The sequence below is a fragment of the Chelonia mydas genome, chromosome 2 (assembly GCF_015237465.2).
Source record: "Chelonia mydas isolate rCheMyd1 chromosome 2, rCheMyd1.pri.v2, whole genome shotgun sequence".
Taxonomy (NCBI): domain Eukaryota; kingdom Metazoa; phylum Chordata; order Testudines; family Cheloniidae; genus Chelonia; species Chelonia mydas.
Genome location: NC_057850.1, coordinates 68,823,655 through 68,967,833, shown reverse-complemented (window position 1 = coordinate 68,967,833; position 144,179 = coordinate 68,823,655). Strand labels below are relative to the sequence as shown.

At 41.3% G+C, this 144,179-nt stretch overlaps 1 protein-coding gene across 1 annotated transcript; it reads right to left on the bottom strand.

Annotated features, from left to right (window-relative positions):
• Window positions 1–68,656: 68,656 nt before the first annotated feature.
• ALKAL1 (ALK and LTK ligand 1) lies at window positions 68,657–118,656 on the bottom strand. The gene is made up of 5 exons (XM_007064109.4): window positions 118,021–118,656; window positions 79,690–79,743; window positions 74,238–74,318; window positions 72,497–72,573; window positions 68,657–69,273 (listed from the first exon to the last, which is right to left on the bottom strand). The coding sequence occupies exons 1-4, from the start codon at window positions 118,364–118,366 to the stop codon at window positions 72,509–72,511; spliced, it is 546 nt and encodes a 181-aa protein (XP_007064171.1). The 5' UTR covers window positions 118,367–118,656; the 3' UTR covers window positions 68,657–69,273; window positions 72,497–72,508.
• Between the last annotated feature and the right edge of the window lie 25,523 nt (window positions 118,657–144,179).

Genomic DNA, 144,179 nt, shown 5'->3' with positions numbered 1-144,179 from the left:
AATAGAGCCAAAAGAGGTCCCATATGGCCCCCAGTCAGAATTAAATCCTGGGAGCTAGTTAATGCTGGCCAGTCCCCACTCTTCCTCTTCCACCCCCAACAGACAAAGGGTGCTAGAGATTCCAAAAGGGGGCAGCATGGGGAGGCACTACCTGATGACCGTCAGTGAACATCTCCTTCCCTCACTGCTGGGGCTGTCCCCATCATATTCCCCCATCCGTTGAGACATGTGAATGGCATTTCTTATGGCCCTCACCACAAAGTGGCAGCAGGAGCAACACATTACACACATATGTACCCAGATGACACCTTGGCTGGGATTTTTCAAACTCTCTGGAATTAGGCACTCAGGTTTCATTGAATTTCGTAGGCTTTGGGCACCTAACTGCCATACACTCCTTTGAACGTCCTTTTGCATAATACTTCACAAATGTGGAGTATTGCATGCTGTTCCCCTGGTAGGGCAGCCCCAAAAGTCTCTTCCCACTAGCCCCTTGGGGGTGTAGTTGCAACCACTGGGACACCCACCAAGAGTCGATGAAGACAGAGCTGGTTGGAAATTTTTCAGCTACGTTTTTTCACTGGAAAATGCTGATTCATTTAAATGGTGTGGGGGAAGGGGCTGGTTTCAATGAATTTCCCATTTTGAGGAAAAAAATTAAAAGACATTTTCAGCGTTGTGAAAATCTCCTGTTTCGACATTTTTAGCATGAAAAAGTTCCACTTTTCATTTTGAAATTTAAGTGAGTTTTTAGAAAATATATATATATATATTAATGGTCAAAATCAAACCAAAAAGTTTTGACACAACCATTTCAACTGACCCAGTCCAAAAATGTATTTATTTAGGATTTCCTGTTTGCAAAAATTGGAGATTTCAATAATAGTCAAAATCTTGAACATTCTTACAGCATGTCAGAAATGTTTGCTGCCCAGCTCTAATGACAGATACTCTACACACCAAGTGGAGATAGTTCTTCTGATAAGAAAAGGAATGGACATCACCTACTTGTCCAGCACAGGTCAGTGGAGACCATAAAACACTCTTCCTCCCCTTTTTTATGTATCTTTTAAAGGGGTTAAAATGGTTCTATCTAACCTTCCTCTCCCCTTTTTTATAGAGTGTGTATTTATTCATGTTTTCTATTCTTAAATCTCCTGCTTATACAGAAATGCCTCTACTAAACTTTAGAGACTATCAGCTACTATTTGTCTTTTTCCAAATTAAAGAATAAAAAGCAGATGTCATTCTGCTGAAATATTTTAAAACGGTTTCTGCATTAGCGTTCCGATTGCTTGTTTTCTGCTGTTTGGTTGCTGTCAGTGGAAGAGAAGCAATGCTATCTGATTCAGACACTGTGTGCATGGCTACACTTGCAGACGTATAGCGCGTTGAGTTAAACCCACCTTCGTAGAGTGCAGTAGCGAAAGCGCTGCAGTCTGTCCACACTGTCAGGAACAAGCACACTGGCGTGGCCACATTTGCGGCACTTGCAGCTGCATTGGGAGTGGTGCATTATGGGCAGCTATCCCACAGAGCACCTCTTCCCATTCTTGTGCTTGGCTTGTGGGAAGGGGGTGGGAGGGTGCTGGGCATTCTGGGTCCTGTCCCAACGCCCCGTGATGCATCGGTTCACATCCCAGCAATCCTTGTGCTTCCGTCCACATTTGGCATCATCTTTCAACATGTTTTGTACTGCGTGCTCTGTCTTCCCTTTCGGTCTGTGGGAATGGAACCCGAACTGCTGAGGAATATGCTGACGAGTCTCGCCAGCACGTCACATTTGGCAGTTGAGTTATTCCTTATGATCCAAAGTGACAGTGAGGGCTCCGACGATGATATCGGCTCAAGTAACTCATATGACACGAGTTTGCTTGTGGCATTCACAGACATGCTCATCACCGTGGAATGCCGCTTTTTGGCTCAGGAAACAAGCACTGAGTGGTGGGATCACATCGTCATGCAAGTCTGGGATGACGAGCAGTGGCTGCAGAACTTTCGGATGAGAAAAGCCACTTTCATGAGACTGTGTGAGGAGCTCGCCCCCACCCTGCAGCACAAGGACATGAAATTGAGAGCTGCCCTGACGATGGAGAAGTGGGTGGCTATTGCAGTCTGGAAGCTGGCAACTCCAGACAGCTACCAATCAGTCGCTAACCAGTTTGGAGTGGGGAAGTCGACTGTTGGAATCATGTTGTTGCAAGTTTGCAGCGCCATTAATCGCATCCTGCTCAGAAGAACTGTGACTCCAGGTAATGTGCATGACATTGTGGATGGCTTTGCACAAATGGGTTTCCCTAACTGTGGAGGGGCGATAGATGACACACATATTCCAATTCTGGCACCAGCCCACCTAGCTTCCGAGTGCGTTAATTGGAAGGGGTATTTCTCTATGGTTCTCCAGGCGCTTGTGGATCACCGTGGACGTTTCATTGACATTAACGCAGGCTGGCCCAGAAAGGTGCATGATGCACTCATCTTTCGGAACACTGGCCTGTTCAGGAAGCTGCAAGCCGGGACTTTTTTCCCAGGTCAGAAGACCACTGTAGGGGAAGTCAAAATGCCCATTGTGATCCTTGGAGACCCCGCTTACCATTTAATGCCGTGGCTCATGAAACCCTACACAGGGAGCCTTGACAGCAGCAAGGAGCGGTTCAACAACAGGCTGAGCTTGTGCAGAATGACTGTAGAGTGTGCTTTTGGTCGTTTAAAGGGCCACTGGCACTTTCTGTATGGGAAACTGGACCCGGCCAATGACAGCATCCCCGTGGTTATATTTGCGTGCTGTACCCTCTATAACATTTGTGCGGTAGGCATTTCGCAGCTCCTTCACTTTAATCCTGCACTACAGTACATCCTGGTGATGGCCCCTTTCCATCATGTTCTTTGCTATCTGCCCGAAGGCAGCAAAATTCCTATGGCTGGAGTGCAGGTGGGACTGGACACCTTCCTCCCCGCAAACACTGATGAGGTACACCACCTCACCATTGCTCCATACTGGGGATCGCCTAGGACGTGGAGGCATGGTCACCTGGAAAGATTCGCTCAGAGCACTCCACGCCTGGCTGAGCAAATAGGAAGGGGATTTTCAAAATTCCCAGAGAATTTAAAGGGCGGGTCTGATGGTTGGTCACCTGAGGGCAGGGCAGTAGAGTTCAAAGTGATGACCAGAGTGGCTAGAACAGGCATTGTGGGACACTTCTGGAGGCCGATCAGAGTGCACTAACAGACCAGGGCATCCACACTGGTGCTGTGGCACTCCAGCGGGGGTGCACAAAATGTTATTCCACTCGCTGAGGTGGAGTACCAGAAGCGGACCAGCCGTGGAGTCAGTGCGCTCTACGTGCCTTGCCAGTGTGGACAAGTAGTGAGCTAGTGCGCTTGGGGCTCCTTTAATGGTCTCTATCTTGCAAGTGTAGCCTGGCACAGTTTTAGGCAAGAGCCATTATTGTCTCTTTCTCCTCCTCTTAAATTGATATGCACAGTTTTGTTTAAAAACATGCAAGAAGACAAGATCCCTGCTCTAGGAGCTTACAAAACTAACATATGTTGTACAATTGAGCAAGGGGTTGGACTAGATGACCTCCTGAAGTCTCTTCCAACCCTAATCTCCTATGATTCTATGAAAGCAGCAGGAATATATGCATAATCAACCTGTATTGCAGGTAGCTTAGGAGAAGTGATGTGAGGGTCTGAATTTTGATGCTAGAACAAGTGAGAGATTTGAAATCTATAATAATAATAAGGCCCATCTCAGTTTCTTAACAGAACTTGGTTTGAGCACTTCCACTTAAATCTGCCTCTGCTATTCCAGTCCTTGTGTGGTCCTCACTGGAGACTACCAGTTGTGCCGATAAAATATATGGTGCTTTTGTGAAGGCAGCAACTGTCAATTGTGGGGCAGATTCAAGTCTGCCTCAAAACATCAGGTTTGAGCCAATATTCAAGACAGTTTTCCCACAGAAACAGAATGAAAGAAAAAGAGGCAGAGGTAAGAAAGTAAACTGCTTGAGTGAAAACATGATAAATATTGCATAAAAAGGAGGTCTCTCATCATGTCCCTGCCCCACATGCCTCCTTGTAACAAAGCGTGGGCCTGCACCCGCTCTGACTCTGTTTTCCCAACAAAATTCCCAGCCCACCCTTGTGGCTTATGTGGCTCAGCCCTCTAGAGAAGTTACTACAAAAGGCTCGCCCATTTAGCCCCTTCCTTTAGGCCCAACACCCACTACAGGTATACTAGACAGCAGTGATTGAGCTTAAAGAAGTCCAGTAACCCTACCCAGGTTCATGTGAGGTTTGTACACCCCCATCACATGGTCCAGTATAAATAGGGTTGCCACCTTTCTACTCACACAAAGCAGTGACAATTTAAAAAATAAGTTTGAAATATAATACCTTCTTAGCCAGCCAAAAATCACTTGCCAGATATTTAAAGAACTGTTTAGACACCGAAAAAGACCTATTTGTTACAGAACAAATCTTACTGTGCATAATATGCCAGAAGCCATAAAATGTGTACCAAATTTAGAGATTCTAAAACAGAAACAAGATGATTAGGACTATGGAAAATGGGATGGGTAGCTAGCATCAGCCTCACAAATGGATTGCTGCCTTTTATAGCAGAATTACATAAGCTGCCAGATTCGTTTGGCATTATCTTGGCATATTATGTTTTAGCAAGGCATTCTTGTTTGTATAACTAAAACTTTCTTTTTCTAAGTTTGTGGAACTTCTTTCACCCTCACTGCAATAAAAAAACTCAGATTCCTGTACCATTTGGAATCTAATGACACACAGAAAAGAGGTGGGTTGGGCTTCTAACCAAGTTATAAGAAGATTTTAAACTTTGTTTTTGGATATTAGTGAGGGGTGGTACTTCTCACTTAATGTAGATGGACTTAAACCTGTTCAATCCTCACTTAAATCAGTTTAGTTTAATTTAGTAATTTACTAGTACATGCTAAACAAGGTTTAAATGGGTTTAAGTGCATCTACTTTAGGGGTATCACCTATTTAACTACACAGACTTCAAATTAATTTAGTTAAGTCTGTACAACTTTTCTGATATATACAAGCCCTAAGTATTAGGACACAATTGCAGATGGATGCACATTGGGTAAACGTCAATATGTATGTGTACAATACCACACTGAATCTGCTCATTAGGTTTGCTTCGTTTGAGTGTGCAATCAGTTTTCTCTTTAAAAATAAAAAGTCCCTGAGAAGGTGTGTGGGAAAAACCTACCTACAGAACAGGTGAGGCATTTAATGAACGCTCCTAAGGCTAGAGGGTTTTTTTACATGATTTTTCTGTGGAGTTTAGTTGTAGAAAGGAATCAAGCATGAGAAAAAAGTTTTCCAAGAGGCAAAGAACAAACTCTTCTTTTAAACCTCTCATGCAGTTCTAAGTCTCATGAATTAGCACTATCTTGCTCAATCACAACAGCTTCTTGGGAATGGGGAGCGAGCAGAGGGCGGGGCCTCAGGGGAAGAGTCGAGGCAGGAGTCAGAGTCTTGGGGGAAATGGGGCATGGCCTCAGGGAAGTGGTTGAGCAGGGGTGTCCAGTTTTCAGCAATTAGAAAGTTGGCAACCCTACTGTCTTCCACCACTCTTACAGCTGTCTGGCCTGACTTTTTCACAATATACACAGACAACTACAAACTTCAGATTATACAGGAAATTCAATTTTAAAATTGGATGCCCAGATAACCTGCTCTGTCTGAGGACATGTATGGGCATATTTGCACTTGTACACCATAGGACCCCTGTGGTTGTGTGATTCAAATATAATCAGCACAAGGGAAGTTGCAACATTATTTTTATTTATGGGACACATTTAGTAGAAAAGTAAAGTGCTATACATATTTTGTATGCAAGTGACAGGTGGATAGAAGTGATAGAAAGGGTTTAATATACAGGTTTGGGTTGGCTGGATTACTCACAAATATGAGTCTATGAGGGAGTCAATCGAATTCAGGAACAATAAAATCTTTGTATCAGCACAAACCATCACATATTTATGCCACATGCTTTTCAGAAAAGCTAATATAGAAAGGTTCAAGAACAATGCAATTTATATCACATACTTCTGCAATTTCATATGTATTTTTCAGCAAGTCACCTATGTTATGCCCACTAAACTATCTCCAGACACCTTCTTTGACAAACTCCTGATCCATTTTCCTTCTGTAATTTAGTTCTCAGACATGCACACTCAGTTTTTGAGAGCTGGTGAGGACGTCTGTTCAAATGCCAGTTTCTCAAATGCGGCCACCAGGGGATTTCCCTGTGACCACAGCAGTTTCCTGGGTAGTCGGGGGAAGCACCAGCCCCTTCCTTTCCCCCATATTGCTCCTGCATGCGCCACCTCTCTGTAGACACAGGTGGGACACACAACACTTAAGGAGCAAGGTGAGGGGGCGAGGAGGGGGTGAGAAGGCGAGGGGTAAGGCGAGCAGGGGGGCGTGGCAGAGGAGTAAGAGGGCAAGCGGTGAGCCAGCAGCAGGGTGAGGAGGTGAGTGGGGGGGGCTGGCTGCAAGCGGGGGGAGTGAGGAGGTGAGCGGGATGGTGATGGTGAGAAGGTAAGTGGAGAGACAAGTGGTGGGGGGAGGTCCTGGCGGAGGAGTAAGGAGGTGAGTGGTGAGGCAGCAGCAGGGTGAGGAGGTGGGTAGGAGGGTTTGGCTGCGAGCGGGGGAGTTAGGAGATGAGCGGTGAGCCACCACTGAGCGGGAGTTCTCACGGTGGGCAGGGGGGTGTCTGTGGCAGGGGAGTGAGGAGACGAGCAGCGGGTGGGGGACTGAGGAGGGATGCAGGAGGTGAGCGGAGGTGTGAGGAAGTGAGCATCAGGCGCATGGACAGCGGGTGGCGCCCCCCTTTGAGGAGGCTAGCCCCTTACTCCACCCTTCTGCCCGCATTTCCCCCACCTCAGCAGCCGGAGCCCCAAGACCCCTGCCCGGAGAAGCCCCAAGTGCCTCCCCTCTCGCAGCCAAAAGAGCCCCAGGCTGGCTGAGGTCCCAAGACCCCCCCACACGCACCTGCCCGGAGGAGCCCCAGGCCAGCCACACCTGTGCCTTTCCTCCCCTCCTCAGACCCAAACCACCCAGATATGTTTTTCATTATTATTTGGACTTCTATTATATCAAAGCATTTTTAAGTTTACTTCAGAATTGTTATACAGACAACCCCTTTTACTGAAGAAGCAAAAGAAACAATAATAAAAAAGACAAGAACATGCAAAGGACCTTATTTGTGTTTCTATTCTGTTAGGTCCAGTAAAGAATAGATATAACTGTGCATGATTTTTATTATTGAGTCTGCAAAAAAAAACCCAAAACCTTACATAAATAAATTACAATGATTTAGATGTATATATGTGCATATTACTTTATTAACTTTAGGAAAGATACAAAATTTTAGGAAAAAGCGTCAGTGTGGCCACCAGGAAGAGTTGGTGGCCACACTCTGAGGCCATCAAAAAAATTGTTTCCAGAAACCCTGGTTTAGATGATCCTCATCACTATAGAAGAAGAGGGCCTTTAAGGAGAAACATCTGTTTTACACCACCACAGAGCTGAAAATCACTTGTTTCTCCTCTAGATCAGTAACAAAATATGAAAACTCAGAAATGTAAGAGAGAGAAAAAGAACATTTACTTGATAGCTTTACAAACCTCCAAAACTATTTCTTGTGGAATAATTTTAGAACAACAATCATATAACCTCAGCAAATTGCTTTTGCACAGAGCTTTACAGATTAGTTTATCCCTGTGACAACATATCCTTGTAGACATCTCATTGAAAATTCCTGCCCAATGTGCAGCAGCAGTGAAAAAGCAAACAAAAGGTTAGGATGTAAAAACAATGGGATTTAAAAAGAATACTGAGAATATTATAATGCCATTTTATATAGTAATGGTATGCTCTGAGTAGCAGATTTAGTTTACAGAGGAGACAAATGAGAAGGGACCTGACAGCAGATCTAGGAAAGGTAGATCAGGCACTGCTCTTTACCCCCTTTTGCAATACAAGCAGGAGCAACAGCCTGTGGAATTGAATGGCAACAAATTTAAAACAGTTAAACAACAATAACAACACCGCACATAATTATCCTGTGCAGCTTGCTGACAAAATATAATTGAAGCCAAGAGCTGAGTAGAATTTTATGTCTATAAATAAGATTATCCATAGGCTAGGTAAAACTGTACAACAGGTAAAAATGCCCATGATTTGTTCTTCATATTACAGCATCAAGAGCTTCTATTTAACAACTACATTATTTTTAAGATCACATAGCTCAAACATAGGAGAAGCCAGAGCCTGGAACTGACTACAGCCTGCACCTCACTCTGCCCCTGAACTCAAGGGCTGTACCTTCCAAAATGAAGGGCATACCCTTCGATCTTAGCACCCTACAAACTAGCACAACAAGGGGCTGTTCTACACACATGGGGAGCTTGGGTACTCCCATAATATGAATAATTGACAATAAGCCTTCCACTAACTGCCTGGGATTCAGAAGAAACAAGGGCTGTCAAGCAATTAAAAAAAATTAATCACGATTAAAAAAATAATTGCAATTAATTGCACTGTTAAACAAGAATAGAATACTATTTATATAAATATTTTTGAATGTTTTGCACATTTTCAAATATATTTAGCATATATGGCACGTAAATACCTTGCAATGCCAGCTACAAAAGTGCCATGCAAATGTCTGTTCTCACTTTCAGGTGAAATTATAAATAAGAAACGGGCAGCATTATCTCCCGTAAATGTAAACAAACTTGTTTCTCTTAGTGATTGGCTGAACAAGCAGTAGGACTGAGTGGACATGTAGGCTCTAAAGTTTTACATTGTTTTGCTTTTGAGTGCAGTTCTGTGATAAAATAAATCTACATTTCTAAGTTGCATTTTCATGATAAAGAGATTGCAGTATGATACTTGTATGAGGTGAACTGAAAAATACTACTTCTTTTGTTTATGATTTTTACAGTGCAAATATTTGTAATAAAAATAATATAAAGTGAGTATTGTACACTTTGTATTCTGTGTTTTAATTGAAATCAACATATAATCAACTGTTTAACAGTGCAATTAAAACTCTGATTAATTATGATTAATTTTTTTAATCACGATTACTTTTTTTGAGTTAATCGCTTGAATTAACTACAATTAATAGACCACCCTAAAAGAACCCTTTGTTAAAGCAAAGTTATTCTATAATTACCAGTAATGGAATTTGTGCCTCTTCCTCTGAAGCATCTGATACTGGCTATAGTCAGAGAATACCAAACGTAATGGACCAGTGGTCACATCTAGAATGACATTGCTTGTGTTCCCCTGAAGAATATTTATTCCTCTCAGAGTATTCTTGCTACCTTTGAACAATTCCATTCTGACTCTCTGGTAATACTGCTGAGCCCAAAGTTCCTTCATCCTGGTGATACCTACATTCCTTTAATGTACACCTCCCCTTTTCTCAGGAATAATGTTAACTCTTATGGTACTGTTCTTTAAGGGTCATTGGATGCCTCTTCAGGAAGGAAATATTTTTCAAGGCACATTTCTTCAGAGTGATATTATAAATATGGCAGTGAGGCTAAGTAATAAGAATATAAAGCTGGCTTACTTGTGAAGACACTCTTATTCAAAGGAAACCAAACAGTAGTTCAAATTTTCTATCCATCCTACATCTGGAAAATCTTAAAAGAAGAGACTTTGATTTTTGTTGCAAGTGTCATGACCCCATTCCAGTTTATTATCTATTCAACACACTACAAGCTCTATTAGGCAATGGAATAAGCCTGTTTCTGCAGTGAAATAATCAGTAAAAAAAAAACCAGATGTTTTCTTGAATATCCACTTTCATGGATGTAGGATTAGTACATTCAGGTCTGAGAGGGTATGGTTTTCACTGTACTGTGATAGATCTTACCAGAAGTTTTTAAAAAGAGAATCTTTTTAAATTCATTTTGTTGCTTCAAAGAGGTTACAAAACATTAAGTGCCATTGGTGTAAAAGCAATCAGAACTTCTGGGCCCTCGTTAGCTCTGGTTTTGGGGTGTTTAAGAAGTAGAGTAGAGTAGATATCCTTCACTGTGCTTCCACCCTGTGTAAAGCTTGCACAAAACTGCTGGAGATCTGAACAGTTTCTACAGAAAGACAGAGACTCTAGGTGGCTCTATGGATTTTTTTCCCTGCAGAAGACAGTGGAAGCAATAAAGAAGCATCATTTTTGTGCAGGGATACTGAGGGCTAATTTTAAAACTTATTATGAAAGCTCAGTACTTGAAATTTTTTATTGGACTTCTGGTTCATACATCTTGAGTAGAAAAGAATAAGTTGTCTGTCTTTTTTATTACTACTGAGCTCACTTCCTTTTTCTGATATAAACAAAGTAAAATTCCAGATACAATCAAACATATGGGTTAGCAAAACTCCTATAATTTGGCAACAAATCAGGATAAAAGTATCTCTTACAGGCACTGTTTCCAGATTCATAGTGGTTGTAACTCCTATTTTCTGTAATGAGATTAAAATGAATGGATGCAGAAATGTAGTTTTTCTGGATCAAGAGAAAGAGCTAAAATATTTTAAACACCTGGATCAAGAGTTTAAATTCTCAAAGGCTTTTTTTCTCCCCACAAGTTAAAATTCTCAGCTAAAAGCTTCATTAAAATGGAATTAACATTATCTATCTCTCTATCTCTCTATATCAAAAACAAAGTAGAAGAAAACTCTGAAAAGAGCTAGGGTAATTCTCTGTGTGTGCACTCTGACGTCCTGCATCCACAATGGAAAGATGCCATGCTCTTTAATATTTTCCATGTGTGTGTATATATATATACACACTTATATATAAGTGTAAGTCAATTTTAATAAAGTCTGTGTAGAAAGAAGGAATGTATTTATCTCTACATTTGCCAAATGTTAAGGTGGTATGTCTGTCATCTATATGAGAGCTGGACCATCAATATGTGCATCAATATTTATAAATTGGTAGAGCTAGGTGGGCAGCTATGGTAAAGAGTTCCTTCTCTATGGCTGAAGGTTAGAAAGGGGTTTGGGCAGGTCCTTGTTCCAAAACAAAACAAAAAAAATCAACTTAAATCAGCCACCAAGCAAGGGAAATTTCAGCCTGCAAAATTAAAGTTTGTGAATCTTATAAGCAATGGAAAAGGGGAGATTATAATGCAAAGTGTTAGGCAACCTCAACAATAGGTGTCACTACCGTGCCATCTACAATAGCAATATATACTTGGGGAATAGCCTACACTCCCATGTTCATCTTTATAAAATGATTGTGTGGTATCCAATGCAAAGTTTGTCATATTGGGTGTCTTTAGAAGGATCACGATGCACTGATCATGGTTGTTATAGTGATGTTACAGTAATTGTTATAGTGATGTTATAGGTTATAATTTCATGTATTAAGTTATATGGCTGAAAATGTATCCTCAAAGCTTAAAGCTAGCCCAGACAAAAACTTTCCAGAAGCAGAGGGGCAGTTCACACCTCGTCAGGGCATGGATGGGGCAAACTCAGCCCAGCCTCACAGGAACAATAGATGCTGGCCTAGGCAGCAACAAAAGAATCTGTTAGACTCTCGAGTGAGTCACCCCCTTCCTTTGGTCAGTTTGAGACTACGATGAGGTAATGCTCACCTGACTCTGAAAGTGGGGGGGGGGGAAGCCAAGAGGGAAGAAAGGACATGATAAAAGGGAGAGGCATTTGCCATGCTCTCTTGCTCTCTTCCACTTATGTCTACAGACACCACCATCACCAAGTGACTGAAGCGCTGATCGAAGGGGAGAGTCTGGCTGAAGAGCAACCAGCCAGCCTGTGATGAGAAGCATCTAAGTTTGTAAGGGCATTGAAAGTGTTAAGATCAGCTTAGAATGCATTTTGCTTTTATTTCTTTTGACCAAATCTGACTTGTTATGCTTTGACTTATAATCACTTAAAATCTATCTTTACAGTTAATAAATTTGTTTGTTTATTCTACCTGAAGCAGTGTGTTTGGTTTGAAGTGTGTCAGAGGCTACCCTTGGGATAACAAGCCAGGTACATAACAACTTCTTTGTTAAATTGACGAACTCTTATAGCTTGCAGCATCCAGCGGGCATAACTGGACACGGCAAGATGGAAGTTCCTAGGGTTGTGACTTGGGACTAGAGATATGGGCTAGTGACATTCAATTGCACAATCCAAGAAGCAGCTTACATTCCAGAGGCTGTGCATGAACAGCCTAGGAGCACGGGTTCTCACAGCAGAGATGGGTAAGGCTGGCTCCTAGAGTCAAGGATTGGAGTGACCTAGCAGGTCACCAGTCCAGACAACACCAGAGGGGAACGTCATAATACTTATGGTTATTTTATTTGAAACAAGCCCAGAATCATTGTCAAGCAGACATTCATATCTTTGTTTTGAGTATATTTTAGGATTTTAAAGCCATACAGCTGGTGGTATATTTTCAGTAAAAGTTGTAAAGTTCAATTTTTGCATCTCACACTTTGCCTTTCTTTTTTTCTAATGGACCATGTGTGTCAAATTGATGGGTTAGATAAATGGCTAAATTCTACTGATCTAATATTGACAAGGCTCACATTGAGGTAAGATTCTGATGGAAAAGTTTCCCTGAATATGGACGACAAGATTTGGCCCTGTAATTGGTACTCAAATTCAATCAGGCCTTCATTCTGCAGAGGCTTATGTATGTGCTTAACTTTATACACTGAGTAGTCCCATTATGCATGTGCGTCTTTGCAGGATCATGGTCTTAGACTGCTCCCACTCGTCGTGTCTGTATTTCCATGAATCTCTTCCCATAACTGGTAATTTGAGAAATATGCACATGAGTAGAAGTTGTACTCCTCATAAATCATGATCTTTCACTCATATTACAATGCATTGACATACTGTACTGTGCTTATAGTACTGTCATAACCACTCCAAGATATTTCAGAGTGCTATTTGACATTACTGCATAGGTGGGGGCAAAAGGAGGTAAGTTATAGAGGAGACAGTCATTTATACACAGTTTCATAATCATTTTGTTGGCAAAATGTAACATAGGGGCTAGGTGTTAATGGACTTGTTAGACATTTGTAAATCTGATTGAGTATAAATGTTTAGCTTCAAATCATTCCTGCTGTGAAAGGGTCATATTTAAAAAAAATACTAGTGTAATCAATGTTCAAGAAGCTGTCTCCTTATGTTTGGAATAATATACTTTAAGACAGATACGTATTATACTGTAAAATTTTTACTTAACAGTGTATGTGATTAAACCTTGCCTTGGTCAATTGGCTACTAACGCATGGAAGACTCAGGATGTATGCAGTCTGTCTATGAATAAACTAACTGTTTCTGTTATCATAGAATCATGGAAATGTAGAACAGGAAGGGAACTCAAGAGATCATCTAGTCCATTCCTGTTCCCCATACGCTGAAGGCATGATTAAGTATACCTAAATCATCTCTGACAAGATAAGAACAGGTTAGACAAACACCTCTGATGACAAGAATTCCACAACCTCCTTCAGAAGCCTATTCTAGTGCTTAACTATCCTTGTAATTAGAAAGATTTTCCTAATGTACAACCTAAACCTCCCTTGCTGCAAACTAAGCCAATTACTTCTTGTTCTAAACTTAGTGGACCTGGAGAACAGTTGATCACTGTCCTCTTCATAACAACCTTTTATATACATGAAGACTTTTAGCCCACTGCTGTCTTCTCTTCTCCAGACCAAACATGCCACAGTTCTTTCATCCTTTCCTCATATATCAAGTTTCCTAAATCTTTTATAATTTTTGTTACTCTCCTCTAGATTCTCTACACCAGGGATCGGCAACCTTTGGCACACAGCCCACCAGGGGAAGCCCCCTGGTGGGCTAGGACAGTTTGTTTACCTGCGGTGTCCACAGGTTCAGCTGATTGCAGCTTCCTCTGGCCGCGGTTCACCGGCCCAGGCCAATGGGGACTGCTGGAAGCGGCGGCCAGCACATCCCTCGACCCACACTGCTTCCTGCAGCCCCCCATTGGCTTGGAGCGATGAACCGCGGCCAGTGGGAGCTGCGATCGGCCGAACCTGCGGACGCGGCAGGTAAACAAACTGGCCCAGCCCGCCAGGGGCTTACCCTAGCAGGCCACATGCCACAGGTTGCTGATCCCTGCTCTACAGTTTTTCCACATCTTTCTTAAGGTGAGGTGTCCAAACCGAAACACATTACTCCAGCTGAGGCCTCACCAGTGCCAAGTAGAGCAGAACAATTACATCCTGTCTTACCTACAATACTCCTGTTAATACATCCCAGAATAACATTTTCTTTTTTTGAAAGAGTATCACTTCGTTGACTTATGATCAATTTGTGATCCACTGTGACCCCCAGATCCTTTTCTGCAGTATTGCTGCCTAGCCATTTATTCCCTATTTTGTATTTGTGCATTTGATTTTTCCTTCCTACATGCTGTACTTTGCACTTATCTTTAATTATGTTATCTCGTTGATTTCAGACCAATTCTCCCATTTATCAAGATCATTTTGAATTCTAATCCTGTCCTCCAAAGTGCTTGGAACCCATCTCAGGTTGGTATAATCCACAAATTGTGTAAATCTACTCTCCACTTGATCATCCAAGTGATTAATGAAAATATTGAACAGTATCAGACTCAGGACTGACTTTTCTGGGATCCCACTTGATGCACCCTCCCAAAGTGACAGCAAACCAGTTAACTATTGAGAATAGTCTTTCAAGCAGTTATACATTGACTTTCTAGTAATTTAATATAGACAATATTTCCCTAGTATGCTTATGAAAATGTCATGTGTCAAAAGCCTTACCAAAATCAAGATACTGTTTCGCTCCCATCCACTGTTATGACCTTGTGCTACAAAGGTGTTGCACTTCAACGAACAGAACATACCCATTTTGACCTTAGTAGCAAAGCCACAGTATGTTTTTGGCCACAGTAGCTTTAGAAGCTGTTCAAGCTGCTGATAAATTGTCCTGTTTCCAATCTAGTCACTCATTTGCTAACATGCTGGCCCAGGGACATACACACTCCCCTTAACATTGAGTGTTTTGAGAATGTACACACAAAGGGGCTGAAGATGGCTGCCTAGTGTAACCTTTGATTTCTGTCTTCCCAATTAGTAGTTTAAAAATAAGGAATAAAACCAAACTAAATTCTTTAAGGTTCAAGCCTCCAGGGTGGTTACAGATAATTTAGTGGAGGACTGATTAACACAAAGAGTGATAAAATTAAAGACTTTAATATAAAATAGCTGGCTAAGCAAAGAGGCATTACAATATAATCCTACGCTGCATTTATCCTCAAATTCTAAGATGATATGATGCATTTAGGGGTGATCAGTCCCTAAAAAATGAGAATGGAGGTAATCCTCTCTCTAATGGTACCTTGATGGCGGATGGAGATGCCTAATCTAAAGTTATAATCAATTATAATAATGCCCCTTAATTAACATTAAATAACCTTTTTACCATAATCAAATGTTAATTTTAAATAGCTAATTAGGAAGTAGAAAATATCAGCTTAATTACCATCTGCTTAAATACCATATGAATAACTATCACTATCGATAGCATTTTCCAAAACATTAACAATTTATCTAAAACACTTGTAAAAAACAGTTAGGACCAAAACACATTTAAAACATGACCTGGGGCTATGTCCTTACTTCTCCCTCTAACTTGCTTTTGAGCCATCTTCACTATATTTTATGAGGCCTGCTTGACTATGGTCAAACCTATTTCTAGGTAATAGTATTTGTAACATAAGTAAGCATCATTTCTATACGATACACTAGACAGATGCGAAGAAAGTAGAAGGATGAAGGCCAAGGGAAATAAGATGAGGTGGATAGTGTGTAGATATGACTGAATCTAGGGAGTGTGACAGGGAGGATGCACCACTGCAGGAAGAACAGGTGATATTAGTCAATATGCAAAGTTCTGTGGAGTGAAAATAAAAGATCCTAATGATGTCACTCGCTGCTGATTTTAAGCTTACATGCCTGATGCTCTCTTCCAGCTCCTACTGGAACTGCTGCAGCTACCTGAGATTGTTTCAAACAGCAGTACGTCAAAAATCACTACCAAAAACTTTTAGCATGTAGTAGCATGATCTACATGGTCAGTAGTACATGGCAGCCTAGAGTAATGTAGATTTACACCCTGGCTTACCATGCACTGACTTTTTAGACAAGCCCGAAGAATCACCTGTCCCTTTAGAGAAAGTCCTGTGTGGGAGGACGGTGGTTTGACCTAAGCTAGGAAGTTAGCTGAAGTATACCCTCATGCATTAGATGGGTCTCTAATTTCAGTGAGCCAGAACAGTGCTTAGACAAGATTCTCACTGAATACAATAAAGCCTGAGGAATTTGGCTCATTTTGTTATATCTAGGTACTTATATGGTCCTCATCACCATAGCATCTGAGTATCTTGTCGTTCAAGATTTCCACTGGTTTCAAAACTTAAGCCTTTAGTTGGTTCAGTGAGCCTTCCAAAATTCCAGCAATGCATTTTGATGTTTCTTCTGATGGTGGCTTAATATTTCAGTTTATGTGACACATGGAGCAAAGGGCAAATCAAAACACTTATTACACAAAGCTAGGCCTCTTCCAAAACAAAACAACACAATTAATGGATAAATTGAACACAGTTTCAGATGCCGCTATAGTTCCCCCCTCTACACCCAATTTGTCCCATATTCTCTGGGTAATTCTCTCCATTCTAGTACTTTCTTTTGCCTCCTCCCACACGTGACCAAGTATTCATGCTGCTCTCTATGGTTAGAGCAACAGCACATGAGTTCATTCTTTCCAATCCCTGTCAAGTAGTTTCTTTGATTTAGCCATTTAAAAAACACAGTGAACAAACATCAGAAAACCCTGAACAAGGAAGTTTTATATAGAGAACAAAAACATTGTGATTTACTTTTCCGGAGAAAGCATTGCTCTCCCAAGATCACCATTCCTTTGTCATCTTTACTGTTTTCTCTTGATCCTCTCTGCACATCCTGGTCTGTTTTCGTTGTGTTACCTGTCTAATTGAGAAAGCAAATTCTTGGGCCAAGACCCTTGTTTTATGTCTGTAAGTTCCCATGAATACCAACAACACACAAATTATAGCAACAAAATATCAATAATAAATTGAATATGAGCTCCAAGTGTTGCAGTGTGGTTAAAAGGACTAATATGGTCCTTGGATGTATGAACAGAGAAATCTCATGTCAGAGTACAGAGGTTATATTCACAGTTGTCAACTTTCACGCCGTAAATAAGCACCCCAACTTTCCCAATAAGCCCAAAATCAAGCTAATCCCATTTCAAAACAAGGCCAAAACAAGCCAATCCCTAAGAACCCCAACACTCTATGTGACTAGATCCCCCCCAGCGTGCAGTCTGGGACTGTGGTGGGACCGCTTTGCACCCCGACTCTCTCCCCGCCCTTACTTCTGCATATCCCCCTTTGCCCCGGCTTGCCGGGAGCCAATAAAAAAAAGAAGCAACAAGCTGCAATGAGCAACAAGCTATAAGCCAAAAACTAGCCAACAAGTAACTCACAAGCCAATTAAGCCAAAAACAAGCCCAATTTCTGTGTTTTTTTCACGGGTTTGGCATGTCTGGTTATATTACCTCTCTTTTTGGCACTGATGCAACTGCTACTGGAATGCTATGTCCAGTTCTGGTGTCCACAATTCAAGGAGGATGTTGATAAATGGGAGAGAGTTCAGAGAAGAGCCATGAACATTATTAAAAGATTGGAAAATATGCCTTATAGGGATAGACTGCAGGTGCTCAACTTAGTTTAAAGAGAAGGTTAAGGGGTGCCTTGGCCATAGTCTATAAGTACCTACATGGATAGGGTGACCAGACATCCCATTTTTAAAGGGACAGTCTCATTTCTGGGAACTTTTTCTTATATAGGCACCTATTACCCACCACTCCCGGTCCTGTTTTTTCACAGTTGCTATCTGGTAACTCTATACATGGGGAACAGAAATTTGATCTAGAAGACAAAGCTATGGGATGACCCAATGGTTGGAAGTTGAAGCTAGACAAATTCAGATGGAAATAAGAGTGAAATTTTTAAGTGAAACTAATTGGCCATTGAAACAATTTATGAAGGGTTGTGATGGATTCTCTACAACTGGCAATTGTTAAATCAACATTGGATGTTTTCTAAAAGATATGTTCTAGTCTGATCAGGAATTAAGGGAAGTACCATGGTCTGTGTCTGACAGATGGTCAGACTAGTTGATCGCAGTGTTTCCTTTTGGATTTAGAATCTGTTACTCTAGATCTCCTAAAGTAGTTAATAGACAGCAAGTGTTAAATCTGTGTTTGGGTCAAAAGCATCCATGCTTTTAAGATTAATTAGGTCAAAATCATGATGAAAGATATTTGTGGCCACTTCAAGCACCTATACCATAAATCTTAGCCAGTACGTTGATATAAAAAGGGCTGTATTAAAAAGATGTAAATTAGCTATAATTTTATACCCCTATAAAATAAACCACCATACTTATGCAACTCTGTTTCTTTATTGTCTGGATGAGACAAAAAGCAGATTTCTTATCCACAGATATTGGTAGTGTGGTGAATCTGCTGAGCAGTCATAGATGAGAGAGGGGGAAGTGAAGGTTCTATGACAGTAGAGAAGTTGATTGGTCAAGGCTGGATCCATGAGGCAGGATGGCCAGGGAACCCAGAAATATTATGGTGTTCGGAGGCAGCTGAGCTATGAGATCTGGTGCACGAGGATCTAGAACAGCTGCTCCAGCACTGACTGTTTAGTTCGACACCAAGCCAAGCATTTATGGAGAAGCCGGCTTGTGGGAACAGTACAGAGGCTGTTGCACGTGCACAGAACAATGTAGAGTGCCCCCCCCAAGGAGATGTACTGCACAACTGACCCCTGGCCAAGGAACCTGCAAGATTCCTAAATACTTCCAGTGAGGAATGGACTAAAAGGAGGCATCCCAAGTACTAAGCCTGAGGAGCCCTAACCTTTTGGACGGATTCCTCAAGGCCAAACTAGACACCTTGTGACAGGGTCACTCATCTCTTGAGAGCCTCCTATTGGCTGGATGTGGTGCTGCAATCCTTTTCCCTAGCACCCCCATAGGTTTTTGACCTTGTTAGGCAGGCCTTCAGTGCTCAGCGCTCCAGGCAAGTCACACAGATGAACACCACCCCGGATAGCAAAGAGTTCAACAAAACTGTCTGCCCTCACGAGAATCTTCAGCCCTGTCTCTGGGCCCTTTAAATATAGCCCCTTTTCTTGGGGCTTTTTAAACTAGCCATGTCCCCTTTCTGGGGCTTAGGTCACTCCAGCCCTGGCTGATGGGGGGAAACCTGGGCCCACCCATGACTCCAGGTCCAAATACAGGGACCCTATAAATAGTAGCCACATGCAGCTTCCTTCACTTGGTTGCTGCTACATTCCCTGGGACTCTTTCCACCTGGCCTCTTTACCTCTGTCCATTACCTTAGGTCTACAGCTCTAGGGTCTTCTCACTCCCAGGTGTAACTAATGCAGCTCATCAGTCACCCTTTCGCCAGAGCAGAGCACCCTTCCTTGCCCCTGCCAGGAACTGAGCAGCTCAGCCCCTGCAGCTCCTTTTGTCTGAGCCTGCTGGGCTCTGATTGACTCCTTCTATGCAGCCTCTCTAGGCAGGCCTTTGTGGCTCCTTTCCTGGGGCAGGATGTGGTAGGACCATGGGGCTTCCAGCAGGGGTCCTCAAAGGGCCAAGTACTCCCCATCACACACCTCTATTATTATTTGTAATTTTAGGTTACTAAGCCGAGGGTATTTGCAACCATTACTCCCAGCCCTTATAAACCACCTTTTCATTTGAATCATATGTCTGAGTGCATAGTGGGAACTACCAGGCACTAGAACCTATTGGGCCTAGAAGCTGAAACACCTTTAATGCTTGTCTCTGAGTCCTGGGATACTTGGCACACTAGCAAGTACTGAAAGGGTTAGTGTATCTCAGTGTAACACCGACAGAACCCAGGCATCGGTGGGCAGGACAGAACCTGGAGCTTAGTGCATGAGCCTCTACCACATGAGCTAAAAGCCAACTGGCTGTTAGCCAAGGCTGTAGAGCAGACTCATTTAACTCTCTCTAAGTGGTCTTGGTGCCACTAGCTGTGACAGAACACCACACCCAGGAGGTGTGTGGGTTACAGCAGCACTCCAGAGACCCATAAAGAACAGGGGTAATTAAAATATCTTTAGAAGGGCCCCAAGCAAAAATATGAATGGGACAAATATCTCCCCTCCCCCCCCACACACATATACATTTCTCTCCCATTTCCTCATGTTCCTTTCTTCTCTTTCCACCCAGCAGCACCTCCCGGGCACACATCAGTTGATGCACAAACCACAGTCATTCATCTCTGTCCCTGGGCTGAGAAAAGTCAGCAGAAGACAGGCTGCCAGTTGTATCCTCCTTGGACTCCTCCAAGGAGAAGGAGGGTTTCAGCCCTCAAATGATTCTTCTCAGTTCCAGTAAAGAGAGTGTGGATTCTTTTCGCCCTCTCCAGAGGGAGAAGCAGGTGGGAAGAGGAACCAGAGGAAGGAGAATGTCCCTGCCCTCAGGAGGAGGTTGCAGAGTTATTCCTTCTCTCCACTCCTCCTTTCAGAGACCAGGGAGAAGAGAGGCCCAAAGGTGGTTCTTATCCCTCCCATCCAGGATGAAAATGGTTATACACAATCATAATGATTTAATAAATGTGTACTAGGTGCAATACAGGCAAATATGAATATTGAGTTCCTGTCCAATGAGCTTACAAAGCTAATATGAGGGCATTAGCTAATATAATGTTAATAATGTTAATGTGATGGTACCCTCTGACAGTGAATACAAGTTAGCTAATCTGACAATAAGTATGACAGACTGTATAACTCCTCAGACAATATTATTTGGTTTGTTGGTACTGAAAAAAAATGTCAAAGTCAGTTCTAGTATGGGATAAAGAGAGATCATAATATGGTTGACTTTTCAGGCGGTTTGTATTCCTTTAACAAGCCTCTTTCTGTCATATATGGCATATTTATTTTTGTTCTTCAAAGTGTTACTTGTTGGTTGGAAATTCCACATGGATTACAAAGTTAAAGAAATGTTTATTGCTGCATCAAAGAACAATTTCTAAGTAGCACTGCTGAATGAACGGAAGAAAACCCTTTGAAATAAGGCATTTGCCATGGCCGAAGAATTGGGTTTTTATATAAACTTAAACTGACTTGTTAGTTTGAGATGTTTTCAATTTTTAATTTAACCAAATGATTGGCTCTATCTATTATATGGGATTTTCTAGTGTCATCCCAAAAGTTTTAGGTGTTCTGTTACCCAGTGTTTCCCCTCTCTCTTCCCCACCCCCAAATAAAATAGTGCTGTATTAAGGTACACTTGGGCTGGAGAAAAGTTCTTATCTTCCCCATAGCAATCTGAGCCATCACTGAAGAGGGGTATTTGTAGATTTGCAAGTGACTAACAATAAAGAGGTCAAATAATCTAATTTTAGGGTATGAACGATATTCATTGGTCTTGATATTCAAGTGAGAGTCAGGCATCTGAATCCAAAGAGTTATAAACTTCCCTCCTCTTAGTCTTTGCCTTAGGCCTGGTCTACACTACAAAGTTAGGCTGATGTAAGTCATCTTGTGTCAACTAGTTGTGCATGTTTCCATTCTTAAATTTATCTCACAGTGATATAAGAACCTTGTTACGCCGATATAGTAACATCACCTCCCCGAATGGCGTTGGGCTATGTTCGATGTATTGAGGTCAAAGCCGTGTGAGTGAACACTGCGTTACTTATGTCGACTCTAACAGTCCTCCAGCAGCTGTCCCACAAGGCCCAAGACTGACCACGCTGGTCACAACTGTGACCTTCATGGAGACCGGAAGGCCCACTTCTCTTTTTGAAATACCTTTTCTTGATTGACCAGCTTGGCAAGCAGTTTGTTTATGAACACAGGGATGTCCCTTGAATCCTCCTGAGAAATCCTGATGAAACTTTCATCTGCTGGTACTCTGCAGTCCTCTCCCAAAGGTTTTAGGGATGGCAGCCTTATTTCTTCCTCTGCAGTAGGAAACTTTCCCACGCCAGTCAGTGATAACTTTGGCTGGCACCATTGCAGTACACAGGCGAGCAGTATATGGGCCCAGCACAGCTGTGATCTTTCTGCTTTTGTTACCCTCAGGAGCAAAATATCAGCTATAATCACCACCACCTGCAGCAAATAGGTGCCAGTATTCAGTGTTATTGCCATATACTTATCGTTTCAAGCAATTCCCTGACCCTAGGTGGGCCATGCTCACCATGGCTGGTGCAGTGAGCGGTACCATGCACAAGCACTCCCAAGCACAAGTGTAAATGAGCCTATATTGTTTAAAACTTTAGGGGAGCAAGGGAAGGGAATTCTGAATCTTAAGTTTCACTTTCCGTTGTGACTCTGCTGACTAAATTCTGCCAAAAATCATATTCAGCTGTCATTCTGCACCTGCGGAGCTGGCAGTTGAATCTTTCCTTGGTGCTGTGGAGGTGGCCAGTGAACAGCTTCGTGAGCCAGGGGAGCAAGGAGTAGGCTGGGTTGCCCAGGATCACTATTGGCATTTCAACATTCCCAATGGTAATCCACTGGTCAGGAAAGAAAGTCCCTGCTTATAACTTTCTGAACAGTCCTGTGTTCTTAAAGATGTGAGTGTCATGTACCTACCCTGACCAGCCCACACTGATGTAGGTAAAGCATTTTCAGTGATCCACCAATGCTTTCATAACCTTAGAAAAGTAGCCCTTTCTGTTGATGTACTCTGTGGCAAGGTGGGCTGGTGAAAAAATAGGGATATGCCGTCTATTGCTTCACCCACTATATGCTGCACATTGCCAAGAGGCACAGTCCTGGGTAACAGAAGGCAATTAATGACTCTGCACATTTGCATGACAGTAGTCCCTGCACTAGATTTTCCAACTCCAAAATGATTTCCCATTGAGTGGTAGCAATCCAACATTGCAAGTTTCCAGAGTGCAATTGCCACTCGCTTCTCCAATGTTTGTGCAGCTCTCATTTTGGTGTCCATGTGCTGGAGGGCTGGGGTGAGCTGAGCACGCAGAGCCAGGAATGTGACCTTGTGCATCCAAAAGTTCCTCAGTCAATACTCATCATGCCAAACCTGTATTACAATGTAATCCCACCAGTCAGTGATCGTTTCTGAGGCCCAGAAGTGGCACTCCACCATCTGCAGCTGCTCTGTGCACACCACCACCAACCTTGTACTGGTTCTTGCTACGTCCCACAGCCATCTGTCCTCCAAGATATTATCATGTTCCCCACTGATTCAGTTCTTCGTGTGGCTCTGCAAATACCAGAAGATTGTGCGTCAGAGATGGTGGACAGTGAAAAGGGCTGAGTGAGTTTGTGGGATTTTTTAAACAGTGTGAAAATTATGGGATATAGATAACATTATGAGATGAAAACACTTGCACACTAGGAAGTTGACCCTTGCTCCCAGTCACTCCTGTGTGACTCATTTATGCCCTACTATGCATTGCCAAAACTTCAAGAGACAGTGTGCTGGAAGGTGGTGGGCTGCACAGTGAGATAACTAAATGTGGTGCACCACCCCGTGCATCAGTACAAGCACTCCTGGTGAGTACACGCACCATCGACACAAGGAGCCAAGTGTGCGTGCATACAAGCAATATACTAACTGCAGCAGCTTTATGCTGATGTAATTTGCATCAGCCAAAGTTTGTAGTGTAGACATGGCCTTAGATCCCTGGACTTACCTCCACAAAGACAATGAATTTGCACTCTACAGACCCTGATGGCCTGCAAGCCATCCACGTGACATCAGGCAGCAGCTGCCTTCCTTCACTGATTTTCAGGGGATGGCAGATAGCCATTCTACCCATCAGCTGTTTTCAGGAACCACCAGATCTGTTTATCTACATTTTTATACCACACTCATGTTAGCATGTATTTGATGGGTTTTCTGCCTGCAGTGCACCCAAAATCCTGGGAAGGTTCTTCTTTGCAAGCTGACCATTCTGCAGTAGGAACAAAAGATCTTCCTGTTATCTTTCCACTGCTTTAGCAAGTTATCAAGAGCCAAATATTTTCCAGTTATTTGGACAATCTTAGTTTCCTCAGATAGTCTTATGTAAGGGCTTTTCAGGAATGATATTTTCTCAGAATTCATATCACTACTAGTGATTTTCTCATACTCTAAATGCCACAATATATTCAGGATAGGACTTTCATGAAATCTAAAGGTTTGAAATGCCTGTGAGTAAGTCTGCAATTTAGTCACGGAGGTCACAGAAGTCACGGATTCCATGACTTCCAAAGACCTCTGTGACTTCAGCCAGCGCTAGCTGGAAGCTGCAAAGTCCGCTGCCGTCTGCAGAGACAGGGAGCTGCTGGGTACCCCCGCATACCCAGGAGCCCTCCCACTCACCCCCTGCAGCTTCCAGCCACCGCAGACAGCAGCGGGGACCCCTGTGGCTCTCTGCCTCTGCATATGGTAGGGGGGACCTCCAGAGCTCTCCACCTCCAGGAGCGGCAGGGGAGACTCCTACCGCTCTCCACCGCCCCAGGTGGCAGGGGGGATCCCTGTCCCTCCCCACGGCCGTGAGCGGCAGGGGGGACCCTTGCTGCTCTCATCCACTGTGGGCAGGAGGAGGGACCGCTGGAGCTCCCGGCCACCGCGGATGGCAGGAGGAACCCCCAGAGCCACCAGCAGATGGGGACCCTGGAGCTCCGAGCCCCCAAAGGTGGTGGCCAGGCTCCTCATTTTGTCATGGATATGTTTAGTAAAAGTCAGGGGCAGGTCTTGGGCTTCTGTGAATTTTTCATTATTGCCCATGACCTGTTCGTGACTTTTACTAAAAATATCTGTGACAAAATCTTAGCCTTACCTATGAGGTCATCTCGATGCCAATGTGAGGTTCTTCCCTAAAGTGCACACTCGAGGGCTTTGTTTTTTAAGAGTGTTCTTATTAGTCTCGATTAATATCCATACCTATTATAAACCACTAAAAATCCACCATGCAAAGAAGAGTAGGAGGTTATTCTAAAATGTTCTACAAGATTTCTGCCATTAAAGTAACCCTGCCTAAAGCCACATTAAATGCATTTGACTATCTGGGAAGTTTACTTAAGGTTACATAGCCAAGGAAGTAAAACTTTTCACAGCTTCTGAACATTGCATTTGGCTGTTGCTGAGCTTTCCAGATGACTATTTCTGCAAAATAAGTTCTGTGTTTAACTTACATACACGCATTATAGAGGCCCTATTTATTCTCTGGCCCCTCTTTGCTGCCCTAGCCATAAAACTGGAGGATCCCACCACCAGTGAATGTCCCTGCTGCAGAGCAATTCCCATGGTAATATCTCTATGCCACCTCCTCTCATATCCGTCAGCACTTGAAACATGGCAAAGAAGCGGCAGTGGTGGGAATTGACTCTTCTTAGCTGCCAGAATGACTCCTTAGGGCAGCTGAGCTTAATTTAGAGCAACCCTGAGAGCAGAATAGGCTCCCAGCCAGTTACGTGTCTTGGCATTTTTAAATTAAAATATATATTATACATATAAAAGCAAAGGAAATAAAGATACACAAAACGTGTGGAGGAAGACATGGTGCTGCTCCCCCTTACACCCAATATTCCAGTGGGGAGGTCACTCTGGATCAGGCACTTGAATGCAGCTCTCCCACATTGCAGGCAAGCTTCCTAAATCCCAGGCTAGTGAGTATTCTGAGGCATGGGGAGACCTCAGTCTTTCCTTTTGAAACTGTTTCACTCCATATGAAATATCTGAACAGTCACTGGGCCAGAGAACGAGCCGAGTGAGAATGACTGTATAGCCTGGTGGTTAAGGTACTCCCTTGAAAGGAGGAAAGACCTACCTTCAAGTCCTTGCTCCTGTGTGGGGATTTGAACCTGAGCCTCCCCCCCATCCCAAGTGAGTGTCCTGGATATGGCATTTAAGTTTCCCGGCAAATCTAGTGCTCCCCGACCCCCGCTTTTCCCCCAAAGCTATTCACCAAATTCACAAATTGTTTCAGGTGACCTGAAACTGCATTCTTCAGTGAATAAACTATTAGTCTGGCTAGGCACATAAGTGAAATAAAGCCACATTTGTCCCCGCTCATCAGTTCCTGCACTGAGCAAAGCTCATCCAGAGGTGAAAAACCAGGCCCCACTCTCTACTTAAGGCACATGATAGACACAAACATATTTATTCCAGCTAGCTAATCCAGAACAGGCTGCCACCTTATGTTTTTATTGTACACAACTCTGGCCTGCGAAGAGCTGTAGTTAGTACATGAGGAATAAACAATAACTGGTTGAAGTCAAAAACATCTTCACTTTCTCATACTAATAGATCTAGAAATATAAAGCATATCTACTGTGCTGTAGATTTATACTCCAGCTTGTTGTGCAGTAACTCTCTGTGTAGACAAGCCCAACATTTTCCATGACATTTAACCAAAACTTTTTCCTTTCTTAATTCTAATTAGCCCTACTTTCAGCCTCGGGTATTATTCCCAGTAATTCCTCTTGATCCTTGATATTTACTAGAAATAGTAAAAAAAAAAAAAAAAAAAAAATCTAATTTTGAAAACTTTTGCCCAAGATGGGGCGGGGGAGGTGGGAAGGAGAGAATAAATTTGTCATGGAAATATTCATGTAAGTGCATCCCAAATTGGAGCAGCTCTAGTGATTACATCTTTCAAATACTTACAGATTGTTCCGTCCCTTCAACAGCTGTCAACAAAATGCATTTAATTCTTTTACTGATTTAGTTGAGATTTTTCAAAAGAACTCAGCTGGCCTAATTTCACTCTCATTTCAGTCAATGGGAGCAAAAATTAGACTAAGCATTCTTGAAAATTCCAGTGTATGACTTAAAATGAAGAATTCCAAGTGAAAGTTAGAAGATACACATGCAAAAGTGAGGTTGTACGTCCCATGCAACTTTGGATATATACTGCTTCCAAGGCATATCAGTCTTGGTATGTACTACTTGTGTTACTGTGTATAGATGTAAGCAGTGTCAGGATGAGCTCCACCCTGACATCTGGTGGTGAGGTGTGGCAAGTTGTGGAAAAGAACTTCAGGGGCCAATCTCATTTGCATAGGCACACCCACCCCGCCTAGAATGAGGCCATAGCTGCCCAAATGGTCACTTTGGCTGCTGTGGGATCCCCAGTGTCTCTGTTATTGGGGCAGGAAGAATAAATTGTTATTACCCTGATTATGGGAACTGTGCTTGGAACTGTACTTGGCCTTTTGTTATGATGGAGGGACTCACTATCAACTAAGTAGCACTCGCTAGGCAAGGGTCATGGGTTCCAAAACTCTGTGAATTGAGAGAGGCTGGGGATAAGTATTAATACTTGGTGGCATGAGCCCCTGGGTGAGGGCCTTACATGCTAATTGCACTTCCTCCTCTCTCCACTGTGGAATATCAGAGCTAATTTTGATTCTATTAGGAATCATTGGAATCCATTGATTCCTTCCTCATACCCAGATCTATTTAAGTGCATGCACTCCACCTAGACAGTATTGCATGTTCAACGTTCACTTTGTTTGTCTGGCATACCTCACTGACCTAACTTGCATTCTAAAAATAATTATATTGAAATAAGAGGCTGCTGAGCTCACTTTGGGCTAATGGTGCACCAGCACTGAGGCTCCCCTACTACAAGCTGAATTCACCAAAGAGCTGAACTGACTAAGAGCTGAAATCACTGAGCATTGTGTTAAGTAGTGGGGGAGCCTGAAGATATATTGTGGAGCAGTTTGTGGGACGGCTGGAGTGCCTTGTGGACAGGCTGGTGGAGCAGTTCATAGGACGGTGGGAGCTGCTTGTGGGACGCAGAGCGGAGCAGTTCGTGGACCGGCTGGTGGAGCAACTTGTGGGAGAGCGGGAGCTGCTTGTGGGCCGCGGAGCGGAGCGGAACCGAGCAAAGCAGTTCGTGGGGCGGCTGGCGGAGCGGAGCGAAGGCCTATGGAGCTGTGGGGCGGTCAGCTTCAGATTATGTAAGGTGCCCCTTACCTCTGTCCCCCCCCATCTCCACCCAGGTTGGGAGGTAAAGCTCTGCAGATAAACTTTCAAACTCTGGGGCTGCCCTGACCAGGGACAGAGACTTTTGGGTCATTGGACTTTTGGGACTTTGGGTGATTTGGGGTTGCTGGACTCAAGAACCAAAAGGAAAGGGCATGCCCCAATTTGCTTGGGGTGGGTTTTTTGCTCATGGGTTGTGTTACGAATACTGTTGGTGGTGTTTCCCCAACATAATGCCACATTGTTTCTCTCTGTTATTAAAAGGCTTTTTGCTACACTCCGACTATGTGCTTGCGAGAGGGGAAGTATTGCCTCTTGGAGGTGCCCAGCGGGGCTGGTATATATTTGTCCCAGGTCACTGGGTGGGGGCTCGAGCCGGGTTGCCTTGTGTTATTGGAATGAATCCCCTAGATATTGAACCCGGCCCTTGTTGCTGCCAACTCTGACGGGCAGAAGGGTTACATATACAATAATTGCAGACAAACATCTTATAAAACCCAATCAGTTAGAATCAGCAATAAATGTGCCAGGATGTCATTTAATTGGTTGCTAATGATTTGCCATTACACTTACTGCATTGGATGGATTATCACTTTTTATTGCTCCTTAGTACCAGCCAGGGAGAACTGTGTTTTTGATTTTCCTCATTTTCATCAGTGGTTCGGTTCTACTCACTTGCCTATTTTGATAAAGAAGTCAAGAGATTAGATATACTATTTGCTTTTGTGGATTCTAGATTCATCCAGCTAAAGTTATGAAAGGAATTAGCTGAAAGCTTGCCAACTGTCTATCATGGTTTTTCTTGTGACAGATGGATTATTTTTAGATCGGACAGTAAATTCCACATGTGACCCTCTTTTCCATGACTACATGCTCTGTTTTTCCAGTGGCTGCTGGATTTTGCTGCTTTGAGTCATCCAAACTGCTCTACTGTTTATTAAATTCCTGAATTTTAATCTTTTGAAAACCAAAAACCAAACAGGCTCTGTATTTATAATGATTTCAGAAGTTCCATAGAAATAAATGGAGAAAACATATGGTATCTGTTTGTGTGTTACTGCTTTGTTAGGCCCAGACTGTGACCTGTCCTCTACACCTGTGCAGAGGAGTAAGGCTCTGTGCTACTTACCCATATGATGGGTACCTGTGCAAGGAGGGAAGTCATCTCTACAAGGTTACATGGGCAGGAGGGGAGAGGGAAAGGACAGAGCCTTGTTTCCTCCAATAACATGCCAGCCCTCACAACTGCACCTACACCCTGGGGAGTGTACGGGGGGAGGAAGGGGGAAAATACACTGCATTAGGTACAGGGTTGGTGAAGGATACATCCCCACTCTGGAGCAGAAGAAAAATGGGAAGCAAATTATGACTGAGTCACAGCCTGCTTCTGGGCAGTGCAACTACAGGCTTACTCATACATGGAGCTTTTGACAAAGCCCCCCTTTGTTCAGCGTTATTCATGTATTTATATTTTAATATGCATGCTCTGATTTATGTCTGTGTGGTATCTTGTATTATTTACCTGGGAAATTGTAATGTCAAAAATTTGTTAAAATCGCCATCTTGAATGGTGTCTAGTAGTTGTTTGACAGTTGTTGGCTACCCTTCTCTTTGGAACTTTGGTGCCTTTTTGTATGAGTTTGGTGCTCTTTTGTGGAAAGCTGGGAAAAGGACTGGTTAGGTGGTCACTAATCTGCCTAGTGACTAGAGAATATAAAAGCCCCACTCACAGGCTCTAGGGTGCTGTCCTCCCTAGTGGCAACCCATGCTCACGTTGTCGGATCAAGAACCACCGGAAGATCTCTGAGAGAAACCACCACAGCTACTTACCTGAGAAGTAATCCTGATTCAGCTGTTTCTGTCTGTCTCCCTGGAGGGAAAGGAGGGTGGCAGGGGGAGCCGAAAAGGAGAGCGTAAATTCTGTGTTGAAGACAAGACTCTTAACTCAAAGGGGTGGTTACATTTAAGTTTAAAAAAACAAAAACGCATGTTCTTGAAACAGACGTGCCTTCTTTGTGATAACTATTGTGTACTGATATTATAACAGACTCACAGAAACTGACCTAGCAAAATTGTAGTCCCTCTTGGTACCCAAGCAGAAAGAACAGACTTAATATGGAAGGTGAATTGTATTTGAAATTTAAAAAATTGTATGATCTGTAGGTGAACAATATAAATGTTCAAGTATTAAGGCTGTGACAGAGTACAGCAGCAATGTTGTCCAATAAAGCAGTAAGACCCAGTTCAGAGGTTTTCCTTTAAAAAATATGCCAAGATTTATTTTAAATAATAGTAATTTCTAAAAATTACCTTCCATAACAACTACAGCATATCCAGATTCCTCCATGTGACTTTTCCTTCTGCAACTCTGACTCCATACTGGGCATCAGGGAGTTTTATAGAGCTTTATACCCAGAATCCTTTGCAGGGAAGGAAAATCCTTCCTCTGTCTAACTGGGCGATGGATAGCCAATCCAGCCAATTAGTTCTCTTTCCCTCACTCCTCGTACACACAACTGTATACAATATAAAAATCAGATACATGCATATTTAGCTTGAAAAAATAATGTAATATGGCCCAGTTTTGAGCTTGATTACATTAGTGCAAATCCAAACCACTTCTCTAAAATAAAAGCAGTTTAAGTCAAACCAGTTGCTAGTCCCAAATTCTTAATACTGACTAGAAAATGTTCTAAGTGTCTTCATATAGTATAATGTAACGCTTAGCAGTAATCATATTTTAAAATATATCAAAAAATAAATAATTACAATATCTGAAAAGTAGCTCCAAATAGATCAATATGACATTGATGTAACCAAAACTGACAAGACAAATAGAAATGGCTAGTTAGTTTTTCTAGTAACATTTTACTATTTATCAGGTTTTCCAAATGTATCTTAAAAGCAAAAATCTGTCAAGAAATGATGGGTGATATCCTGGCTCCACTGAAATCAATGAAAATTTTGTCATTCACTTTGGTGGGGTCAGAATTTCACCTTAGACCTACAACAGTGATACTAAACAGTTACTGTATGCTTGCTTTGCCATACAGCCAAGTGAAATGAAGGTATTTGCTCTTCTTGGTCACTTGCATATATATAAATTTTAAATAGATGAACTAATTACAAACTGCTGGATAAAAGAAAAGGAGTACTTGTGGCACCTTAGAGACTAACCAATTTATTTGAGCATAAGCTTTCGTGAGCTACAGCCGAAAGCTTATGCTCAAATAAATTGGTTAGTCTCTAAGGTGCCACAAGTACTCCTTTTCTTTTTGCAAATACAGACTAACACGGCTGTTACTCTGAAAACTGCTGGATAGCTAATGTCCACATTTCCGCTGTTGGTGTTTTGTTTCTCTCTGGCTCTCTCTCAATTTAGGGTTAATTCTTACTGTCACTTTTTAATAACCCTTAATTATAGATGTGCTGCAAGGAGTCTGAACAAATTATTCCTTAGTGACTTCATCCGCTACAGGCCTTCTGCTCAGTTGGTGTCCTTTAATTCACATATACCCACTCACAGTTATGTTCCTGCTACTGAAAACTTTTCAATGCCATTTTACCCTTACTAGTCTATTGTAACATTTGTCATATCAGCCATTTAAGATCTGGAGGATATTTTTTCTTCCACAAGCTGGGTCTGTTTAATGCAAATCTAATGGGCTCATTTGCAAACCTTCTACTTTGTTGGCAAGCGGCTACTTACACATATAGCCCGATGATTTCCACAATGGGGCACTAAAAGTTCTATATTAAAATGACCTGGTTCATCAGCAAATTATCCCGCAGATTGTAAGTATTTAATGTGATGAACATTTTACAGTAGAAGATCAATGGTAAAATGCTGTGAAAAAGCTTTCAATTTCAGAAACATTACTTTGTGCGGCTATATGTGAAATGCAATAAATTGCTGGATCCTAAAGGACACTGAAGTAAGTAATAAATGTGAGCGCTGTAAAGACTCGATTCCCACTGCACCACATCTGTTCTGGGAATTGCTGTCTTACTGTTCCTAATTTCCCCATGCTGTTGTCAGCTTAAAAGAGAAGTATAGGATTTAAATGAGAACAGGCTAATTTTGGAAGAGTGGGATGCAGTAACACTTTCGTTTAGAGAGCATTTACTTGTTTCTGTCTATTTTAGGGTTTTATCTTGCACTCACCACTACAGCTGGTTGGAATATTTTCAAGAAAATGAAATTTCATCATGGAGATGGATCAGTTTCAGTGAAGTTTTCAGCCAGAAAGCATGTTGAGAGAAAGAGACTCCACTCTATAGGCAGGTGGTTAGGACACTGGTCTCAGATGTGGGAGACCCACATGCAAGTCCCTTACTCTGCCTGAGTAGAGAAGAGTTTTTAAATCCCCAATCACTCTGAATGAGACATGGACTTGAACCTGGGTCTCTCATATCCTAGGTCAGTGCCCAAATGGATGTAAGTTCACACACACAGTTTGATCCAAAAATGGACATTTCTACACAAGTCTCTTGTCGCAAAAATGTTCAAAAGGTTTTGTTTTCCTTCCAATACTGAATGCAAACAAATTTTGAACCTCAAAAGTTGTTGGAAAATGGAATTGTCATCCTCTAGTCAGCTCTACTCATCACTAAAGCTCTGAAATCAATGGAAATCAGGCACTTAGGTGCTTATGAAAATCTCACCAGCCACCTTATGTAGAGACCTAAAGCTAAAAATCTTTAAAAATCCAGCCCCAGGTGTGTCTAGAGATACTGATACTAATGTCACCAAGTTCTAGCTCTCTAATGAAAATCAGGACTAAAAACTTGAACCAGCAACAGAAGCAGACGGTGAGCCCACTGTGGGACTGGAGCACAGGGGAAATATGCTCACAACAGCCCAACACATTATGGAGCCATTTGGCACAAACCTGAACCTCCACATTGAAGCTACCTTCAAACATTGACACAATGAGTTACAGTAATCGAGTCTGGAGGTGCTGAATGTGTAAATTGCTGTGGCCAGAACCTTGTTAGGGAAGAAGGGACAAATCTCCTAGTAAGATAGAGGAGGAAGATGACATCTGTGTCACTGATGATACATGGTGTCCATGTCATCTCACTGCGAAAAATATTTTTCTGAGAAGAGCAGTTGTTCTTTGCCACTTTCAAGATCCTGTTGGATCAAATGACTGGTCCTACCGTAATGCTACGCAGTCTCCTCCAGCTAATGTAAGTGAATCAAAACAAAAACACCAGATCACCAGTGGATGAACCCTTTTCACAAAGCGATCACTCTATATCTGACCTCTCAGTCTTCATCCTCAAAGGAAACCTGCACAACACTTTCAAAAGATGAGCCTGGGAGCTTAAATTCATAACTCTTCCAGGCACTAAAAATCATGGACTGAATGGAGACAGGATTTATGGATGTATGGCTTATTTCAATCGTCTGTAACACACTAATCCCCTCTTTTTGTCCTATGACTGGAGGGGTATTAGTGGGCCACTCTACTTGAATGTGTGCTAACTACTTATGCTAAAAGAAAAGGAGTACTTATGGCACCTTAGAGAGTAACAAATTTATTTGAGCATAAGCTTTCGTGAGCTACAGCTCACTTATGCTCAAATAAATTTGTTAGTCTCTAAGGTGCCACACGTACTCCTTTTCTTTTTGCAGATACAGACTAACACGGCTGCTACTCTGAAACCTGTACTTATGCTAAACAATCTCTTCCACCTTGCATTCAGCTGTGATGCAAGTCCTAAGCTGCTGTTATCCATCTGTAGAGTTTCAGCACTTTTCTTTTTTTCCCACTCTCTTCCCTCCCAGTTCCAAAGAGGTTGCTCTCATTTTGGTTCAATTATGTGCAGTTGGCTCCTTTGGATCACTCTTGTGCTCCAGAATCTTTTGCCCCAGTTCATGGGACACCACCGGTTTTGAAGCTCACCTGATTCAAATGCAAATGATTCTGGATTGCTTCGGGAAAACAAAGATGGACACTGCAGAAACAGTGAGGGGAAAGACACCAGTAGACTAATTGGAAAGGAGAGAGCAATGAGTGATTTTTTTTCCCCAAAAAGGAGGCACCAAATCTTGTCTTTGTCTAGGGTACAAACAAACATAGGGCTGTTCTAGCTACACATACATTGTTTGTCTTCATTTATTCTCACTATAGCTGCAAGAAGCATTTTACCAGAGATCCATGTACTCAGGAGATGAAAAGCAAGCATGAAGTCTCCCAGTGGCTATTGACTAGCACTTGGAGAGTTGATTGTTTGTAGATTTGGTATCCCTGAACGCAAGTGATTCCTGGCTACATTAATGGCCTCTCAGGGTCCTTGGAAACTGGTGCTATTTAAACCAGCTTTAACCCTGATCCAATATGTGACGAGAGGAGTGGGGGAGTGTAACAGATTAGTGCAGAGCTGCTCAGGGTCAGGAAAGGGCAAAAGGCATCTTTCTGCCTCTTCAATGAGAGATGAGGATCTGAGCCACTGTATTTATGAGCTTAATTTTGTCAGTCTTGTAGATTTCTCATTTAATCAAATTAAGCTCCGCAAGGGTTGGTGTGGACGTAGCGAGCTTATTAAACAAAAATGGAGACCTTGCTTGCCAACTGGGTTTTTTCCAGTTTCCCATAATGATATCTGTACCATCTGTCTGCAAATCATAAATACACTAATCATGAAGTTTATCATTATAAACCCTAATCTCACAGCTCAGTCCTCTCAAGTTATCTTTGATTATTTTTCCGGACACTGTTTGCTACCTACTCATCAGCTGTTGTAAGACTTTGAGAGTGAAAGCATCCCGCAAAAATAGTCCTGAGACTTGACTTAGGTCATGCAGTTAAAAGGTTCTCTTTGAAACATTTGTTGTTAGCAATTGGTCAATTCATTTTATACACACACTCAGAAAAAAGGCCCTCAAGCCATTGATAGGAACACAAGTTTGGTGTGGTAATTAGATGCTGTATCAGAATCACAGTCAATTCTGCAGGGGTGGATTTGTGTGGGAGATATGGAGGGCAGAATTTGTCCCATAGAAGTTAGAAATATCAGATCCATTGGTCATTAATCCATCTTCCTTCCATTTAGGATTTTTTCCTGCAATATATTTTTTTTCTAGTGATTTGTGCAGTCAGCTTTTAAATATTCCACATGAAGTGGCTTCCACCTCACTCCTTGGAAGATTTTTCCATAAAGGTCTTAATGCAATTGAGATTTTTCTGGTTTCAGTCTTCATTTGTCCTTTTCTTTTGTTAAATTTCATGGAATATCACAGCCTCTAAAACTGTACCAGAAATTTCTATTACAATTTTTAAAACGATTCTTGATCAACCATACCACCAGATTGCTTGAATATTACATAATAATAAAATGCTTTTATTTCTTTTAAACCTCTTTTCACTACAGTCCCCAAGCAGCGTTGCAAGTAAGTGGGGAGTAGAGAGAGGTAAGATAAAGCAAGCCCCCTTGGTTTGCATTGCCTTGTGCCTCTGATCTGGATTATGTTCACTTTGCACAGGTGCAGATGACTATACAAGGTGCAAAACAGGGGGAAATATATTAAGTTAAATGGAAGTCTTGAAGATTGGTTAGAAGGAATAGTTCAGCAGAGACAGAGAAACTGGAAAGCTTGAGAAAAAGTGAAACTGGAAGGCCAGGGAAAGGATGGGCCAAGACCTGGAGCAGGCAGAATGTAGCTGCATATCTTTGCAGATATAACCTTTTCAGAGAAACAACGCATGCACCATTCTTTGCCCAATTCACAGTCAAGAAACTATATACCTTTCAGTGACAGAGCATGTTGATCACCTCCAAATTAGTTTGGAGAGAAAAAAATTAAAGGTACTATGATACGGTGATTCACGATGTTTTTTTTTTTAAATTAAGAAATTAACACCCCCCACACACACACAAAAGTAAAACCCCTCTGACAACAGTGCTCAGTTCACCTCGGAAGTGTGGTTTTATGTCCGCTTTCTTTTCCCAATCCTAGAGGTTGCAGGGGACCAAACCAACCTCTGGTGCAAAAGAGAACAGTCCCAGAGCTTCTTTAACTTATTCTGGCAGCTAAGACCCCAGTATAAACATGGCAAAACTGAAGGATTTGTAAGTGACTTGCCCACTGTTAAGTGTCCATGTCAGAGAATGATAGATCATGTCCCCACTGTGTTGTTACACAGTAAATCTCTGAGTATATTTGTTTTGGACAAAATTTTATTTTCATCTAAATGAACTGAAAGTTTTTAAAGCATGAAATAAATGACAAACAATGATTTTTAAACTTAAAGGGAGCAACTATTTTTTCTTCATGTAAGAAAAATAAAAGCAAATTGGTTTTGGTTTTGAAATACAACAAAACTTCCCTCATCTTCCATGCTGCTAACTTATTCCAAGAGAAAATATTTACTGTAATACTCTCAATCCCTTAAAATGTTAGGAAAGCCTACAATAATGATTCAGTCTTGTATCCTTGCCATGATAACTAGGACAATCTTAATTCAAAGATTTGCTGTAAATGTCTGAAAGGGAAAAGGGAAAAGAAAGCAGGAAACTATGTAACTGGTGGTTTAGCTCCTGGTGTTATATTATATATACATATATATGTGCTGTATCATGTATCAAAGTGATTATTGTTTTAGTCTATGCATATTTTAGTAATTTTGGTTCCATGTGCTATTCCCTCCCACCACCGCCATGCTGTGAAAATAGATTCAAGACATTTAGCCTGTGCCTCAAACTTCAGTTTAAAACATTATCCTTTACTTATGAAATTGTAAGTACTGAGCAATTTGGGCCAAAATTATTCTCTCTGTGAAATAAGACAAATTCCATTCAGCTTCCCTTGATGACACCTTCAGTTTTAAAACAATCTAGCAGGTTTTTTTTAAAGTAAGAAGATCATTTGTGCCCTTAATTATCCACATGTTGATTAAGTGGATCACAAGCTAAATATGAGTGAACAGTGTAACATTGTTGCAAAAAAAGCAAACGTCATTCTGGGATGTATTAGCAGGGGTGTTGTAAGCAAGACGGGAGAAGAAATTCTTCCACTCTACTCCATTCTGATTAGGCCTCAAATAGGGTAGTGTGTCCGGTTCCAGATGCCACATTTCAGGAAAGATGTGGACAAATTAGAGAAAGTCCAGAGAAGAGCAATAAAAGTGACTAAAGGTCTAGAAAGCATGACCTATGAGGGAAGATTGGAAAAAAAACTGGGTTTGTTTAGTCTGGGGAAGAGAAGACTGAGAAGAGACATGATAAACAGTTTTCAAGTACATTAAAAGGTGGTTACAAGGAGGAGGGAGATAAATTGTTCTTTTTAACCTCTGAGGATAGGACAAGGAGCAATGGGCTTAAATTGCAGCAAGGGCGGTTTAGGTTGGCCATTAGGAAAAACTTCCTAACAGTCAGGGTGGTTAAGCACTGGAATAAATTGCCTAGGGAGGTTGTGGAATCTCCATTATTGGAGATTTTTCAGAGTAGGTTAGAAAAACACCTGTCACCGATGGTCTAGATAATATTTAGTCCTGCCATGAGTGCAGGGACTGGACTAGATGACCTCTCGAGGTCCCTTCCAGTCCTATGATTCTATGATCCTAAGTGATGAGGCTCTGCAAGTGCTCATGTGCACAAACGTGACCACTTCCTTTCTTTGATGCATGTCATGCTGCGGTGATATATGATCAATTCTAGCAGTGAGAAGGCATTCCCAGAGTGATTTTCTTGCCTCTGAGAGTGAGGTGATCTCTGAGATAGAGCCCTTAAAAAGAAAGGGACAAAAAGCTCAAAACACCAAGGTATTTCAAGAAGAATCAAAATGTTTTTTCAGATTTTTCTTCCCTCTTTAGAGACTCAGTGGTCCAGATCCTCAGCTGGTGCAAATAGTCATTAATCTATTGATTCATAGAGCCAGATTTTGGCCCAATAAGCATCTATTTTCAATGTAGTCACACATGGACTTATTTGGAGTTAGTTTGCCCCTAAGCTTTGGGAAGGAGGAGGAGAGGAATGATGGTCGTGTTAAGCCATCTTTGTGCTCTCTGTATTTTGGGTCCTGCCTGGTCCCCAGTGCAAGTCTGCTTCAATTTGAGCTTTACTTCTCATGGTCCCATATAGGCCTTAGGAGCAGACAATACGCACATGGTGAAAAGCAGTCTGGCCAGATCTCAGATATGCCCCTAAACTAAGGGTCTGGGAGCAATGCCGGTGTAAGGCCTTTCTAAGTTGACCAGGTAGGCACCCTGCATGGGGAACAGTCTCAAGGAATTGTTATCATTCATTCTGTCTGAGGCCTTAGTGTAACTGCGAATCAGATGAACACGGTTCAAGCTTACCAAAGGTGAGGGTCATCCCTGACAGCATGCTCAGACGAAATTATAAAGTGGCTCTACACATCTCTTTCGACCACATGAAATGCCTATTAATGTGTCTTAAATTGCTTGGTCACATGAGCACAGAGTGTTTCCCATTAATCTAATGCATTGTGCATTGTTGGCCCAAACAGTATTTTCTTTAGAACTGATATATCCCTAACATGGCTTTATAAAAATGGAAATACGTGTCAAATTATAAAACATAGTACAGACTGAGAGACTAACGTTGTTTCAGATACGGTGGATAAGAACAAGAAATCCTTGACCTCTGTTAAACATCAGAGAAAGGAAAACAAACTCTATTTACAACAAAGTAGTTTTGTAGGAGACTTCAGCTATGTCAGAATCAAGTCCTGGCACACAAGCAACAGATGAGGAAGGTCAAGGGAAAATGGATTTTTCTCACAAAGTATGGTACACATTTCCTGGAATGGTTAATGGTATCAGCAATTCATTGTGAAATATGCAAAGCGCAGGGATGTTCTGACTACAGGAGGAGCTGCTGGATGCCCAACACTTTACAGACTTAGCAACCTAATCTTAGGCACCTGCTTTTAAAATCTTGGCTGATAGATACTGATCATAATGGCGAAATCTTCAGATCTATCAATACCACCAAAAACTTTTAGTTTCTTGAAGTCTGTATATTTATTGAGCATCTGTTGATTTGTGTGACGCACAGATTGAGTTGGAACAATCAAATGCTTTATAATAGTTCCTGTGGATTTTCGTTTGTGTTTCAGACTGAAAGGTAACAGGATCACCAGCCCACCACAGGTTTTGCATGTTCTTAGAGTATGATGTATGTGGTTCAGCAGTGAGTCCAAGGTGTCATCTAACTTAATATTTCAATAGACTGACAGAGAATACTTAATCTTGAAGGGTAAGAATGTGCAGAGAGGGAGGATGAGTTTTCTTTGCTTTAGACGAGGGGTAGGCCATTGACCCACAGAAAAAAATCAATCGTGGGCCACTCACCTTCTTGGGGAGGTGGTCCTCAGAGGCTCGGGGCTTCCACCTGCAGCTGGACGAGCCGGCGCTCGCGGCTCCAGCCCTGCGGGTGGTGGTGGGGCACCGTGGGCCAGATGAAATTAAGCAAGGGGGCTGGATCCAGCCCTCATGCGGTAGGTTCCCCACCCCTGCTTTAGATTCATGGCCTCCTAATCACCTTTTGTGATCACCTTGGGGGTTGTGACCCACCAGTTGAGAAATACTGATCTAACCAAGTTCTTGTCTGGTAGGTAAATGTTTGGGTCTTACCTGCAATTAGGTCACGCATAATGACTTGATTCTTGACTTACGATCTAGCACTGATGATCAGCACAGTTTTGAGTATGGGAGAGTTCTATTTTTGCCATGTGTGATATGATGGATTTAAAGACATTTTCTTGTCACTTGCTGTTTCCAGTGTTTGCTCTTGCCCATGTGAGCTGGGATTGTGGAAGGAGTATTGGATGAGGCATACACCAGATAACATGAGAACTCCAGAGTTCCTCAAGGCACTGGGTTGTGTTGTGGTTAAAAGCAGAGTTTGAGAATAGTGGGTTATTTAGCTTCTCTTAACACATCCATCACTGTGGTGTCTGAATGACACTCACTAGTCCATTAAATGAGTGACTAACATCTGTCATGTGTTTTTCTTTCTTCCTTTCCCTATCACCAAAGGGAAAATGTATGTGTATTTTTTTTAAATGCTCACTAACGATAATTTCTGTGGTTAGGTGGGGGAACCCCATTCAGTATCCTATTTCACTCATGGGGCCCAATCCCAGAAGTCGGAATTGAACCCAGGCCTAGCAAATCCTGGCTGAGTGCTCTACTCACTAAGCTAAAAATACTAAGGAGGGCACAACCACCTCCTCCTCTGGTGGCATTGTTTTGTAAAGTGACTGATCTGTCAGGTGGTCTCTGAGAACACTAATCAGATTGTGCCCACAGATGAGATAGGCAGGAGAATACCCTAGTTTGAGCGCTCCACTGAGATAGGTGCCAGGCACTTAGACTGAAGCAACTGGATTCATGCTTACTGGCAGAAACTTAAGTGCTTAGGGTAATTTAATGCTGGAAATTTAGGCATCTATATCTTTAGGTGGCATCTGAGCAGAGATTTTGAGGATCTTAGTGAACTTAAATGTTGGCCTTAGGTACCTAAATTGTTAATTGTTCCTTCTGTGAATCTAGCCCCTACTGTCTCTGTGCCTCAGATTTGTAAACCTGGGATTATAGTACTTCCAGTGGGTGTGATGAAGCTAAATATAGCAAAGATTATGAGACAGTCAGGTGTTATGGTAATTGAGGCCATAAAAGTAAGATAAACAGAAGATGGAAGAACTCCATCATGTAGTAACTATAGGAGAAAACAATACTGACTCAGAGGATGCTGAACGCATCTCTCGACAGTGCTTAATTTGAGAGCCAGTACCTCTAGGCTTGGCAATTCATAGCCCCAGTACTTCTGAGCTTGCTGCATCAGTTATGAATGTAAAAATGTTGCTTGAGCCCCAGCACCTAATTGCTTGAGCCATGACACCTCTTTCATTACAAATTAAGCACTGTCTCTAGATTATATATGGTGTAGTGAGGTAGAGTGGCCTTCCTCCAAACTGGATAGTGAGGGACCAATCCTCTCCCCATGATGGGCAGAGCCAACCCTACCCCATCCCCCCTCACTGGAAGTTCCAGGGCACAACGGGAAGTATAAGAGGAGAGCCCTGGAGCTCAGTTTGTGCTGGACCACTGGAGGTAGCAGTCATCTCTTCCCGGGAGCTGAAGAATCCCAGATCATCAGCTGAGCCAACCAGCACCCCAATGAATGAAGAGACAGAAGACGCCAAGAAGTGGCTGAAGTGGCCACTGCCCAACTGTGAGATGGAGCCCCCATTCAAACTAAGTGGGATAGGAAGTAGCTAAGGGGAACCAGACTTCAGTCCAGTTGTGCTGCTGGGAAACAAGGCAGCATATTTCAATGATTTCCCCACTGACCCTGTAGTGGGTCCACCCACCAACGATAGGGCCTTGGGCTGGGACCCAGTGAAGTAGGGTGAGCCCAAGTCCCCCTACCCCTGCTGCCAACCACACTGCTGGGGTGGCAGCCTACTCACCTGAAGCCAGAAGGCCATACTATAGACTGTTATATTGCTGTCTTCCCTATCCAGAAGACTTAGGCTAAAGACTGCTCATTGCTCTGCTCAGCCCAGAGGGCTAGAGCCCTAGACTGTTGCTTGCTGTCAGCCCTAGTCAGGAGATTCAGGGTTAACAATTACTTACTGCTCTGTCCCGCCCAGGGGTCAGAGTCCTAGACTGTTAACTATGGTTTGCCCTGCCAGGAGGCTGCAAACCATAGACTGCTGATTGCTCCGCCCTGACCAACAGGGCGTGAGCCCCAATATCATTGCCTGACACACTGAGGCGGAGTGGCCTCCGTCCCCACTGGACAGCGAGGGATCACTATACACGGCCTGTCAGAACTGCAGGGAAATTGGATTCTGTTCCTGGCTCTGCAATGACTTATTTGTGATCTTGGACAGGTTGCCTCAGGTTTCAGTTTTTTCATCTGAAAAACAGAGATCGTGATCCAGACTGTTATATGTAAAGTGCTTTAATATAAACAAGTGAAAAATCCCGGGATACTAACTCATTAATTACTACTATACTCCTGCCTTCCACTGCAGCTCATTCAGAAACACTAGAAAACTGACCAAGTTCTTTGAAGCAGAAAATGATGCATACACCCATAAAGAGTCCAAGGAGACTGTTGGTGAAATGACTGCAAAGATATAGATTTACTAAAATCTTTTGAAGAGCAGATCTCAAGAATAGCATTCCAAATACAGATGGAAAAAACATCTTCTGAATGTGGCCAGTGTAAAAAGAAGTCAACTAGGGAATAAAGTCTTGAGGACTGTGTTTGTTAGCAACCGTGCTTTTGATAAGAATAAGGAGGAGAAAGCTACAGAGGTTTGTGTTCATTAGTCCTTGAACAGTTTATGTAGCACTGAGGGAGGGACGTAGTGACATGTCTATTTGAAAGAGAGGCTGGATTATCCAGTGGTTAGGGTGACAGCCTGGGAGTTGGAATCTTGGTTCAGATCCCTGTTCTGCAACAAGCTTCCTGTGACATTTTGGGCAAGGTCACAATCATTCTGTGCCTCAATCCCCATCTATAAAAAGGGGATAATAGCACTGTCCTATCCCAGGGAAGTTGTGATGATAAATACGTTAAATATTCTGAAGTGATCAGATACTATGGTGAAGGGGGCATAGATGTACCTAAGGGTTTTAATGCCACTATTGTAATCTGAAATGCCCAGTAGTACTGGATTTGGTCTACTATGTTAGCTCTAATACGGTAGAGCACACTGTGAATAAAAAGAGCATTAACGCTGTGCCTGGGTATGTGCTTGAGTTTACATCCACAAGACACTGCACAAAGTGCCAACAGGGACATGAAAACTGTGTATAGAAATAAAAAATAAAGTTAAAATGGTCTTGAGTTTTTCCCATACAGCCAATGACTATTGTATCAAGTAATGAAACCTGGATTTCCAGAAACCTTTAAAGATTTTCCTTAAGGAAAGCTTGGGATCAGTTCTCACATGAGAGATACAGGTGTTCATTAGTAATTATTATGGAGGCCAAGCACACAGGAAAGTCTGTAAACAGGGAGGTGTGTGACCAGAGCAATAAGACTACACGAGAGGCAAGGATGGCCAATCTACCCTTCCTGCCCAAAGATATATTACGATGCTATGCTGAAATTCAGCATAAGAGAGTTACTTAATGCTCCTGTCATTTATAATTCTGTGTTTCAGGTAACAAACTCACTTCATGTCTTTCAGCTAAGGACTTCCATGCCTCTAAAAGATTCGCGATGAAAAGCCAATAGCAGGCAGCCGAAAGCCTCTGCATGCTGTGGAACCATATTCCTGCAGGAACAACACTGATCCCACTGTAAACTAGCAACTTCAGGTGGAGGCTGAGGATTCCATCACTCAGCTCTGTAACTTTTTCTATGCATATTCTTATTTTTAGAATTTGGTGCTTCCAGAATTTGTATTTTGTTCTTCTAATATGCTGTGCCTTTGGTGTATAACATTGCATGAGGGGTGATTCAGAGGAGAGTTAAAAATTTTGTACTTGTCTGATTTCCACCGAGGCCATTTTAAAAACGCTTAGCTCTAAAAGTAAAATCTGAAGAGTGTTGAAAATAAGTTTAATATCTGCTATATAAATAACTCAAACTGCTGTTACCCAAATCTAACACAAACCATTTGTTTTAACTAGTTTCACTGAAACCTACTATATTTTGTAGAAGACAAAAGACAGCCACTAAACTAGCCTTTGAGGCTTCTTTCAAAATATTTTAAAATATACATAACTATATATTTTAAACAAGTGGTGACAGTTGTGCCTAAATAAAACATAAAAAAAATTAAATTTTAACAGTGTAATAAAATAACAAAAATAAAACTATAAGAGTTTAGGTCCTAGAATCTACTCGTCTTGAAATCCATGGCAAAATTCCCACTGACACGGGTGGATCCATCTTTTGGTTATACAGGATAGTTACTACTATAGGAACTTAAGAGGTTCTTTCCTTCTGTTTTCTAATAGGAAATTGTCCAGTCTTCACTAGTTATAAAAGACTAAAGCTTTTTTGAGAAGGGGTTATGTCCTGTATTTAAATCAATAAAGTTCTTTACAACCAACTGAAGTAGATATTATTGTAACTGGTTTTTATCCTTTCTTGACTTACATTTTTTAATGCAGTCGTTCCCAAACTTGTTCCGCCGCTTGTGCAGGGAAAGCCCCTGGCGGGCCGGGCCACTTTGTTTACCTGATGTGTCCACAAGTTTGGCCAATTGCAGCTCCCAGTGGCCGCGGTTTGCTGCTCCAGGCCAATGGGAGCTGCTGGAAGTGGTGTGGGCTGAGGGATGCACTGGCTGCCTCTTCCAGCAGCTCCCATTGGCCTGCAGCAGCGAATTGTGGCCACTGGGAGCCGTGATTGGCCAAACCTGCGGATGCGACAGGTAGACAAACCGGCCCGGCCCGCCAGGGGCTTTCCCTGCACAAGCGGCGGAACAAGTTTGGGAACCACTGCCTTAATGTCTCCTTCTAGGAAGAAGAGTTTAAATGACTTTTCTTATATTAGAATAGGGTTACAAGGGAGCACAAGGATCATCTGGTCTAACCCCCGGCTGAGATGCAGGATTTGTTGTGTCTAAACCATCCAAGACAGATGGTTACCAAGCCTCTTTTCGAAATCCTCCAGTGAAAGAGCTTTTCTATGCATATTCATATGCATAATGACAATGTTAAACCAGAAAATCCAATAAACCACTAGTAAAATAAACATACTGATGACTTTTTGCTCTTAAAAATGACTGAAAAGAAAATTAACAATGTGTAAAGTTGTTGAGCACGGAGAAGATACTTCCCTTTGCCCCATCAGTGTCTTCAGTGACCTTTCCTCCAGTGAGAAGTAGGTTCCCTACTGAGCCTAGAAAAGCAATGTTTCATTCTGCCAGGGGTTGCCTGTATAGCGATATGAAACATTCTCCTTCAATGGGTCAAAGTGCTATCTTTTGACTAACCCTCCTGAGAGCTATGGCAAAGATTTCAGTATTAGTGCATGATGCTGTCACTAGCCCACAGGGCTGATCTCTAATGGAGCATCTTTCAAAGATTATGGTAGTGCTATTATTTGTGTTATAGTAGCATCTTGAAATCTCCATTGAGACTGGATTCCCATTGAGCTAGGTGCTGTGCATATAAAGGCTTGTCTACCCTTAAAACACTACAGTGGCACCACTGCATCTCTGACACTGCAGCGCTTCAGTGTAGACACTACCTACGCTGAAGGGAGGGATTCTCCTGTCAACATAGGTAATCCACCTCCCCGAGAGGTGGTATCTAGATTAATGGAAGAATTCTTCTGTCGACCTAGTGCCGTCTACACAGGGATTTAGGTCGGCTTAACTATGCCGCTCAGGGGTGTGGATTTTTCACACCGCTGACCGACTAAGTTAAACAGATCTAATTTTCTAGTGTAGCCCACGCCTAAGAGGCAAACTCTGTCCCCAAAAGTTTATATTCTAAACAGACAGGATCCCCAAATGTGGGAGGGGAAACTGAGGCACAGATAAGGAAACTGACTTGCCCAAGGTTGCAGAGCAAGGAATAAGATCCAGATCACCTGACTCCCTATCTTTCTCATTACTTTTCTTTCATATTATATATGCAGATATACTAAGTAGCATGGGCCTGCTTCTGATCTCGCTTACAGAAGCATTAAACCAATGTCATTCCTTTTGGCTTCAGTAAAGTAACTTCTGATTTACATGAGTATACACAAAACCAAAAATCAAGGGCTGAATCATTGATCTCAGTTCCATTTTAGATATTCCACTGGGCTGCCAGTGGTGCCATTTGAGAGAAGTTGTAGACTTCCAATTAGATTACAGTCTTTGAGTTAAAAGGCAACCTAGACAACTTTAAGACAGACCAATTTGTCATGTTATTCCCTACAGCAGATTCTGGGCATAATTACAGCGTGAAATAAAACAGAACACATTCTCCAAACATATCAGTTCATTCATATCCAAGATATTGTTAGAAAGCAAATCATTTTTGACTCAGAGAAGCAAACATTGCACAGATAGCTTTGCTAAAACGCAGGAATGATCATTTGAAGAAACTTAAATGACTGTTTATTTTAAGGGAAACATCCGACAGACAGCCACACACATGAAGTAAACGCAGATTAGTATCTCACTGTTTTGTCAGTGGAATCCACCAGGTGTCAGCAAAGTTTATGGCTGAATTTTTAGCATACACAAGCTATGTGCTACAATAAAATTAATGAGATGGTTGGGCAGCAATCACCTGAATCAGATGCACCTGGACCACAAACCAAACTAGCATAAGGTCTCCTCATGCAACTCTGCTGGGCTGTTCGAGGAACCAAAACAATTTTGCCATGATTTTCATGTCCTTTACCTTCCTATATGCTGGTTTTCAGCTACCTGCTCATAGGATACCATTTTAACTTAAGTGAGTCTGTATTCAAACATTTCCCAACTTTTCATTACCATTTTACCAGTTGTTCTAGTACTTATCGATACTATTACCAGCTATTACAGTACAGCAAAATGTTATCTTATGAAACTACCTCTAGGTGTCAGTAGTGACAAATATATGCCGGGTCATCATCGGAGACGGCTATAACATGAACTAAATGACAGAATGCAGGTAAAACACAGCAGGAGACATACAATTCTCCCTCAAGGAGTTCAGTCACAAATTTAATGAACACATTAGTTTTGTAAAGAGAATCATCAGCATGGAAGCATGTTCTTTGGAATGGTGGCCAAAGCATGAAGGGGCATATGAATATTTAGCATATCTGGCACATAAATACCTTGCCATGCCGTCTACAAAAGTACCATGCAAATACCTGTTCTCACTTTCAGTTGACATTGTAAATTAGAAGCGAGCAGCATTATCTCCTGTAAATGTAAACAAACTTGTTTGCCTTAGCAATTGTCTGAACAAGAGGTAGGACTGAGTGAACTTGTGGGCTCTAAAGTTTAACATTGTTTTGTTTTTGAATGCAATTATGTAATAAAAAAAATCTACATTTGTAAATTGCACTTTCACGATAAAGAGATTGCTCTATAGTATTTGTATCAGGTGAACTGAAAAATACTATTTCTTTTGTTTATAATTTTTACAATGCAAATATTTGTAATAAAAAACAATAAAAAGTGAGCACTGTACACTTTGCATTCTGTGTTGTAATTGAGCTCAATATATTTTAAAATGTAGAAAAACATCCAAAAATATTTAATAAATTTCAGTTGGTATTCTATTATTTTTTAACAGTGTGATTAAAACTGTGATTAATTGCAATTATTTTTAAGTCATAATTAATTTTTGGAGTTAATTGTGTGAGTTAACTGTGATTAATTAACAGCACTACTAATCACAACAAAGTTTTTACCCCATATGAAAGTATCTAGTGCATGATGTGAAAAGTTTTTGTACTCTTCAGGTAGGTCTTTCCCATCTTGGCTGACAGTACTTTTATGGCACTCATGCAGAAAATCTGCACCAGAAATCCTAATGTTAGAAGGTTTACCACATGCAGGTAGCATGTAGAATTGCTATACAAACAGAATACAATTGTATGGTGTGAATGCACGCAATTGTTAGTACATGATATGTCTATACTGAAACATTGTTCTCATTAATTTGTGTGTTGAGAACGTGTCCTTTATAAAATATAAGATTCTACAATAAGGGTTCAGAGCTCAGGGGTAACGTTGTAAGATGTGTGTTTGGGACCTGTAATATATTTAGGACTTCTCGATTTTGTAGGGTTTATTAATTTCATTTGGGGGGTTATTTTTTACCAGTTTTTTAGTTTTATGTAGATGTCCAAAAGTCAGGGGTTTTCAGGTCTCTCTTTGTCTACACTGTAATGTCTTTGTGATGTTCCCTAGTGTGCTTTAACTTAGTACTGTCTCAAACAGAGCTATATTAAAGCGCACTAGGAAAACAGCATGCACTGGCAGTGTCTACTCGAACTAATTAATGTGTCACACATTAGTGTACAATGACACCCCTATAGTCCCTAATGATGCTCCATGTAGACAAGCCCTCAGATGTAAGTAACCATTTCTGGTGTTTTTCAGGTGTTTAGTGGATAAACAACTTTTTGTTGGTTTGGTTTCATGTATTGGGGTATTTTATCAGTGTTTCTCAATTCAAATCTAAAGTCAGAAATCCTATATATACTGTCGTGTGTTTTTGTCAGCGGTGTCCCATAAGAACCTCCTTTGGTTGAAGGGTGATGGGGAATATGTATGTGTGCGGTTCAAAGTTTGCATAACATCCTACTTTAAAGCACACATGTGTCAGCTTCACTGTGTGCATGGTGAACAGATGTGACTAAATGTCAGATCTGACACATGCAGTATGTTAATACTGTATTGTTTTTCCTCCACAGTATTTTCGTATTGCTCTCTCTATTTCTCTCTTCTCTTTCTTTTTAAGACCAAGGGTAACTCTGGGTTCTCCTAACATGAATTAGGGCAAAACTGTCTCTTGCAATAATAAGTTTCTCATGAGCCTAGCCTTCTCTCACATCATTATAAAACTGATGTTTTAAACTAACTATCCCTTGCCATGATTTAGATTTCCTGACAGTATGGGGCACATCACTAGTGTCCAGAGACTCATGTTAAAATGGGGAGAGAGCCAGACAGGTCAAAACAAAGGACAGGATATCAGATCATCAGTATCTGACCTATGGGACGTATGACTGTCATCATTACATAAGCTAAGACTGTTTGAATTAGACCAGAGATTAATAAAACCCTTATGTAGGAGTAGTTTAGCATGGATGGATATGTCCCCAGGTATGAATGCATAGCTAAGTCTCTGATGGCCAAAGGATCTGTAAATAAAATAGCTTTCGGCTCCTCCCTTAAACAGTTATAATTTTGTACTGGATATCAGAATAAGATGTTTATTGTGACAATGAAACAGTATTTATATACGCTGTATGTACTGCCCTGTCTTCCTTCATTTGCAATATAAGTATTGTCAGAGGATCTTTCATGTGGATGCAACTGTGACCACGGCCTATGTCAAACTGTCTAGAGTGGCTCATGCCCATGGGTGCCAACCCCAGGGCAGACTGTTAAAAAACAGGGCACAAAACCCAAATAGGTTGCGTGTTCTATAACTAGAATTTATCAACCGTGTATCAAGTGTGAACACCTCAAGCACTGCAACAGCCTTAACATGGAGTCACAGACAGTCCCCTGGGGTTCTCCAGCCTATCTTGCCATCCAGGCAAGCCTGCCTTTGTGGTAGATGGTCCCTTACACCCCAAATCACAACACTATTCAGGTTACTCCCAGGCCCAAAGGACCAATCACTTACCCCAGGCCCACTGCACCTCAGATCTCAAACCAGAGACAATGCTTGTAGCCAAGCCTATAACAAATTAACTGAAGATTTATTAACTAAGGAAAAACTGGTAAACATACACACAAATGAATTACAGTGTAGGTTTCAAAAAGTAGTAGGAGCTGCTGTAATGTGCAAGGTAATATGGCCTTTAAGGCTAACCCAAGCTGAACAGCCAGGCATCTCTTGCTTATGCTTAGACGTCTTGCCCACTCCCTGAAGTTTAAGCAGCATAAGGACAACAATTTCTTCTTGACAGGAATTTTTATTTTCTTTCTCCAGGTCAAACTGTGATGGGATGAGAGTTTGTGCAAATCCCCTCTTCGTGGGTGTGGTGGGAGCAATCAACAAAGTCTTTTGCCCACTTATGTTCCACAATGGCTTGTCTGGTGTCTACAGGCCTCCTTTTGTTGGGCAGGAGATGAAACCTCTTGTGGTGAACTAGCCTTTGGTAATGCTTCTGTCCTGACTGTGCGGGTTTTCGGTTTCACCGCAAACACTTCTATAGTTACAGAGCAAAACACTTAAATATTACCTTCTAACATGGGATACAGATATTATAAGTGAGATTACTGCATGCTGCAACTCATAAGCATTTCATAAAGTCCAAACAGTAAACACATCTCTATGCCTATTTAATACCTATTTTAACAATATTAGCAAACGGGTGAGCCAGACTGATTTTTGTCAGTGTTGAGTGAGGCCTACGAGCTTCGCAGGAGCTGGCAGCTGTTCTGCGATTGTCACTGACTATAATATGAACTTTCTTTTGACAGAGGATTCTGGAAGTTGTCAAGAAAGGTGTTCAATATCCTGTTCGGTCAGAGGCTTATGCTGGCTTCTTGTGCCATTGCCTGGTTTTGATCCTCAACTAGCTGGGTATTACATTACAGCAGGAATTCCCAGACCTTTTCAAAGTTCAGACCAGATCTCAATAGAGGTATTTTCTTGTGGAATACTTCCCTCTGTCTAGCAATCATGTGGGCTACCTCACTCACAATCATGTACCACATTACACATGGCACATTAATATTAGGAACATACTGACATATTTTATCTTTAAAATAAGCATTAAGTAATCTGATCTTTATGAAAAAAAGAAAGTTACATTGTCCAGTTTTGCCCTTTATTTAATCTCCCCTCTAATCTGCTGTGTCTGCAGTCAACAAGCAGGAAAGTCTGCACCATACAAGAAGCCAGTAAGCACTGATGTCAACACCTACTGACCTCTGTCATGTGACAGGGGTATTTGGCTTCAGAGCTCTAATCCAAGCTGTGACTAAGACCTAGCTCTGAAATGTGGTTCTTGCTTGCACATCTGTGTCAGATCCCTGTATCAGATAATACCAGAAAGTGACCTTCAGGCCACCAGTGATCCACAGACCACAGCTGGCAGATACTTAGTGAGCTGGATATATGTTTCATGGAAGATGGCACTTTGTGTCCGTTAACTGGATTGTCCAGTTTAGCTGCTGTAGAGGTAGTTGTTGGCCTTGATGTAAGGGAAAAAATATGGTTGGCATGAATCCATTTCAAATATAGTGGTTAAAAACAGGAAAAAGTGGCATTGCACATAGAACAAGCAGTACCTGTAAAAATGATGGTTGTACACTTGAACAGAAATAATCTATTCTGTGTTCACCAGTCAGTATGAAAGGCTTTGAACTAAAAACTGTAACTCCAAATGTAATCTCAGTTACGGGGTTAGTTTTGGATTTCACACTGTTGGCCCTGTACAAGGGAGCTGTAAATCTAGAAACTCTTTCCCCAGCTGGAACAGCAGCACTCAGGTCTGAGGGGCAGGCAAAAGACGTTCAAAAATGAGTTCTGCCATTTCACTGATCTGAAGAGATGCACAGGAAATGGGGTTACTCTCATACCTCAGTGAGTGGAGGATTTAACCTTTATATGTTATTTTTGATCAACCACTAATGTGTTTCATTTACTGTGGAAAATGAACCGTAAACCAATTTACCTCAAATGAAGATCTTTCTAATTTTACATTGTACAGCAGACATGTATATATCTTAAAATTATCTCCACAGTATTTCTTGTTATAATATCACATTAGAGCAGTGGTTCTCAAACTTGTTCCGCAGCTTGTGCTGGGAAAGCACATCCCTCGGCCCGCGCTGTTTCCAGCAGCTCCCATCAGCCTGGAGCAGCAAACCGCAGCCACTGGGAACCGTGATCGGCCGAACCTGAGGACATGGCAGGTAAACAAACCGACCCGGCCCGCCAGGGGCTTTCCGTGCACAAGCGGCGGAACAAGTTTGTGAACGACTGCTGTAGACTCCTCCTCAGCGGAGGGAGTTGGAGGCAGGCAAACCCAGAGAATAGGGAAGCCAGATATGTAGGAAGAAGCCCAGGGAAACAGCAGCAAGTGGGAGGACTGTACAGGGACTGGGGCTGCTTGTTATAGGGTCCCTCTGCTGGAACCTAGTGTAGTGAGCAGGCCTGGGTTCCCCTACTAGCCACTTGGGAGTGGCAAGGGTATTGGAGGTGCCAGCCAGAGAGCAGGTCTGGAAATACTGTTGAATTCCCCAGAAGGGGAGGACTTTAGAGACCTGGCTGGAGGGCCAAGCCACACCTGCAGACCTGGGAATGAGCGGGGCATCAAAACGAGACAAGACAGGAGAAGGCAACATCAGAGGGAGAGCACAAGCTGGCAGAGCTGATCCCCAGGATGGCCAGCAGGCAGTGCTGCTCACAGTGAGTGAACCCATGACAATAATACAAAATAAAAAAATAACATTTCAGAACCAAAAAAACCCTTTGGAAAGGCAATACTGAAACGTTCTGAAAAATGTCAAAACTGTACATTTCAATGGGGTCAGAACCTTCCTTGTCCCCCAAACTTCAGAAAAATTCACAATTTCACAAGCATTCTGATTTCAGTGGAGCTGCATTTTGACAGAAAATGGTTCCAGCAAAATGTTTCCAACCAGCTCTACCAGTAAAACTCACCCCAGTATGTTCACAATTATCATGCACAAATAATGTCCGTCGACCACTAGCTTCATTGAGAAAGCAACAGCAAGGCTAAGATTCATAAATTCAGAAATGACCATTAGACGTATAGTCTAAAATTCTCTATCACAAGCCATTGAACTTCACCCACTAACTTGTTTTTGGCTAAAGCATATCTTCCAGAAAAGCACCTAGTCAGGGCCAGCCCACAACATTTTGGCACCTGAGGCGGGGAGCTCAAATGATGCCCCCATGTCCCCTTGCTTGGGCCAAAACTTCAAAAGGTCTCAATTCTGCCTTCTTCCTGTTCTACTCCTCTCATGGTACTGCTCTGCTACCTACCCCAATAAAGGAGAACTAACAACTTAAAATGCCTTGTTCAAAAATTTTAACTTAACTTTCAAACGCCTGACCAGCAAATGTAACTTTTCTTGTCTGCATAGTAAACACTGGCATTTTTATCTGTTTGAATAATCAAAGTGGTGCTTTCTGTGCCTTCTTGATTGCAAAGATTTGAACTGCTTCCTGAAGGTCCACAGTCTGGGCCAGCTCATTCTCTATTGAGATGGTCGCAAGGCCAACCAGTCTCTCCTGGGTCATTGTGGAGCTTAGATGTATTTTTATTAACTTCAGCTTGGAGAAGCTGCGTTCTCCACTGGCAACTGTTACAGGAAGTGTTAGAAGTATGCACTGAGCAACAAAAGCATTTGGAAAGAGGGTGGTCATCTTATTTGTGCACATATATTCCAGAACAGCCTTTGGAGTTGATCCTGATGAAATGTATCTTGAAAGGACTTTCAGTTCATCACCTAAATCACTTGCATCAATATCGCACATGTCATCATGTGTCAACATTGTCTCTAGTACCCTGCATTGCTGTTGTAGGTCTTCTTCAGGTATAGTGAGGCATTTTGGAATATCATACAACATCCCAAATATACTTTTGTGTTCCTTGAGCTGCATGAAACGTTCTTCAACTGACTCTATTGCACAATCTAGCACCTGGGTAAAGAATTCAACTTTGAATTGTTGTTTGGGGTCTCTTATGGGATTATCCCATGCCTCTAATCAAAATGTCTTCTTCGGTGACTCTTGTATTCTTCAATGGGTGGGAAAATAGCTTCAGGGTGAAGTTCCTCTGCCAATATCTGTGCACTCTTCAGAACGTTTTGAAATCCCTCATCTGACAGCTAAAATTGTAGGCATGACTCTGCTTTGTCCAGTTGTTCCATTGCTCCAGATATATCAAGGTCAACACCTTGGAGTCTCTTGCTTACAACATTTATTTCAAACAGTATGTCATGCCACAACACTAAGCCACACAGAAATTTGAAGTTATCTACGTTTCTGGTGATTCCATTTCCCTCTGGCACTGTTCTCCCACAAACAGTTCCTGTCACAGCATTCAGAGTAACAGCCGTGTTAGTCTGTATTCGCAAAAAGAAAAGGAGTACTTGTGGCACCTTAGAGACTAACCAATTTATTTGAGCATGAGCTTTCGTGAGCTACAGCTCACTTCATCGGATGCATACTGTGGAAACTGCAGAAGACATTATATACACAGAGACCATGAAACAATACCTCCTCCCACCCCACTCTCCTGCTGGTAATAGCTTATCTAAAGTGATCATCAAGTTGGGCCATTTCCAGCACAAATCCAGGTTTTCTCACCCTCCGCCCCCCCCCCACACACAAACTCACTCTCCTGCTGGTAATAGCCCATCCAAAGTGACCACTCTCTTCACAATGTGTATGATAATCAAGGTGGGCCATTTCCTGCACAAATCCAGGTTCTCTCACCCCCTCACCCCCCTCCAAAAACCACACACACAAACTCACTCTCCTGCTGGTAATAGCCTATCCAAAGTGACCACTCTCCTTACAACGTGCATGAAAATCAAGGTGGACCATTTTCAGCACAAATACAGGTTTTCTCACCCCCCCCCCCTTTCCAAAAAACACACACACACAAACTCACTCTCCTGCTGGTAATAGCTTATCCAAAGTGACCACTCTCCCTACAATTTGCATGATAATCAGGGTAGGCCATTACCAGCACAAATCCAGGTTTTCTCACCCCCCACCCCCCCATACACACACAAACTCACTCTCCTGCTGGTAATAGCTCATCCAAAGTGACCACTCTCCCTACAATGTGCATGACAATCAAGGTGGGCCATTTCCAGCATAAATCCAAGTTTAACCAGAACGTCTGGGGGGGGGGGGGAGGTAGGAAAAAACAAGGGGAAATAGGCTACCTTGCATAATGACTTAGCCACTCCCAATCTCTATTTAAGCCTAAATTAATAGTATCCAATTTGCAATTTCTCCAGCGAGAAACTGCTGAATTGGAATTCATTTGCAAATTGGATACTATTAATTTAGGCTTAAATAGAGACTGGGAGTGGCTAAGTGAGAAAGAACTGTTTTGTCTGGGCTATTCAGAATTTAAGCTTCTTGAAACCAAGATTATGTCTTTCTATGTTTTGTTCCTCAGTGGTGCTCAATTAAAAATAGTGGTAACCATTTTTTTTCAGCTGGATTTGTCCTTAATTCCTGATTTTGACACCTACTTTCAGAAAGATATAATCTGAGCACAAACAGGGTTAAACCAAAGAGATGAAGTAATTTAATCTTTCAAATTGAAGATTATCCTAGCTTTCCTAAAGCAAAGAAAGCAGTTACTTTAATAAACTGTAAAATATCATGCTTCTAGGGGGTTAGAAATCTTTTAAAGTGCAGATAATTCTTTATGTATTGTAAAGATCTATGTTTTAAATGATCTATAAAAAGGATGTCCATGGCATCAGTGAAAATATACCAGTTTAATAAATTGCATCTCTGTCTCTCACACACACACGAAGTATTGCCCTTTGTGACTTTGTTTTATTACCTGTTTAATGCAGTAGTATCCTTGAGATGTTGAAATGTATTCATCAGTAAAGTGTGTAAAAAGCCTTAGATAACATGAATATGCCATCAATTGGCTTAAGTATTTGCAATTTATGCAAATATAGTGTAAAGTAATTTAAGAAGTATGACCAGCCAATTTTCTTGTAAGGAGCAATGGCGTTTTGACTCTGTACATCATTGTAACATTCACAGGGGTCTATTCTGATCTTAATTCATGAACAAGCTCCCGAGGGGCAGTGCGGTCCTGGTCCATGACTAGGGCTCCTAGGCACTACAGTAATACAAATTTGTAATTATAATGTAATTATTAAGTCATCCTAATGTGTATTGTAGACGTTGTCAAAAGCATCACGTAAAATATTATGGCATTCTGACCAGTGGAAAAAAGACTTCTGCATCCTTAAAATGGCAAGAATACTAATAAATGTGTATGTACAATGCCTCTGGGAAGAGTAGAGATCACCCTGTGGAAGCAGGAATCAACAATGGGTTTCCAGGTGTACATGGAGGAAAGGATGTGGGACAATGAGAGGATGTTGCACCCACCTTTCGTAAAAATTCCCAGTCAACTTTAGAGCCTGCAGCTTCAATAAACATTTGTGTATGCCAGAGAGATTTATTGAGGCTGTAGCACATGTTGTGATAAAGTATTGTAGTGTTTCCCAGCCTGGGCAGAGCATCAGCTGGACCGATGCCTTGCTGTATGCACCCACTAATCCACAAAGGAATAAGGAGCCTACTGAAAAGCATGCTATTCTTCTCTTCTCCCTGAAGAAGTGAAGTATTTTTTGTAATTATTATTTCTTGTTGTTCCCTGTCACTGTGGGCCAGAAGCACATTTTTGGTGCTAAACAAATTAATGATGATGATATTAATGCTTTTTTTCCCCCTGCTGGGCAAAATTAAGTTCAAAGGTGAAAAAAGAAGACAGTCTTGAATCACAAAGAAAAAGCAGCCCCTTTCTTTCTTGGCCAAAGTAGAATTGTCAAAAAGCCAGAAACAGCAGTCAGCAAACTTGCTGAGCCAAGAGGGTTTCTCACAGCTCATGTGTTGACCCTTCATTTTCAGGAAAAAAAATTACATTCTACATATTTTACCCCTTTAATAGATCTTATAGAGTTGCACTTTTCTTGGGCCCTTTCCTGGATCTATTAACCATGACATCAGGTTCCATCTGGGCCATTGGCCCCTACCTTTAATTTAAAATAGTTTTGTTAATGTTTTCCAGTCTTTGTTGGCACTGCCTGCAGAGTTCTAGGATGGATTCCATCTGAACCTTATGTCTGGCTAATCTTCAGGTTCACTTCCCTTGTTCCCCTCTTCTGGCAAGAATGTGATTGTCTTCAGGTTTTCCCCATCCCTCCCCATTTTGAAATACATTTTTTCCATCTGGCATCTGCATTTCATCTTCCTTTATTAATCTAAAAGTAAATAATTAAATTTTAAAGAATTCAAGGAAGAGTCAGTGCTCTGCTTAAAATCCAGAACCAGCCTGGGTTTCATTTTTTTTTCCTCTAAATATATATATTTTTAAAATACTAAAAAATATCTTTAACAGTTTTCCCTTCCTTCAAAACACATCTTGCTTTATTCCACTCTACGGTCTGTAGTCTCTCTTGGCCAGAACTAGCTCAGTTCTAGTTCAGACAGCCTAGCAGTCCTGCATAAGCTACTGTTATGTCTCTTTCAAACAAGACTGTAAATTCATTGTGTCTTTTACTGTATGTTTGTACTTTGATTAACATAATGGGGCCTTGTCCCAGCCTTTATGCAATATTTAATTCAAGTAAGGTGTTATAATAAAAAATAGCAGTATGCCACAACCCTCAAGACTTAACTGTCAAGTTAACTATAGATTCCAGTCAACCACCCAGCCAATTCAATACTGCATTTAAAAAATGTATAGATCAGAACCAATGTCAAAGAGGTGCACATCACTGAGATGAAACAGGCTGGGAGTAGCACGTGATGTTTTACTGCTAAATAACCACACGAAACTCTTCAGTTCATAGCCTTCCTGACCCTCTACATCACTGCAGATTTGTTTGATCTCCCCCAACACCAGTGTAACAAGAGTGTAGACCAGGGTAACCAGATAGCAAGTGTGAAAAATCAGACAAGAGAGTGGGGGGTAATAGGCACCTGTATAATACAAAGCCTGGAATATCAGGTCTGTTCCTATAAAATTGGGACATTTGGTCACCCTAATGCAGACTAGCCTGAACTGGTGGCTCGGAACTCAATTCAGGCAAACTGTATCACCTGGATAATCAGCCAGAATCATAAGCTTTAAGGCCAGAAGAGACCACTGTATTATCTAGACAGATCTCCTGTGTAACAGAGGCCATAGGATTTCATCCAGTACTCCTGTATTGAGCACGAGATTGTGTCTAGCTAAACACAATCTGTGACCAAAATGGCAGTTTCTTGAAATATTTTTGGGAGATTTTACTCTATTAAGTTTATATATCATTGTGGGCCAAGGATTGCATGTAATTCCATGGATCAGGGTGACCACAGTTCCTTCAGGTTTCAGAGTAGCAGCCGTGTTAGTCTGTATCCGCAAAAAGAAAAGAAGTACTTGTGGCACCTTAGAGACTAACAAATTTATTTGATCATGAGCTACAGCTCACTTCATCAGATGCATGCAGTTTCCTTCAGAAACTAAGGACTCTGTGTGGTGGGGAGGGAGCTTGGGCAAGTTATCTCAGGTTGTAACACCTTCAGAGAAGTATCATCACTTGGAGAGACTTGCATATACTAGTTCAACAGACAAGGAATGGACTTTTGGATAAATAGCCTGAGTTGAGACTGACTCAGGACCTTACGTCCAAGGGGGCTCAACCTTCTTGGGAAGGGTAGGAAATACTTTGGCCTACTTAAGCCCCATAAGGCTGATGGGTGACCTCTGGTAAGCTTTTGGCATACATCTAGGAACTTTTATTTTCTCTGTAATGCTTTCACCTTAAGAATAAATGTGCTTGCTTAGAAAGAGCTGTGTGCTGACTTGTGACTGCTGGCAATTACAGGTGTTCATAGCCTTCAAAGAGAAACCAAAGTATAGATGCTCGCCCGTTTAGGCAGTCTGGCTTTCTCGGGATATCACAGTATAGGCAGAGAACTGTGTAGCCTAGAAAAAGCCCTTTCAGCAATCTGAGAGACATAGATCTCTGCCCAAGAGAGGTATTGATCAAGGAGCCAGGAACAGCAAGTGTGTGTCCTTGAGGGACAACAGATTGGGAATACTGGTGCAGTTGCCCTGAACTGTGAAAAACCTCCAATCTGGTTTGAAGACAGGAAAAGATGGAGAATCCACCACTTCTCTTGGTAGTTTCCTCCAATGATTAATCAGCCTTCCTGGTAAAAAATTGTGCCTTTAAAGCACGAATTAATCTGCCTCAGGGCATGAATCTGGCAGAGACACTAGTAATGAGCAACTCAGTCAAGGTTAAGACCCCCCCATATGGCCAGCCTCCTCCTAGATTGCCCATACTTCCATTCATGACCTCAATCCAGACTCCACAGACTTGTTTGGATGGTGCCTTTATCGATGCCCCAATCTCATGTAGACATTGAATTATTTATTCTAATGCTGCAGCTGGGGCAGATGCAATGGAAGTGTGGAGCAGGGTGTTTCCAGCATGATGAATACACAGGAGCTTTTATCGCCTTGCTAGCTCTGTCAATGGCCTCATATACATGTGCAGCAGGAGAGTTAACAGAACAGATACCACCATAGTGTCTGAGAATGCACCTGGGGCAGGAAAGCAATTGCCCAACACTACACTCCAGACCTTTTCACAAAGATAGGATCTGAGCCATGCCAGAACAATGTTTGCGTTGCAAAGAACGTTGTTGTTGCTCCCATTGCTTTTACCCCCTGCAAGGAAGTGAAGAAACTTTGCCACTGTCTGTGCCCCATGCTCGGGAATGACAACAAATCCTCTACTCCTGCTCCAGCAGGCTGGCCCCACTGACCTGCTCTCTGTAGGGTGCTAAGGACCTACAGCCACTGTTCCCTTTTCCTGGTTCTGTCCCTTTAACTTTTTGCACATCAAATTTTGATTTTTGGGAGGCATTGAGGGGGAAGGAGTTAAGTCATGAATTTGGAATTTTTGCTATCATAAACCACCATGCTTTCTTCTGGTCAATAGGATGCTGACAGATCTAAAAGAATTGGTGTTAATATCTTCAACCATTGCTTTAGAGATTGGACTGATTGACCTAGTCAGTGAGTTTCAATACTGTACCTCAAACTACAACAAAATTGACTGGAGTTGAAGCTATCTGAGGGCTCATTAAACCAGCAGTCAACCAATCTGTCACAACCTCCTTAATGACTTTTCCTTATAAAAGGAGTTTAGGTGCAAGTCAATAGTTGGTCCATGTCAAGAGCTGCTTTCTTGAGTAGAAGCTTCATAGCAGCTGCCTTAAGGACAGCTGGCATTTCCATAGGTCTCACCCATTGGTGATTTCAATCAATCAACAGTAGACCCATGACTTCCCCTGTGGCCTTCAGCAGCCAGGAGGCTCAAGGGTCCATCTCACAACTTATGAAGCAGAGCACCCATGGCATGTCATTGAGTGAGACTGTTCAACACTCAGCCAGAAGAGTGTCAGCATTTGCTCCCCTAAAAATACATCCTGTATCGATAAAGACAGACAGCCCAACCTGCATTTGAGCAATTTTATCTGTGCTGCAACATGAGAACACCTTTGTAATGAGCAGAGCTGGTTGAAAATGCTATTTTTATTAAAATCTTCAAAAAAAATGTTCCAAAGTATTTGAAATGGACCTCTTTTTTATTATGTTTCCAAAAAAATTGATTACTTTTTAAAAATAAACAGCTATTGGTAAATGAAAAAATGACACACTTTTAAAAACTTTTTTTTTCCAAAAAGGCAACCCTGATTAACTAGACTGTCCACTGCCCAGTATAGTTCTGTTGTGGGAGACTGTGAATGCTCAAGTTGAGGCAAAGAAGCCGTACTTCACTTCTAGCACAGACATGGCAAAACTATATCTCACATTTAAATAGACTTCTGTCACCTGTTCTGTAGCAGTCTCCACTCTCTTAACTGTCAAAGGCCATCTATAACCCATAGTGACTTGAGTGTAGCACCAGGGACGAGGGAATTTAGCAGCCAAAATTTCCATATCTGAGGATAAAAGCTGTTAGTAAAATTCTACTAGATTACCTATGGAGTGATCTCTCAGCAAAACAGAACTCTAACCCGAAACCACCCAAATTTAGGAACTCAGAGGATTAGAAGAGATTGAAGGAGAGTCCCTTTTCCCCCTGCATCACAAACAAGCTTACTTGTCCAATTGCAGTTATAGCAAAATTTGCAATTATATGTTCACCTGTTCAAAATCTTTGATGCCTCAGGAGACTCAGTTAAACCTGTATGAATCTTTGTAACTAAACATTAAGATGAAATCCAAATAATGGAGCTCCATCAGAAAGAAAAATAGGATAAGGGCTCTGCTGCATTGTTGTGGTGATCCAGTCTAGACATAGTGCAGTTTGGGGCTAATAATAACAAAAGATATGGGGTAAAAATCCTCACAAGCGCTCAAGTCCCTTTGATACTCAATGAGATTTAGGCTTCTAAATCACTTGAGGCAAAATTTTCCAGAGTGTGTATGTTATTAACAGGTTCCAATTTACCCCTCAGACAACTAGTTTTCCTTTGATCCCTTTATCCACCTATGAATGGTTACAAAAATCTACATATTTTAGAAGCCAACAGCATTATATGTTTGACAGAGATTGGGTGCCTATATTTTAATTTTGCATTCATTTATCTCCGATTACTCCAGTGGTGCTATTCTTGATTTACATCTGTGGACAATTGGGGTTAAGCCTTGAATGGCTGGAAAGAGAGACATAGATCTCCTTCATCATGGGGAAGCTATTACTAGTCCTACAAACAAAGTGCAAGATTTTATTGCTACCATTCTTTGACTATATGCGGAGGTACTTTACAAATGCTAGCAGACCTACAATTCTCAGATCTTATTTTTATATACATAATTGTATGATTACTATCAACATCCACTTGTACATGTCAGTCATGTGATCTAACCTACCTATGATTCAGGAACGCATAATGATTTAGGTATCCCTTGGAACAGTACTAATATATTTCTAAGCACAGTAACCAAAATGGAAGGTATTTTTCATCTCCTTATTAGAGGAATGGATTTCTTTCCTTTTTAAAAAACAATAATTATTCTTTAAAAGGGTGCATGCATTTTTATCCAAATGGGTTTCTTCTCTTTTTTTAAAAAAAAAATATACGTGAGGTTATTGCTTTTAAAAAAAGTTAAGTTCTCTTTCTTTGTCCTAGCTGTAACCTTGTTTGCATTTGATTGAAATCTCAACAGGTGTGCAGTGCCTCTTGAGTGGTGTTTTAAATGTGTTTCCCAAAAGAAAGTCAATATCAGAATACCAAACAGTGGTTAGAATGAATTTATGCAACTACTATCTATTTGCAGTATTGTTGTAGCTGTCTTGGTCCCACGATATGAGAGAGACAAGGTGGATGAGGTAATAGCTTTTATTGGACCAACTTCTGTTGGTCAAAGAGACAAGCTTTTGAGCTTATAAAGAGCTCTTCAGGGCTGTGGAGCTTGAAAGCTTGTCTCTTTCATCAACAGAAGTTGGCCCAATAAATGAAATTACCTCACCCACATTGTGTCTCTACTATCTGTGAAGATATTTATATTGTCCTCATGCTATCTACCTTCTGAATAAATAAATAAAGAACAAAAACCTAACAAGACTCTCTCTTCCCCTTCTTAGCCTGCAGGAACAGCTCATTTCCTAGGGCAGTATTTAGTTTAAAGAGAACATGATCTGTGTATAAGATAATGAATGGTGTACAGAAGGCAAATTGGATACTCCATTTTACCATTTCTCCTGTGTATGGGGGGCGAAGTACATGAGATTAGCATAATGCGTATGTGCGAAGGGACTGAATTAAGGATGAACAGGCAACCTTAACTCTGGTATTTCCTAATTTATGAGTGCTTGATCTTGCAGCCTTAATAATTGTGTGTGTAATATTCTATGTAAGTACTTATGCCACCTTTGTCAACCAGGCACCTTCCAGTAGTGCATTAAATAATGTGACTAACATTGCTCACCTCTGGTTCGTTCTCTCTCCAAAGATAAGGTATCAAGGAGGCCAAGACTGTCATAGAATTCAAATGAAGATAGGATACTTGTATGGATGAGAACATCCACAGTTACATTTGATAGGATAAGAGAGTGTGTGTTTGTTTGTTTGTTTGTTTAAAATATGGAATAAGCCCTCATGCTTAAGAGCATAATGCAGTCATAACTGATGGGAGCTGGGAAGAAGCTTTGCCTACGATCAAGTTATAACCACTCATGTGTTTCTTGCAAGTGTTCCTCTGAAAGTCTGGTACTAGCCACTGTTGTGAACCACAAATCTGACAACTCCTATTTTCCTATAAAAGGTGTGGGTTTTATTCAGATGTCATGGTTATGTGGCAAAAGTAAGAAGTATAGTTATGTCATACTTGTATGCACCAGCTCAGAACAACTACTTGTGTATTTCAGCATCTAAGATATAAAAGAACAGGACCATTGACTCTGGAAAAAGGGACTGCTCCTCTGAGAAGAATTTGTGCAACATATAGGGAGATAGGGTCACATGTGTCCTATATAATACAAGTTTAAATACTCGATTTCCTGACACACAAAAATATGGAATATTTAATCAATGTATTTTCAAAATAATTCACACTAGGCATCTGATTGGTCTTGAAATTGTGTTACTGGTCAGATTTTCAAAGTTAGGCACATGCAATTACACATCTATGTCTGTGCTCACTTAACACACAGCGTAGGATTCACAAAGGTATTTAGGAGTTGATTTCAATGGGAGTTAGGTGCCCAAGTACCTTTGTGAATCCCATCCAGTGTGCACATCTACACTGAGTAGTTGCACTCTTTAAATATCATTGCCCCCTCCCTCACACACATTGGGAGCTGAGGATTCTCAGCACCTTGCAGAAGGCATTGAGCACCTTGAATGCAGATTTATAATATGTCCAAATTAATATGTCTAAATTAAAATTTCTAGATAATAAGTAGCTTAGATTTTAATATAATTTGATGTTTCACAGCATCCATAGACACAATCTAGAAAAAAAAATTCTGTTTAAGGTGTCAGAGGTGATTTGCTCACAGTGTTCTAGCTTATGTAATTTTAATATGTCTGACAAGACATATGTTAAAGAGATGCCAAACACAGATGGCTAAATGGGAATGACATGTCAGAGAAGGTCTTAACAACAACTAATTGACAAAATAAGAACCAAATAACTGAGTACAATTTTTTATATAATTTTTTTTATGTCTTATAGTATATGTAGATCAAGAGAGAATAAAAATAAAATAGTAGGTTGTTTGGCAAGGCAGATTTTGATATATATATATTTTAATGTTAGTAGAGAAGAGGGCCCATCATATCATTTCTTCTAATAAATTAAAATATTTCTGATAGTATGCTACCCACAAGATTGATTCTGCCCATACAACTTTGTTTGCTCAGCAGAGATTTTGTAGGGTTTGTTTGTTTGTTTTAGTTTCAAGTGCCCGGAAATCATATTTGCGTGGCAAAGTCTTCTGTGCAGTGCTGAAAGTATGATATTTCATTCCAGTTTTTAAAACTCATTCAGTTGGACCAAACATACAGAGGCGATTTTGACAAAGGAGACAACTGAAATTTTAAAAATTCATCTATGCAACAAAGACTGTGATGTCTCATTTTTAATTGAGTCACTAAAATAACATGTTGCCAATTTTTGTGGCACAGTATGACTTAGAACATGTAAAGTATATTTAGGAATGGATAGAGAATATTGTACGGTGTGGGAAACATATAACTTAGCTGTAATTCACAACTCATGTATACAACAGAAACTCTGACAGTGTGTGAATTTCAATGAAGTTTTTATTGCTTTAAGTTCACGACTGCAGTACTCGCAAGAAGCAGAACCACAAATTCCAGTCTTTTTCAACATATGGCAATAAACATCTTATTGCATTCTGCATTATATATTTCTTTTATGCTTCATATTTTTACATTCTGTGTCAGTTTTTACTACTTTACTTCTTGAATTCCTTTTGGAGCAAGGAGTTTTAATCACTTTTTGATCCTTCAATGAAAGGATCTAAGCAAGTGCAACCAATTATTTATCATTAGAGTTAGCAGTGGCACTCATCGATTAGAAATTTTCTGTCAATATTAATGTATTTTCATGGCACATTTAAGGAGTTTTCAATTTTAAACTTTTAGAACTTTTAAATACCAATACATGTTGAAGTTATAGCAATGATCTAAACCATAGCTTTTGCTAATCTGCTGTAGGAGTGGCTTAGCAGTTTAAGCAGTTTTTAGATTTAAAGTGTTTAAACTGCTCTGAGATTGAGATTCACCCAATCTAGAGCATCCTCTGAGAGGCCCTATTCACCTATTAAGATCTGTTTCAAAGTTGTGAGTAGCCCTTAAATAGGTTTTACGTGGGGCTTAGTCTTTGTGTGGCATATTTGGAGTGAATATCAAAAAAAACAAAGCTCTTTCTATTGTAAAATGGACTTCATGTAATCGGAAAGAAGAAACATTTCCCTAAAAGCCCAGATTTACAGCACCATTAATTTTAGTTTTGCCTGTATTCTGTACGTTTGTTCAGGAATCGGGATGAGTCGTGCCAACATTTACTTATGCAAAAATGTTAATTGATCACTTATGTGAAGTGGGTCTTATCTGAATAATGGGTCATAAAATGAGACCCATAGATTGTAATAAGGTAAAAATACAGTAGCTATATACTTACAATACATGTATTTCAACCATGCTATCTATCTTGTTGTTTTCCCACCATAGGATGCAATGATTAAACACAAGGCTTTGTCATCAGAGCACTGTGCAAGATTTTTTCAGAATTCCCTTGTCTTTTTAGACTGTTAAAGCCTCCCCATTACTTTGCCATATTATTTGATGCCTCTGTAATTCATATACCGCTGGCATTCATTAAGGTCAAGGTGGCCCCTGCTGTGAAGTGAATATATATACTTGTTATTAAGCAGCCAGCACACGTTTCTGTAACCTCTGGGTTATATTTCCATCCATACTTGGACTACGGCCTTTTCTTTCTGCATTCTAAAGGAACGAGGAAGTTAAAAGGACCAAAAAAAAAATCTCTATTGGTACCATCTGCCAAGATGCTCATTCCTGGGCCTTAGCTCCCTAGCATGAGATTAGCATAACTCGCACTGCTCTTATAGCATATTGACCTCTGGGGCCGTGGTAGTGGAGAAAGAGCATTAGCTGGGCCCACTAATGGATATTGATATGATCCCCTGCAGGGTACAAATGCTGTCCTCTGAACATTCCACTGAGATCCTTCCAGGCCAGGCTTGGGGGGAAAAGCTCCCTGTGGCTATGCATCTGCACTGCGTTAGCTTTTCTATATGACCTCCACGTGTTCCTACCTACTATATAGCCCCGCTGCCCACATTGTATAGCCTTTGCCTCCAGCTGCTCTATTATATTTTCGTAGTCTTTCTATGCCCTCTTTCTGCCTCTGTACTCTAGTGCCTTGCAGTGCATCATACCTCCCTGTCATTATTGGCAGCTGCTTTGATCTTACCTTAATACTTCACCATGAAGACTGATTTCTTCATCTACATACTAGCATTTGCGCAAAAGCAACCCAGTGCTTTGTTTCAGCAGTTCTCTTGGCAAATAAATGCCTGATCTCCATTTCAGCCCCTGGTAATTTTTGCTTGCTCACTTTGCCTCATAACAGTTACCTATGCCATCACCATGAAAGCTGACCGCTCCACCAAATGTTGGCTCCTCGATACACTCAGGGCAGGGATTAAAAGTGGGTGGTATCAAGCTCCAGGCCATAGAGGGAGCCTCCACACAAGAGACTGAAGCAAAAAAGGGGGGCTAATGCCTGGATGCCCCACTATTGAAAGTCCCAACTCCAGTTGATGGAACTATGTGAATCCCAGAAAGACTGTAGCAATTAAGGGCCAAACTTAAAAAGGAATGGTGTCTAAATATATCTATAAAGTATATGCATGTGGTTAGTGGTTTGTATATGCAGGCACAACCAAGACTCCTGTGGTCTTGAAAGTGTGGCCCAGCAACAGATTTTACCATCTTTGAGATTGAAAAATGCTGCATCTAAATATTTCTGGGGTGCCCTTCATGTAGCAGAATATGAGTTCAGATTTCTACTCTGATCTGTTTAGGTTTGTATCAGACAATTGGGTTGAAGGAATGTGGTAAGAAGGTGGCCACATGGGGAAGTCAGACAGTAGGTGTGTGTTTCACAGCCTGGGAAAGGCTAGGTTTAACTCCAGCTCATCACAAGATAGCAAGCTCTAAGAGTCCTAGCCCTTCAAAGGCTAACCAGAAAAAATAACCTTCTCCACACCCAAGGTTCCCAGCAAAACATGACTTACCTCAGCCAAGGCACCAGAAGAAAGCTGAAAGGCTGATTCTTAGGTTTAGTTTCTTCCTGGTCTCAGTCCTGAGGGCTCACAAGCTTATGTTTCTTCCCTCATTCAGTTCACTCACATCCTTTTTCTCTCAGCCCCAGCATCTGAGTGTGAGAAGGAGGGACTTCCCTTCTCCACATATGTTTCCACCCTCTCTTGACTACCCCTGCACTGAGAGAAGATAGCTGCGCCCTTTCCTATGGAAAGGCAATTAACCATTTCCCTGACAGTCAAGGACCAGGGTCTTTACCTCCTATCATGGGGAGGCAAAGCTTATGATTTAGTTACAGACCTTCAAATTACTATATTATTATAGGTTAGCCAAGAATGACATTAAATAGCCCAGATCAGGCTTCTTCAGCTTGAAAATAAAAAACTGCATGGGATTTTCTTTTAAATTGAATGTGTGTCTACGTGTCTGAAATGACCTTGGATATTATGCATCCAGCAGGGCTTGGGCAAGGTTTTCCTGCAGTGACTCTTCCTACCCATGGCTATGATGCAGAAACTCATGTCTGGGAGACAGTCTTTTCTCTTCTGCTCTCATGGCTTTCAGTCATATGGAGCCACTGAAAAGGAGAAAGAGGCAGCCTATGGGCCTTGCTAGCAGGGAGGTAAACAGAACGGAATGGATGCATAGAAGCTCTCCGAGAACTGTCTGGAGTGGGGAAAGGTATTCCCCATGAGCCTCTGATCTTCCCCTATTCTTTGATCCCAGAACTCCTGGGATCACTCAGTTTTCCTCCCATCCTGTCTTACTGCTCCTTGGAAAACTAGAAGAGCATGGTCCAATTTCGGTTTGGGGCAGTCTTTCTACTACTAGAGAAGGTATGTGCAGAGAAGCAAGCTCATCTGTCTCACTGAAGTGTTTCAGGGAAAAGATCATAGAATTTCATAGTTCAACGTTTCATTAATAAGAATACTGTCTCCATTATGCATCAGGTCAGGGCCTGAGCTCTTCTTCACTTTGAGAAAAGTGGGATGTGATGGTAAAAAGTTTGAGAAACAACAACAACATGAATTTATAAAGGAAGAGCAAATGTTACCTTAATTGCTGGAGCTGCTCAATCATTAAAGAAAGATGTAGTAGTTAGAGATTTTTCTAAAATATTTGAACTTGTCATATTATTGTCCAAGTTCTTACACTATGTCCAAGAGGCTTCAGAGCAGCAGCAGCAGAAGCATATATATGCAGTGTGGTATACTCTGTGTAATACAAATCTTGCTTTTCTTCGGCAGGATGGCATATTGAACTGGCCTAGTGCATTGTCCTTACTGCAGCTTGCTGTGGTGCATTGCGCTTGTTCTGGGTGGCTGCCAGCTGGGTTTGTAGGGGGTTGTTCCTTCTAAGCATGCTCCTTCTAGCACTTTTATATTGATCTCTGGCATTACTTTTGTGAAAATATTTCTACTGTTGTGGGCTGTGTCAGGATGCTATCTTTAGCCCTATACTAGGTGCCGTGTTCATTGTGCACTTTAGGTACATTCTGTACTCGCATTCACATACTTAATCACCTGCAGACTGAACGCGTAGGCAAATGTAGCTCTTAGGAAGCAAACTTTGTGAAAGTCCTATGCTGTGTAAAATCAAGGGTTAGATCTCTTAACCAAATTTTATTTCAAGTTCTCCAGCATTACATTAGTGTTCTGTTACATCTAAAGTATTATGTTATCTCTGTAGTAAGTTCCAACTCCATCCAAGGTGTCAATAAAAACAACTTAGAAACAGGTTATTTTTATATTCTTTATTCCACCAAAACTGCATTGCAGTCTTCCAGTCTTTTATAGTATTTACATTATTTGCAACTCTTTCCATAAGTGCCAGTACAAATGTAACTGATGATCATCCAGAATAGCTGTACAAATGTTCCTGAAAGCAAGGTGCATTTCTGGGAATTATTTTCTTATGCGCAATAATATATAAAGTATATATTTAACAAAGCTTCATAATATACAATATCTTCCATTGAAAGTAGAACATCCCACTTACAGCTTATTCAGATTTCAGTTACATAGACTTTTGCATTTCAAGTTAGTGCAAATAATGAAAGTAGGAGCCTGAGCAAAATGGTGTAAATACAATGGAACAAGAAAATCAACAGCAAAAACTAACCAACTCACTGCATATGATAACATTTAATTAGTATATTATTATTCTTTATATACAATATATTTAAATAATTGGCTTATTTGAGCTATAGGAAACAAATTTACAAATTAAAATAAAATAATGTTTCCTTCACACAAATATGGAATGTCCAACATATGAAAATAAAATGCATCTAGTAACAAAACAATGCTGTAAATCAAAAAGGTACAAGATGACTTTTCTATTATCTTGGGGAAGATTTCAAGGCACTTTCTCGGCAAATCAGAGTTCTCTTGTAATAGAGAGGACTGCAAGAAGAACAAACATATCTGGTTTCAGAGCTGTGCAACACTGATGTGGTCTGCTTAATCCAAATCTGTTTACAAATTACAGTTTTGTGTGAACTAAAGAAACCTCTAGATTTGAAGAAACCTTTAGATTAACTCTGTGGTGCAGGTGGATCTTGCCCCCCTGCTGTGAGCACTAATGAGTTTTGCATCTGCAAATCCTAACTAATGGTGGTAAGAGGCTTAAAAGTTAGTGGTGCATGCTGAAAGTTTCCCAATCATACTGTACAAATGCATTGGCTGCCATTTAAATCTTTATTATCGCCACTCCCAGGTACCATTGTGTACTACCTGTTCTGCAACAAACCACAGTAACTTTAATGAGACAAAACTATAAAGATTGTAATTGCAACCACGTAATCATTCTTCATATAAACTATGTTCCTAAATGCCTTACAGCGTTGTCATTTTTGTAACCAAGCTAACAGGTCACCTAGGCAATCTACACATATTGTATCACATCAGTAGACTTCTCCGTGGTCCTGAAATGGAAACAGGGGAAACCTTTGTACATCCCTTCCTGGAAAGGTTGGTGTAATACACTTTTGGAAAGAGAGCTTGGGATTTCCAAAGGAAAACCTGAGCCATAATGTACAAATACCACTCCATCCTTTTCTCCCAGGGCATGGAAAGCAGGGGGAAGAACAAGCTTGTGCTCCCCTCTATCGCAGTTGCTATTTTGGTTAAACAGAATTATCAAGGTCACTTACATCCTAAAATGGGCCTATTTTTTATGTTGCGGGGGGGAGAAGGTACTTAAATATTTGCGGTGAGGTTAGTCCTGCTGTTGGTGCCATGAAGGAACCCAAAAGGGCTCTCTCAGATGTAACACAAGGAGCAGGTCCTACATGGGAGACAGGAACAACAATAATTTTGGTTCTCTGTCAGCTGCTGCAGGGAGCACTACCTTTGACCTTATTGAGCCAGCAGGAGGAGAAGAATCAATCACACCAATTAAATCCTCAACTAATGGGGTAAGGAGAAGCACCAGTCCTGCCCACTGCTGCCAAGACAAATGGCAAGGGAGCAAGCAAAGACACCCCCATTGCATGATGGGTAGCAGGTAGGGTAGAGGAAGGTGGGTCAAACATACCCTTGCCCTTCACCCCCCTCCCCCAAGAGAAAAGCCTCAGCTGCTGTAAGGTGCTAGGGTTGGAAAAGGGGGCACAAAGAGCAGGCTCTGATCTCCCCTGCAGGAGGATAGAACATGGGAGAGGAGAGGGAGGCAAGGAAGATGTGGGACATGTTTCTACTGTCTGACTGTATTACTTTTTTCCTCTAACCTTTACTTTGTTTTTTTTAAAGAAAGCCCAAATGCATGTTAAAGAGAACATGGTGAGTGGGAAGCTGCTCACATTGCCTGCCCTTCTAACCTCCAAATCAGCTCTTCATTTTCTATCCATTTGGCAAGTGAATTAGGACAGTTGGGTCCATAAATCAGGGGCCACTTCTGATCTCCTTACCCTGATTTTTAGGATAAAGCAGAAGGCAGTAAACTTTCTGGGGAATAGGCCTGCACTGAGGCTACCGCAAACATCTTTAGCTCTATCAGTTGGAAGACCATGTGAAGAGAAGAATGGGAACATAGAACTGTCTGTGGGAATCCTGCAGAGCGAGCTGGAGGGGTAAAAAAAGACGTGGAGGAGGGAAGACGAGGCAGAAGAGAGGCGGGGAAAGCAGACCAGTGAGACATAGTGTAAGAAGGAGACAAGGAGCAGGAAAAAAAATAGAATTGAGTAGGGGGGGAAAATAAATATTGTAGAAACACACAGGAAGAAAATAAAAAACAGAGATAAACAGAAGAGAGATGTTAGGAAAGACACCTGCTTCTAGTCAGTGAAGAGACAATGGGCTAGAATCAGTGGTGTGCTGTGGCAGTGGCACAAAGCACGTTGAGATAGTGATGACTCCGGTTTAAATAAGGAAAATAAAAAATACCGGGATAAAAGAAAGAGTTGTCTCATTTCTTCTGGCACTAGAATATTGATATATTTTTCTAAGTTTCCCCCCCCCAACCAATTCCCCCCCCCCCCCCCCGCATCTTCCCATTTTCACTTGGGAATCAAATCAGCAAAGGCAGCTGCTTTTTATCCTGCTCTTCTTTCCTTGTTCCCTTTCAATTTGAACTGAGGTCTTGATACCGAAAAAAAGACACAGCTTCTTAAATCTTAAGGCTATCACTATATTTTAAAAGGAAAATGTTTTTGAAATCATGCTACCTTGTGGTAACTTCTTTGCAAGCATTGTTTGGGTGTAGTAAGAAGTGAACACCAGCAGAAGATATTTAAATAAACAAATATCCCAGCTTTTGATATTTATAAGCTATGATGACTCTAGAGTGCTTTTAACAATCAGCATGAAAAGACTGAACATTCTAAACAGCCTTCTGAGAGTCTATGTGGTTGAGTGACGTTCTTTCAAAGATGTGCATTGTTTTCTTCCTATTTATGATACTGTGCCCCATAATTAACCACAGGCAATGGATTGGTATCCAGAAAGTGTGCTGCCCAAGAGTTAATAAAGCCTCAGGCTGTATTATGTTTTCTATGCTCCCGCAAAACCTCCACTTCCATGAATGCAAACCCTCCTTCATGCTTGTTCCCAGGGGCAGATTTTGGAGTTACAGATGCACCTGAATCTGGTGCAAAGGCACAGGACGTTTTGCACTGTGCCTTTAAGGGATTCTATCCCACCTGGGATCTTCACAGATATCAGGGGAATTGTGGGTTGGGAACCAGACTTCCTGTTTTTTTCCATGGAGGAGCAAACACTGCCACATGGAAGAAAGAATCTGGAGGAAATACTGTGAGGGAGCTTCACAGATTCCCTGCCCTCCCACACCTTTCCAGGTTCCTTCTCAGATATTTCCATGGAAGTGGGTCATCTCATCCATAATTATTTAGTGCCAGAAACATCACATGGAGCCATGAGCTACTATAAGAATACTACATTGGAGCATGCATAACAGATGCAGGACAGGTCTGTACATTAATGTGCTACCTCCATGATACACCAGTAGGTGCAAAATTCAAACTGTGGCACAATAGAGCACATTAATACCAAAGCAGCAGGTTATAAACACTAGCATATTTCTGTTTGTTTTCTAGATAACAGGTGAAAGGTATCAAGCAAATCATTAGGCCATAAAGTAAACAAGGATCAGATGAAGAAAAAGGATACTTACACAGCAAACTTTCTAAGGTTGTGTACACAAAGGACTCATTGCCAACCTTGTTAATAATCTTGCACACCTTTTGTAATCTATAAAATAAAATAATTCACAACAACAATAAATAATTGGAATTGCCATGTATTCTGGGTGAACAACATTAATATTCAGAGTGGGAACCAGGTTTATGTGAACTGCACAATAAAAACATTTCTGTTTGAAATACATGAAATAATTTGTGCTAGTTGCAAAATGATACCAGTAGCTTATTACAATTTTGCTGTTCATCACACACCTATGGTACACCATTGTATTAAAAGAAGGTAGATTTTGTCTTTTGCTCCTTACAAAATCTATATAATATGAAAGAATCACATGGCTCTGTGAATTTAATAAATATACATAACGTGCAAGGCCATATATACAATCCTGTTCTGGCAGGGTTTTGGTGTCTTATGAGACAGAAGATAGTGAGGTCACAAACCAATTAAAGGGATATTATTCAATCCCTATACATTACAGGAAAGAGGAAGTAATTTTACTACAATGAACAAACTTATTATTTATTCTTTACAGGATCAGGCCTTGATTTATATATTCCCAATTCTACACAGCATAGGGATTGGAGAACTAGGGCCTAGTATTATTCAGTCAAGTTGGGACTTGGCTGTTCTGGGTTGTATGAAGGCCAGATTCTGTGAGGTACTAATGTTCGATGGGACTTGAGCTCTCAACACCTCACAAGAACTGTTCTCGACTTTTCAGAATGATGACATATGTCTGGAAGTGTGAGGTTTTGCATGACTAATAGATTTAAATGTTGTAGACAAACAGTGCTGTTGATTGCCAGTCAGTTTCTGTTTTCCTTTCAGTTTCACTAGAACAATTTCTTTGTTAAGAGTTCCATTTTCCCCCCTTTTAATACGTTATTTAGAAAAAAAAATTCTTAAACAAAGCTCTCGGATAGATTTAGCACCTGGCCTTGAAGTCCTTATTCAGGTAAACCTCCCATTGAGTTGAAATGGGAATTTTAGCTCAGTAAGGATTGTAGGACTGGGCCTGTAATCTGTCAATAGTAAAAGCAATGATTCTCTTCTTGCTGGCATTATTTTTATTTGCAAAAACCAATTGAAAATTGGGAGTTCATTGGTTTTCATTCTTTAAGGTGTGTATGTAATTACAGAAAATTCTTCTAAAAATTGGCATTTTATTGCTACCATGTATCCATTTTCCAGAGGCCTGGTTCTCTTCTCACTTACATTAGTCTTATTTAGGAGCATCTCCATTGAAGTTAATGGAATTACACTAGTGTAAAACCAATGAAAGTGAGAGACAAATCAGACCCAGTGTATTTTCCATGGTATGGCACTGGAGTGAGGACCGCTATAAGCAAAGGTTATGATCAGGCCTAGCATGGCACACATGTAGGCCTGGTTATATCAGCATAGCTACATTGGTCAGGGGGTTGAAAAAAACACGTCCCAACTAATGTAGCTATGCCAACATAGCCCCCAGTGTAGACACCACTATGTTAACAGAAGAGGCCTTCCATCCATTCAGCTAACGTCATTTGAGGAGGTGGTATTCCTGCACCAACAGAACACATGTTTTTGTTGGTGTCAGCTGCATCTACAAAACAGAGGTATGCTGGCATAGTCTACATAGTAAAGACATACCCTTGGGAGGCAAAACAAGCATGTTTATAGACGGAAAAACACTGCTGTTAGAGCTAAAAATCATTTCATCTGTTACTTACATGCTGGTGTTGAACAGTCCCTTGTGTTGTGATAGAGCCGATGGAAATGCTTACTGCACTCAGCTGAGAATGAGACTGGCCCTGTTGGATCGCAAATAGCAGTTAGCGACAAAAGGAAATGTCTGAGTATTTCAAAGCCTGTTTGATAGCTGGTACATGTGTATATAAATCCCCCTGCTCCAACATTCTTCTGGATGAAACACAATCTTCAGAAACAGATCTGTGTTTGCCTAAGACATCACAGGTTGAAAAAAGCAAGTCTGAGCCATCTCACAACTGCTAATGTTTTACAGCCTTAATACAATTATGCTTAATCTGTTAATACAATTTAAACAGTTACATTGTAATCTGATTATGATGCCACAAGATAACAGAAAGGTGTTATGTAAATTGGTGTGGAGGTAGTGAGAAATTTTAAATTGCAAAGTCAAAATATTTTTATCATTAAATTTTCCCTTATTTCCTTTTTTTCTATTTAACACATTATCTCACCGTAATGAGGTCCTATCATACATTCTTTCACTGATATGATCATGGTCTATGTGTCAGGAATACAGTCCTTTGAAAGTGAAACAGCTCTTTGTCTTGAAGTCCCAGAAATAAGTCCAAAGCCAGGAGTAAATTTTCCAATAAAGTAAAAAATAAAATTGTGTAGCTACCACAGTGCCCACTTAGCTCAATATACAGTAGTCTAACGCGGAAGGAATAAATATGATGTAGTTCATTGTTTGGCTGCTATAATTTTTATCTCTAAAGAAGCAGCATTTTAAACAAAGTTCCCAAGTCCAGCAAAGCTAAAGTAATTAGACTACAACTTCAGTTTGCTTTAGATGCTGCATGGAGACTTTTTGATTCTATGTAAGGATTTGTTTTATTAAACTGTTTTAATAAGATAGCAACTTGCAGGATTGGCCCCATAGTGCCTCTTGCAAAGTATTATGCATCCTCAACCACTCACTGTGTTTCAGAGTTAGGCTCAAAGGAAAGTAACTGGTTTGCCTCTGCTATTTTGGATCCATGACATCTTCCTAGCTGTGCTTCCTAGTCTGGGCATACGGTCAGTGTCTTCTGTTTGCATGGCACAAATATGCTAAAACTGAGGAGGACTTCAGAACTTGGCTCAAGAGTTAAAGAAAGTGAAACAAAATAGCCCAAAAGTAGCTAATAAGCCAGGAAGTCAGATGAAGGTGGTAGGAATACCTGGAAAAATAGTTATTTTTCCCCCACACATGTGAGATGAAACAGAAGTAAAATCTTTAAAATTGATTGTTATATTAGGGAACATCTGGGGTTTTAAATTTAACCCTTATTTTGTTTAATGTGTTTATTGTCCAAGAATCTTACATACAGTACTTATTCAACATTTAAATTGATCATAATCTCTTGGCATATTTGATGTGTAGAATATTTTTTCTTAATTTGGAAGCATATGGACTATGGAAAAATTTGATTATTTTTCCGCATCCCGACCCCTTCATAAATTTAGGATGCCCTAAAACTAACAATGAATGTCTGTAAAATGGCTTGTGTTGTTTACAGTGATGCAAACAGGATTATAATTTGGAATAATAGGATGAAATTAAGACATTGAAAATGTAGACTAAATTTCAAGAAAAATGTACTGATGGTGAGATCTACTAAAGTTATGGAATAGTCTTTCAAGGGAAGTGGCCCCATTACTTGAGACCTTTAAAATGTATATTGGGAACATTACAAAATATACCATAGGGAATAATCCTGGGCTACATGAATAGACTACGTGATCTACGGGCTAATCCAGCTTTCCCTATTCATGCAAGGAATTCTTACTGAGGTAAACAGTCTGACTAATTTCATTGGGATTACTCATATAGAAATGGACTTATATGATTAAGGGCTTCAGGATCAGGCCTTATTTAGGTCTTTATCCATCGCTAACTTCTGTATTCTGGTCATATGTTCTATAGTATTCATGGATATTTTTCACTATCATTTTTGACTAATGTACTCTGTTTTAGGTATGATTTCTATTCCATCTAAGTTCTTATACTGTACCCACTTCAGTATTTGAGCAGTTAATGTTAAACAATATGACTAATATCAGTCTAGTGACATTTTCTTTTTTCGCTCCCCAAAAGAGAACTCTTATGAGTGTTTTTAGTTGTTGTTTTTAAAATAAATAAAACGGGTGTATTACGCACTGCTACACAGGAAAGCAAAGTCGAAGACTTTTGCTGGTGGTGGTTTTATGTGTGTTTGTTTTTGTTTTTTTAATGTGTACTGGCCAGGGGTCAAGTTTGCAGTCACTCTTAGTTCCTTCAACAGTGAATTCTAAAACTGGGGATCAGGCACTAGAAAACCCTTCTCTCCTCTCACACATGCTTTACTCAAAGTAGACAATTCTACCATTCCTGAGAAGAGTCAAAAGTGAAGGAGCTTCCACAGGGTGAGACAATACTTTATGTAACCTGAGCCCCATCATTTAGAGCCTTAAAAATATGGACCAAGACCTTCTATTTGACCCATTGTTCTATAGGAAACTAGTAAAGTACAGGATCATGTGCTGGTTCCATTCTGTATTTCTGAGATGTGCTACTACGTTCCACACCATTTGTAATTTTATCAGGACTCATGTTTTCAAGCCCAGGTACACTGTCTTGCAATAAACCAGTTAGGAAGTAACAATGGCGTATATGATCAAGGCCATGTCTTTATTGGTTTCTAAAGCCTCAGGTGATAGAGTAGATTCTGTGCAGATGCAACTGTGCAAAAATCCACAGTCATCAAGAACTCTAGAATGAACCTTAAACTGTGCTTAGCTTGAAGATTTGTGGACATTTGACCCTGAGTGAAGGAGACAGCACTGAGGTAGCAAGCTCTGTGAAGCATTGCCTTTTGCCTCTAAATATCGCTTTGAAATATCCAGGAAAAATATGTTCAAAACCAATTTTTATTTTTAAAGAAATCTCTCAATGATGTAGGAAAAAGTCAGAGGTGAATTTACAGAGGCATATGAAAGAGTTAGAAGGAGAGGCTGAATGGTTAGGGAAGATTCTGCTGAATTTTGCCTTTAGTCCATTGGTAGAAGAACTTCAGAATCTGAAGACATTTTAGCAGATGGAAATGGATTTCCACTGAAAAAGGGAGGACTTTGGCATAGAGGAACAGGATAAGATAAAAAAAATCATGTTATTAAACCAACTCTGAAGGTGATTAAGGAGGCTTGAAATGACTGAAAGCTTAGAGGGGTTAAAGAGAAGGGAAAGAGGGGGAGAGAACGAGAAGGAGCTTTCTGCTTTTCAGTGTTATTGTTTTATTTAGAAATAAAAAATCACTTGATTTGTGTTTTGAGTATATGCATTTTAAGTAATTCAGGCCACCCTTCCTTTTTTTTGTATTTTCTCCTATCTTGGAAAACAGTACCCACGATACACCAAGGCAACTCACTTCTCAACATCAGTAGTATCCAGAACACTTGAACAACCCAAGAGACATTGAAAGTTAAAGCTGCTGGAAGCAGGCCCTGTCCAGGAGGAGTAAAATTGTAATCTCACTCCACTAAATCTTTCAGCAAAGAGGTAGATACGGGTTCATAGTTTAAGAACAACTAAGGAAGAATTAGTAAAAGGAAATTTGGTTATCAGTTGAATGTACATTCTTCTATTCAGCCAAAAAAAGCTTAGAACAGCTGGAGTCCTTTACACCACAATAGTGGCACTTGGGAACTACAGGACTTTTAATCTCATTATATTTCTCTTTGTCTCTTTCTCCTACTCTTCCCCCTCCTTCCTCCCATATTTTCAGTCCACCCTGCTGCCCCTCTATCTCCTTCGACCCTTGCAAAGAATCCTCTATATCACCTAGTTGAGTTACTTTCCACTTTGGCTGGAGCTACATCTCATCCCTCTGCTACCTGGGGTCATATCTCCTGCTCCTCCTTACCCTCCAGGACTTCCTCATCTCCCTGTCTCCTCTCCAGTCTCCTCTTTGCCACTCTTCCCTGCCCTAAGCTGCATCTCATTCTCCTCCCCACAGGCCTGGGGCTTCTCTCCAGCTTCCTTTTTCATTTGGTTGCTGCTACTTCCCCTCCAACCTCCTGTTCCTCTCTCCTGTTCCAGTTCTCTTGTTCCCAAGTCCTCTATGCCCCATAATATTCAGGAGCACTCTTCTACAGGTCTCTCACCATCACCACTCATCTGATATTCTCCTACCCCTTAATTCCTGAACATGGTGGGGAGGAGAGACTGGAGAGGAGTTTGGCAGGTTTTCAAGCTTTGAAATTGAAACCAGTGTTTGTTTTTTTAACCATTTTATACATATACATTTTAAACAATGAATGATTCTTATGATTTTTATTTGATTTAATCTTTTTCATTTCCTAAATGTCTACTTATTTTTGCTCTTTAAAATAAACTTTGATATTGACACATCAATCATGGTCCTGTGTGTGACTGAACATAATAAGAACAGAGAGAGAGGCACTTCACTTTTAGGCTGATGAGTGACAGAGAATTGCCTATAAATAAGCTTGGCAGAATCCTTTTTTTATTTTTATTTTTTATAATTTTGACAGAAAATATTGATGTTTATTTTTAAGCATTTTTTTTAGATTTGGATTGATTTAAATGTTCAGTTACATAAAATTATGGGGTAGCCACAATTATTTAATGACAGTAGACAATGAAATTCAAAACGTTTAAGCTTTACAATCTGTTAAAACACAAATTGTCAACATCACATGTCAAAATGTACACACTTAAATCAACAAATTATACCTGCTTTTACTACTCATTTGCTAGTCCTTTTGTAATAAGCCTAATTCAGAAGTCTAAATCACTGCATTTTGATTCTAATAACTTCTCAGGTAGCATTTTCCCTACTTTGCCTATTTGCAATTCAATTATCATCGTTGGAAATATTTTGTCATCAGTTTGTGTGTATCGTGACATTGATGTTTACTAACATTTAATCAATAAAAAATTAATCTTTCTGAGCCTACCTATAAATAATAAACATAGCCTAGAAACAGCCATAATACTAATGAAGTTGAAAATAAGAACAGTAAGATAGCTCTGACATAACTTTATGGTCAAGGACAGAATAGGGTAAAATTAGAGATGAACTCAAGGTGAGTTTTCAAAAAATCATCAAGAGAAAGCAGATGTGATTTACATTCATGTATACCTCATTTTCCTCATATCAAATTGCAAATGGCTATCTGATATATATATATTTTGCAGTATATGGATATATTCAGTTCATCAATAGCACTGGCAAGCTGTTAATTTAAATCCAGTGAGATTATGGGGACTGAACTCCCTTAGTCTCTTTTGAAAATTCCAGCCTTAATTTAATTTCACAAATGTTAAATTCAGAACCAGACATTAAGAATGATATTAGCTATGTAACTAGTTTTTCATGTCTGTTTAGAATATAATCATGTACATGAATTAAAGCAAAGAGTTGTCCTTACCTGTAAAGTGTTTTATGAACTTGTCTTTTAAATTGGAATCTCTTGGAAATATTTCTGAAGAAAAAAAAATTATACAGATGATACTTTTATTACAATAAGCTAAGAATAATGTGCACACAAATATGCTATACACGCACACAATAACCTCCCATATTGGTAAACATTTTCAGTTTCATAGATATGATATAGTTTATTAAATTAGATTCAATATTTTTTCCAAATAATTCATAGGTCAATCGATTAATGCCAGAAGGGACCATTACAATCTTCTAGTATGACCTCCTGCATCAAACAGGCCATAGAATTTCACCCAGTAATTCCTGTATTAATTAAATCCATATCTTTTAGTAGACCTAGACCATATTTTTTAGAAAGACCACAATCCGATGAAGTGAGCTGTAGCTCATGAAAGCTTATGCTCAGATAAATTTGTTAGTCTCTAAGGTGCCACAAGTACTCCTTTTCTTTTTGCGAATACAGATTAACACAGCTGCTACTCTGAAACCAATCTAAACACAGGAATGCTGTGCTAGACCGTAAGTACTCAGGTACCAGAGTGACTGGGGCCATATAAAAAAACTAGACAGCCGAATACAGTATCTTGTTCTACAGATACCTAGAACTTCTGGCTTCGGAGAAAGGGGGAAACACTCAGTAATACACCTAAAACATGATTAAATTCCTATTAAAGTAAATGGAGCTTTTCCCCTGATGTCAGTAGGAGTTAGATCTTGCCCCTTCTCCAACATCTATTCCTTATAACTCTGCATCATTCAATTTACACTTTAAATATCATTGTATCAGATAGTAAATACTTGGATCATAAAATACATGCTAATAAGTAGACAAATTAGGAGTTAAGATTATGGACTTGTCACTAAACACGTATAGGCACTATAAGCTGTTTCCTTCTTGTTTATATAGTGTTAAAGTCTCTGTATTCTTCTGCTGCTCTCTACCCAGTTCCCAGAGACAAACAATAGGAAATGGCTCTACCTGAATTTTTTTAATATTATCAGCAATGAATCCAGCTCTGGTCTGAATTAACTCCCATTCAACTAAAGATAGAAAGCAAGTTCCCTTTCATAGATTGGAAGACAGCAGTAATCTGCCAAAATAAATTGTTAGTGACTCTGGGCAGGGATTTTGGTTTGGGGTTTCTTTTGGCTGGGGGAGGGGGCAGAGATGAGGAGAGACTGTATTTTTTAGGTTGTAATTTTCAAAGAAATTTATGTCCCCTAATCCTACTGAATTTCGGTGAGACTTGGGCATCTAACTCCCATAGGCACCCTGGAAAATCCCAGCCTGATCTGACATGGATTTCATTCGGTAGCCAATTCATTTCTTCCCCAGCACACTGAAGTTATTTTCATGAAATTTCAGGGGATTTAAAATTACTCTCAGTGAAATGTGAAAAAGGCCTTTACTTTCATTTCACTAGAATATTCCCAGAAAGTGAACACACACACACACACACACAAGCCATAAACACAGCTGAAATTAATTTGTATTAAAAATGTGAATAGTCACAGATTTTTTTGGTAGCATTTTACCAGCTGCACCTGCTAACATGAGCAGCTCTACCTGAAACTAACTGGTAGCACTAGAGGAGCAACAGTAACTTGCACTCTGAAGCCGTTCTCAATTTAAAGGAAACATGACCAGACTATGAGGCTAACAATGAGAGCCAGCATGATGGTACTATTGTTAAGAGAGTCAATTCTCATCTTTTTAGTTGAGTCTTCTCAGTTTTAAAAGCAGGCATGTTTTCAGAATTACCGACACTAAAGATCAACAAATTCTACCAAGATTTAAAGGACTACAAAAAAAAAAAGCCATATTCCCAAAGGACTTTAAATTAAGAGAAACCAATGGCAGCCATTGCTTGATAGACTGTATACGATGGACCCAACAACAGAAGCCAGAAGCAGAATCTTGACACAGAGTAAGCTTCCAAAAGTTGGTGTAAAATTCCCAAGATAAGAGCCCTGTGCTACTTTAGCCAGGCTTGCAACCAGCTCTTTTTAACAGTTTTAGTAACATTTCACATGGTACGCATCACCTATTAAAGGATGCTCACATAGCAAGGTAAATTGCTTAGATGCATAATCATTTCATGAAGGGAAAACAGCATGTGTAGTAGAAATGAGCTATATTTGCAAAGTTTTGCTTAAATTATGCTTCCTATGGAGCTGCACTGGGCATAAATACAGCAGAATAGTATCTTATGTGTGGAAGATGCAAAGGAAATTTTTATATGGGTAAGCAGCATATATATTTTATTCTTTGAACATGAAGAGAATGTGGCATAGGGAGGTCAAATACAATCACAGTACTATTTAAACACCACAAATATATGGGTATAGGATACTAAGCCATGTATGTACTCATATAGAACATACATGATACAACATATTGTGCATAGATTTATAATCTTGCATGTCCCCTTTATATTGATAGGCAAAGTTACAAGTTAATTATAATGACATGTACTTGTATTATATAAGCAAGAGTTCCATCCCTAGTATAATCCCAATTAATAATCATAAGAAATCTTCTTTACTCAGGGATTTCTTCCTTGGTTCCAGTGGGATCTCTCATCTTGGATGTCTAGCCTCCTTTGGATAATTAAGCACAACAGGGGCAAATCCTGCCCCTCCTTTCCCCCTCCACAGGTGGTGATAGTCATGAAAATTACTAAGGCTGGAATAGTGGTGCTAGAACTGTTCTACAATTGCTCTGATGCCTGGGGCAGGAATGATGGTTTTATGGTTAAAGTATCAGAGGGGGATTGAGAGCTAGGCTTTTCCTTGACTCTAACCCACAGATTTTGTGCATGACTTTGCTTCTGTCTCCCTTCTCATTCTTTGTCTTGCCTAGATATACTGTAAGCTCACGAGGTCATGAACTGTTTTCTACTCCGTTTGAACTGTACTTAGCTTAATGGGGCCCTGGGCCTTGGCTGGGCCTCTCTGTGCTACTTTACTCCATTATTCTCTTCCTACAACAAAACAAGTGACTCCATGTTCACTTTCTGCATTCCAAGGTCTGGGTTATATGTAAGCAGGGGAATGGTCCTGCTATTGTGGGGAACTTTCCTGGCTTCTGCACTACCCCGGTGAAGTGGGCTAGAGAAAGGATCTGAGTCCTCGCTCCCACTTCCTTTACCCAGAGGCCTCCCTGCCCTTGAGGACTCCCCTTCCACAATCCTGTCTGGCACAGTCCTTGTAACCCCGACAAGGCTGGGTCCAGGCTTGCTGAGGGGCTCAACCCCCAACCCTGCTGTGGTCACCTAGGACAGGGGCTAGGGTGTCCCCACTCTGGGGTACTCTCTCTGCACTGGGCACCTCCCTGACCCACTGACCATTTCATACAATTTAAAGCAAACACAAGTTGTTTAATTAACAATTAATTTTAAAAAAGAACAAGGAAAAATGGGAAAGGTTAAAGGAAAACACATCACCCCACTCTGTGGCATGGAACATCAAAAACAGTGTCTCTGGAATGTCAGGGCAGTTCACAGTCTGTTCCTTGTAGGTCCCAGGCCTTCTTCTCAGGCCCTGGCTGTGCTGCAGGGATGCTGTGGGTTGGACACTTGCTCTGGTGGTGGCCACACACCTCCGGGCTTTGGGTGGTGGGACCCTTCTTCCCAGCATCAGCCCCCCGTCGGGTTAAGATTGCCCTCCAAGTCGGGCCTGCAAGGACCCCTGGCTGGGGAGGGGGCCTTTCTGCGCTGGGCCCTTTGCCCAAGGTCTCCCCTTGGCTGGCCCCAGTTGCTCACCACACCTGGCTCTGTGGCTGCGGCTCTGCTCCCAGCACAGGATCTGATCTCCCTGGGCTGCTTCTGTGACTCTGCTCCCAACTCTGACCTGCTTCCTGGGCTGCTTTTCTGGACGCTCTGGATCTGGCATGGCTCTGCTCCACAGCTCAGCTTGGGCCCCTGCTTTCTCCTTAGCTCGGCCCCACTCTGTCTGACTCAGGCAATTCCACCTGACACGGAGGATAGGACCTCTTTGGCCTCCTGACTCCCCAATTAGCCTGCCTGCCCTGTCTATCAGGCTGATCTGGAGCATTGGCCTCTCCCCTTTTGGTACTGGGAGCTAGCCAACAAAAACACCCCACTGAATGTTAGTAAGAGGACAACCCCTTACATATAGAACATTACATTGTGCAAGCTTCTAGTGATCATTACTGTACAGCATTTACTTTTGCAAATATTGTGTAAGTGGTCTTAAATAAATTATTTTTCAAGCAGAAAGCAAGGGGTATTTCATTCTGGTTCTATGACCAAACATTTTCGTGCAAAGCTGTTTTGTTTCATCCTATTTCTCAGGAGAAATGCCTGAAAAGGTGGGTTTTATTTTGTGGTTCTATTGGAGCCAAATTAATTCCATTGCTAAGGAACAGTTTGGAACAGATCCTGCACTATGTTTTAGTAGTATTTTTTCTATTAGTCTAGGTTAGAGGTACTTAGACTTTGTGTAACTGAGAGAGGCAATGACATCTTGTCAGGAGCCCAATGGATACACTTACCTTGCCTATAGGAACATACTTTTCATGGATTTTACACAAATTCCCAGAATCATCACTTCTATCTTTGAATCCCTCCATTGAAATATTTAGCATTATCTCTGCTTACTCCTCTGTGAATGGTAATCTTACAAAATATACATTTAAGAATATCTGCCTTAAAAAAGAACCAAATGTTTATAAGTCAGCTCTGGACTTATTTCCACATATTTGGACTTCAAATTATTTTACAACTATGGTATTTTAAGCTCTACGTAAGCTCTTTTTTTGTGTATTTTCCTGGCACCAGTACTGCAGCTAGAGAATGAGAATCTGGCTCTTCCGCTATAAACCTTGATGCTCAGTCATCCCAAATCACATTTTGGCATGTACGCCATAAATCCAAGCAATATTTTCTCCAAAAAATTATTTCAATTCAAGATACTGTTTATTTTGTTGTATTTGTTGTTGTTACTGTTTAACTAAAAAGGGGGAGGGGGTAAAAAAAAAGATTTTGCAAAGCTCTTGTCCTTAGTGTGGACTGTGCTTGTTTGTTGGTTTAGGAACAAACTTTAAAATGGCCAAGAAGATATTCTGATTTGAAACATACTGGAACACGCTCAATAGGAAAATTCAGTAGCATTCTTTGTCACAACAGAAATTCCCCATTCATTTCTATGGGGCTTTTCTTCAGCAAAACCATCCCATAATGTCTAAGAAGCCCATAGATAGCCGATTAAGACAATATTACAATGCCAAGATGAAACAAAGTTATTGTGAGATTGTCTAGATCTTGCTACACCCAGTTTAAACAAATTTATATAAATAGAAAGTGTTACAATGCTAAAAGCAAAAACAAAATATTGCCAATGCAAGTTAATTAGTCAAATCATTCACTGTGACAATTTAGAGGAATATTTCCCCACCCATTATTTTGGAAATCCTGCAGACTGGTGGTGACCAAAGGGAAATGCATAGTCCAGTACTTGCTGGACTCTATTCAGCCCTATGTGCCAAAACCCAGTTTCGACATCATATTTGGCCTGGAAAGTTCTGGCAGAATATCATACACTGTGGGAACTGTCACCTTTTCAGTTCCTGACACAATGGCTATGGAGGTATGGAGCACCTCAGTTTGCCTCACAAATTAATGCACAGCTTATTCGGGCAGTATTGCAACTCTAAGATACACCTCTTCACACATTCTTGCATTCCTTGCAGACTGTTGCTAGGATTGTATTTTGAGTTTGTTACTGAGAAATTATATTTACATACTAGGTGCATTGTGCTTTCATTTACATACTAGGTGCATTGTGCTTTCATTGTACAATATCACAGTGTTCACTTTCCTTAATGATAGCTTCTGGGTCTAGTTCACTCTGGGGAATCATGTTGCCCAGTGTCCCACTTTGCAAATGGGCTGAAATCATCTTCCTGGAGCAAGTGTATACATGAAGGTATAGAGCTCCCTGAAATATGATGGCTGCTAAATGAGAAAATATTCATCTCAACTGTCTAGTTCAATACTTGTAAATCAATCCATCCATGTTGGCTCCCAGATCTATTTCAGTCTTTGTTCTATTTTTGAGCTTCTCTCTTTCTTTCTCCAGATACAATCTAATTGGTGCAACTAATAAATGCATAGTTAACTGGGTAGATTTCCTGCCCTCCCCCCCTCCCCCAATAAAAAAAACCACCTCGTATATATATGGTGTGTAGATCATATACACACCATATATATCATTATATCAATATATATCACTGATTCCATCAGCCTAAGTGAAATATCTATTTTTGTTTAAGAGGAGGCACTGTATATATCTTGTGTTAAGAAACATGCACAACTCTCATTGTCTGAAGGGTTATTTTGAGGGTTTAGTATGTGTATTATGTTTTATGGGGGATTAGTGGAAAATGATTTGACACTCAGTAGGGATGTTACACCCAGAGAAGATCTCCCTCCCATGAGTAGTACAAATCTGTTTGAAATTCAAAACTGACAATGCACTGCATTGTAGTGTAATGAAGATTTAAGGACGTTAACTAATGTTTTGTCACTTGCTAAGGATGGTCTATTACCGGTGACACCACAAGTGAAAATGGATTGGATGGTTTCATCTTAGTACAGGACTCAAAATAAATCAATAATAAAACAAGCCAAAAAACACTGTCTGCTCAATAGAATATCATGAACTTATATACCACTGCCCTCTACTGAATGGAATATGCCAGACATGCTCAGGCATATCATTCCTCTCTGCTATTTGAGCTAACTGAGCTGTTAATTTAATTCACCATGTAAAGGCCACTCCTATAGCTCTCCAAATAAAAGTCTGTTTTGGGGAATGAAAGCTGTGAGTCAAGTGTAGTGACTAATTCACAATGAAGCATTTGACTAATTTATTTTCCTTTTCTACTTACGCAATATCTTTGAACACAGCACCAGCCTAGTGGTTTTATTTGCTGTACAACAAATCTGTATTCAGTATTTTTACTCTAGTTGTAGAGAATATTCAAAATGTAAACTGTGATAGTTGGTTGCGATTTGTCAGCCAAGCCACACGGCACTGTTCCCTTATTAGATGAGTGCATTTATGATCTGCCTATTCATTTGTCCAAATTTTAAATTTTGCTTCTGTATATACTCAAGCTAGTGAATTTGCAATTCACTTTTTGTGATTTTTTTTCTGAATAAAATTTTCTGATGTTCACAGAAAGTGAGCTTCAAAGGGGGTATGAACATGGCCAAGAAAACGCTATTAAATGTTGAAGGTAGAACATTTTATACACTATTCTCCCAGCTTTAGTTAGGAGCACTATTGTGGTATTACATGAACACATACACACGCACATACAAACGCCAATAGATAGTCCCAGAATGTCTTTATTCAGTAACAAGTTATTAAAAAGCCAAAGACTAGAAGAGTAGGGGCATGATGTGAGTCAGGATTGGAGTGTAGCAGTGTCTGCAATTTAGCCTGACAATGCTTTCCTGCACTATGGCTGATTCATGCTAGTATATCAGTCACTTGCTGACATGAGCTCTACATTTATATATAAATACCATCCTGGTATATTTTTAGAGGCAGTGCAAGAGGGCACAAAGGGAGCACCAGTTTCTTCAGTCTTCATCCTTCACCTCCATCACACACACCCCTGCAGCACAGGGTTCCAGCCATTTGCACCAATGCCAAGTTCTGCAAAGGCCCCAAAAATAGCGGAGGGAAGAAGTGGAGGTATTGTCACCGTTTCTCCTTTTTTCTCCTTTCCATCTGAATACTAGGTGGTAAAATGAGGGTTCTGCAAGGTTCTGGATGTGGAGGGAAGGAGAGGATAGTTCAGATGAGGCATTGTCTGATCTGCTGAGAACTTCGCTCTACTGCCTGAAAATTTCCCACTGAATGTTATTGCTATTCAGAGCAGCATTCACTCTTAATTAGCAAGAGCCCCACAAGGAGCAAAGCCACTTGTGGACAAGTAATGCTGTCTAGAGAGGATCAAGATGGGGTAAAGCACAGAGGGCCTGTCTCTCTGCAGGGATATCTCCAGTTTCCTCTTGGACATGAGAACATATCCTGGTTCTCATTGTACAGCCCCAAATTCTTCCCCTACAGGGTTTGATGCCTTAGAATCTTCACACAGGAAGCTATTTCTGAGTTTATGGAATGAATTTCCTTCTCCCACGATCTTCATGCAGAAGGGGACACTATAGCCATTATTCTTAAAAGAGTTACTTGCTTTGTTTATCCTTTTTTTCAGTCACCTAACTATGGATAGTTTCTGAATTAAACACTGTTATTTGTTGCTAACGTGCAATAAAAATATAGTTGACTAGAGCTGCACAAGAATCACATGAGATTAAACTTGAAATGCCCAAATAACAACACTTCCTCCCAATGTACCATAGTCCATGTTTGTTTCATAAATAGCACCCTGCTAAATCATCTGTCTTTTATGATGTCCTTTGTGGATATGTTTTACAACTCTAAATGACTGATAGTTATTAACATACCAGCCATTGGCTCCAGGCACATAGAATTCTTCCCTCTCTAACGTTAAATAAGTCTGTTGAAGAAGACGCTCTTCAGTCTCCCACAAGAGGAGAGAAGCACAAGTGCTGCTTTTACAGGATGTATATGCAACCATTTGCGTGAGAAATTACACTTACCATGGTGCCCCATATTCTACTGTGACAGCTGTTCCTGCATAGCAGAGTTCCAAGTCCTAGAGTTTTGATTTGTGGAGTTTCCTTTTTGTTCTTCTGTTGGAGGGGTGTGTGGGAAAGTTGGGTTTCCCCTCCTGTCCAAGAGGCAGGGACTTCAGTCCCTTTAACTTGCTTCCATTAGGCGGCCCCTTAACGCTGCACTGCTATTCTCGAATCAGTTCCTTTTAAGAGCATACTTAAGGTCTGCTGCCTACCAATGCTCTCCCTATTTCTGTGCCTTCCCAAGCCCAGATTTCCGATGTTTGGCTCCCCTCTCTCATGCAAGCAGGGGACACACAAAGTCTGTTGACATTTGCAGAGAAATTAGTCCCGCAACAGTGGCTTTCACAGTCAGGAAAACTAGAAGAGAACAGACAAGGAAAATGCAAACCGACTTTACCTGCATTTCTCTTTTCCATTTTCTATTACTGCTACCTGTGTGGATTTATAACCCAGCTTTCTGACTTGGTGTCCATTCAGCAAAGTTGTAATCCTGTCTTTGTGACATTATAACAGCTAGTGCTGTCCAAATTTCAGCACGTATAACTTCACTGAGGAATCAGCGAACAAAAATAACATAGGATGTTTGTATGATAAACTTTTCTTTAAACAAAAATGTTATTGGTTATTAGCAACACTCATATGCCAAATTACCAAAAAAGCTAAAACTAAACAAATGAATGTAATATCAAAATAAATGTGAAAGTATTTCTCCCAGATTAAAGTGCTTTTTAAATAAGCATAACGTACAAATAAGTATACTAGTGTGGCCATCTCATATGGCATTTCACTCACTGTTCAGCTTAAAAAAAAAGAGGTATCCTAAAGAGGTTAACATTACAAGTGTAGAGGTTTAATTGTAGGACAATGTACTATATTGAGTGGGTACACTTAGTCGCAAAATAATATGCCAGATTCATCCCTGAGGTAAATCTGCTGAAATCAACGGAATTGCACCAGAGATGAATTTGACCCATTATGTCACTCTAGCAGCAAAAATGATGAGACCAGCAGATGTGCACAGCACTAAAGTGAATCTGATCTAAAAAGTTACTTAAACATTCCTGTGCGTACTTTTTTGACTGAATATTATTTTGTGTTTCAGTTACTCATTTCAAATCAGAATGGTAGAATTCTACACTCACTTTTCACCAGTGTAAATTATTACATAACGTGAAAGGCAAGGCTGAGTAAGGTCTAGAGCAGCACTTCAATAATCTCTACATGAATTCTTCAGAAATGGTGAGACAAACAAAATGCCCCTCCCTCTCTCTCAGCAAGAAGAAATTTTGGTTGGACCAGAGGTGGGATGGCCAACTCCTGGGAAGGGAATGGGAGAGCAATTTGTGCCTTAAATTGCACCTGGGGATGTACTTGGGGGGAGAGGATTCTCTGCCTTTGATTAGTTAGTCAGGGGGTGTTGAGGGAAGCTTATTGGCTCTCATGTATCCTCTCCCTCCATTAAACCCCTGCTATGTGTCTGGTGGACATCTTGCCACTGTTGCTGGCCTGATCTCCCTCCCTATAGTTGAAGTATACTGGAGCTGTGTTTCCAGGATTCTGCAGATCTGACCAATCACTTCTTTTGGGGGGGGATCAGGAAGGAATTTTTATTTGTTGGGCCAAACTGGCAAGCGTCTGCAGGGTTTTTTCCCTTCCTTGCAGCACTATGGAGCCCACTTTAGGTAAAAAGGAATAAGGGTAGGATTCAAATGTTAGGAAGTAATAAAGGAATGTTTAGTTTGTCAAAACTTGCAGCTGGCACCCAGTGTGCATAAAGGCTAAAAGGACCAGTTCTCTGAAGTAAATGGGCAGTAGGATATGGCTGGTGGACTTCTTGCCATAAAGAGAAAGGGGAGACCTGAAGTCTTTACAGACCAAGATCCCCCTTGGTATCCATCATTCCTCAGCCTTCTCTGGTCATGGCTCTATGGCCTTGAAAAGTTTGTAGGTGAGCCCCTGATTGCCTTCCACTTTCACTAGCCTGATCTGGCTCAAGTGCTCAGCCAGAAAACTCTCACCTTTCCTTTCTTCGGGGGCATCCCCATGCTCAGGCTCTCAGCCCAGCTCTGCTCTGCTCTTTCTTTGAGCTCTCTTTACCCTGAGGACACTGGATCTCCCTTCCTAGCCTCTGGGTTTTAAACTCTCCCTCTAAACTTTCTCAGGATTCTAGCCTCCCCTCCTAGCTTTCTGAACTCTCATTAATAATTCCTAAGGGCAACCCCACCCTCTTCATTACACCAAAGTAGGGTGTACCTGGACTAGAACAGAAGCACTGCGCCCAATTTCATTTAAGGGCCAGCTCTCCTATTATACTGACGAACGGTACAAAGGAAAATAAAAGCTGTCTGAAGACAGCACCTATTCATTTCTCTAACAATTTGGGCATTTGCCTCCACTGTTTTCCAAACACCTCTAAAAATTTGCCACTGTATTAAGGCATTTCTATATATCAGCTCATTGACATTATGAACAATTACATATAATATCTATATTAATTTACCTTCCAGTCAGAATTTATACCAATACATGTTAATCCATAAATTGACTGTAGATCTTCTCGAATACTTTCCTACTGTCATCTGTCAGCTTGTATTTCACTCTGCGTCCGTAATGCCTTGTGTAGGCTTTTAGCTATGCAGCAGAAATATATTTTCAGCTGCACATGTGAACGCTTCACCCACTGTCTCTCAATCCTTAATGCAAGGAGCAAGACTATCAAACAAATCTAGAGTAAATTTAATTCTAGTTATGCTTAAATTATCTTTTCAGGTTTCCAGTCACTGCTCTCTTTCTCCTGATCGTTTGTTTACTGCAGCAGAAACTCCATGATTAAATATGTTTTTATTTAATATAAGATTTTAAAATGTCAAAGGAAACATGTAACATCAGTGGCTAATTTTATAAAAGGAAATTTGCTTTAAATGCTTTAGTTTTCAAGAGAAAATAACCATTTCTGATGAATATGTTAAGGGGGAAAAGATCAAACATTTTCACTGAAATGTAATCAAAGAAAAACAGATCAAGAGAATTACTCAAGTTATCTATAAAACACTAAACTCTTTCATTCAGGACACAAGTGTCATTTTTATTCCATCAGAGTCTGAAGATAAGAATGTGTTGAGAAAAGGAAAATGTTGCTACTATCACAATACATATCTTCTAAATATTATTATCTATTATCATAAAACTGGAAACTGAAATTGATGTTCCTATTATGATACTTAGAATCATTCATGTCATTATTAGAAATCTTGTATCATCAAAGTATAAAAAGGTTTTGTATAAAATCACAACCAAACAATGACGGACAAAAAAATACACCATTTTAGATAACTGACTTACGTCTAAAGTAGTAAACTGAAAAGCACCAGTAGCTGTTGTGTGGGGTGCCTGGTAGGTATATTTCCTAAAGGTGTAATATTCACAGGTGATACAGCTGTGGCTGCTGAAAGACAGTACTGTAGTAGCAGATTTAGGGATTGATCCTGCTCCCTTTGACTTCAGTGGAAGCAAGAACAGATCCCTAATCTGTGTGTAATTCAAATGATCTACTTAGCAAAACAATTAAATCAGAGCTCTAACAGCTGAAATTTATTTTAAGTTCGTTGAGCCAGATTATCTTCTTCAATCCAGCCTTTTTTTCTCTGCTCTGGTGGCACAAAGGACATAATACCAATAGATTTTCCCAGTTGGAGATTCCCCCAGAATGAGTGAGTTTCCAGTTTGTATAGTCATCTTCTACGTTATATTCCCTCCCTCTGGCCCCTTCAGTCCTTGGCACAGAAAGGGGCATGACTAGCGCACTACTGTACTCTAGCTATTCTCATCTTGTGTACTGGTCTCTTGAGGCATTAGAGTAGCCTTGGGACTGTTTTAAACTCAAATGAGGCCAGAGTATGATCAGGGAAGCAGCTCTGCCCAGCAAGATACGAGGTGCAACTGAGAATCTAAAAATTATATCTGTATATCCCCAAGCCCAACAAATAAGAAGGTATCCAATAAGTGTGCAACCAAAGGAATCTATGCTTCTACTTTTTAGTACCCATTCTAAGAAGGAGCTGAATTTTTCAGAGGCTGCTCAAGATACGAACCACCATGTTGAAAGACTATGTCATGACACTTGTAACCCCAAATAAACAACCTCCCAAGAGATAACTCATTTAGGCGCATTGAGAGGAGCCTGAAGGTAGATTTTATACTTGCCAATCAAGATCCAAATCCCTCAAATTTGAAGAAAATCCACAATTCAATAGCACTGGTATATCACAGGATATTCAAATGGATCCAAATGATTACTTGCTAACCATTCCCTGGGTCAGGTCTTATGGGTAACAACTGTTCTCCAGATCAGAAAGATCTACAAAGAGAGTGGTTTAAAGGAAACAAAAGGGGCCCACAATCTGCTCCATTGCTGCCTTTTTTTTATTATTATTATTTGAGCTTTGACAAATGACATGTAGACTTGGGTATCTCTGCTGTGAAATGCTAGTGTAGAGCATGGAATGAAATTTGGAAATCTGCAGAGAAACTCACTTTTTATGCTTCTGAAAGCATGTGAACTGTGCTAAGCACCAGTCACTTTAAAAAGATAATCAGTCTTTTTTGTTTTCTTAATAATTCAAGAGCTATCCACTTCAGACACAACTGAAAAAAAACAGGCCCCAATCAAATATCTGAGGGCGGATGACACCAAGAACACTAGTCAGACAAACAGAATGGTGGAGCAAGGAGGGCACAGTGAGTTTCACCTAGCTTTTAATGACCTTCTGAAGGCCATTAAATAACCTTGTGTGTCCCTTACTTGGCCATCACCTTTACCTAGCCACTTGTGACTGCCTATTTGGCCCCATATTTGGGCAGACTCCCATCCTCCTTTGTGATCCCCATGTGCATCATTACAGAGGAGGGATCAAGACCCACCTCATGCTGATTTAATTTTTGTATTTATTTCTGTATATACCAACCATTTCTATTCTCTGGGACATGCATTTCTGCTCCATGTAGTGGCCCAGCAAATGAAGCCCATAACTACATGGGCCATGATCCCTCACTTGCCAAGGGATTTTGATTCCTTTGCCAGAGAATGAGTTAACTTAGCAGATAAATAAAAATCATTAAAGAATAATGTTCAAAATACAATGGTCTCTTCTAAGCCAATGCTTTCTAATCAGCTGCTTTCTAATCTTTCATTAATACTTGACTTAAAGAGTCTGAAATGCCAGCTTCTTCTTCAGCCTCAACCACAGTGAAATTATCAGGATATATTTACAAGATTGATTGTCTTTGAGCACAAAAAAACAGCTATAACAATGCTTATTAATGATTCTTCTATGGTCTCTCTCATAAATCATAGTTGTGTGAGTTAACCCTAGCCTGTAGAAACTTTGAGGTTTCACTTAACAAAAGATCATTAAGAAACATAACTTCTCCTTCTTTTCCATTGTAAGCTTCTGCTTCAATCCATCAGTTTGGCAGGAGAGTGAAATAAACCAAACTTACTATATATATGCATAAATACATACACACACACACACTTTTTTTCCCACTTCATGCTAGATTGGTCTTCCCAGCAAGCTGTTAAAAAATATTCCAATGGAAGTAAATGTAGATATATGCAGTTTTTCAGGTTTTATATTAAACAAAATGAAGAAAAAATATTTTAACGACCATAGTTTTTATCATGAGTCTGCTTATACCAAACAATGAATTTGAATTTAAGCATCATTTGGATGCCAGTCTAAATCTCCCCAGTAAACTATTCCTCTTTCTCCTGTGTCAGAGTTGCAAATGCAGATATGTGCTTAAAAAGCCCTCTTATCAAGTTTTCTTATATGCCTGTTTTTTTACATTTAAAAAGGCATTAAGACGATTATCTATATCACACACAAATTAAGTTGAGTGACAGCATTATGTTATATTAATCTATTAGATACTGTATTAATCTGAGTACAATCTGAGAGCATTAGTGAGAGATTTCAGTAAAAAGAGAGCATAGGATACTACCCTAGCTGTTTGTGAGACAAAGTAGCAGGCACACCTGACTGTGGAACAAAAAATATTTATTACATTTTGAACAAACCCTGATTTACTATAAACATTAACTGCTTATAAAGCTTTAAAAGGACAAGTTATTTAAAGTAATGAGACATATTAGGCTCCAGTTTACTTGCAGTGTAGGTGGTAATGTTTCAGTGTACTTGACATTTCCTATGCTTATTTTAGAAATGTTTCTATTTCTTCTTTGAATTAGAACAGTAATGGTGCAGATAGAGTAATTAGTAATCTGGACTGAATATCTAAATAAAGGACATACCAGTCTACAAGGAATCCTTACACTTAAAGCTTAGGGCCAAATTCTCATTTACACCTTTAGACTGCTCTGTTAGCCTAAAATTGCTTCAAAGTGAACACATATTACATTTGCACCCATATTAAGGACACTTTACACTGCCAGAGTGGTATAAAAAGGCCTTTCTATAAATAAGAATTAGACTCAAAGTATTTGCTTATCCAGTGTGTTAAGTCTTTAATGTATTTATGAGGTGTTCAGACACTATGGTACACTATGGTAATGGGGACCAATCTAGGAAAGATAAACCAAAGGGAAAAATGTGAAAACCTCACATTGAAATGGGCCAAAGTTTGGGAGGCAAAAAGTGTTAGCCTTAAACAGAGCCCATCTAATCCCCTACAAATAATCTCCATATACTATGTCCCTGTTGTTTCCATATTTGTTCTTTTATGCAATGCCTATCACCACTGTAATTTAACGTGTGTGTGTGTATACGTACATACGTACGTACGTACACAGCTGGGCAGAAAGGGCGCTGGGCCAGCAATGGTATCATTACCCACAAAACCCAGGAGGATTTTTCTAGGCAAGATAATGCTGACCTTGATAGTATTATCTTATTCTCGGTACTGTTTTTGACACCACTCTCTGCCCCTACAGGGGATGAAGAGCTGTTTTAGGCAGAAGTGAGGAGCCAGGGGGAACAAGGTTCGAGTGCAGTTAGTGGGCAGCAGAGTCCCTGGGTCTCAATGTAGATGTGCCAGCCTTTTGCAGATTCTCCTGTGATCCATGAGCTTTCCCTGCAGATCTCAGGACATCCTCATGTTAGTACGGCTATCTATAAAGCTCACCTCTCCATGGTGTGATGTGAAAGTAACTGCAAGATTTAATTTGCAGAGTATCCCAGTTCTCCTGTGGGTTTTCCAATATTTGGCCCTGAATACTCAGATCTATTGTTTACTACAAAAACCTTGACAAGGCTAATCATGGTGTTCATTTGGAAATGGTACTTTGAAAAATTACCAAATGAAGGATTTATGCTTTGCTTCTGAATACGTAGGAAGGAGTTTTCACAGCAATTTTTTTTCTACCAAACATTGAATTGTGACGTTTTCTGGTCTCCTAAGTTACATTATTCAGTGCAGAAATAGCCACAGCTACCTGAAAGCTAAACGCCTTAGATCCCATAAGCACAATGGCATTGAATTTAGTAATAACAGTGAATAGAGTTGTTGATACAATGAAATCTATTACAATATGTCCAGGGAATACTGAGAGGCCACTTAAGATGAGGACAAGATTGTACAATGCCTGATGTAGGTGCTCTGCAATTTACTAGAATCAGTATAGTAAGATATATTGGATTTGTAATGATTTAATTTGCTTGATTGTGGCACAAGCAGCTGGAGGCTCAAGCAGATAATTACATTTCTAAGCCACCAAGTAATCCTTCTATGGGGGTTGTGTAATAGTCACTGATGACAGGAAGCCAGTTGCAAACCAACATGAGCTCATACCCACATCAGTTTTCTAGTCATACAAAGTTCAGTGAATGATTAGCAGTAGGGTGGTTAGGGGTTTCACTTCATTGAAAAGGTATCATGCTGTTATTGTCCGAAAGGGCTTACTAACGTCTTGTCAAAGCAGGTAAGGATTATAAATTACATTGGTTATACTGGAAGGGGTGTGGTGGATAAAGGACCACAGGCCATTTTTCTGAAATCTTTCACCAGCATTACATGCAAGAAAGAATATTCTATGGTTTCATGGTTATTACAAGCTGGTGATGCAGTTGAAGCCATATCAAATAATTTTAAGAAGATGTAAATGGATATAAACAAACCATACTATGTACAATACAAGACAAAAATCTCTAGGAAATTATTAAAACTTGTTTGACAAACTAGATGTCTGTTGTAAATAATACTTTTCAGCCGTAGATCTCATAGCACTTTACAAGGGAGACCAGTATCATTACCTCTATTTTATAGACGGGGAAACTGAGGCACAGAGCAGCAACATGACTTGTCAAAGGTCACCCAGCAGGCCAGTGGCAGAGCCACTAATAGAACCCAGGTCTTCTGAGTAGCAATTCGCTACTCTATCCACAATGATACACTGCCCGTACATTAGTTATGTTATGTCATTAACAGACAAAGAATGAGTAACTGCTTTATCAAAGCCATTCTAACAACATCACAGCTAACTCTTTGGCTATTTTAATCCCACAGGATTTAATAGGTTTGCCGATCTACTGTACTTATCTAGTGCTGCCGCATTTATCCACTGCTGCTTCCACATGCACTGTTAAGTATGCACTACTTACTAACACTATTTCTCTAAAGCTATCTTCCACTGAAATGCCTAACCTTGGTTCATAAATAGTGAAAGGGTGAGAAACAGTGTACTGAAGGATTTAATAGGGTTGTGAGCACTACGCTTTATAAGGCAAATCTATCATTGTGCTCATGTCATAGCATCCCTAATCTTGTAGTAAATCTTAAAGCTGACAATAGCTGCAGTAAGTGGTGGAGCAGTTTAACTTTTTTTTTTTCCATCACCATCCCCAGACACTTAGGTTCTAACTGTGTCATAATGGAATATTTGCTAAAATGAAACTTAACTACCATAGCTGAAAACACCAAGAAACGAACAAAGGCTACAATTATTACAGCTGATTTCAATTTTGGAACAAAAACTGGCTTTTTTCTAAAATGAAATGTTTCACAAACAATTGTTGACACTGTTTAAATGTTTCATTTTTGAGACAAATTGTGCCATTTCCCCCATTATTTTTAAAAGTATTGAAAACATTATTGAACTTAACCATTTTCAAAAACAAAAATTTAAGACAAAAAAAAATCACATTTCAAAAATAAAAAGGATTGATTTCTAACACTTCAAAACAAAAAACTTCAAATTTTCATTTTTTTCGTAATAGGTTCTCATTTTCAATCAGCTCTAGTGTTTGCATTAAACACACTTTTCTTCTTTAGATGAGACAATTCACCTCTTGTAAGAGTAACCACAGGTTTATTGAAATTAGCAGGGTTAAATCCACTTGCGCAGCACTGAATTTTACCCATTAGGCATAATAAAATATAGTAGGAATAGAATGATATCAAGAATGTCACTAGTCAGGCAAATGGCTGTATTCTAAATGTCTCTGATTCAGTTCCTATCAGTTTTGACATACTGTACAAATGAACAATCACATGATAGCAAAATCAATATTTTCACTAGAACCACCATGTTTCAACCAACTGATATTAAACATGTCCAAAACATGAATAAATAGCCTATAAAAAGGTTATTGAAGCAACAATCAGTAATAACCTCTGTCTCACACATACAACCATGATCAAGATCTCTCTGGCATCAGGCTGCCATTCTGAGTCCTAATCCACTGGACCCAAGTGCTTTAAACTTCCCTTTAGCTGAGCAGGCTCCAGCAGTGTCTGTGGCCTCTCTGTAACATTTCCAACCAAGTGTTCTGTCTGTTATCCTGTCACAGAAATGGGTAGTTCTGCTACCAGTGGCCACCAGGACCAGTACCGACTCCTCAGATTTCCCCACAGCTTAAGTCCACCTTTTCCTGGAACTGCAACCATCTGGGTGCTCTGGGATAACCGTTCAGCTCTTCACTGAACAACAGATAGACACACAGGTAGATTTGCAAGGGATTGATTCTAAAGGCAAATAGTCTTGACTTAGATAGCACAAGGGAAACACAGATCTAGACAAATGACAAATAGTAATACTCATTTCCCTGCATCAGTTTCCTCACCACTTTGGAGCATTTTCTGGAATTAGTACAGAGTCCTCTGGGGTGTCCAGGATCCTCTCTCTCTAGGTCGGCTAGCTCCCTTTTTCCTCAGCTGCTCACACAATTAAACAGGACCCCCCCTGCTACAAAAGCATAGAATAGAAATGTGTGGTTGGAGAGGACCTCAAGAGGTCACCTAGATCATTCCCCCATGCGGAAGAAGGACCAAGTATACCATCCCTGATAGCTGTTGCCTCTTCCTATCTCTTCCTCTTTCCTGCCCAAACCTCCCTGTGTGTTTCTGTGAGTCTCCTCTGACTCATCCAGTCTCTGTAGTTTTCAAAGGCTAGCATCAACACTTTGGTTTCTTTGTTCTGCATCTGGGGATCTTCCACTCTCCAGACCCCCTTTCTGTAGACAGACTGGATCAAACTGTTTTCCCCAGGCTTCAGCCATTCCACTATCCTAAGCTGATCATTAACATATTAGAACTAAACAGTGTACCTTGTCTGACAAACTCCAGTCAATTTAAGGCTGACTCACTATGCACTGAGCCATTCCATGAGGCATCAATTTCACAACATCAGCCTGAATTCATAAGTTGTGTGCAGACAAATTTCCAAAATCATCACCAGCCCTAATGTAATAATGATGACTAATAAAAGTATGTAGTGTGAAAGAAATCAGACTGTCAACTTATTAGCTATTGTAACGGTCGCTTTAGAAAGTAAAACTCACTTCCAGGCAGTTTTGTGTCACGTACCGGAGAGATTTTGTAAGTGAATTAGACACAAAGCCCACTGAGATCAATGGAAGTTCTTCCATTCTGTTCGGTGGGTTTTGGCTCCTCCCCCAGAGTGTCCTGCTAGGTATTTCTCCTGTAGTATATATTAGCCATTTTTAGAGATTTGGTAAAGTATAGTTAGACATTGCTGATTTTCCTCCAGAGTAATTGGAGGAATTATTTTCATGCATATGGAATTTATACTATTGCTTAAAAACTTATATTATTATAAAAGCCACAAGTAATCAGTTGAAAAGATGTTTTAATAGAAAATACTATCCCACTGTGTACATGAATGTGTGTATATATGTCCACAGACACCATACCCTTTTCTAACAACCCACGGTCAATTCCTACCTCATCACCAAAAGCAAACCTACTCAAAGCCCAAACATCAAAATATTACTCAGGAAATTATAGCTTTCAATACAGTCTCAATCAAGGACTTCTTCTACAGAAGAAAACACTTGTGATATGTTTATATAAGTGTAATTCTTTGAAATAAGGATATATTGAGAAAATATAAACATTTTAAATGGCACTGTTTAGAAAAAGCACAAAATGTGTTATTATTTTAGTAAATTTATTTGTGAAAAGTGCTAGATAAGCAGTGCTGGAGATTAAATTCTTTACAATACAGACACAGCACAGGCATACTTTTACCCTGGCAAACTCCCTCCACACTCACTTGGAAAGAACATCTGTAAAAATAAAAGATCAGCCTCTGGCATCTGCTGAAACTGGCAACAAGGCTTCCAAAAACTGCTAACTGTGATGTGGACACTTTTCTGATAGAAACTGGACTATGGCAAACTGAATCAGTTTCCATCCTACCTCTCCAGTCACTGTATTACTAGGTAGCCCCTCATTTTCTTCTTACATACTTTCCACTCTCATCCAGTGTCTCTCAGGGCCCCTTCACTCCCTCCCTTCTCTTCTCACTTTTTTGTGGTATACATGGGTGATCCCACCAACTCTCACTGATTCAGTTATCACCCCCTAAGCTGATGATACCCAAATCCACCTTAGCACTTCTAACCACTCTCATTCTATCTGCCCTGCTTCTTTAACTGGGAAATATCTCTCAAATGTCCAGTCATCGATTTAAACTCAAAGTGAAAAGGAATTCAAGAACTCCTTATTTTTCCTCCCTCAAAAAAAAAAAAATCCTCCCTCTTCTCTGTCACTATCAACAACTTCACCATCTCTCATGACACCAAGGTTAACAACCGTAGAGTAATCTAAGAACACCCTTTTTCCTTTCCTCCACCACATCTAGGGCTTGTCTACATAAACAATTAGTTTGTGGCAAACTGGAGTGTGAATCTACCCTGGACTAGCCTGCCTCATATTAATTATCCACGTGAACTCTTCTGCATTAACTTAGAGTTTCTCTAAAATTCATCCCTTCCTCTCCATTCCCACTACTCTGGTCCTGTTGACTCCTGTAACATCCTCTCACTGGCCTCCACAAATTTCACAGTATACCCTTCAAACTTATCTGCATCTTCTTTGTCTACTGCTTTGCACATGTCAGCCTTCCTGAATGTTTGCACTGGCTTCCAGTTTACCCCAATATCATATTCAAACTCCTTATCCTCACCTATTGCACCCTGCCTATATATCATTTCTTTTCTATTCTGCTTCATGTGTCCTATGTTCTGCCACTTCCACTTGCATTAATGTTCCCTTTGGACAAAACATAGTTTTGGCATAAATAAGTGTGATTGCACTTGCTTATGCCAGGACTGAATTTGGCCCTGTGTCCCTTCTCCCACAAGGGTTTCTGTACCTTTATCATCCAACTCCCTGTTCATAAAAGTTTCTGTGACCATACGCAACCATTATCTATCTATGGTGGGTGGGATTTTCAAAAGCACTATGAGATTTAAGAGCACAAGCCCCATTAACATGTACCATTTGTACTTGCTGAAGCACTTACACACTTTTGAGAATCCCACACAGTATTTCTAATGCAACTACTACTGTAGTACTCAAAAACCATGATATCACACAACCTCATTCTCTGCCTGAAAATCCCTCCAGAAAACTCACTTCTTTCAGAAAGCTTTTCCCCATTGTCCTCCACCCTGTCAGCGCTGGCATTACCATATCCCAGACTGTGGGGGGCGACACTAGGACCCAGAGTGTAGAAAATTGTGTCTGCTGCTGGTGCATATATATTCTCTCTGCTCTAGATGGACAGAGACGGTGGAGTGCTGTGCTGGAGGAAGGAGGGCATAAGCTACATAACAGGCAGGCAGGAGGAAAGGTGAGAGGGAATAACAGAAAGAAGCAGGAGCTGCAGGGACAGAGAGGAGGAAGAGCCTCTTATGTACCTCTCTAGTACTCCCAGGAGCCTGGACTGACTAACACCAGCTTCTCAGGGAGCTTCCTGTTTCCTGCTGCTTCCATGAACCCATTGAGGAGAACAGGCAGTCAACTGAAGCAGTAGGAGCCAGTTAGGCCCTTAAGACACTGATACCTTCCCACACTCAGGCCCTGCTACCAGCTTGCTTATTTGTCCCCTTCAACTGAGTGTTGAGAGCCACTATAGCTGGCACAGAACAGCAGTCATGAGTGAAAGAAGAAAACACCCCTCTGGGGCAGCATTCAGAAAAAGAAAGAAAGCAAAGGAAGCTTTTCTATCTAATCAGGAAGGAGCTCTCCTGAGATACATAAACACAAATGTTCACGATGAGCCTTCCGGCCCCAGTCAGGATGTGAGTGGTGAGGAGATGCCTGATCTTCCAGTTAGTCAGAGTGCAGGTGACCTGGCAGCTACTGCAGCATCCATATCTCCACCTCTGATGTAACCATGCACATTCCTGAAGAAAAGTGTAAATCAGATAAGAGTGTGGTTGAGGCGCAAGAAACAGCTGCTGCAGAGTTTAGTTCCTTAAGTCTAGCTGATCCAAGGACAGTGGACCCACTTGAGCAGTAGCCTTAGGGACTTCCTTGTACTGCATGGGCCACAGCAAGTGAAAAACTTCATGTACCCCAAGACAATGAAAATAGAAGTTTCCATCCAACATATTACTGGCGTTAAATCCCCAATGGTGACAAAGTGGAGAGGCAATGGCTTATGTACTCAAAAACCCAGAATGCTGCATACTGTTTTTGTTGCAAAGTCTTCTAGTCTATTGTTCCAGCCACATTGGATTCTACAGGAACAAAGGACTGGAAAAATCTGGCTAGAAATCTGGCATGCCATGAGAAGGCAGCAAATCACCAGAGAGCATTCCATAGGTGGAAAGAGCTTGAGATGAGACTAAGATTAAAGTCCACCAGAGATGATCAGCATCAAGAGAAGATTGCATCAGAGTCTCTTTACTGGCAAAATGTTCTGAAAAGGCTCATTGCAATTGTGAGGATGCTTGCTACCCAAAACCTAGCACTGCGTGGCGCTTCAGATCAGCTGTATGTGCCAAACAATGGAAACTTCCTTAAAATTGTGGAGCTGACATCTGAGTTTGATGCTGTACTCCAGGAGCATCTAAGAAGAGTCACCACCCAAGAAATGTACACACACCACTACCTTGGAAAAACAATTCAAAATGAGATCATACAGTTACTGGCAACCAAAGTTAAACAGAAGATTGTGGCAGATCGGAAGTCAGCAAGATATTACTCTGTTATTCTGGACTGCATACCTGACATCAGCCATACGGAACAAATGACTTTAATGGTGCATTTTGTAACAACAACAACAGAACCTAGTGAAAATGTCCCTGCAATGGTGACTGTCAGAGAGCATTTTCTAGAATTTCTTAACATTGATGATACTACAGGAGCTGGTATGACAAATGTGCTCCTTAAAAAACTGGAAGATTCAGCAATTGCGATAGCTGACATGAGAGGTCAGGGTTACGATAATGGCGCCAACATGAGAGGAAAGAACAGAGGAGTGCAGACACGAATCCCAGAATTAAACCCTCGAGCTTTTTTTGTCCCATGCAGTTCTCATTCATTGAACTTGGTGGTCAATGATGCAGCATCAGCTTCTAGTGAGGCTGCTGAATTTTTTAATATAAGTCAAAGCATCTATGTATTTTTTTCTGCATCAGCTCATCAATGGCAAATTTTGAAGCAACATCTAGGAACATCCTCTCTGACACTGAAACCACTGAGTGCCACACGATGGGAAAGTCAAATGGAGGAGATAAAGCCTATCAAACACCAAATTGGGAAGACAGATGATGCCATTGTTGCCATTATTTGGGATAATGCTATGACAGGAACTGTTTGTGGGAGAACAGTGCCAGAGGGAAATGGAATCACCAGAAACATAGATAACTTCGAATTTCTGTGTGGCTTAGTGTTGTGGCATGACATACTGTTGAAATAAATGTTGTAAGCAAGAGACTCAAAGCTGTAGCTCACGAAAGCTTATGCTCAAATAAATTTGTTAGTCTCTAAGGTGCCACAATTACTCCTTTTTTTTGTGAAAGTTAAGTGTTACTTAAAATTTTTGAACAAGGCATTTTAAGTTGTTAGTTCTCCTTTATTGGGGTAGGTAGCAGAGCAGTACCATGAGAGGAGTAGAACAGGAAGAAGGCAGAATTGAGACCTTTCAAAGTTTTGGCCCAAGCAAGGGGGAATGGGGGCGTCATTTGAGCTCCCCGCCTCAGGGGCCAAAATGTTGTGGGCCAGCCCTGTTGACCCTCATTCCAGACATAGTCCCAAACATTTAAAATTAATTTAAAACTAAATCCAAAGAATAATAAATTTAGGATTATAGATAGATTTTTTTTACGTATATCAAGAATTAAAGGAATCCTAACAATGGCAGAGTCCATTACTAGATGGACATGTAGAATTCTATATTTGGAGAGAAAACTGTATTCATATCATATGATGATGATGAAATAGTTTCTGTTGGAATGGAAAGTAAGGATGATATTAAACAGCAGCTACTAAATTTAAACATTTTTAATTAGCAGGTCCAGATAACTTGCATCCAAGAGTTTTATAAAATCTGACCAAGGATCTCTCTGGACTGTTAATACTGATTTTCAGTAAGTTGTAATAAAGGGGAAGTTCCAGAGAACTGAAAGAAAGTTAATGATGTTCCAATGTTTTAAAAGGTGAATGGGATGACCCAGGTAAATACAACCCTGGCATCGATTCCAGGAAAAATCATGTAATGGCTGATAAGGGACTTGATTAATAAAGAATTAAAGGAGAGTAACATAATAATGCCAATCAACATCACTTTATGGAAAACAGATCTTGTCAAACTAATTTCATATCATTTTTTGATGATGAGATTACAAGTTTCGTTGATAAAGTTTATAGTGCTGATATAATATACTTAGACTTTTGTAAAGGCATTTGACTTAGTACCACCTGACATCTTGATTAATAAACTAGAATGATACAAATTTAACATGGCATACATTAAATGAATTAAAAACTAGTGAAATGATAGGTCTCAAAATGTAATTATAAAGAGGGATTCATTGTCGATGGGCTGTGTTTTTAGAGGGGGTCTCAGGATGATAGGTTCCTGGCCCTATTTAACACCTTTATCAATGACTTGGAGGAAAAAAACATAAAATAATCATGGATAAAATTTTCAGATAATGCAAAGATTCAGGGGGACCTGGTAAATACTGAAAAGGACAGGTCACTGATACACAGCAATCTGGATATCTTGGATAAGCTGACTGCAAGAAAACAGTATGTGTTTCAGTATGGCCAAATGTAAAGGTATACTTTTTCATACAAAGAATGCTGGCCATAAGTACAGGATGGAGGAGACTCTATCCTGGGAAGCAGGGACTCTGAAAAAAATGTGAAGGTCATGGTAGATAATCAGCTGAAAATGAGCTCCAAGTGTGATTCTGTGGCCAAAAGAGCGAATGTGATCCTTGGATATATAAGCAGGGGAATATCAACTAGGCATAGAAAGAGTAGGTTTCCTCTGTATCTAGCACTGGTACAACCACTGCTGGAAATCTGTGTCCATTCTGGTATCCACAGTTCAACAAGGATGCTGATAAATTAGAGAGGGTTCAGAGATGAGTCACAAGGATGATTAAAGGGTTGGAAAACATGCCTTATAGTGAAAGATTCAAAGAGCTCAATCTATTCATCTTATCAAAGAGAAGGTTAAGGGTTGATTTGATCCTAGTCTATACGTACCAACACAAGGAACAAATATTTGATAATGCACTCTTCAGTGTAGCAGAAAAAGATATAACACGATCCAAGGAAGGAAACTGAAGCTAGACAAATTCAGGCTAGAAATAAAGGTGCAAATTTTTAACAGTGAAGATACTTAACCATTGGAACAACCATGCCTGGATTAACCAATGTCTGTTTAGTGCACTTGCACAGGATTTGGGTGGGTGGTGCTGTGACCTGGAACACAGGGACTCAGGGCCGCTCAGGTTTGGCCTAGCTGCCCCTCAGTCATGATGAGGGGGAAGCCAGGCCTAATTTGAATGAAGGTGGGCAGCCCACAATTTCCAGAGTGCATAGCCCAAATATCCTTTAATCTGGCACTAGGAACAATTTATCAAAGGTTGTGTTGAATTCTCCATCAAAGGAAAATTTTAAATCAAGATTGGATGTTTTTCTAAATTATATGTTCTAGTTCAAGCACAGCTGTTAGACTTGAAGCCAGAATTAATAGAGGCAAGTCTTGTGGCCTGTGTTATACAGAAGGTCAGACTAGATGCTCACAGTAGTCCCTTCTCGCCTTAAAAATCTATGGGGGTGTGTACCACTTTGTTTGGTGGTGTGTACTGTACATACTCATACTGCCCCTCTAGCATGGGTATAAATAGCAGTGTAAACAGTGAGGCGTGGCTTAGACAAGTAAAGACATGCCTGAAGAGAGTGGATGTGTATTGAAGTACATCCCCTACATAATGTTCTACTCACCCAAACCGTTCCTCCCCACCTACAATGCTGTTTTAGCAGTGTAGTGTCCAGCTGGATCCCCACGGCTGGAGCCTCTCCTTGGAAAAGACTCAGGCAGTGGCGAAAGGCTCTGGCGGGGCGGGGGCTGCTCCCCGCTGCTGGAGTCCTTCCCTGCCACAGTAACAGACTCCAGCAATGGGAAAGGCTCTGCCAACAGCTGAAGCCTTCCCCCGTCTCAAGGCAAAACTCCAGCAGCTCTCCACTGTGTCAGGGAAAGATTCCACTGCAGTAGCCTTTCCCTCACTTCAGGGGAAGACTTGAGCAGGGGGAAAAGGCTCGGCCTTTCCCTGCTATCTCTCCCCCACCAGCTCCTTTTCTCATCCCAGTGAATGGCTCCAGCAACAGGGAGCTGCAGAAGCCTTTTCCCTCTGCCTTGCCTCTGCCAGAGCCTTTCACAGTGTCCACACTGCTGTCTGTAGCTACATGTACTCTACATGCCACTGAATAGATGCCTATGTAACAATAAACGTATCCCATAGTCTTACCCTATTGTAACCCTTGTTCATCCATACCGTCACCCTCCACCTTTGACTCATTGCTGTGCCTCTGCTGGGTTAACAAGTAATTGGATAATAATACAGAATAAAATAAATAGCTTATTGATTCATGTCAGTCAACAGTTTGGTCACAGTCTCACTACCAAGCTAGGCTGAGTCACATTGCTGGCATAGAGGTAAAAATGCACATCCCATTATTGATCCTGTGAACCATCCAGTCCTCGTCACAGATTATTCTGAAGCTAATTTATGTTACCTGTTATTTGCTTGCTTCTATTTTGGGTAAAATCTTGGCCCTATTAAAGTCCATGGGAATTTTGCCATTGATTTCAATGGAGCCAAAATTTAACCCATTATTCATTGGGGCTCATTTGTCATGCTAAATATACTTATACAATACAAACAGGATTCCAGAAAGCATCAGAAGATTTCCCCTTGTTTAGTAATGGAGACATCACTGTTTTTTGTTGTTGTTTTTAAGCCTTTCCTAATACCCAGCATCCAAAGAGGGCTCCTGGCTGTAAATTGCTCAAAGGCAGGGGCCTCCCTGCAGCCCAGATTTAAGTGTTTATCTCTCAGAGAGGGGTGGAGCTTAGCATATACCCCTCTGGTTGGCAACTCCCATTGGCTAGCTTTGGCAGCTTCCTGACAAGCACGCTGACTTTTGTGAATCACAGTCTGACATCTCTCTCTTCTCCTTCATTCTACAGGGAGTCTAGGCACCTAATTCAGCTTGGTGAATCATAATATGCTCCTGTGATTTTCTAGGCACCTAAACATTAGGTGCTGTGACTCTGAGTCACAATGCCTAACTTCTTTCGTGTATCCAGGCCTGAAGTGCTGAGCAGAGCCTGCACTGGGCATAAGAAGACTAAACAGCTCAAGGGGGTCCCCAATTAATTATTAGTATGTGTTGTATGTGAGGGCCTCCAAAAATATTCCTGCTTAGGGCCCCCCCTAGGCACTGGTGGTGAGCACCTTACTGGGTCAGGCCCCTACTAATATTAATAAGATTTTTTTTAAGTTACTCGCCTCTCAAAACTTGAACATCTAAAGCATTAAACTGTATACAAATTGCTTTAAACAACTACATGAATATTATATATTTATCATGCTGATTCTAAATTTGCATAAGGTAAAAATACTGTAATGAGCAATTTTTTAAATATATTTTTACAAATTTAAAATATAACCTGATCAGAAGACAACATGGTTGATTAATTTACAGTTAAAAGTAACATATTTTATGGTGGATCCTTAGAGCATATTGTGTGAACCCATGATTCCAGTTCACTGTGAATTTATTACTGATCACATGTTTATGGTTAAACAAATCATGCTAGTCAGGTGTTTTTATTTGTCTCCCTTTACTTAGGTCCTACATTGAATTATTCTGTAGGTTCTTCAGGGCATGGATAGTGGAACAGATTCTTGACTGTATCCAAACTCTGCACAGATGCAGTGTGGGGGATTGCCGCTACAGCGCCATTTACAGCTCTTTGAGCTTCACCTACACAGACCCAGCTCAGGTTTCAGCTGTGGGGGTATAGCTCTAACTTACACATTTGGGGTCCTTATGCCCAAGAGGTATCAGGCTTAGTATAGTGCTATTCTACCACACTCCCTCTCCAGTCAGCCACCCCCTTCATCCTTTTCTACAGTGGGAGTGGGTAGGGCAGCTGTTACAGGAGGTGGCTGATCTGCATCTGCCAGGTTTCCATCAGGGGTGAGTTCCCCTGCACGAGGGGATCCTCCACTGGCCCTGTTTGGCCATTTTAAGTCAATTTGTGGACTTAGCAGACCAGAGAAACCAGCCCACTGTCAATTTATATGGTTGTACAATACCTAGCACAGGCCCTTGACCCTGATTGGGCCCTTTGGATGTTACTGGAATACAGTAAATAAGAAGTTCATGACAAAGCACGGAAAAGAGGAAATCCCATACTGACAGCTATCACCTTGCATTGGACCAAATCCCATGAAATCCCAATACATGGTGAGCCAGAAGAATTTGAAATGTCAGCTGTATTGTACTAAGAGCAAAATAGGATTTCAAGAAAACTGGGCCTGAGCTACAAAACCACTACACCTAGCGGGGAGTAGCTAATGCACAAATGGGTATTCGTAACACAGTCTGTAATCACACCCATAATGCCTTCATAACCATTAAAAGGGGTGAGCCCAATATCTGTCAGCATTTACTTATAGGATGGGGCAAACCATCTTTAATCAGGGTAACAGAAGAAGAGCTGCTAGAGTGGTATATAAAGCAAGTCACAAAAGGGAAAGAGACATGAACTCTGCAAAAACACTGCCTTGTGCAAAATATGTGAGCACCCATCCAGGTTACAGATTGGGGAGAAGTTTGCAAAGTCATCTATGGAGGCCTGGGTGCATAGTTTTTAATAATTTTAATCCTTCATGCAGCACTGAACATCTCAGCCTAGATGGTAAAAGTTAGGCTTCTAAATCTTTATCTAGATTCCTAAGTAAGTGACCTGATTTTCAAAAGTGCTGAGCACCCAGCTGTTTTCATTGAAGTGCTCAGGATTTTTGAACATCACGTCACTTCATTAGATCCCTAGATATGGATTTAGGAACCTAACCTTAGGACCCTATTTTTTAAAATCTTGGCCTAAACCAGTGGTTCCCAAACTTTTTAAGCCACACCCACCCTTGCCCCTAATATAATCTGTCTGTGCACTCCTCCAGCAGCTGTGGTTGGGAGCCATGGCCAGGAGCGGGGCTGGGGGCTGAGGCCAGGACTTGAGCCAGGGCCAGGAGCTTAGGCTGGGGGCAGGACCAAAGGAGAGCTGGGGGAAGAGCGGAGCTGGGTGGCACTGCCCCACCCTCCCGCCCCCCAGGAGTTGGCCTGGATCCCTCCACACACCCCTGAACATTCCTCTGTGCCCCCGTAGGATGGGGATTGCCCCACAGTTTGGGGACCACTGGCCTTAAAGGTCACACAAGGTGGGGTTTTGAAAACACCTAAGTGGATCAGAAGCACAATTCTTACTGAATTTCAATGGGACTTGTATTCCTAAATCACTTAGGTGTTTTTCAACATCCTGTGAAATATGTCCTGTCTGGCTTTCATTTGTAAAAAGATATGCAAGTGTCACTGGAACTTATCTAATAATTTTTATTTGATGGATTTCATTATATTTTAAAACTCAATATATTTGTACTTTTAATTGTTCACACAGTAGCTGGGACAGTGGCCTGTAGGCTTGACCCCATCCAGTATGGGTTTGAGAACTGCTGGCAAATCATAGGTTGTAATAGCTGTCCACATGTGAGTCCATATCCCTTTACAGCATGTCAAACCCTGTTTGGCAGGCACACACACAGTGATTTCAAAATGTAAGTGTGATACTGTGCACAATAATCCTGAGGGCAGAACCATCAGGTGAGAAACTGTAGCAGCACAATTGTAATCCACTGAGACCTCAGTAAATTCAATGACAATCCTAACCCTTTAACACTTGCCCTGTGCTTGGGGCTCAGGGAACACATATTCCTATTCTGTGTGGAGATTATTTAAATTAAGAGCCAAGATAAAGATGACATTCTTATAAACTAGGGAAATGTGGTCTAGGCTGAATTACTTTAAGGTGGGTGCATAACTAGTTGAAAGACCAAACTCAAATAGTAGTTATCAATGATGTTCTGTCAGACTGGGAGGGTGTATCTAGTGGGGTCCTGCCAGGATCAGTGCTATTCAATATGTTCATTAATGACTTAGATTGGGGATTGGCAACCTTTGGCACGTGGCCCATCAGGGAAATCCGCTGGTGGTCTGGCACAGTTTAATTGCAGCGTCCGCAGGTTCAGCCGATCGTAGCTCCCGCTGGCCGCGGTTCGCCGTTCCAGGCCAATGGGGGCTGTGGGAAGCAGCGCGGGCCGAGGGATGTGCTGGCTGCCACTTCCCGCAGTCCCCATTGGCCTGGAATGGCAAACCGCGGCCAGTGGGAGCTGCAATCGGCCAAACCTATGGACTCTGCAGGTAAACAAACCGTCCCGGCCCACCAGTGGATTTCTCTGATGGGCTGCTTGACAAAGGTTGCTGATCCCTTACTTAAATAATGAAGTGTAGAGAATGCTTAAAAAATTTGCAGATGATACCAAACTAGACGGGATTGCAGGGATTTTGGAGGAAAGGATTAGAAATCAAAAGATCTTGACAAATTTTGGAGAATTAGTCAGAAGTCAATGCGGACAAGTGCAAAGAACTTACTTAGTAAGGAAAAATCTGATGCACTACTACAAAATGAGGAATAACTGGTTGTAATATCACTGAAAGGATCAGGGGTTTTGGTGGACCACGAACTGAATGTGAGTCAACAAGATGATGCAATTGTGAGAAAGGGTAATATCATTTTGGGCTGTATTAACAGGACTGTTGTATGTAACACACAGGAGGTAATTGTCCCACTCTACTTGGTTCTGGTGAGGCCTCTTCTGGAGTACTGTGTCCAATTCTGAGTGCCACACTTTAGGAAAGATGTGGACAAATTGAAAAAAAGAGTCCAGAGGAAAAATTGATAAGAGCTTTAGAAAACTTGAACTATGATGAAAAATTTAAAAAACTGGGCATGTTTGAGGCAGACCTGATAACAGTCTTCAAATATGTTAAGGTTGTTATAAAGAGGACTGAGATCAGTTGTTCTCCATGTCCACTGAAGGTAGGACAAGATATAATGGGCTTAATCTGCATCAAGGGAGATTTAGGTTAGATATTAGGAAAAACCTTCTAGCTATAAAAGGGTAGTTAAACTCTAGAATAGGCTTCCAAAGGAGGTTGTAGAATCCCCATCAGTTGAGGATTTTAAGAACAGATTGGACAAAAACCTATTATGGATGGTCTATGTTTACTTGAGCCTGCCTCAGCACAGGGGGCTGGACTTGATGACTTCTCAAGGTCCCTTCTAGTCCTACATTTCTATGATTTGATGTCAGTAGTAATACAAAGTCACATTGCATCTGGTAGGAAAGGGTGGGTCTAAAATGGCTCCTGAACAGGTGGAGGGGACAGACTGAGATCACAGAGGTTCGTTCCAGGGAGGGGAGTTGGGACAGGGAAACAGGGTGTCAGATAAAGGAACAAAATGAAATAAAACAAAACTGCATGTTCAATAGGACAAATGTTAAACACTGGATCAGAAAAAAAAAGATGACTAATATAAGCTCTCACAGAGAAGATCCTAGGGGAAATGTTTATTTATTTTTTATTTCTGAGGGCAAAATAATAGTACAATTAAATAATAAAAAGTCATCCTTTCTCTCCACCCAAAATGTACTGAATGCATTAACAGAAACCTGTTTCACATCTCTTATTGTTCATTTAGGGCTCAGTGCTAAACTTAGTACCAGCGTAGATACAGAATATGACTATTAGCCCCATTGAACTCAATAGGAATACTCAGGGTTGTAAGTGTTATGCTTCATATTATTCATTTGCCAGACCGGACCCTCTGCCAACGCCTGTAAAGTTTAAAATGGAAATTAGCCTTAAGGATCAGTATGTGAAGCAGACTGTCATAAAACTGAGGGCAAATTAGGCCTGAATTATAGCACCAAACAAATAAAAACTGTAACTGAAAGGCTCTGTATTAATAGCACTGATACAGGTTGAATTTGGTCTGCCATCACATTGTTCATCCAAGCCATCTGCTTGGGTGTTCTACCCCTTCCCCTACCCTTTGTCTGTCTTGCCTATTTCATTTGTAAGCTCTTCAGGGCAAGAACCACCCTCTATCCGTTGTTTGTACAGTACCTAGCACAACGGAGCTCCATTCTTGGTTGGCTCTTAGGCACTACCATAATAAACACGATATTATTAGATTCCCCTCAAAACAGAAGAAAACACAAAGAGCTAGTTGAATTGCAAAGAACATGGTATAACCCTGTGCTAAATATAATCTTCCTTCCAAAATAACTATACAAAATACACATTAGCCATTATAAAATAATAGCGAACTGTGAACTAACTGAAACCTGATAATCATACACACACTGTCCAGGAATTCTGCTGAAATAGCTCTTGAAAATTACTTCAACAAGAAGATAATCAGAAGAGCTAAACATGCTATGGTTTGTTTACTCCATAAGAATTAATTTGTTGTCTATTAGCTACTAGATTTTGAATACACACACAATTATAATTTTGCTTACCCATCAATTTATTTCCTTCAAAACAGCAAAACTACTAATCCTTAATCATGGATTAAGTGGCTGGAAGCAGCTCACAGAAGGACTTGCTCACCAACCTTCCAATAAAAATGATTGACTCACAAATTGTAGATTTGGGACCACAAGATTAACTAAAAGAAAAGGAGTACTTGTGGCACCTTAGAGACTAACCAATTTATTTGAGCATAAGCTTTTGTGAGCTACAGCTCACTTCATCGGATGCATTCATGAAGTGAGCTGTAGCTCACGAAAGCTTATGCTCAAATAAATTTGTTAGTCTCTAAGGTGCCACAAGTACTCCTTTTCTTTTTGCGCATACAGACTAACACGGCTGCTACTCTGAAACCCAAGATTAACTAAGGAAGTCAAATAAAAATATTTGACTTCTTAACTTAATAAAGTAGAATTACTTATAAAGTGGCTCCATCTGTTACGTTAGCTGATCTTTAGGAGTGGTTCTGTCTGGTGGACATGTTATTCTGGAGAATGGAAAATTTTGATTAACTGTTATTTCCTTTTCTCCCAATATCCAGAAATCTTTACTTTCACACTATAAGTAGGAAAAGGTTATTTCAAAATTGAAAATAATAAGAAATAATAATAATTAATAGAAGGCATAGGCACTGCCTGGAATATCCCATGTGCATCATGACAGAACATACTTTTTAATTTCCTATTATTTTTATAATAATTAGCAAGTTTCTATTCTTCATCAGCCTCAGTTCTGTTCTCCATTACATCATTTAAAATCTGAAGTTGTCTGTTGAATTTACACTGGTGTAACTGAGAACAGAACCTGGCTTTGTGGCCTAATATCCTGGAAAAAAATCAACTAATATCTTTTAAAATAATGTCCTGCAATAACAAAGGCAAAATTTGACCTATCTAGCTGTTGTGAATTTAGATGACTCTTTCCTCTACAAAAAGCGAGAATAGTGAATACATATGGTCTTTTAATTTTTAGGACTACTTTAGCATGTAGGATACACCAAAGCTGTCCTGTTTTGAAGAAAGTATTTGGATAAAAGGCAGCTAAGAAATTCTCATGAAATTAATGAAATGTTTATGTTTACCCCAACATTCAATTAGAAGATAACCTGAAGACCACCTTATCTTTGTGGAAAATACTGCTTTAATTTTCAGATGAAAAGGCTGAATTGAAAACTCATGTACTCAGAGTAATGATGATTAGGAAGCCACAGTTACATATAGGGAAGGGAGAATATTTCAATCATGGTTCAAAAAGGAGGGACCCATAAAAACTTTTCAAAGCAAAAAATACACTTCTTAATATGACGAGTTGTCAGGCTTATAGAGGCTCAAAGTATGGATGTTGCAGTAGCAAATTTAACTCCATTAGGGATAATGCTATTCAAAGGAACAACGTGTCTTTTTAGTCACATTCTAGATGAAATCCTAGCAGAAGATTGTCTTTTGGTTGCTAGATATTACTTTGTCTGAATACCCCTCTGGGGAATAGATGCTCACTTTCGTTAATCAAAATTACAAGTGTAACTTGGAAGGATCTGGGCGATGGATGTTCCTGTGACTTGGGGGTTCTGAGTGGAGAGAGAGAAAGTGATGATGAAGCTGACATCTTCACTGGATCTGGAAATAATGGTCTCCATGCACAATATGAGATGATTTAGTATAATCTAAGACCTCTTTTTCCAAATCTATTGAATGGCTCCTAGCAGAAAAGGGAAAGGAAGGACACATAAAATAGGTGTTTCTCCTACTGTTCCATAGCTCCATGTACCTTTTGTTTTTGAAAGAAGAGACAAAAAGGGATACTGAATTGTCATTTGACACAAAATGATCATTTTCAAAAATGAACATAAGAGTGATGATCCAAATAAGGAGTTCTGCCTGAGTCCTGAGCTGATTGAACCAGCCTTCTGACTGAGAAATCCCTTTATCAATCCAGTTCAATAGACACTTTATGACCATCTGAAACAAAAGTTGTCACCATGCCATTGACATAAATGAAACGAGTTGATGAACTACGTCCAGTTCCAAGTAGATGGGTGGCCACCTCCAAAACCTCAGCCATAAAAATAGGTGCTAATTGGCACCCTTGCTGTCTATAGTGTCAGTAAATCCAGAAGCTGAATAAGCATTAAAATTTCTAAACTCTAGAGAAGCTCTCTCTAGGTCAGGGAGGAAGCTTACTCGGTGGTTAACCATGTTGTACCTGTTCTATGGATAACTGGAGGTCTGTAGTTTCCAAGGTTATCAGTTCTGCATTCTTCACAAGCACCACATTCTCTAAAACTAAGTCTTTAAAGAGAAAGAAACCATGCTGTGTGAACTATACTCAAAAGTATTTATCTGTCTATCAGAAAAGATTCTAAAAAATAGAGATTTATATGGGTAATGAAGAGTCACCGTTATATTAGATATGATATAAATATTGTATATGCCTATAACTTTTATATTTTAATGCATAAGAAACTTCCTCTATGGCAAGTATTGTATAATTATGTCTTCCTTTAAAGCATCTGATATTAGCAACTGTTAGTGACAGGATACAGAATTTGATGGCCCACTAGTCTTTTCCAGTATGTCAATACCTATGTTCCCTGCTATCACCCTTCTTGTCAGCACATGAATCTGTGGGGATATTGTCTGAACATGTTTTCTAGTAGACTTTTTCATAACTACCAGGGTTAGTCTGGCTGCTCTCAGCGCTAAAAAGTTTATCCTTCTTTTGCATCTATCATGCTTTTTTTAAAAGAATTTTTTTTTTAAATAGCACTCCCCAGCCTGAGGATTTCTATCCATAGATGAGGGGGTGAAATTATTCTGTCCTTCTACCATCCAGCCATGAGCATAAATTACTTATGATGGTACTTGGTCAAGCATCCTGCATGTTGCCTTGAAAAGGGGACCAGTGAAAAATCAGACATATTTGCAGTTGTCTCACATGTAGTCCAAGCCAGGATAGTGATAGATCATGCATCCTGGGCACCTCTCTTTTCAGTAAACTGGTGTTCTAAGCACTGGAGGAAACACTGGCAGGTTCATTAAGGATACTCTCCTTTCTGGGACTGTATTCACTAATTGCATCTTCTTGCCCCTTTGAAACGTAGAAGTCGAGAACTATGTATAGAAGAGGCATAAGTACAATACTGAAGGGCCAAACTTTATTTGTTTTTGCCATGTCAACTTTTCTAATGTGTCTTTTCCTCAACATCATCAGGAGGAAATAACAGTGAGCCTGATGGAAAACGCCAGTGGGCTACAGCTGGGATACATTCACGCTTTAATCTACTTTTTGTAAATCTTATAATGCTACCTTCATACAAAAATACCACTATTGTAGAATGTACATAGCCTAACCATACATAGACAAAAGACTGTGTGGTACACTTATCTATTAAAGAATTCTGCTAACTATTCACTGTAACTCAGTGTGTTGGCATCATCAGTGGATACAAGATGTTATTATCACAATAAGACCTTAGTACCTGATCTGTGTTGTGCACAGTTGTGTTGATCACAATTGACTTTTGTGCCCAAACCCACAATTCATTCCCCTGCCATACTTCATTGTTTAATGGTACCAACGTTTCTGACCTACTCTGAGCTTCTTCACACAAAAAGAAGAAAACTTAAACTGCATATCCCCCAGGCAGACTCATGAAAGTGGCTAACATTTAATTAATATCTGGACCAAATGGTGCTGTCAGTGTCAATAAAACTGAAGACATCTTGAATTAATAAATCCAAAGCTAAATGGGACACCAGTTATTTTCTCTGTGCTTAATTCTAGGAAGAACACAACTGCCAGCGCAGAATGTGGGTAGGTATTCGTTTTCCTGCGAATTGTTTCTGTGCTGACCCAAGGAGAGAACAAGTCAATGTAAATGTGAAAAGCGAAGGGCTTGATTTAAAACAACTACTCAGTAGTTTTGTTTTTGCAAAAAGGTATGAAGCTCGATTTTTGCAGCCAAAGTGACAATCACATGGCACCAGTAAACTCGATTGCCCCTCTCACACCTCCGGATAAGGACCGCATGATTTGGTAAGTTTGGTGTAACTTTATCCTCCCCCCTACACACACACACACCCCGAGACAAGCTGAACTGCTAGTTTGGGGAATGGAGCCAAAGCGGAGGCGGCAGGATAACAAATCGCTTCCTATATTTGTTTGCTAGTTGTCTTTGCGTCTACCCCGGGAGGGACGCAAAGGCAGAAACAAATCCAGGGGCTGCCGAGAGTAGAGCCGCCTGGAAACGAGGGCGATTGATAAAGAAGCCCCTGTTCTGCAAAAGCCTCCCGTGCTGCCGCGGCTCACCCCCGCCCCCAGCGGCTCTCCCTACCCCGGCGCTTTCAGCTGCTGCAGCCCGTCATCTGACCTCCTGCGCTCTGCCTGCGGGTGTGTAAGGGAGAGGGACAGCGGCTCACGGGTAAACGCAGGCTCTTAGCCTCGGGAGACCTGCAGCACTTAAAGGCTAACAAGGCACCCGAGGACCTGAAAGCGAGTGGGAATCGCCTAGGTAGAAACTTTTAAGGACAGGGTGGGGAAAGTTATGCAGCTCATACGGGCAGCAGCATCCAATCCCGCGGCATCGGGCCACGCGCTCGGCTCCTGTCAAAACATCCGCGCGCTGCTCCTGCTCCTGCCTGCACCGAAAGTTTGCAGCTTTCGCGCCGCGGTGGCTGCAACGGGAGCCGAGCAGCAGCGACAAGGACACTGGGGCAAAGGGGGAAAGAAGAGGAGAAGCAGATTTCTGGAAGCTCGCTCTCTGCTTCTGTGTTTCTACAAGGCTCAGGCCAGCTCCTCTGCGCGGCAGGGATCCCCGTGAAAGCGGCAGATCTCAGACCAGCCAGGATGACGGTCAGCTTGGCTCCTGCTGGCTCTAAAGCCATCAGCACGTCCCGCTCCCGCAGATAGAAGGGCAGGGTCGAAATACAGATCCCCACGGAGCACAAGACAACACGCGTGATTGCCCTCGGGGGAGCAGGGGAGACGCGCCCTTCCTCCCGGCCTAGGTCTGACAAGTACCGCAGCTTCTGAGGACAAGTTCCCTCCGCCAGGCCAGGGATGGGGAGAGAGGCTGAGCGGTTAGTGACTGAAACCCGTCCCCCCGCCTGCTGGGATCCGGGGTGCGGAAGGGAAAGGAGGGGGGAAAGGGACGCTGCTCTTACCTACGTGCCTGGAGCTGGTGAAGAGCCGGGGCACCTGCCCCCCTGCTCGCTCCCTGGAGGCGGAGGAGGAGGAGGTCACCCGGGGGTCTTGGTCCACAGCTGCGGAGTAGAGGGCGCTGCCGCTGTAGCGCCGGGAGATCACCCTGTCCCCCCTTGGAGAGGGGTGGAGCGGGTGGCTCTGGCTGTCCCCGATAGCTTGCAAGAGGAGATTGAGCAGAGTCCTCCTGTCCCCTCCTGGCGCCTCCAGGTCCCTGCTGCTGCCCTCGACCCCCGGCGGCGCAGGGGCTGAAGTGAGCAGCAGGAAGAAGATGGCAGGCAGAGCGTGACATCTCTTTGCCCCTCGCATCTCTCTGGCTCCTGGGAGAAGAGAGAGCAGAGCACGGTTAGCTCCTGGCCATGCCCGCACCCAGCCCTCTCCTCATGCTGGGGCCGGCTCCTGTCCCACTGGGTGGGGAAAGCGAGCGAATCCAATGGGGCTGACTGAGCCGGCTGCCGGGCGCGGGGGAAGAAGAGCGCTGCTGGGACCAGGCTGGATGGAGCGCAGCGGAGGCGCGTGTCACTGGGCGCGCAGGGGAGCCGGCTGGGCGCAAGGGCGCTGGGCTCAGCGCACCCCTCTCCTCTCGCGCCCCTATCTCCAAGTGCGCGCTGCCGGGCTGGGGACCTTGCTAGTGCCAGTCCCGCTGCGCTCGGGGCGGTGGGGGAGGAGGAGGGGTCTCCGGATTGCCTGGCCCCGCCACACTTCCCCGCCCACCGCGCCAAGCGCTGCAGTTTCATCTCAGACCCCAGATCCTTTTAGGACACATTTATAGACACGGATTAGGACAAGGGTATTAACCAAGCAACACATATTACAATCCAGGGCTTTATTGGGGGATTTGCTTGGCTTTCTTCTCCCAGTGTGATCACTCTTGAGGCTTTAGTCATTCAGCGGAATTACAGCCAGTTTTAACTTTCAGCTGGACACAAATAACCGAGACAGAGACGTTTCTTTTAATGGGGAAGGAGGGAGAAATCTTCCCAGGATTTGTAAACCATAGAACTAGAAATCCCCGCACTACTCTGGCATTGCCCTAGAGTCTCATACTGATATTCATTATATAAAATACCCTCTCTGTGTCTCTCCCCTTAGAATGACAGTTTCCCCCCGTTCTGGTTAAGGGCTTGCCTTTCATCTCTGGTTTCAGAGTAGCAGCGGTGTTAGTCTGTATCCGTACAAAGAAAAGGAGGACTTGTGGCACCTTAGAGACTAACAAATTTATTAGAGCATAAGCTTCCGTGAGATGCATCCGATGAAGTGAGCTGTAGCTCAGGAAAGCTTATGCTCTAATAAATTTGTTAGTCTCTAAGGTGTCACAAGTACTCCTTTTCTTTCATCTCTGGAAATCTACTAGGCACTTTCATAGACCAAACTCCTGGCATTCGGGGGCGGGGGGGTGTAGGGGACTCGGCTAGGTGACTGGTAAGAGAATTTAAGCGCTTTATTGTTCCATGTAGCCCGTGTTCTGATACGAATACATTTTAAAACTCCAAACCTCTAATATGCTTTACTATAGCAGGGTGAGAGCTCAACGCCCTCCACGCGAGCACATTACACACGTGTGGATACTACAGCCAAGATACTTCCATAAGTATTTTAGGAAAACGGATGCTGGGGTGTTTCATTATTTTGGACCGGAGACAAATATGAAAGGCTGTTTAAAAGGCAAACACAATAACGACGGGCTGAGACTCCTAGCAGAGAGCTTAATACATTTAAGTAAGCTACTCTAAATATAGCAAACAATTAGGATTATGAAAGGGGGGGATAATTCAGTTATTTACAAACCGATTTATGTTTGCATCGCTTCCAACTCCCTTTTGCCAAAAGAGTTAAAAAGATCTCGCAGCAAGCGAACTGCCTCCAAAATGGTTCAGGTTTCCAGCCCTCCCCCGGCAGCTATTGCATATGACTAGCTCTGGGAATGAATTAGGAACAGATTTAGCCTTTCATTCATTGATGCGGCGAGCGGATCCTGATTATTCTAAGTGGTGACAATACCCGTGGAATAATTAAAGAAATCGCTAAACCCCAGCCACCACATCTTGATTACAAAGAGAATTGCAGCAGCCTGGCAAAATGTCTCTCTCTCTCTAAACAGAGAACAAGGGGGAGCGCTTACCTTGAAGTAGAATCAAATTTTGCTCAATTCTGGTATCTCTAAGTTGCTAAGAGACTTTCCTTCCTCTTCCTCCAAGTGCAGACTTACTTCTTTGGTTAGGGAGTGAATGGGGAGCGATCGGTTCGAAACCCAAAACAGCAGGATGCGCCTTTAGCAGCCATTCACCTGTCTTATATAGTTCACTGTCGGCGTATTCATTTGAGTACTATCGACTGTAGGTGGGTGGCAGTCAATGAAGACCTCTTTGGTAATCATTCTTCTGCTCAGCGAAAGTGTTTCTGACAAACTTCCTCCTCCCTTTTCGTCCCCCAGTGGATAGAAATTGAAAACCATCAGTTGAAGTGGCTCGGATCTATTTGTGAAACTAGATTTTTCTGTGGATTAGGAAATGCTTGCTAATAAACCTACACGTATAAGAGAGGAGAACACTTCTGAACGTAGTGGAATTCCCTTGTACAACTATTAATACATCGGGAGAAAGTAAAATTAATTGAACTCATATTGTTGAATGGAGAGGAAAAAGAAGCCATCAGAAAAGAACAGTGTGTATAAATTGCACACACCCAGATTTGTCATGGTTGAAAGTGGTTATATTTTGAGGGCAGATAGGGAGAGAGAATTTCTAAGGAACCGATAAACTAAAGCACATTAAAAGTTAATACTTTTCTTTAAAAAATAATTTCCAAACATCGGAGACAAAAAATAAAATGGCAAAATAGTTACCACTCCCTTAGCAAAATCATTAATTCCAAAATGTATGTAAATATGCCTTGAAGATTCATAAAGATGGAAAGGAAGCTTTGAAATCATTGGGAATTGGACCTCTGCACTGGAAGAACAGTCAGGCACAGAAGGTACTGAAGTAAATTGAAAAGCAGCACATTTAAAAATGATAGGAGAAAATATTTCTTCACAGCAGCACAGAATTAGCCCATGGAGCCCTTTGCCACAAGTTACCTGAGGCCAAAGTTTAACAGGATTCAAAAAAGAATTGGACATTTATATGGAGTAACAAAAGTTGTAAGAGTAAGGGGGTTTTTTAAGCAAGAGTTTTGGAGGCGATATAAATCTTCATGCTTAAACATATAAGCCAAACTTTAACTATTAGAGGAGCTAGGAAGAAACTTTCCCTTGGTCAGTGGCAATCACTATGATTCTAAATTAATCTTCCCAGTCTCAGATCTCAAAACCATAGTAAGGAGCCGGCATTTTTCAAGCTTCCCTAATCAGCTCTGCAAATGCAGCTGAATCTTGATCTGTAACATCTTATGGATCCTGATCTGGACTCCTGAGCGTCTCTTGAGCAAAAACTACTACTCATGCCATCCAAATTCTGAGGTGGTTCTGGGAAGTGGATGTCTGCTAGGAATTAGTATAAAACCAGCAAGTTTGGTTGTAGGTAGCCGTAACCTATTCCTTGACATGTGTGGCCAATAATTTATAGTTGTATACTGTAAAGCTCTGTGTCACACTTTCATTTTATTTGATTGCCATTCATTGAATACCTTGTGGACCACCCAACTTCTTCCTTTCTCTTTTATGCTTGCTACCAGTTCTTTCTCTCTTTCCAATGACCTGCACGCTATCTTTTTTGGATGAACAATATACTGGTATCCCCACCTAAAAAAACAATAAAGACTTTCAAATAAAGAAAGAAAGAAAGAAAGAAAGAACAACCCAGGTTGCCAGAGGTGAAAGCCCTATGCACTATCCCATCTTTTACATTTTTTTTAATGTATTCCTCTTCTGTTTTCAAGAGAGTAAATAAGAAACCAAGGGAGTAAAGAGAGTAAGCATAACAGACAGTAGGGCTGATCTATTTTCCATTAAAGTCACTGCAAAGATTCTCATTGACTGCAATGGGAGTTGGATCAAGCCTAAAATAATGACAAGAACTAATTAGGGCAACATGCATCCTGAATCTCTACTTTTAAGTAGCTTTTCCTATTTTGTTATAAAAAAAGTACCCAAGAGCCTCAGAGACTATGATTTGTTTTAAAGATTTATTTTCTGCTATTGTGCAAAGCCTTACCTCTGCTTATGTTGTTTGGGTATGTGCATTCTTCATAAAGTATTTCAAAGAAGGAGACATGGGCAGCAACTGGGGGGAGAAGACTGCTTTACTAATCCCAGGCAATTCTGATAGGTTGAAAACCTATTCTCAGGCCAGGACTGCAGCAGGGCTATCTAGCAGTGGCCATGAAGAGCCCCCACATCAGTATTCTTGGAAAGAATCCCAGTGTGATTTTTATAGCAAAGTACTTGGAAGACAGCAAAGAGAGTAATCCTTAATTCTATCATTTGACACAGCTCCTTATTTAGGACACATGTAAAGAACATGACCACAATAGCCATAAATTGTTTGAGATATTTATATGCTAGCCGAACTATAAACCACTGGTTTAGTTATTGCATTGATTAGTGGTACTTTCTTTTGCTTCTCTGATATCCCTCAGTAGCAAGTGTGTGTTTAGCTGGGCTGAAATTAAAGTCATACTGACAAAATCATTTGGGCTCAGTGAGACACTCTTGAATTTTCACCTTATCCTCAGTCAACACAGCTCAATTGCAAGTGGGTGACCTGCTTGCAAGTGTTGCTTTAGTGATGAGGTTTTACCACAGATTCTAGGTACTAAAATACACAAATTACCCAAGTTTACCCCAAAATTATCCATATAACTGAAAGCAGATAAAGTGAAGATTCAAAGGATAGGTGCCTGACTGAGTCAAAGTGAATCTGTTAGCATGTCTTTCATGTCGACCCGGCTACACAAGAAAACCCAGAAGGTGAAATCCTGCTCCTATTGAAGTCAATGGGAGTTTTAACTTATAATCATCAATTTTATGTTACTCAGTACATTTGCAGGTGGTTGAGGTGGATGCCCCAGCCTGTTCCAGAATCATCCATGATAAAAGCTGTCATCAGGGAAGTGACTGAAAACGTTACCCCTTTCCACACATTCAAGGGGTCTATCCACCAAATGAGCGCTCACCGGACCTGAGGCAGGACTGTGTTCATGAGCCATCTGGATGAGGAGGCCAAAGTTGTAAGGACCACAGTGAAGTTTGGCAAGGTGCACACTGACATGTAGCCTATGAGCTCCAGACACATAGGGACTGTCATAGTCTATTTCATCTGTGAATTGTTTATGACAAACTGAAGAGACCAGAACGTGTCTGCTGGCAGGTAACCACTTGCTGCTCTGAAGCTGACTAAAGCTCCTATTAACTCTACTCTGTGTGATGGTATGAGAGACAATTTACTGTAGTTCACAAGCAATCCTGGTTGAGAGAACAGAGAAAGGACACAATTTAAGGTTGTCTCAAGCTCCTGCTGGGACCTGCTACTAATCAGGCAGTAGGGGTAAATGTGGATTTCCTGTTTTCATTAATGTGTTGCCACTACTTTCAGGCACTTGGTAAACACTCTTGGTGCCATGGAGAATCAGAAGGGCAGAACCCTGTATTAATAATAGGCCCCACCGTGAATCTTAGATACTTCTTGTGGCCTGCGTGGATGGTGATATGGAAGTAAACATCCTACGAATTAAAAGCTACACACCAGTCTTGAGATTGGAGAGACTCTCAGTAGTGCCACGGTAGCATACCTTGTGCATATGGAAGGTTCGCTGGTTCTTGGCTAGACAAATGCGAGTCTTGACTAACCAGTGGCAGCTGGGTCCTACAGGAGAATTCTGTATGTCTCTTGGTGTTGCTGATTGCAGACCTTGGGAGGAGAAGGTTCTTTGTTCAGTGATGGGGAGAACGTATTTCTTTACAGACATCACCCATGTTTAAAGTGTCAAAGTCAGTATCAGAGTCAGTACTGATGTTGGTAGATTTTTCAGCACCAGTGAAGGACCTTGTTCAGTCTGAGTCTCATGCCCCAATGGGATCGATACAGAGAGGAACACACCATTAAGTCTGTTGCATTAATATCATGCAGAGTTTGTAGGATTTCTCTCCAGAGGCTTTGCTGTGACTGTCCTCATGGGAGGACACTGAGCTCTTTCTTGAATTTCTGCCTTGGTGCTTGGAACAACTCCTTTTGGTGCTCTACTTCATTGCTGGAGGTGTTGCTGCAGGCTTCAACGTTTAAGCTGACTTTAGTGCCACTACCAATATCTATTCCAGATCTTTCCTCAGTGCTGTCTTCTCCATGGTGATCTTAGATGTCACCCTCCCCCCTTCTTGATAGTATGCTTGAAGATGCTGGCTTGTCCACCAGGAGGATTCTGGAGCTTGTTTCCACAGGGTCTGATGAGATCTGCCTGGACTGTTCCAGAGAGTGGAGTCTCTGCCTCTCATATCAAGACTGGATAAGAATAGGTGATTAGGTGATTACCCCAGGCAAAAGAGAAATCTACTCTGCCTGCCCTTTAGTAGAATTAGTTTATCACAGGATGGACAGAACTGGAAGCATTCACGTTTGAGTCTGCCATTCTGAAGTGCCCTGTATGGGTTGGGAGGTGGGGGAAATGGTCCGACTAACAAAGTTTGGTCCAGATGGTTGGAATCAGATCATGGTGAGGGAAACAGGAGATCAGAAGTGGTTCTGAAGATTCTGAGCTAAGAACTAGTGGATCAGACAGTCACCAGATTCTGTCTCATGGCCATGGGTGGTAAAAGGGAACTGAGAGAAGGTTGTGGCCACCCCACCCTTTGGCCTTTGTACAGGAGCATGAGGAGCCACAGGTCCTATGGACAGTCATGACAGACACTGCTATTAACAACCTCCCCAAAAAACTACAGTCTCACACATGAGGCACATGCTCATCTGCAGTGGGCTACACACTGACACATACTTGAAGAATAACATAACTGGCTGTGGCCAAAAGGGCTGAAGTTATCTTTGGAAGTATAAACAATACAAGTCAGAGTACAAAGGTAATAGTACCTCTTCGTTTGACACGGGTTTGACCACCACTGGAATACTGTGTCCAGTTCTGATGTCCACAATTCAAGAAGGATTTTAATAAATTGAAGAGGGGTCAGAAAAGACACACAAGAATGGTTAAAGGATTAGAAAACATGCCTTATAGTGAAAGAGTCAAGGAGCTCAATCTATTTAGTTTATCAAAGAGAAGGTTATGAGGTGACCTGATCACAATCTATAGGTATCTACACAGGGAACACAAATTTGATAATAGAGCACTCTTTAGTCCAGCGGGCAAAGTATAACAAGACCCAATCACTGAAGTTGAAGCTAGAAAAATGTAGACTAGAAATACAATGCAAATTTTTAACAGGGAGGATAATTAACCATTGGAACAATTTACCAAGTCTGTTGTGGTTTCTCCAGCACTGGAAATCTATAAATCAAGACTGAATGTCCACTGAATGCATCCGATGACGTGAGCTGTAGCTCACAAAAGCTTATGCTCGAATACATTTGTTAGTCTCTAAGGTGCCACAAGTACTCCTTTTCTTTTTGCGAATACAGACTAACCCGGCTGCTACTCTGAAACCATTCTTCTAAAGATGTGATTCAGTTCAAACAGGAATTAATTCAAGGAAGTTCTGTGGCCTGTGTTATACTGGAGGTCAGATTAGATGATCACAATGGTCCCTTTTGGTTTTATAATCCATGACATTATTATCCATATAAATTTTCATATCCTCTTTGGAAGCACATAATCTCTTGGCCCCAAGTGTATTTTATTGTAAAAAATTTCACAGGCAAATTATGCATTATTTAGTAGTGTGGGTTTTTCTTATGAATTTAATTTTTTTTGTATTTCACTTTCAGTTAATTTCCCCTTTTTGTGTATTATGATATTGGATGCATCGACGCACCTATCCTCAAAAGCTTAAATATAATGAAAACACTAATTCTTCCTAGTCTTGTTACCTTTCTGGCCTTTTTTCCTCTTTTCCCTGATTTCTGTCGTGGTATCCTCTGCAACAGTCTCTCTGCCTCTTCCTACAGGTGCCTTTAAATCTTTCCTTCTGTTGCTCAGTCATCCCTTCCATCCATCCATGTATCCACCCACACACAGAGAAATCTCTCATCCCTTATATTTCCTTTTAATTTAGAAACACACACACACACACTGCAGTTGCAAGATCAAACACCGAGAAATTCCAAGAATTAAGGCTTCAATGTTGTACATCCCATATATTTAATAATAGACAGCAATATTTTAAGATGTACATTTAACATGAGAAAATGCTGAATATGTGCAATCTATCAGTCATATCATGCTCTTCACTGTGGCATTTGAGTTGTGCCCTAGTTATTGTTGAGGCAACCTTAACATTTTTAATTCCCTAACTTTTAATGGCCCTGCAACTGTAATGTTACATTAACATTTTTGTTAGTTCCATGGGGATTTTTAAGGGGAGAAAAGAAGAAAAAATATAAGAGAAAATCAGGAAGTGATCAATGTGAATGACTTATAAGCTCTTCTATTGTAGGCTTTTTCTCAGTTTAACTGAAATGGAGGTTAATTTATGCTGAGCTATACAGTTCTCATTCCACACCTGTTCATCTCCTTTCACCACAGGTATTTGCCATGTTCAAGAATTAACAAGTGCATATCTTATTGGGGCCCAATAAAACCATTGGGATGCACACTTGAAGAGTACCATCCAAATGGAATAATGGGTCACGCAACTATCTCCTCATCAACATCTTCCTTTTTCTGGTACATCATAGAGAACTCTATACTGAAAATATAGACCTGCACATGGGGAGAAGACTGGCCAGGTGCATAAGGGGCAGAGTGGAACCGAAAAGAATGTATGTCATCCCCCCTCAAGCCTGAGAGAAACAGTACAAAATAGAACATGAAGCCAGACTGTACTGCATTTGCGTGGAGTCTGGTTGTGAATTCCTTTTTAAGAGGATTCTGTGGGCAGCTAAGTTCTCCAAAGGAGCTACATGGACCTGGAGTGAGAGAGACCCCAAACCCAGCATAGACACACACAAGGCCTTCCCCATGGATAGTCCCAGCCTTCTCTTGGTTCCCCAAGATCAAATCAGTATCTTAGATGGCCATATAATAATGCGAGAAGTATGGGAAATAAGCAGGAAGAACGCTAAATGCTAGTAAATAAACACAACTATGACATAGTTGGCATCACAGAGACCTGGTGGGATAATACACATGACTGGAATATTGGTATAGAAGGGTACAGCTTGCTCAGGCAGGGAAAAAAAGAAGGAGGTTTTGCCTTATATATTAAAAATGTATACACTTGGACTGAGGTTGAGATAGAAATAGGAGACAGACTTGTTGAAAGTCTCTGGGTAAGGATAAAAGGGGTAAAAAACAAGGGTGATGTCATGGTAGGGGTCTACTACAGGCCATCTAATCAGGAAGAAGAGGTGGATGAGGCTTTTTTTAAACAACTAACAAAATCATCCAAAGCACAGGACTTGGTGATGATAGTTGTCAGCTACTCAGACATCTGTTGGGAAAATAACACAGATTATCCAACAAGTGCTTGGAATGTATTGAAGACAATTTTTTATTTCAGAAGGTGAAGAAAGCTACTAGAGGGGAGGCTGTTCTAGATTTGATTTTGACAAATAGGGAACTGGTTGAGAATTTGAAAGTGGAAGGCAGCTTGGGTGATTATGAAATGATAGCGTTCATGATTCTAAGGAATGGTAGGAGGGAGAACAGCAAAATAAAGACAATGGATTTCAAGAAGACAGACTTTAGCAAACTTAGGGAGTTGGTAGGTAAAATCCAGTGGGAAGCAAGTCTAAGGGGAAAAACAATTGAAGATAGTTGGCAGTTCTTCAAAGAGACATTATTAAGGGCACAAGAGCAAACTATCTCACTGCGTAGGAAGATAGGAAGTATGGGAAGAGACCACCTTGGCTTAACCAGGAGATCTTCAATGATCTAAAAATCAAAAAAGAGTCCTACAAAAAGTGGAAACTAGGTCAAATTACAAAGGATGAATATAAACAACTTAACACAAGTATGTAGGGACAAAATTAGAAAGGCCAAGGCACCAAACGAGATCAAACTAGCTAGAGACATAAAGGCTAACAAGAAAACATTCTACAAATACATGAGAAGCAAGAGGAAGACCAAGGACAGGGTAGGCCTGTTACTCAATGTGTGGGGGGAAATAATAACAGAAAATGTGGAAATGGCAGAAGTATTTAATGACTTCTTTGTTTCTGTTTTCACCAAGAAGGTTGGTGGTGATTGGACGTCTAACATAGTGAATATCAGTGAAAATGAGGTAGGATCATAAGAGGCTAAATTAGGGAGAGAACAAGTTAAAAATTATGTAGACAAATTAGATATCTTCAAGTCATCAGGGCCTGACGAAATGCATCCTAGAATATTCAAGGAGCTGACTGAGGAGATATCTGAGCTATTAGCGATTATCTTTGAAAAATCATGGAAGACTGGAGAGATCCCAGAAGACTGGAAAAGGGCAAATGTAGTGCCAATTTATGTAAAGGGAAATAAGGACAACCTGGGGAATTACTGACCAGTCAGCTTAACTTCTGTACCCAGAAAGATAACTGAGCAAATAATTAAGCAATCAGTTTGCAAACATCTAGAAGATAATAAGGTGATAAGTGACAGTTAGCATGGATTTGTCAAAAACAAATCATGTCAAACCAACCTGGTAGTTTCTCTGACAGGGTAACAAGCCTTGTGGATGGGGGGAAGCAGTAGACATGGTATATCTTGACTTTAGTAAAGCTTCTGATACTGTCTTGCATGATCTTCTGATAAACAAACTGGGGAAATGCAACCTAGATGGAGCTACTATAGAGTGGGTGCAAATCTGGTTGGAAAACCGTTCCCAGAGCGTAGTTATCAGTGGTTCACAGTCATGCTGGAAGGACATAACCAGTGGGGTCCACAGGGATCAGTTCTGGGGCCGGTTCTGTCAATATCTTCATGAATGATTTAGATAATGACATAGAGAGTACACTTATAAAGTTTGCGGGAGATACCAAGCTGGGAGGGGTTGCAAGTGTTTTGGAGGATAGGTTTAAAATGCAAAATGATCTGGACAAACTGAAGAAATGGTCTGAAGTATATAGGATGAAATTCAATAAGGACAAATGCAAAATACTCCACTTAGGACGGAACAATCAGTTGCACACATTCAAAATGGGAAATGACTGCCTAGGAAGGAGTACTGCGGAAAGGGATCTGGGAGTCATCGTGGACCACAAAAAAAGGAAATGTCATTCTGGGATGTATTAGCAGGAGTATTGTAAGCAAGACACAAGAAGTAATTCTTCCGCTCTACTCTGCGCTGATTAGGCCTCAACTGGAGTATTGTGTTCTGTTCTGGGCACCACATTTCAGGAAGGATGTGGACAAATTGGAGAGAATCCAGAGAAGATCGACAAAAATGATTAAAGGTCTAGAAAACATGACCTATGAGGGAAGATTGAAAAAACTGGGTTTGTTTAGTCTGGAAAAGAGAAGACTGAGAGGGGACATGATAACAGTTTTCAAGTACGTAAAAGGTTGTTATAAGGAGGAGGGAGAAAATTTGTTTTTCTTAGCCTCTGAGGATAGGACAAGAAGCAATGGGCTTAAATTGCAGCAAGGGCGGTTTAAGTTGGACATTAGGAAAAACTTCCTAGCTGTCAGAGTGGTTAAGCACTGGAATAAATTGCCCAGGGAGATTATGGAATCTCCGTCATTGGAGATTTTTAAGAGTAGGTTGGACAGACACCTGTCAGGGATGGTCTAGATAATACTTAGTCGTGCCATGAGTGCAGGAAACTGGATTAGATGACCTCTCAAGGTCCCTTCCAGTCCTATGATTCTATGATCCAGAGGGTCAATAACTGCTGCTCAAGGGTATCTTTGCAGGATTTTCCTCCCTACAGATTACTTCCCAGGGGTATTTCCATTGGAGAGACTGTTCCAGGCTTAGCTGTGTACTTTTACACTATGGGTTGGGATGAAGGTTTCAGAGAGCAGCAATAAGAATGGTGATTTGTTACCTGTAATTTAATAAAGTGAAGTAAGTTGAATGGAGAGCAGTGCTGGTAAGATCACTGTGCTGAGTATGTATTTGAAGTGCTTGGCTGTGAGACAATGTTTCGTGTGAACCTTCAGAAGCATTTCTAATCACAACTGGGACTCATGACCACAGGCACTGACTTTCAGTTTTCCCGAGGGGTCCTCCACTCCCGCTCTGCCCTGAGGCCCCTCCCCTTCCCCCAAACTCACCCTCACCCTGCCTCATTGGGTCCCCCACTCGCCTCCTGCCCACCACCAAACAGCTGATCAGCAGCGGGCAGGAGGCGCTGGGGGGGAGGCGGAGGAGCTGATGGGCAGGGCCCACCAAACAACTGATCGGCAGGTGGTTGGTGGGTGCTGAGCACCCACTATTTTTTTTCCATGGCTGCTCCAGCCCTAGAGCACCCACAGAGGCAGCGCCTATGGCTCATGACTGCCCTTTGCTTTTCCTTTCTTCCTTAAAATGCAGTTCCTAAGCACACCTGAGTAAGCCTGGCTGGCAAGAGGAGTAACTGGATATCTCTAAAAATGGTTGCTTTGCCTGTCAGGCCCCATCCTCCTCTTGCTGAAATCAATGGTAAAATTCCCATTGACTGGATGGAAGGAGGACTGGGCCCATTATTGCACTCACAGACTGCATTTAAGACACCAATGCCTTTTCTATGGCTTTCCTGCATCATGACCAGGTATCCTCCTCAACTATGCTCTTTTCATCATGGAGAAGGAAATTTGCTCATGTTGCTGAGCAAAGGGTACATTTCTGTGGACTATTTGGAAACCACTGTGCACCCATTCTAACACCGAGCACACAGCAATGTCACGTCGACCTTAAACCCAGATCGGAGCCACAGCTCCGGAGTCACAGTAGGAGAACTCTAAAAGATAGAAGGGTTGGTCATAGATCAGTAAGTAGTGTGCACACACGTTGTGACCCTGCATTTGTTACTCTCTTAGTTTGACTAACATGCATTCTTTGATTACAGTGGTTGATTATTGACTATTGATAATTGTACAGACCATCAGCTTTACTCAGAGATTTAAGAAACGGGGGGGGGGGGAGGGACTGAGACAGGGCCCCCCACCCCAACTAAAAGGAGGGAGATTCCATGAGCCACTAAGGATGCTTTAGAAGTGCTATAAGACCCACTGAAAAATCCATTACCAAAGCTCATGGGTCTGGGATAACTAGATGTTCTCATCCCAGACAAAGGAATTTATCTATTTCAAGAGAAAAATATAAGAGTAGGGCTAGCCTTTGACAGGGTCAAGCAAAGAACATTCATTAAGAGCCCCAGATTGCCTGCACCATATGGCCCTTTATTAAATCTAACTTGATCAGGTTTAACTAATTTGAGCCTAAGCCTTTCTAGACAGTTGGAAAGTAATTTTACTTAAAAAAAATCAACCAAGTGAGATGGATTATCGTAGTGCCCTCTTCAGTCTTTCTATAAAGCACAAAAGTAATAATTGCATCATGTGGATATGTCTACACTTCAAGCTGGGCATTTCATTCCCAGCTTGAGGAGACATACCTATGCTAGCTCTGATGGAACTAGCATGCTAAAAATAGATTGTAGCTGCAGCAGCATGAAAAACAGGAAGGGTTAGCTGCCCAGAATACAGCCTGGAACCCTATGTATGTGCTAGGGGAAGTTAGCTCCTCGCACCACTGTGGCTACATTCTAATTTTAGTGTGCTGTCTCAATCAGTGGAATTTATACTCCTGGTTTGAAGTGTAGGCATTCCCTAAGTGCCAGATGGCCAACCTCAAGGATTCCACCAAAACCTTCATGAGGGTTTTATTTTAGACAGAAAAAAAATGTTTGATTATTCAGTGTGCTAGAATTTTGAGCGTTGATAATCAATTAATGGAACACAAACTGAATTATTTCTGTAAAAGGTGGGGAGAGAAAGAAGAGTACAGAAGTCACTGGTACCACCAACACAATATCTCCACCCCTCATTTTTAAATTGTCTCCTCAAAATGTACTTCAAGAGACCTTTAAACCTTGTGCCCTTGATTGCCTGCTGTCTGGCTTATTCACTGGCCTTTAAGCCAGCTGAGCAGCTGGGGAACTGTGGAGCTGACTGGGAAACCAGGCTGCCCAGCAAACTGAAAAGTTTCATCTAAATTCTGCCAAAACAGATTTTTTTGGAATTTCGTTCCCACAAAAAATTACAAGTTTTTGACGTCCTGATTTGAGACAAAACATTTCTCAAAAACTCAAAAAAAATTCACAGGAGGGAAAATTCTAACAAACACACATTGTTTTCTGCTCTGAAGAGCTTTCAATATAAGCAGGAAATACAGCCAAAAAGTGGGAAGGTGAACAAAGGCACAGAAAGATTATATGACTTGCCCAAGGTTACACGGAAAAGTAAGGTCTCCTGATCCCCACTCCAGTGCCCCATCCACTTGGCCATGCCACCTCCCTTATCTTAAACAAACAAGCAAACTAAAAATCTCTGCAGCCTGCTGTCTCTCTAATTACTGTTCCATTACCTCCATTATCCAGACTCCTTACTTTGTTAGATTCTGTTTTCACTCTTTGATTTCCTCTCTTCAGTAGAGTTGTTTGGGAATTTGTTAATTATTTTATTTTATTTTTGGTCAGAAAATGCCAATTTGTCAAAACCAGAACTTTTTGCAGAAAAGTATAATTTTTAACACAATGTTCACTGGGAAAGCTTCTGAGGTCCAGGATAGAATTTCTGGCCAAAATGGAGAGAGAAAGTTTAACTCCTCCCCACCAACAAAGGCCAGTAGTTAGGACATTCAGCTGGGATGTGAGCGATCTAGGTTCAGGTCCCTGCTCTGAACCAGGCAGAGCAGGGAGATAAACCTCAGTCTCCGGTAGCTCAGGTGAGCATCCTAATCCTATTGGCTATTCTGGGGGAGTGGTGTCTTTCTCTTGTGTGATTTTTACACACACACAAATTCAAAAGATCTCAGAAGTGGGATAAAAACAAATTTTGAAACCTCAAAATTTTTCCTCTTTTCTGGCCAGCCCTACTCTTCAGTTCTGAAACATGGACTCATGAGAAAACTCCCCTACTGCAGTCAGCCAAGTGTCTTCCATTCATGACAAGAAAGCAAAATAAAGAACATACTCAGAGAGTAGAAAATCTCCAAGTTTAAGGTTCAGTTCTGGTCAATGACTCCTTACTGTGGAATCTGAAAACATTCTTTCCACTTGTTTCCCAAGCACCCTTACCTGACACCTGTGCAAGGGAAGGGAGGAGCTGAGCTCAAGTTACCCATCTGTCACAAGGGACAAGATAGCCATCCTGAGTCCTGTCATAGCCTCCAATCTGATGCTTGTCCCCTTCATTACAAAAAACCCACTCTTACTAACAAACATCACTAATGCCCACCTCCTAGCTAATTTCAACAACTTCTTCTCTGTCCTAACTCTTCTCCCCTTTCTGTTCTTATTATTAATAATAATAAATAATAATAATAGCTACTGTAACACCAATATTTAAGAAGGGCTGTAGAGGTGATCCTGGCAATTACAGACTGGTAAGTCTAACGTCAGTACTGGGCAAATTAGTTGAAACAAAAGTAAAGAATAAAATTGTCAGACACATAGAAGAACATAAATTGTTGCGCAAAAGTCAACATGGTTTCTGTAAAGGGAGATCATGTCTTACTAATCTATTAGAGTTCTTTGAGGGGGGTCAACAAACATGTGGACAAGGGGGATCCAGTGGACATAGTGTACTTAGATTTCCAGAAAGCCTTTGACAAGGTCCCTCACCAAAGGCTCTTATGTAAATTAAGTTGTCATGGGTTAAAAGGGAAGATCCTTTCATGGATTGAGAACTGGTTAAAAGACAGGGAACAAAGGGTAGGAATAAATGGTAAATTTTCAGAATGGAGAGGGGAAACTAGAGGTGTTCCCCAAGGGTCAGTCCTAGGACCAATCCTATTCAACTTATTCATAAATGATGTGGAGGAAGGGGTAAACAGTGAGGTGGCAAAGTTTGCAGATGATACTAAACTGCTCAAGATAGTTAAGACCAAAGCAGACTGTGAAGAACTTCAAAAAGATCTCACAAAACTAAATGATGGGGCAACACAATGGCAAATGAAATTTAATGTGGATAAATGTAAAGTAATGCATATTGGAAAAAATAACCCCAACTATATATACAATATGATGGGGGCTAATTTAGCTACAACTAATCAGGAGAAAGATCTTGGAGTCGTTGTGGATAGTTCTCTGAAGACATCCATGCAGTGTGCAGCAGCAGTAAAAAAAGCAAACGGGATGTTAGGAATAATTAAAAAAGGGATAGAGAATAAGACAGAGAATATCTTATTGCCCTTATATAAATCTATGGTATGCCCACTTCTTGAATATTGCATACAGATGTGGTCTAATCATCTCAAAAAAAATATATTGGCATTAGAAAAAGTTCAGAAAAGGGCAACTAAAATGATTAGGGGTTTGGAACGGGTCCCCTTTGAGGAGAGATTAAAGAGGCTAGGACTTTACAGATTGGAAAAGAGGAGACTAAGGGGGGATATGATAAAGGTATATAAAATCATGAGTGGTGTGGAGAAAGTGAATAAGGAAAAGTTATTTAGTTGTTCCCGTAATATAAGAACTAGGGGTCACCAAATGAAATTAATGGGTAGCAGGTTTAAAACAAATAAAAGGACGTTCTTCTTCATTCAGCGCACAGTCAACCTGTGGAACACCTTGCCTGAAGAGTTTATGAAGGCTAGAACTATAACAGGGTTTAAAAGAGAACTGGATAAATTCATGGAGGTTAAGTCCATTAATGGCTATTAGCCAGGATGGGTAAGGAATGGTGTCCCTAGCCTCTGTTTGTCAGAGGGTGGAGATGGATGGCAGGAGACAGATCACTTGATCATTACCTGTTAGGTTCACTCCCTCTGGGGCACCTGGCATTGGCCACTGTCCGTAGACAGGATACTGGGCTGGATGGACCTTAGATCTGACCCAGTATGGCCTTTCTTATGTTCTTATGTGACCTTTGAGAAGTTAGTTAGACCTTTCTCCTTCACTCTCCTTGCCTTGGGCTTCCAAAATTCACTACTCTCCTGGTTATCGTCTTACCTTTCTGACTGCACCTTCATTGTCTCTTTCAGAGACTTCACAGCCTCTTCCATCTGCCCTTCTATGCTAGTCCCTCAGAACTCTCTCCTAGGTCCTCTTCTGATTGCACTTAAAAATGTGTTTATGTCTCACTGGCTTGCTCAAAGATAAGCATGTGCTTAAGTAATTTGCTGAATCAGAGCCTGTAAGAGTGCAGGCTTTCCAGCAATCTGATGGGCAATGAACTTATGCCTTGTGATTTCCTATGAAGACATATTTCATGCTGACATTAGCAACATTTCAGCTGATTGTTTTAATGTGTTCGGTTACTAAAGAACTTGAAAAGTGCATTATTAAGATTTTTTCAAGTAAATAGAAAGGGAATCATGAGAAAATATGACAGTTTGTTGACTTGTTTGGAATAATTTCTCAAACATTATTAATTATAACTCACTGGATTAAAGAAAAAAGAAAAGGAGTACTTGTGGCACCTTAGAGACTAACCAATTTATTTGAGCATAAGCTTTCGTGAGCTACAGCTAGCTCACAAAAGCTTATGCTCAAATAAATTGGTTAGTCTCTAAGGTGTCACAAGTACTCCTTTTCTTTTTGCGAATACAGACTAACACGGCTGTTACTCTGAAACCTGGATTAAAGTACACTTTCTGAAACAAGGAATGAGCCCAAACTAAACTATGCAAATATCACATTTCTTCTTATAGTGTTAGTGAAATCTTCTTCTCTTTTAACAACAACAATTCTAATGTTTCAAGTATAGAATAATATAATAGAGACTGAGACCTTCAGAATAAATACAGTTATTAATGCCAAAATTATCTACTTAGCATTAGCAGGACATAAAATCTACCGTTCTAGAAGTTTTTCTAATAATAAATAAAATAATAACCCTTTTGGATAAAAAGGCTACAAATTCATTAAAATATTATTTTAAAACAACAGAAACATTTTAAACTTGACAGACATTATGCAAATAATTGCTCACCAATGGGAGTAAGGAGTTCACTATCTAGCCCATAATAAGAGAACACCAAACCAGGTGCTGTACAAAACCAAATGACTCTACACCACCTTCAGCCTCCTACATGCTCATATGCACACAATGATCCATTCATTTTCCTAGGGTGACATCTCAGTGGACATAGCGTGGATCCCATCCTGCAAACCTTATTCAAGCAAGTAGCCCTTAACAACACAAATAATCCCTTTGATTTCAGTGGATCTATTGTCCCAGAACCCTTATTTAACCACTGCATCAGCATGCTGCAGTGCTGGAAGCTTAGAGGTAAAATCCTGGCCCTATTGAAGTCAATGGCAAAACTAGCTTGATTTCAGTGGGGCCAGCTTTTCATCCAAGGTCTTGATTTCTGTGTGACAGGGTCATAAATACCTAGCTATGTTTCACAGCCGGTGTACATTAACAGTCATTGAGTCTTGAAAAAAAGTAAAAGGTATAAAAAACAAAAAATAATATCTGATATGTCCAAAATATGTGGAAATGGTAACGTCAGATGAGCATTATATAGTTTTTAAAATCTGCTTTTGGGATACTTGGTCTTCTTATTGCTCTGGTGTCTGGGCCTCAAAATTAGCTGCCAGGTGATCTGCCACAACCCCACCACCTGCCAGAAACTTTTCTTCCTTTGTTTCACAGATATTTTGGAACACGCAGCAGGCAGCAATAACAATGGGGATATTGCTTTAATTGAGGTCTAACCTAGTAAGCTAACTGTGCCAGTGACCATTTAAACATCCAAAGGCGCATTCTACTACCATTCTGAACTTGCTTAGCATATTGTTGAACCACTCCTTACCGCTGTCCATGTGGGAGAAGGGGTAGGCTGAGTGTCCCAGGATCACAATTGGCATTTCAACATCATGAATGGTTAGTTTGTGATCTGGAAAGAAAGTCCATGATTGCAGCTTTCTGAACAGACCTGTATTCCTAAAGATGCACAAGTCATGCACCTTTCCTGATCATCCCAAATTGATGTCAATGAAATGCCCTCTATGATCCACCAGCGCTTGCAACACCATTGAAAAGTATCTCTTTCAGTTTATGTATTCTTTGGCAAGGTGGTCTGGTGCCAAGATAGAGATATGTGTCCTGTCTATCACCCCACCATAGTTAGGGAACTCCATTGCGGCAAAACCATCCACTACGTCCTGCACGTTGCCCAGCGTCACTACCCCTCTTAGCAGAAGTCAATTAATGGCCTTTCACATTTGGATCACAACAGCTCCCACAGTGGATTTACCAACTCCGAATTGCCCACTGACTGGTAGCAGTCTGGCATTGCAAACTTCTACAGAGCCATCACCACTTGCTTCTCCTCTGTCAGAGCAGGTCTCATTTTAGGGTTGCTGCACTTCAAGGCTGGGGAAAGCTCTGCACACAGTTCCTGGAAAGTGGCCTTCCACATTTGAAAGTTCTGCAGCCACTGCTCATCATCCCATAGCTGCATAACAATGCAATCCCACCCGTCAGTGCTTGTTTCCCGGGATCAGAAACGGTGCTCAACCATGCTCAGCTGCTGAATGACTGCCAGCAACAACCGGGAATTTTTTCAGTCTATGGCTTGCAGCAGGGCTGCTTGAATGACATTGCAATGTTCCGTGTGGCAGCTCCTGTCTCGACTCTGGAAATACTGTGGGATAAGGCTCAAGGTGTTTGTAATGCTCTCGACAAGAGTGCACAGCTGAGTGGGGTCCATGCTTCTCAGGCTATGGCATATGCACGGCTAAGCCAGGCTTTTGAAAAAAGGCACCAAAAAACGTGAGTTGTTTGCCATTGGTATCGGGGAAGGGAGGAAGGAAACTGCATCATGGAAAGTTGAAGCCATGTTCCCATTCCTCTTTGTGACAATGTTTTTGGCAGGTCATTAGTTGTCCCATAACGCATTGCAAGCCCATCCCAAAACCCCTTGTGACTAGTTGCACTCTGGTGTACTGCTCTGTGCATTGATGCAAGCGCTGCTAGTGAGGATGCAATGAGTGTGGTGTGGACATGCCCAACTGACTTAATTACTGTGGCGTCTGACTGTCAACTTAAATTAAGAGAACTTAACTTTGTAGTGTAGACATGCCCTTAGAAGAGATGTCCTGCTTTTGAGAAAATGAGTGGGGTCTTATACAACATGTGCCATAAAAATATTAACTATTAGAACAGACAAAACATTGAGATTATATAAAGGAAAGAAGTTTTATTCTGTGTTATAGTTTTCTTTTATAAAGAAAAATAAATCATTGTGATACCAAGTGGAGTGACAGTACATATAATCATACTTGTTATAACAATATAACATGACAATTCTTAGGTAAATGCAGTAGCTTCTAGTACATTGGTGAGAAGGTAATGTTCATCTGTGTATCTCATCTACCAATAGATGGCAGCGATCCCTCACTTTCTTGAAGACATAACATTGTTGCACTGAACAATAGTCAGGTACACTCAAATGGACCACTGCACATACACATTTTTCTACTCCCTAAGTTTTTCAATCTGTATTTTGACAGAACATTTCCATGGTTTCATGTGTGCAGGTGTCAGGCCATCTAACCCTCTCAGGGGACTAGAGCCTATTTTGATGCTATGCCCTACAGCGTGGTTCTCTCCAGTTTGATTTTTGATGGCTTGGAGTTTTCATCACTGAACTATTTATTCCTTCAGCATCTTAGTTCAGTGGTTCTCAAAGCTGGGCCACTGCTTATTCAGGGAAAGCCCCTGGCGGGCCGGACAGGTTCGTTTACCTGCCGCGTCCGCAGGTTCGGCTGATCGCAGTTCCCACTGACCGCGGTTTGCTGCTCCGGGCCAATGGGGGCTGCGGGAAGGGCAGCCAGCACGTCCCTTGGCCCATGCCGCTTCCCGCAGCCCCCATTGGCCTGGAGCCGCGATCGGCCGAATCTGCAGATGCAGCAGGTAAACAAACTGGTCCGTCCCGCCAGGGGCTTTCCCTGAACAAGCAATGGACCAGCTCTGAGAACCACTGCCTTAGTTGATCAGTATAATTTCTTCCTGTCCATTGCCATTGAATAAGTGGCTCCGATGCATCTCTTCCCTTTTCATTGTTCCCTTCTTCCTTCCCTTTGAGGCTACCTTAGGTTCAATGATCAGCCCCGGGAGATGAAGAAGTTGGGAAGAAGACTGGAGTATGGCTGGACAGTGACTTATTTTGAGGCCAATCACAGACTCTATTTGGAGAGTCTTGTTCTGGGCTGATGGCCAGATAAAATTTGGGGGACAAGAATGGGGAATTCCCTGGAGGAACTGCTCTGTGCTGTTGTTAGCCTGGTGAATTATTCTCACCTGTGTCTATGACAGATTCAGCATTTTCTTGTTTTGTTTTTCCCTTTCATTCTTTGATAAGAGGATCAAGCAGAATAGAAGTAGGCTAGGCTTACTATGCTACCAATGTCATAAGAACAAAAGAACGACCATACTGGGTCAGACAAAGGTCCATCTAGCCGAGTGTCCTGTCTTCCGACAGTGGCCAATGCCAGATGTCCCAGAGGGAATGAACAGAACAGGTAATCATCAAGTGATCCATCCCTTGTCACCCATTCCCAACTCCTGATGTCAGATCAGGAAAAGAGAGACAAACAGCAAGTCTGCCCTGGCTGGGTTCCAGACAGTCTCCCTCTCAGAACCAGATGGTGCTTGGTGGACTCGAGCATACCATTTCAGTGTGGACGTTGGTTTTTTTCCTCCTCTGTACCTTCAGTTCCCTCAACCACACCCCAAGTCTTCAGGAGTCATTGAGTCGCTAGTCACCCAGAAACTAAGGACTGATCTACACTACCGCAGTAAGCTGATCTAAGTTTTGGTACTTCAGTTATATGAATAATGTAACTGAAGTCGACATAGCTTAGGTTGACTTACCACTTTACACTGTGCTATGTCAACGGGAGACGCTCTCCCACCGACTTACCTTACTCTTTTTGGGGAGCTAGATTACCAGAGTCGACCGGAGAGTGCTCTGCCATTGACTTAGCAGGTCTTCACCAGACCCACTAAATCAGCACCGCTGTATTGATCACAGCAGTGCCGATCTACCAGTGTAGACACGGCCTAAGAAGCAGCGAAGAAGGAGCCACTTTCCCCAGTTCCATACAAGGATATTCTAGAGTTACAAGAAATGCCTGCCCCCAAAACTGGAGCACTGGGAATGGGGAAACATGTCTGTACTCACTGCCAGCTGAATCTCTGCTTAGCCAGTTATGGAGACATCCTATAATTTCTAGTGCAATTGACCCTGTTCAGGTCATCAGCAGAGTTTGAACCTGGGGCCTCTTGCACTAGAAGCATGAACCTCCTTTAATGGTTAACCTGTTCTAGCCAAGAGGGGGGTTGAAACTCACATCTAGAGTCACTGAGTCATAGAATTTAAGGCCAGAAAGGACCACTAGATCATCTACTCTGATCTCCTATATCTCACAGGCCACCAGCACCACCCAGCACCAGCACACACAAGCCAACAACCAAAATTATACCAAAATATTACAGTCCATAAAAGACTAGAATTTTACGTGCCACAGCGAAAGAATATGCAGGACGGAGGTGCACTGGTGCCCAGGGCCCCCACAATGGCAAGGAGATGATTAAGTGAGATATACTCAACTAATCTGGGCAAGTGACCCAAATCCACATGCTGCAGAGGAAGGTGAGAAAAAAAACCCAAGGTCATTGCCAATCTTACCTGAGAAAAAATTCCTTCCCAACCCCACATATGGCAATCCACTAGACTGCAAGCATGTGAGCAAGAACCAGTGAGCCAAGCACCTGAGAAAAAGAATAGTCACTGCCTCCTCAGAGCACTGGTCCATCCCATCTCATCTACAGCTATGGCCATCCCTAGAGCTTCAGAGGAAGGAGATAAAAACAACAACAAAACCCACAGAATAGATTGGGGGCGGGGGAATACCTTCCTGACACCTGCAATTGTCCAGCTGAAGCCCTGAAGATTTTAGGAACATATGGCAAAAATGGGAATCATAGAATCACAAGGTTGGAAGAGACCTCAGAAGGTCATCTAATCCAATCCCCTGCTCAAAGCAGGACCAGCTAAATCATCCCAGCCAAGGCTTTGTCAAGCCGGGCCTTAAAAACCTCTAAGGATGGAGATTCCACCCCCTCCCAAGGGAACCAATCCCAGTGCTTCACTACCCTCCTAGTGAAATAGTGTTTTCTAATATCCTACCTTGATCTCCCACACTGCAGCTTGAGACCATTGCTTTCTGTTCTGTCATCTGCCACCACTGAGAACAGCCTAGCTCCATCCTCTTTGGAACCCCCCTTCAAGTAGTTGAAGGCTGCTATCAAATCCCCCCTTGTTCTTTCTCTTCTGCAGACTAAATAACTCCAGTTCCCTCAGCCTCTCCTCATAAGTCATGTGCCCCAGCCCCCTAAGCATTTTTGTTGCTCTCCGCTGGACTCTCTCCAATTTTTTCACATCCCTTCTGTAGTGGGGGGACCAAAACTGGACGAAATACTCCAGGTGTGGCCTCACCAGTGCTGAATAGAGGGGAATAATCACTTCCCTCAATCTGCTGGCAATGCTTCTACTAATACACCCCAGTATGCCATTGGCCTTCTTGGCAACAAGGGCACACTGCTGGCTCATATCCAGCTTCTCGTCCACTGTAATCCCCAGGTCCTTTTTGGCTGAACTGCTGTTTAGCCAGTCAGTCCCCAGCCTGTAGCAGTGCATGGGATTCTTCTTTCCTAAGTGCAGGACTTTGAACTTATCCTCGTTGAATCTCATCAGATTTCTTTTGGCCCAATCCTCGAATTTGTCAAGGTCACTCTGGACCCTATCCCTACCCTCCAGCGCATCTACCTCTCCCCCCAGCTTAATGTCATCTGCGAACTTGCTGAGGGTGCAATTAATCCCATCATCCAGATCATTGATAAAGATGTTGAACAAAACCGGCCCCAGGACTGACCCCTGGGGCACTCCACTTGAAGTCAGCTTCCAACTAGACATCGAGCCATTGATCACTACCTGTTGAGCCTGACAATCTAGCCAGCTTTCTATCCACTTATAGTCCATTCATCCAATCTTTTTTAACTTTCTGGCAAGAATACTGCAGGAGACCGTATCAAAAGCTTTGCTGAAGTCAAGATATATCGTATCCACCACTGTCCCCATATCCACAGAGCCATCTCTTATCTCATCATAGAAGGCAATCAGGTGGTCAGGCATGATTTGCCCTTGGTGAATCCATGTTGACAGTTCCTGATCAACTTCCTCTCCTCCAAGTGCTTCAAAATGGATTCCTTGAGGACCTGCTTCATGTTTTTCTGGGGACTGAAGTGAGGCTGACCAGTCTGTAGTTCCCCGGATTCTCTTTTTTAAATATGGGCACTATATTTGCCTTTTTCTAATCATCCGGGACCTCCCCCGATCGCCATGAATATTCAAAGATAATGGACAATGGCTGTGCAATCACATCAGCCAGCTCCCTCAGCACCCTTGGATGCATTAGATCTGGACCCATAGACCTGTGCACGTCCAGCTTTTCTAAATAGTCCTTAACCTGTTCTTTCACCACTGAGTGCTGCTCACCTCCTCCCCATACTGTGTTGCCCAGTGCAGCAGTCTGGGAGCTGACGTTGTCTGTGAAGACCGAGGCAAAAAAAGCATGGAGTACTTCAGCTTTTTCCACATCATCTGTCACTATGTTGCCTCCCACATCCAGTAAGGGTCCCACACTTTCACTGACCTTCTTCTTGTTGCTAACTCTTGTTGAAACTCTTCTTGTTACTCTTCACATCCCTTGCTAGCTGCAACAACAATTGTGCCTTGGCCTTCCTGATTATACCCCTGCATGCTCTAGCAATATTTTTATACTCCTCCCTAGTCATCTGTCTAAATTTCCACTTCTTGTAAGCTTCCTTTTTGAGTTTAAGCTCAACGAAGATTTCACTGTTAAGCCAAGCTGGTCACCTGCCATATTTGCTATTCTTTCTGCACTTCAGGATGGTTTGTTCCTGCGCCCTCAATAAGTCTTCTTTAAAATACAGCCAGCTCTCCTGGACTCCTTAACCTCATATTAGCTTCCCAGGGGATCCTGCCCATCAGTTCCCTAAGGGAGTCCAAGTCTGCTTTTCTGAAGTCCAGGGTCCATATTTTGCTACTCTCCTTCCTTCCTTTTGTGAGGATCCTGAACGCAACCATCTCATGGTCAATGCTGCCTAGATTGCCACCCACTTCTACTTCCCTTACCAATTCTTCCCTGTTTGTAAGCAGCAGCTCAAGAGGAGCATGGCCCCTAGTCGGTTGCTCCAGCACTTGTACCAGGAAGTTGTCCGCAACACTCTCCAGAAACTTCCTGGATTGTCTGTGCATTGCTGTATTGCTCTCTCAGCAGATGTCAGGGTGATTGAAGTCCCGCATTAGTACCAGGGCCTGTGATCTGGAAACTTCAGTTAGTTGCCCAAAGAAAGCCTCGTCTACCTCATCCTTCTGATCTGGTAGTCTATAGCACAGGCCCACCACAACATCACCCTTGTTGCTCTCGCCTCTAAACTTAACCCAAAGACTCTCAACAGGCTTTTCTCCAGTTTCAAACTGGAGCGCTGAGCAATCATACTGCTCTTTTACATACAACTCAACTCCTCCACCTTTCCTCCCATACCTGTCCTTCCTGAACAGTTTATACCCATCCATGACAGTGCTCCAGTCATGTGAACTGTCCCACCAAGTTTCTGTTATTCCAATCACATCATAGTTCCTTGATTGTGCCAGGACTTCCAATTCTTCCTGCTTGTTTTCCAGACTTCTTGCATTCGTGTACATGCACCTAGCCGATTGCCCTACTTTCTCAGTATGAATCAGGAGGCTTCCTGCCTTGTACTCTCCTCCTTGTGTTTCCTTCCAGTAACCCACTCCCTCACTTACCTCTGGGTTTAGGTCACCATCTCCCGGTGAACCTTGTTGAAAGCCCTC

Excerpts from the sequence above, each read along its gene's own strand:
- ALKAL1 (XM_007064109.4), bottom strand. The coding sequence starts at position 118,366 with ATGCGAGGGGCAAAGAGATGTCACGCTCTGCCTGCCATCTTCTTCCTG. Across the intron at positions 79,744-118,020 it reads CACCAGCTCCAGGCACGTAG|AAATATTTCCAAGAGATTCC; the intron begins GTAAGAGCAGCG and ends TTTTTTCTTCAG. Across the intron at positions 74,319-79,689 it reads GTTCATAAAACACTTTACAG|GGCCAGTCTCATTCTCAGCT; the intron begins GTAAGGACAACT and ends GCGATCCAACAG.